We start from the raw sequence: 139,604 nt of genomic DNA on the forward strand, positions 1-139,604 counted from the left end.
AAGAGTGGAGAAAGAGGGGAAGACACAAAGCTTTCCCTGTTTAGAGACACTTGTGGCAATTTCCAAAACTCTTGTCCCCAAAAGTGTAGTAAAGAATGACCTCAGGTCTCTGTGAGAGCAAGATTTAGTAGGTTTAGTACTCTGGCTCAGACCAATTGTATCTTTCATGGGCCTTGGGGGTGGGGTAGGGAAGGGGTGTTAAAAGTCCTCTGTAGAAATAAATAAATATTATAAGCATACCATAAATGTACCATGTTTATCTTCCTCCGTCCCTCCCTCCCAAAGACTAACCATGTTTTTATAGTGGTAGCTGGGTAACAGCACAATCAGGAGGTTGAACCTTAGAGACACAGAACTCAACAACCTCAAACAGGTTTCTCTACTCAGGAGAGTTTACTCAGAGTCTGTGATATATTAATGCACCATGTAAATCTCCAAAAGGGGGTAAAAGAATAGAACTTTCCTAACTTATTAAATCACAGAACCTGTTTTTCCACAGGGCAGCTCTTGGTACTCTGTTCCGCATTTGGAGAAACCCTGAGGTACTCAAATAACATTCAGTGTTCTGTTTACATTTTCCTTTTTTTTTTTTTTTAACATATCTTTATTAATTTCATAAAGAAGAAAGGAGGGGGATAGAGAGATAGAAACATCAATGATGAGAGAGTCATCGATCGGCTGCCTCCTGCACGCCCCGGACTGGGGATCGAGTCTGCCACCTGGGCCTGTGCCCTGACCGGGACTCGAACCCCGATCGCCTGGATCCTGGGTGGACGCTCAACCGCTGAGCCACGCCCGGCCGGGCTACATTTTCTTTTGTAACAACAAAAACATACATACGCTGTAGGAAGACCCTATTATTACTGTGAAACAGCGGTGGGATGCTAGCCCTGCACTGTCCAATACAGTAGCCAAACCACATGTGGCTCTTGAGCACTTGAAATGTGACTAGTCCTGTTGGAGATGAACAGTAAGTGTAAAATATACACCAGATTTTGACGACTCGGTACAAAACATGTAAAATAGCTCAGTAATTTTATAGTGATTGCATGTTGAAATGATAATGTTTTGGATATACTGAGTTAAATCAAATACATTATTACAAGAAATTTCACCTCCTTGTCTTCATTTTTTTAATGTGGCTACTAGAAAATTAAAAATCACGTATGTGGTTCATTTGCAACTCTATTTGTGAAACTCACATCTGTTATCATCTACAGATGGCTAATGGCTTTAACCTGCAGAAGTTTTAATGAAAATGAATGCTTAAGACAGACAACTAGAAGTGTAACTAGGGCCCTCATTAATTATGTGCTAATTTATTAGAGACTACTCAACACACAATGGAGACCCATTCACTAATGAATGTGTGCTTGCATATATGCATTTACCCAGATATATCTAATCGCTAAATGTTGGGTTTACTTTATATTTGACACTGAGTATCCCTAAGTCAATGTCTCCCTCCGTCCCTCCCTCCCTTTCCCCCTTCCTCCCTCCCTCCCTCTCTCTCTCTCTCCCTCTCTCCCTCTCTCCCTCTCTCTCTCTCCCTCTCTCCCCTCTCTCTCTCTCTCTCTCTCTCTCTCTCTCTCTCTCTGTCTCTCTCTCTCTCACACACACACACACACAGGCACACAGGCCCAGGGACTAATCCAAAACAAAGGGGAAACAAACAGGAAGTCCTTGCAAACTGTTTGCAGTTAAGCCTTTCTTATCTTTTCTCCCTCTTCTTCCTCTGTAGTGTATACAGTGAGGACATAGGCAAGAAAAAGAAAAGATAGCCTGCTCTTTTAAATGGTTACCAACAACCTCCCCCCCAAAGAACAAAAACATGGGTGATTTGGTTTTCATTTTAAATATTTTCTCAAATTCAGTTCAGAGGGGTAAGTAACAGGTACACAAAGGCGATGAAGATGCAGGAAATTCTGCAGACAACAGACCGCCATTTGTGAAAGAGTCTATGTGGGCATGACAAGATTCAATACTTTAAGAAGATAAAAACAAATATATTTTAAACCCTAAAGGCATCATCCTTCAGGCTTCAATTTATTAGCACCTTCAATTAAAGAAAGCAGGAGTGGGTACCCAGGAGGCCCAGATATTTAATATTATCATCAGCTTTGTGTGTTGTTGTTGTTTTTCACCACAGTAAAAATAAAATGGACAGGTTTCTTTTTGGAGAAAAAGCAAGATAAATGCAGCCGCCATTCTATTTTCATGCACACCGTACTTGGGGTGGGCTGTCCGGAACCTGTGATCTGGCTACAGAATGGGCCCAACTCCTGCTGCTGCTGACCCTGAGGTCAGCCCTTCTGTCCAGAGTGAAGTCCAGCCTTATCAAGCCTGTAGCTCTTAGCTATGAGCTGACAGGGATGGAAGAGATAAGGAGAAAACCTGCCTGCCCAGGCGAAAGGAGGTCACATGATTAAGCACACAGAAAAAAAACATATCAGAATGTAAAAAACATCTATTTAAAGAGGAAGAGGACAAGAAGTTGCTGAATTCAGGGTAAGTGGGTGATTAGAGTTCCCAGGAAGCAATAAAACCCATGAATAACATGAATGGTTCTTAGCAGCATTGAATGTGCATCCACAGCTCACACAGATGCTAAGCTGCAGGAAGCTTTCCCCCACCCACCCTTTTGCTTGCCTTCTGATCTGCTTCCCTTGCCAAGTTGATACCAAGGTCACATGGCCTTGGTGAATCTGAGGCTTACTCACTTAGCTATTAATTTGGGACAGTGCTGAATAAATAACCCAAGTCCCCAAAGGAACGCCTTATATGCAATCTAGAGTATATTTTTATCACTATGGTCACGCAGTTCTGAGGCCTGAATTAAAGTGCAGACCAAATTCAACCAAAAATATTTTATTTCCCAGTTCATTTTTGCTCTGCAGAACTAGACTGCCAACTCCTTTTCTTGCATTACTGGCACCTTAAGCCTTTGTTTCAGCCAGCAAAATAAATATTTGCATTAAGAGTAGCTTGCCTATTCCTATGTACTAAGCCTCAGTAAATCAGAACCTTTTGAGGCACAAATGCTATAGTCAGGATTGGTTCTAGAATATAAAAAACATACACTTTGTTTTTTACCAATCAAGTGATCCAGAAAGTATGGCATCCACACATGGAGATTCCATTTGGCGAAAATGCTTATTTGAAGTCATAATTGAGCATGATTTTCTATGCATGTAATAGGTATTTAAAATTTAGCATCCCCTTTTAAATATATAAAGTACCTGCATGTTTCAAAACTCTCATATCCACTTTATCATTAACAACCTTCATGACAACTCTGTGAGGTGGAGAGGGTGATTATAATTATTATTATAGAGGCCCATGGAAGTGGTAGAGAAAGGTTTTAAGATTTCCAATAGAGTGCTTTTTGCATTACTGATGTTTTTCTTTTTAATCATGTATTTCCTTAATATGGTTATAAATCACAAACTTACATTTTTTTGCAATTATTGAGATTTCCTGTCTACAGAAATTGAAACAATTTGAGTACTACCTTGATTAAAATCTTAATGTGTCAAAGAAAGTTAAAGATATAAAGTGCCATGGAAGGGTTGCCATGTAGCACAGACCAAAAAAAAACCCACTGTTTTTTCAGTTATCAGAAAGTGAAAACGATTATCTTAATAGTACAGTTACCTGAAGAATCACAGGGGAATATATGCTGTCAAATCTCTGTTCTCACCTACCAGGTTACAAATGGAACAAAAAATAAAAACGATGAAAAAGGGATCCGGCAAAATAAAAATATGTAATATTTTGGGATATGTGTGTAAGAGAAGGTTCATAATTGTGTTAATGAAACAAAGTACACAGAACTGTAATATGTCTCAAAACTTCCTGTTCTCGAAATATAATGCAGTCTCCCCATTGTTGAGAGATTCTTTCAATCTTTCCCCACATATTTCCAATATTACCTTCAGGGTTTATAATTGTTCATGTACACAATAATAAATAATATAGTTATACTAGTGGTGGTAAAACTGCCCTCATAGTCTTCAAGAAGCAACATGCTTAATTAAGCACTATTTAAACAATGTTACTACATAGAAGGGAACAAATTGGTTAATTAAGAAGTGATACGCCACACTTTTCTATAACAACACTTAGGGGTATTTTCCCACGTTTTGGGAAAACCACAAGATAGAAGAGGACCTTCCCAAGCCTATATTTCTATTCTTTCAGGAAAATGAAAACTTACAACATGCTTAAGTGCTAAACAAGCTTACCCTTATTTTTAATTTACCAACGTGTCTATTTATAAAGACACACTCAAACATGGCCTTTGCTTGGATTTTACATCCAAAAGGGTTCTCTTTTAGCAATGGTCAGCCTAACAACATCAGTTACCCTACTGGACCTTGAAAGGGCAGATGAGCAAGAAAGAGTCCAATTTTTCTGAAGTTCCTAGAAATGAAACTGATATTTTGAGCTATATTATCACTTAGTGCTTTAGGTTTTAGGTTTCAAAGATGAATGGTGGAAGGATCGGCAAACAGAAATAGAAGGTAACTTCCAGAGGTGTTTTGTTCACTGCTATATCCCTTGTATCTAGTCTAGAATACTAAATAAATATACTTGGGAAGTGAAACCCTGGGTTTGAAAAGCAGGTACTATTGTTTCAAAAAAAGACTATTTTGTAGAGGGCATTTTTGCCTTAAGGCTTTCAGAGAAGTCCTTGACTAGTCTTGAAAGAACTTGTAGAACCCAACTTTGGGCATCATCTTAAAGCTGCTACTTATGTGGTATTGCCCCAACCAAACTACTCTCAAAGGTGAACGGTTGAGGCTAATTTTATATGTTTATATCTGAGGATGTGAAAATCACAACAAGCTTAAAAGGTTCATGCTTTTCAAAACCATTTTGTCCTTATTTGTCCTGGTGAGTGAGAACAGTCATAAAATATACAAAGGCGGTTCTTACATTTTTCAGCCACAGATTTCTTTGAGAATATTATGAATGCTAGAGTGAGCGCACACACACACAGATTTTTAGGCAACAGTGTTCCCCAACTCCTCCCAAAGTTCATTTATGAATCAAGAATTTAAGAACTATTGAACTAAGCAAATGCTTCAGTTTACATGGGGATATATGTAAAATATTTACATATATCCAAATATTTAATGACCATTTCATAATTTTTAAATCTTATGCAGTGTACAACTTCCTCCTCCACTTTGATATGAAATTGCCAGTGACCAAGTTCTAGGAAAGGGGTAAACTTGTGTTTTGAATATTGAAGTGACAAATGCTCCTACAGTGTTCTGAAAACCGCTATTTATTGGAAGCAGTTTTATAACTTTTATGTGTTTACAGCAGGGTTGAATTCAATATGACAACTTGACCTGTTGAGTATTATAGACAATTTCTAGTGGAGCTTGTGTCTCGGAAGATAAGGTAACCAGCCAGGGAGTTCACTCATCTCTTAATCTAACAGTACAAAGTTGAGCAACATTCTTTTTACATTCACTAGTCCCTTACTCTGCCAGTGTCTGCTTGTTGTAGGGGACATGGTATTCCATCAAAGGCAGAAACAACACACTTTTGTAGTGGTTACCCTGATCTTAGAGATGAGTGAATTTTTACCACGAGTATATTTTACAGTTCAGCTAATAGCTTCATAGGAATTACACATGTATTTAAAAATTACAATAGACAATAACAGCTCACACTTCAAATTGAGAAAAACATTTGAAAGCAACACTTCCTACAGTATGTGCTAGCCTATGAATTTTACTATTCTAATTGAGCTTTAGTGAGGAGGAAAAGGAACTAGGAAAAGAGATTCTCTAAGGCCTAAAGAAACTTCAAATGTCAGGGTTTAAGCAAAGTTATGATTTGTGCCCGGGGTATTGATAAAAAGTAGAGATTAATATGAAAATCTCTCCACTCAGTAAAAATCATGAATTTCAGTATGTAAAGGCATAGGACAACCAAGAGTTTCCTTTTTTGTCCTTCAGTAACCTGACACTTCATCCCTCCTAGCAGCTTTCAACTGGAAAACTATTTTAGTTTTAGATTTTCTTTATTTCTGAGTTTAGGGGTGGAGAGCACCCACAAATGGTCAAATTCTCTCTCCAATTGCAAACGTATTGGCATTTTATTGCCATTGTCCACGTTTCAGTTTTGTGAATGCCCTAACTGAAGAATGAATAATTTCCCTTTCTCTTTCTCCTCTGATCTCTAGTTTCACTCCTAGTCTCTAAAATATTGAATTTCTATGGTTTAGAAGAGTTGTGGTGTCTTTATTTTGCAGGTTCTCAGATTGTTCTCCCTTAAGTCTGGTATCATGTTTCTTTCACCTGCCTAATTCCTTCCTCCCTCCCTCCCAGTCTCCCTTCCTTTCTTCCCTCCTTCCTGTGGCAATGTTAAGGCTCGTGGTTGTGATACCATTGAATGTGGCTTGTGTGAAAACTGCCTCAGTCGGCTCAGGTAATCTCAGGGACCTTCTTCAGGGCCACAGTGGGGAGGGAGCCTTCTAAACAAAGACGCTGAAGAGAGGGAACTCGGCCTGATTGGGCTGCAGCAGATCAATCAGAAAGCACACCGTCCCAGAGAAGCCTTCATACAAGCTGTATATACTTTCAAGGACACGAGAACCGGCCTTGAATTCCTCAGTAAATAAAAATTCAGCAAACCTAAAGGAAGAAGAAGAATATATGAAGCATTTTAACATTTGTGTTTCCACATTATTGGTTTTTGGGTTGCTTCTTCCCCCTCTCTGCTAAGTTAAAGGTTTAGCATCCTTTTCTTTCCAGAATTGTATAATTTTTAAAAAATATGTCTGTATTGATTCCAGAGAGAGTAAAGGAGAGAGAAACATCAATGAGTCATTGATTGATTGCACGCCCCCTGCTGGGGATCGAGCCGGAAACCCGGGCCTGTGCCCTGACCAGGAATCGAACCTTCATCTCCTGGATCCTAGGTCGATGCTCAACCTCTGAGCCACGCCCTATCGTATGAGAATAGTATATTTTAAGAAAGGCTTTTCTCTGTTAAAAACAAAAAACAACAGAGGAGCCATTATATAATTGTGCATGTTTCACAACAAATTATGTTGGTAGGCAAATTCAACTATTTTGAGCGTTTGCAAGGCAAAGCAGTTTGTTTTTTTCTGAGGATTTCATTCCTCTGTCATTCAATAATTAAAAGTAAGAAAGACAGATAGATAAGTAGCCATACTTTTATTTATCTTGAATAGCAAGCTGATATATGGTTGTTCCTTTAAAAAAAGTGAATATGCTATTTTTCTGCAGGCTTGTTATTTCTGAGCTAGGTTTCATTTATATGTGACAGAGAGCAGAGACTGTGTAAATAAATGGACAAGATTTTATACAATCTGTGCTTTGGGTAAACAAAGGAATAAGATGAATGGGAAAAGGCAAACCACATTTTATAATCGTGACATCAAATAGCAAACTCAGCTACAAGATAGATTGTTTTTAGGACATCTGCCTTAAAAATAAATCACTGGCTTCTAAATTCTCTATTAAGAAACTTTATCCTTTTACCAGTACTTGCTACAAATTTTATTTAAATTATTTATAATGAGTAACATTCTTAGTAGTTAACAGCATTTAAAGTGCGGTCACCTATGTCGTCTGTCTACTGATTTGCTCTCCTTATTCCCATCCACAACAAAAATAATCACCAATTCAGAGGCTGGAGCTCATGGGGTGGTAAGGCCTGACAGCTGATACTGCCATAAATTTAGATAATTGCTAGTACATAGGGGGTCTTAAAAGGAGTAATTACTTATTTGATCTTTTTAAGGTCCTTGGAATTATTGATGACAGCTTAAAATAGATCAACAAGACACATACTGCAATTCTGTTTGGTGCAAATTTTCCATCAACTGTTTTCTTGAATATGCAACAATTTCTAAATAAAATGCAAAATTTTAAATAGTAAAATAATGATGCATCCTAAGGATTCATTAAAAATTTGTCATTTTGCAATGTAGCTTCCTGGTATAGCTTCCACGAGTCTTAACCTTTTTAGTGCAGTGAGTCATTTGGCAGTCTGGACTCCATCTTGGAAAAAAAGTCTCCTGATACATAAAATAAAATACACAGGATTACCAAGGAAATTAATTATATTAAAAAGAACAGCGAAAAATTTAAAACCAAATTTGTGATATAATACATATATTCCTTATTAACACATTAAATAGTAGTGGAGCTAATAACTGTAGACATTTCTAGGTAGTGATGTGAGTAAAATAAATTTCACAATATCTGCAACAAGAGTAATATGATGGCATGTGAATATCTGTGACTTCTATTGGTAACAGAGTCACTGCTACTGCTATTTTCCTGTGGCTTATTACCTACATTCAGAATGGAAAGAAATGCTACATTTCAGTTTGGAATGTAATACTTTCCTTAAGTAAATTCACAAACCCTAGATTAAGAAGTCCTGGTGTAGTAGAAAGAAGAACTTTGAAGTTACAATACCCAACTGGTAATTTCATGTTATATGACTTTTGGCAAATTTCTTAATCTGACTTTAAAATTATAAAGTTGCTCCCTGGCTGGTGTTGCTCAGTGGTTAGAGAATCAGCCTGCACACTGAAGGGTGGTGGGTTGGGTTTCTCGGCAAAGGCACATACCTGGATTGCTGGTTAGATCCCCAGCCAGTCAGGGTGTGTGCACGAGGCAAGCAATCAATGTGTCTCTCTCACATCGAGATGTTTCTCCCTCCCTCCCTCCCTCCCTCCCTCCCTCCCTCCCTCCCTCCCTCCCTCCCTCCCTCCCTCCCTCCCTTTCACTCTCTCTGATCTGAAAATCAATGGGAAAAAATATCCTTGGTGAAGATTAACAAAAAAAAAATTATGAAGTTGCAGAATTGCATAAAGTTATCTGTAAAGATTAAAGATACTATACGTTAGGCTCTGAGCATATAGCAAGCATTTGATACATGGCAAATTTCATTTTTTCACACAAACATATTATAGCAGAGTACTTGTAAAACAAACATTCCACCATACTTTAGAAGAAACCCACAGTTAATTTTGCTCTCTCTTCTTCCAACCTTTTGTCCCTAAGTTTAATTGATTTATTACATTGTTGAAGCTAGTCTGTATAATACTTGGTATCATACATTGTTTAAATTAAAAATAATCTGATAAACATTTTTGTGCTTTTCAAAATAATTTCTAAATGATAGACAACAATTTACAAGCGTACCAGCAAAGTATGTGAGTAGTAGTTTCATTGTATTCTGACCTGTATAGTGTGTTATCATATTAAAGTGAAAATTGTTTCCAAAATCTACAAAATGGTACAGAATTCAAACTAACAAATTCATTTTTCTAAAAAATTCTGTCAAAATAGACTTCAGAATGGTAATTATAGAACTAAAAAGAAATACAGACACTGAGATCATTATAATCAAAACCTGGTGATTATTACCAAAACCAAACTCAGAGGAAAATTCATTGATCTGAGTTTTTAGTTTTTTTAAGAATATGTCTTTATTGACTTCAGAGAGGGGAAGGGAGAGGGAGAGAGAGAGAGAGATAGAAACATCAGTGATGAGAGAGTCATTGATTGGTTGCCTCCTGCACACCCCCAACCAGGGAGTATGCCCTGACCCTGGATCGTAGGTCGATGCCCAACCACTGAGCCATGCAGGCCGGGCTGATCTGAGTTTTTAACTACTATTATTTTATTCGAAAGATGGGAGTTATTCTAATTACGCATTTTTTAAAAACTGTTGAAAATAAAATAAAGGAAAGGAACACTGGAAAGTCAAAACATAGAAAATAATGAATTAAAAAACAAAAGAGAAAAACAAAAAGAATTAATAAACAAAACCAAAAGCCAGTTCCTTGAAAGCAGGAACAACATAGACAAAATGCTGGTGTGTCTGACCAAAAAGGAAAAGAATTAGGAATTCAAAGGGACATATAAGCACAGATATGGAAGATTTAAAATATCATAGAACTATACTGTTAGAGCTTGAAAATCCTCATGAACTAGATGTTTTTATAAGAGTATATTTACTTCCAAAAATTAATTCAAGAAGAAATAGAAAACCTGAAAAATTATATAATCATAGAAGAAACTAAAAAGGTTGTTAAATATTTTTCTGTAAATATCAATTCCAACTGTATGTTAAGAGTCATAGGCAATGACCAAGTAATGTTTATTCCAGGGAGGTACATACTGTTTGACATTACTGTCTTAGGAACTGCCAAAATGAAGGAAGTCTTGGGCCACACTGTATTTAACTTTGAATTATAATGAAGTGGACATTTTCGTGTCCTATGCAATTAAATGCAATGCCCACATAATATTCAGATATTACCTCATCATTTTCATTCTGTAACTGTGAGAAATTTAAGTTGTCTAAAGAGCCCTGGACTCTAAAACCTTATAACTATGACTCAGTAAGCAAGAACTGGTCTGCCAGAAAATTAAGGGATTGTTCTGACCTTTTAAAATAGACTTTCTAGGACACGACAATCTCTGATGAAATTTATCCCAAAGGTGATATAGCATTAGCCTAGATAAGATCCAAAATGACTTCTTTTTCTACATTTGGGAAATAAAGGATCAGGCTGCAACTTGAACAGATTAGGGAGCCATGAATCAAAATATGTTAACAGAATTCCTAAACAATGGAGCTTCAAACAGAGGACTTACATAAGTTAGTATTTTTTTCTTCCATGCATACACACAAATATTATAAAGGATATTTTATGTTTAACATTGAATATTAGATAAGTTGGCTTAGGAAGACCTCTCTGAAAAAAATGACTTTTGGGTGAAGGTCTGAATGAAGTGAGGGCGCTAGGAGATATATGTAGAAAGTGAGCATTACAGGTGGAAGGAACCAAAACGTCAAAGGCCTTGAGGTAGATTGTACCTGGCATCCTAACAAAATCACAAGAAAGCTACTATGGTGGAAAGAACCAAGAAGAAGAAGAGTAGGGGGATGATATCAGAGAGGTAATAGGAAGCAAAATCCTATAGGGCCTTTCGTTCAAAGGACAGACTTTGGCTCTTACCCTGAGTCATATGGGAAGCTAGTGAATTATCCTGAACAAAGGCATGTCATAATCTGACATAATATACACCATATGCAGCAAACTGAAAAGATCACGGTGAAACAGAAAAGTATTCCTAATGAAATCAGTATAAAAGCAAGGATGTTTATTATCCCTCCTATTATTGAACATTGTTTTTGAGATTCTGACCCAAGCAATAGGAAATTTTTTAAAAAGTATACAAATGAGAAAGAAAGTAACAAAATTATAATTATTTGCAGATAATATGAGTGTCTATGTAGAAAACCAGTGGAATCTAATATAAATTTCATAGAAGCAGTAATGCAGTTCAGTAAGGTGGGCAGATATATCATTATGATATTTATCAAAACTAAGATGTTTATAAGATGCAATGCAGATGTGTATGAAAGAAGTGCCTCTTCTTAGATTGCTAAACTGCAATAATATGTATGTTTTAAAAGTTAGATTAACATTTAGAAAAAAATTAGATGTGAAGAATGGCTGACCTTTGGGCTCGGTAGATGTATTTAGAGTTTCCTGTGAGCCGATATAGCAGCAGGAAGACATAGGCACTGCCAGCCACACCATGGCAAATTCCCGGCCCCTTCTTTAGCAGGCCCTTCTGCCACGTGAGTTCCCCACACCGGATACATGTGTCCAGGTACTGTGGTTTCTTGGAAACCAGATAAGCTTTGGCAAACAGATAGGCAATTCCTGTAAAAACATCAAAGACATTAGAGGTGACTTTTAGGGCTTAATACTATAGAGTAGAATTTCTCAAACTGTAAAAGGCTTACAAATCACCAGTGTATTGGTAAAATATCCATTTTATTCTGGTAGGTATGAGGTGGGGCCTGAGATACTGCATTTCTAGCAAGTGTCCTGCTGGAGACCACATTTTGAATAGCAAGGTTATAGAATCTCCTACAAGGGAGTCTTATTTTACCTGTAAGATTCATTTTAAGCTATTTGAATTGTATTATGGTGTTGGTCCCTGGAGAAAGATCAACAAGTTCATAGATTGATAAAATCCATAATTTATAAATTAATATTTAATGATGCATACTCTAGTAAGCATTACGCATACCTGGCTATTTGGAATGACTGAATGTTTATAGTTTGCCCATTTTGCCCCCCCATGCCAAGGTTCAGAATTTGTAATGTTAAAGTACTTAAAACTATACACTTTTTCTTAAGAGCAAAACTGAGAGTCCTGCCAAAACCAATAATGGTCCCAAATGACTTGGCCAAGACTTCTAATCCAGCTATGAAATGAGTTCTTCCCAACTTCATTGTTCCAAGGAAAGACATTTTCCTTTAAGACTTCTCAACAAAAGAAATCTCAATTACACAAGCAGGAACAGAAACAAGAGAAGTGATAACTATTAGAAACATTTCCCCCAAGTTTTAGGTGCTCACATTCATTGAGGAGATTAGTAACCCAAGATCACTCTCTCTCCTGCATGGCTACCTCACTCCTATATAAAGTAGAAAACACTGGAATTTATTAAGTATCTTAACTAACTCATCGAGGTTCTCTCTACCTTTCATTGCCTTTGACTAGGCTCTTTTACAACTCTAGAAATAGGATTACTGTGTAGAAAACTGAGTTATGTAAAGAACTCCTGTCCCTAGAAACTCGCATTCTGTCTGATAGAGGTTGGATTGACTTCCCTCAGCCTTTGTGGAAGCAGCAAGTTTTGCATCTACCAAGCAAATTCATGTCAGCATTCCTAATGGCCTATAAATACATCTGCTCCTTGGATTTTCCTTTGAACCAGTTGTAACACCTTTCTGGTTCCCTTATTAATTAATGAGCAAACAAAATTATTACATATGTTTCTTTTATATTTGTATGAGAATCATGACTTTATTGTCTTTTAAAATTTATTCTTTAACACTTTCGATGATTAACACATAACAGGTTCTCTTCAACCAATACTTTCCAGTCAGCCACTGAAAATGGTAATCTATAGCATTGTCCTCCTTCAGTTTTAAGGAACAAAGTGTCTCCCACCAACTAAAGGATGATTTTAAAAGAAATGAACTGATTTAATTATATATCTATTCATTCACTGTATCCATTCATTTGAAAGTGTTCATTGATTATCTACTATATGCATAGCCCTAGGCATGGCTGGCTTCATGGGCATTTGTACAGTGTTACAAGGGCCTGATGCTGTGTTTAATACTCTACTGTTGCCATCTTGAAATTCTTAATCATTTTTAAAAGAGGGGCACATTTTCATTTTGTACTGGGGCTCCTAAATTATGTAGCAAATCCTGGCCCTGGGTGATACAAAATAAGTGCTAAATATGATTCTTGCTCTTTAGGAAGGCAGTGTCTAGAAAGGGATAAAAAATATATACATGTGACTGACACATAATAGGCATGTAGTTCATGATGCTGTTGGAGAATAAAATGAATGCTGCTGTCAATTATATTAAAAGGATCAGAAAAGTGTAAGTTCCCTGAGGTAGACAGTCAGGTGAAGTAGGGCTTTCTTCAGTACTTTGTATGATGCATAGGAAATTCCAGGCCCAAGGTTAGGGAGAGAGAGCATTTTAGGCATTATGATCAGCAAGGGCAAAGATTCAGAGCCTGGACAAACTAACTTCTGAAAACCAGTGGGACAGTTTCTAACCAACAGGACAGTGGGGTGGGAGGGTAGGCTAGGTTAACATTTGGGATGGTTTTACAAGTCCAATTAGGCGATTTGGACTGTAATTCTGTGGGAACAGGGAACCAACCAGTGGGAGTGTTTTTGTTGCAGATTGGTTGCTTTTTATTTTTAATGATATGGTTAGTATTATAAACAAAATGTCCACCTTGGTATCAGGCGAGACCAAAAGAAGGGCAATGGGTTAGCTATGAGCTGATCATGTTGGCAGAAGGATGGCAAAGAAGCTAACGAAAGAGACAGCTCACAGGATTTGGTGGCTGTTTAGATATTCATTGAATACCTATTATATGCCAGGCACAGTAGTAGGTGCTAAGGCTTTTAAAAGTCCCTAACTTCATAGTGTTTACAACCTAACTGGAGGCATTAATTAGGCTATATAAGGGGGAAAATAGGCTATGTGGAAGCACATAAGAAGGCTCCTAACCCACGCTTGGAGGTAAAATAGTCCGTGAAGGGGACTGACACCATCTAGCTTGACTACCAAACAATGAGAAATTAACCAGGTTAATTGAAGGCCCTTGGTACTCTGCTGGATCCCCTTGACCTTGTCAGCAGGTGCCCCATCTCCCAGTTGCTATGAGCTGGCTGCTAACAAAGTTCACAGCTGCCCTCTTCTTGGGAGATTTGCCTTCAGTCGAATGGGAGGCTAGACTATGTGCCCATTCCCCAGCACATTTCAGCCAAATGACTGACACAGTGGTACAAAAGGTCAGCTCCCTACCTCAAGACAAACCACTTCTATGGTGTAATCTGTGCCTCTTAGCTTCCCCTCAAAATCCAGGTGAAGCTAGTCTCCAGGTGATACACAGAAAGCCCTTTGTGACCCAGTTCCTACTTTGTTCTCCTGCCATTTCTCCTCTATTCCCTACTTAAAATTTTCCACTTCAGTAAAACCAAACTATCCACAGTTCCCCTTCCTTCACTATGTGGTCCCATGCCTCTGATCAACTTTTATAGGCACAAATTTTCCACCTTTCTTGGACTAGCCAACTTATCTCATGCATCACCTCCTCCAGGAAGCCTTCCCTGAACCTGGAGGAGCAGCAGGAATCCCACCTCTCAGCTCCCACCACTCCCTATAGAAACCTTAGCATTTATACAGTATTACATTAAAATTCTCTGTGTACACGTCTGCCTCCCCTAGTATAGTGCAAACTACCCAAGGGCAGGACCTCTATCTTGCTCATTTTTGCTCCCCTAGTTTGTGGCATGGTATTTGACACATGCAAGGGGTTCACAAATGTCTGCTGACCCTATAATGCCTCATTTCTCACCCCAGCACAGGCCAACACTGAGCAGACATGAGAGATGTGGAAGAAAGATAGGATGAGATGGTCCAATTGCTATACCAGGCCGCTAACCCCAGGCAGCTAATAGGTGTTGATCCTATGGTTCTGGCAAGAGAGAAAGGGCCTCTTCCTGCAGTCTGGATCACAGAATCCTACATGGAAAGGAGCTTGAAAATCTTCTAAATCTATTGTCTTCTAACCAGACCTAATGAAATCCACAATAAGACTGGTTAATCTAGATGGAAGGAATGTTGGATTTCTTTGATTTTGATGGGAACTGTCATTTCATCATGGGAATGCTAAGGTACATTGATGTTAAAAAGCCTGAGTCAGCAACTATATACACCTTCGACAAAGACAATTGGAGAAAGGAATTGTTACTTAAGAACTATGGTTTTAGAGACTAAATCTTTGAAAACATGCACTCCAGCACAGTCTTGTGACAGAGAGACTTGGCACATACAGTTTCAACATACTGGGGGTCACCAGGCAGGTCCATTCTGGGGTCAGTAATTTCAAGGAGTCACATATTGCACAGTATGCACTACAAAGCTTAGTGACAATGACATCTGTACTGCACAAGCCCTTGTTCTCAATTCAAAGGTACCTACCCAGGAGCCTTTTTGGAATGATTTTTTAAAAACAGCCACACCTGTGTTTCACACAGAGGAAAGGAAGCGCACTGTCAGTGTTACCACAGTGATGATGTAACATAATGCAATCCAGAGTTTATTTTAGCCGAGACATTTGTTTTAATGATTTTTAAATGACCTTCGTCCTGTATTTCAGAATCATTAAGGCTATGATGAGGTCATTATGAATCTGCCTGTTATATTTCATTGCATTTAGTGAGAAAAAGTATACTCCATACTTGGTATTTATATATGTGGTGTCTGCAAATATTTGGGGATATATCCCACAGGGATGGCAAAGGTCCACAGGATAAAAACGGCCTGTGGTAATAAAAATATTGATTTTCACTACTCCATCCCAATGTGCTCCTTTCACAGATGCAGGAATAAAGGTACAAAGGAAACAAAGTGGTTTCCCTCAAGGTGACAAGGTAGCTGGTTAGTGTCAGAGCTACAAATAGAGCCCAGTGTCACTAACTTAGAGTCAAGAACATTTCTACACTGCATAAATGATAACTAAGGCAGTCACCTGTAGAAGTGTGTTGAAGGAAAGTCAATAGGAAACAATTATAGGGAGAAATAAAATATCATTGATGAAGTTCCACATTGTGGATTATCTCTGGCAGGTTTTTAATCACAGAATCAGTCTGCTGTCCCAAACCATCTTACTCTCAAAAAATATTTTCCTCAAACAAGTGAAAATTATTTTTCAGGTCATCTCTTGTTTATAATTTTTGGAGTTTACTGTTGTCAACTTCAGATAGTCTTTGACCTGCGATTTTCAGATTTATAATCACTTTTGGTGCTGTTTCTAGCATGTCTCTTAAAAGGAAGACCAATACCCTCGAGGGTTGGCAGAAATAATAGGCCCTATTTGATTCTTTATTCATTTGTAAATTAGTTTATTTTTGGTAGTCCAATGAATATGTGGGTTGAATGGTTTTGCTTTGCAACCTATGTTTAATCTTACCAAGATACTGAACATGAATGATACATGAGGATAAATAAAGTCCTCAAGGTGATGAATCCTATGCTGTACTATTATGGTACATGATTTACGAAGACAGATGGAGTATGAGGTACAAAAAGGATGGAATAAGTGCCCTTCAAGACACACACATCAATTAACTGATCCACTCATTTTAGTGGATTATGTTCCCTTTCTTTACAGGGCTTTTATTAGTACAACTGAGTCTTTTTAAAATATCCTGTATTTAACTTGGTACATCTCCACAATTCAAGGATCTTGGGGTGCTTAGAGGGTATTCAGAGACCATCACTGAAAATGATGAAAGAGAATGGGAAATGGGATTGTTGAGCGTGACATGAAGATATATCATTTCCAGAATGATAAATAACTGTTATTTTTCTCCAAAAAGTTCAAAGCAAGAAGAAATGAGCTCAAATTATAACTGGTGGAATTAGCCTAGACATAATACACAATGTTCTGGCACTGGTACAAGTGCACATAGGAACCTTTGAAGTCCCTTCCTTAGGTAAAAGTGGCAGGCAGTGAAAAAATGGCCAATGGACTAAGACTTGTATTATTAATCAACTCAAACTGTACCAAGGTAAAATGTGAAATTATAGGTGGATTGAAGAACACTGATTAGGTAAGGAGGGGGAAGGAGGTAATAAAAACCAGGTAACAAACTAAAGAAAAATCAAATATATTTTATAGCTATGCTCATAGTATTGAGACATAGCTTTGAAAATTAAATCCATTCCTAATCCAGCATTTTTGTGTTATTTTGTTATTTTAAATCTTTCACCTGGCCGTTCAACCAAAATTAATTGATTTATTTGAATTTAACTTCCTTTGAATTGCCTCTTCTTTGAAAGCCTAATTAGCAGTGTCATGGGATTTTAAAAAAGGGAAAAGATGGGGTCTGATAAGTTTCTAGGCTCAGTTCCAGAGAGTTCACTGCAGATGGCTTCTCATTCCTCTAGACTTTTTTATTAGGTGATGATGGAACTCTTCATTTAGAAAATAATTCTAGAACAGTGCATCTCAAACTCTAATATGCATACTAATCTGCCAGGGATCTTATTAAAACACAGATTTTGAGTCAGTAGATTTGGGCGGGGCCTGAAATTCTGAGTTTCTAAAAAGCTCTCAGGCTGCCCACGCCACTAGTCCAGGGACCACATTTTGAAATGCCAGACTCCAGATCTGCATTGCTGAAGGTAGCTAGTGAGTACTTGCAATGTGGCTAGACTGAATTAAGGTAGAATTTAAGTATAAAACATACATTGGATTTCAAAGGCTTAAAATGAAAAAAGTGAAAAAGCTCTATTTTTAAATTGGTTGCATGTTAAAATAATATTTGGGGCATATCGTGTTATAGAATATGTATTATAAAATTAATTTCACCTGGTTTTTTACATTTTTTAATGAAGCTACTAAAATTTTGATTTCATATGTGGCTCATAATATATTTTATTGCACAGTGTTAGTTTTATTCATATGCAAATAGATATCGATTATATATTTTTTAAAATACAGGATCATTTCTGAAGATGCTTTACAGATCAAGCCATCCATGGCTTTAAATCTTTCATATTAACCTTTTTATGTCATGTAATAATAATCTAAGATGAGAAATAACCTCACTTCTCAGAAGAGGCACCTTTCTTTGGCTAAGCCTGATGAAAGGCAATGTTTTCAGATAATAATGAGTGTGAGACCTGGGGCGCCGTGGCACCAGTGCACCAGCTCGTTCTCTCTCTCAATGGCCTCGCCAAGCTCAGGTGGCCAGTTGCAGTTCTGTTCCTGCTCCATGAGGAAGTCCACACTCTGCCACACCAGCTCCTGATCTGAGGGCTTGATGTGCTCATAGTAAGAAAGAAGCATCTGGAGAATGGACGACAGGCCATGAGCTGCTCCTATATTGACAAACAAAGCATCATTAATACACGCAATTGGGAAGAGAGCCCGTTTAATTTAATGAAAAGACAATCATAGTATAAATAAAAAGAATGGCAATTACTTGCAAGCATACACAGTGATATAATAATTGAGTCACCAAAGAACTAGGCTTCTGGGAACACAGAGGTTAGAATAGGGGTTGACAAACTACAGCCTGCAGGCCAAATCTGGCTAACTGCCTGTTTTTGTAAATAAAGTTTTATTGAAACACACTATACTCATCCATTGGTCTACTGTCTATGGCTGCTTTTGTGCTATAATGGGAGAGTTATATTTGTGATAGAGACCACAGGACCCAAGAAGCCTAAAATATGTATTATTTACCCCTTTATATAAAAAAGTTTTGTAATCAAACCCTGTTTTAAAGAAAATATATTTTCTAAAAACTTTGCAGTTAACATATTGATAGCTTTTATGAAAATGTTCTTTTATGAAAATGATTTGTTCTTAGTATCCTAAACATTCATTCATTCATTCATTCATTCACTCATTCATTCAACACATAAGAATTATGTGCCAGATACTGTTTAGGGCTGAAGATAGATCAGTGAACAAAATAGACTAAATCCTTTCTATATTGTTCAAAGTAGGGAGTTGGTGGATGAATACCCCAGCTTCCTCACCCCTTGGATGGGACAATTCTAGTGCATGTTCCATAAAATCTGTAAGAATCCCCAGTAGAACTGAGCCTCAGTTTTCCACAATTGCTCATTACTACAACTTCTGTTAACTTCTTTGACTACCCTGTCTCACTTCCTCATTTCTCTATCAACACTTTCTCAGATCACCTCCCAAATAAACCATTTACACCTTGTCTCAAGGTTTGATTCTAAGGAAAGCTAGACAGGAATTTAAAGGCTCTTTTAGAAAATTCTCAGAGAACTGCCGGTCTATAAGCTCATTGTTCATCAGCCAGGTATTCATTCATTTGGGTACCCTCATTATGTACATGCTCTTGGTAAAGGTCCAGAGATCACAAAGATAAACAAGAGAAAAGGCCTTATCCTGAAGGTGTACAGAGTCCGTTAAGGCTGCTGGGCAGGTAAGCCACCAATTATACAATCCAATGTGATAAGGGCTCCAATAGAAGTGTGGCAGGGTAACATGATATGGCCCAATTTTGCTTCAGGGCAAAACCTGAACCAGTGAAGGTTTCTCCAGAGAGGGTTCAATAAACCCATTTTCCAAAAGCACAGAGTTTCTCAATAGATCTAATGATGTTTGAGCAGAGTCTTGAAGTCTGGGTATAAGTATTACAAATAGATGAAAGGGTTGGGAGAAGCCCGACATTCTAGGCAAAAGAAACAGAAAGGTTACAAAGATATGAGAACATTTTGCTTGTAGCAGACTATGCTGGACAGAACCAGCAAGGGAAGGAGATAAAGTTTGAGTTTGGAGAAGGAGGAGGTGATCGACGATGGGCCTTGCAAATCCATGCCCAGGGGTAAGAGGAGTAACTAATTTTCACTTTACGTGCCTCATAGCTCAAAAGTCACCATTGTTATTCAGTAGTCTGTTATTAATTCATTAATATTAAACCTTGAGAATGTTAGTGGCTGCATCCTGTTTCCCTGTGCAGAGGCACTAGTTGCAATGAGTGTGTAAACTGTTCACAAACTCAGCAAAATTAGGCCAATGAACCCACAATTTAGAATACAGAAATTAATTGTTAAAATTCTACATTTATATCAGGTAGACTGTGGAAACAAATATTAAATTGTAGTTTGTAATCTCGATCACTATTTATTTTTAATGGCATTTTAATGTATTTCTACTTAAATGAATAGTGACGAGCTATCTCAAAAACAAATCTTCCAGTCTTTAGTCAATGCTGATATTAGAGAGTCCCTTCATCCTTCACGAACACCTTCACTCACCCAAGTATTCAGTTCCATAGTAAGAATACATCAGGGGGAATGGTTTCCTCTTTTTCATGGCATACTGCTTCCCAGAGTCAAGAATTGCTTGGCAAATTGACTTGATCTGTGCTGGGGTAAGCACCTGTGTAAGGAAATCAAGAAGCAGAAGTCAAATCAGGATCTTTTCCCCCAGATACTGGATTTTCTTGCTTAAAAAGCCCATCAGCATATCCCCCAAATGTCTTTTCCTAGGAGTAAATAAGCTTCAACAACCGTAACACTTTAAACCACCGATTCTCTCCTTGTCATTTATCTACCATCTTGAGAAAATTTGCTGTTTTGAGAGGAAATACACACCTTTACTGCTATCCAGCTTTTATAAAATGTAAAGACCACCTTACAGTTCTGATATCATTAATCCTTGTCACAGGAACAAGAAATTGCTCAGAAAAGAACAAAGACTGGTCCTAACTGATTGTGCTTAACAAAGCTGTTATTCCTGGTGCATGGTGTAGATTAGGCCCATACAATGGGCCTTCAATCTGTGTCATTTAGACAGTGCTCATAAAGCCACAATTCTATGACAAGATGCTGCATGACAGACTCACTTGTGGCCTTTGGCATTCCTGAATGAAACTAAAGCCCAATAACTACCAAGGCAGAAAAACTTTTAATATCAAAATGACTCTGAATAGAGAATGCCCAAAATGCAATGATTTGCAGTTGTCGACATTTTTATTCAATCTAATCATTTTTAGGACTATAGAGATTAAAATGTTCTCAAGCCTACAAAGCATCAGTGAGTTTATTAGGATTATGCTCAGGTTTGTGATGTTTTCTGCCTTCCACTCTTCCTCTGGGCAGATCAGATGCGCCCTCTGATACACTCCTGTATCACCACAACTCCTTGGTGTAGCACTTACCTGCTGGTGTATTATGTCTCTCTCTACTAAACAATCAGTTATTTGAGGGCAAAGACTGTGGAATCTCATCATTTTGGTATCCTTGGTTCCTAACACAGAAACTGAGAGGGTCTTTGGTAACTGATGAGTGAGTAAGTAAGAGCCATGTTTACTGGCATGAGAGGCAGGACCATCCCTGTCCTCTTTCCTTTATTCCCTCTCTAACTTCACCCCACCATCTCTCTTTCCCTTTCTTCCACAATTATGTCTTAAGCCTCTACTGTATGCCAGAAAAGCCTACTCTAGATGCTGGAGAAACAACAGTGAACAAAATAGACAAGACCTCTGCTCTAATAAAGTCAATCTTCCCAAAAGGCAGACCTGCACAAGGAAAGTACCAGAGTAAACACACACACGCATGCACATGCACACACACACACACACACCACCTAAAATTCAGCCTTGGCCTGGTTGAATGAATCTGGGATCAAGGAAAAAAGTGTATTGGATTTTTTGGCCTCTTTCCTAAGACATAAAATTTTCCTACCTGATATCTGACGTTAGACTCACTAATTCCTTCTGAAATAAAATACTAATGACTTCTTAATTCATAACTTGCTCCTCTGATAAACCCAACATTAGAAAAGTAAAATATAATCCAGGTTTGGGCCTTCTGAAATCTAGTATTTAGTTTGGAAAAATAATTACATAAAGAGAAAGCTGTTCATTAATTAATTCTGCCAATTAACATTTACTGAGCTACTAGTCCAGTAAGGCCCTGTACTAGGTATTGTGGGGGTAAATTCTAGAAATCCAGGACACATTTTTCCTTACTGGAAATTTACTATCCAGCACTGGAGATGTGAAATAAGCAAAAGTCTACAATAGAGCAATTAAAGTTCATGAACCCAGGGATGGAAAGAAACAGTAATACAGAGTATTGTACTCAGCTTCCCTAAGATTTAACTATCTCCTCAGTTTCCAACTGGTGGCTCAGAAACAATTATAATGTGGCTTTTGACTTCAATTTTTCTTTAATTAGCTACCTTTTTTGTCTCTTGCGTTTACTCCTCCTTTCTGCCTAAAATTCCCAAATACCTGACCTTCCCATGCATTCCCAGTATCATTTCAAGCTCCAACCTCAGGTCTTTCTTTAGCTGAAGAACAATTTTCTCCTAAATGATTCCCTACTCTGCATCTATTTAAATTGCTACCAAAATTTTCATTTGCTATTAAAAACATCTTACTTTTTAAGCCTTTATCAGTAACAACTGATCTTACATTTAGTCTTACTCTACTTAATATCTGGCATCACCAGTTTCATATCAACCCCTCCATCTTGGCTCACTCTCAGAAACCAGCTAGAAGCCTTGAAGGACATGAACTTAATAAGAATCTAACCTGGTCCCATCTCGTGTTTTCCTGGGAATATATCTGGCCCTTCAACTGAACTTAGGTCCTATCTACCAATATTGGTCTTGAATCCATGTGACAGAGGCAGCTGTTGTTTTTAAATATATCTTGTTTGTGTTTTTAAATATATCTTTATTGATTTCAGAGAGAGGAAGGGAGAGGGAGGGAGAGATACAAACATCAGTGATGAGAGAGTCATTGATCGGCTGCCTCCTGCACGCCCCCTGCTGGGGATCGAGTCCACAACCCGGGCCTGTGCCCTGACCGAGAATCAAACCGCGATCTCCTGGATCTCTGCCGATGCTCAACTGTTGAGCCACGCCCGGCCAGGCCAGAGGCAGTTTTTGTGATAGGAAAAGGTCACTGAATTTGGGGGGTATGTACTCATCTGAATTACTAAAATTCTCCCTATTTCATTCCTGTGGTAATAATTGAAAACCAGCTTATTCTTTCCTCAGTCGAATATTTATGCATATATTCTTCCCCCTTTCTGTGTGTATGTGTGAGTGTGTGTTCGCCTGCTTGTTATTAACCCAGAAAAAAAATCAACTTAGGTTATATGTGGTGCACTCCCCCGTTCTTTCCATCCCTAATCCTTAGCTCAGAATAGAGAATGAGTTTATATTTCAAAGCATCCCCAGTCATGTATCATGACTGGGTAGTTGCCTCTTATCTCTCTGGAACACTGTGAAAAACAAAGAAAAACTGTGCTTGTTCGGCATGATAAAGACCAGTTATGCATGCAGTTCTTTATCTCTGGGAACAGACAAGACGTACCCTTGGGTTTACTGATCAGTAAATAAAAGGTAAGAATAGTGCTCATTAAAAGTGTGTGGAGAGGAACATTGAGGAAGAGAGTGCTCTTCCTCCCACCCCAAACTAACAGTACAGAAAGAAGAAAGGAGATCAGAGGGGAGTGGCCTTCTCTTGTTTCTCATTTGTCTGCTTTCTCAGACATCCGTCCATTTCCTCCTTCCAGCACATAGGAACACACGTATGTGCACACACTACCTCCAAGAAGATGGCCTCTGTGCTTTTGAAACACTCTAAGGCCCTGGGAATGAGGAAATGGCATTGCCAGTGGGGAAAAAAGTGACTGGGGATGGCAAAGGGGAGCTCCCAGCCCATTATGCCTTTCGCAAAACAAACCCAAATTCCCTCTCCTGAATGTGGAGCACATAAGGCCTATGCATGTGTTGATATCTTAGATGTATTCGGTTCTTTAAATAATTTTTTTACATTGAATTAAAATAAATTAAGATATCTCAAAACTGTGAAGTAAGTCTGTGGCAGTTTGGTTCAAACAGTTTCATTAGTTTAACCAACTCCAATCACCGATCCTCAGAAATGTTTGTTGTGAAATATTCCTTTTGGGCTGGGCTCTGAGTATGAAGAGACGAGAGAGCTATGAAGCCCATGTTCGGTTTCTTGGCCCTACCAGAAGTTTGTGCTGTTGCTTAACCACCTCCACGCCAAGGAGAAATGACCTTTGTTAAAGACAAGAATGAAACGGACTAAGCCACCAAAAGTTTGCCTCACTGCGGACCCCTTTCTAGGGCAAGTATCCTGCCCACAGGCACTCTGAAGTTGAAGTCTTTGCTAGCTATACATCAACCACCGCCAACATTATCAAGCAATAGTCCAAAATGCCCTGAGTATGTGACTGCCCTTCTACATGGAATGCAGAAATAATTCCAATATCATGCCAAACACATATGTAACAGAGTAAGAATTTGGCATTAACTTAGGTGTCCTTTTCCAGCAATGTATTTCACCCCAATTCTTTGTCCCACCATTCTGGTGGTAGCACAGGCTTCTGCTCAGAGAAAGAAACAGCCATTTGACTATCACTGAACGTCAAAATGACTTTTGATACCCAAGGACAGTAGCTTTGAGGAGAAAGGCTTTTGAGTTGTTAGAACCTTGGTATTTTAGTACTTAAAGTAGATACCATATCAACAAGACAAGTAATAGTAAGTGTTGGAGAGAGTGTGGAGAAAAACAGTCTCATTCACTGCTGGTGGGAATATAATCTGGTACAGCCATTATAGAAAAGAGTATGGAGGTTCCTCAAAAAAATAAGAATAGACCATGACCCAGCAACCCCTCTTCTAGACATTTACATGAAAATTTTGAAAATATTTATTTGCAAATATATATGCACCCCTATGTTCACTGCAGCATTATTCACAGTGGCCAAGACATGGAAACAACTGGAATGTCCTGCGATAGAGGACTGGATAAAGGAGATGTGGTACAAGTGCACAATGGAATTCTACCCAGCCATAAGAAAGGAGGAAATACTGCCTTCTATGACAACAGGAATGGATCTTGAGAATATCATACTAAGTGAAATAAATCAGACAAAGTAAAATAACACATGATCTCATTCATACGTGAAATATAAAACTGAAAGTAACAAATGAACAAACAAGACAAACAAAAACCCACAGACACAGACAACAGGTTACCAGAGGGAAGGGAGGTGAGGGGAAAGTGGTAAAGGGTAAAGGGGGATCAAATATATGACGACAGAAGATTTGACTTTGGGTGGTAAACACACAATGCAATATAAAGATGATGTATCATAGAATTTTACACTTGAAACCTATATAATTTTATTAACCAATGCCACCCCAATAAATTTAATTTAAAAAACCAATACACTTGAAGGCTATATAGAGTCAGGATGGATCTAAATGCTGTTCATGTTGGGAACAGTTGACATGAAAAATGAAACAGGGAGTTGAAAGTTGGTGTGGGGGTACCCTTGTGCCAAACTTTAGAAGAGATCCTATAATCCCCCAGATGTTTAAGGATCTATAGGTAGTTAGGATATGTGCACCCCTCCTGCCTGGGGAGGTGGTAGCCTCAAAGATGTGTCTACTGCCTCCAGGTCTGGGTCCAGTAAAAGAGATACCACTGCATGGCACGTCCCAAAAGAAAGCCAGAGACAATCCTGAGATTCCTCTGGATACCATGGTGGACCAGAAAAAAAAAAAAATCCCATATCCCAAAGTAAATTTATTTTTAAAAATTTCCAGTCCAAATAATTTCAAATTAAAAAGTTAGGGAAAATTTTTTGTACAAAGTCAATTCTCACAATTGGTTAGATTTTTACTTTTGAAGCCTCTTTGGGGTTTTGTGTGCATTGGAACCCCCTGGGTTACAGGAAAGGGTGAGGCTTCAGGAAATCTCTGGAGCAGGTCAAGAGTTACATCAGGTGTTGAAAAGACAAAAACTCAGGGGAGCTGCTGTGAGTCAGAAGAAGCTTAAAGAGACAACGTAGGGCTAAGGGAAAGCTTTCAAGCAGGAAACAGATTTCGATGAGTCAAACAATTCATATTATGTGCTAGGCACTTTAAGGGAAGATGTAACCATATAAATAATGACACAGTCAACATTTGTTTAAATTCTAGAAGTCATGATATACAGGTGTAAGGTGGAGAGAGTACATATTGGGGGCTTCACGGAGGGAGAGAGATATGAGCTATGCTTTGAAGGACAAGTGGGAGGTGGATAAATTGGGTAAATGAAAGTATAAGGAGCCCGGCTTGTGTGGCTCAGTGGTTGAGCATTGGCCTATGATCCAGGAGATTACAGTTCGATTCCTGGTCAAGGCACATGCCAGGGTCGCGGGCTCGATCCCCAGCAGGAAGCATGCAGGAGGCAGCCAATTAATGACAACACTCTCACCGTTGATGTTTCTATCTCTCCCTCTCTCTTCCTCTCTGAAACCAATAAAGATGCATTTTTTAAAAAATAAAGTAGGGAGAGAGAGAGAGGGCATTTTAAGCTGTGGGACGGTGGGGCAAACCTTGTGTATTAGGGCAATGCTTCTCAAACCACCATAAGCACACAAATTACCTGGTTAAAATGCAGATTCTGATTCAGCAGGTCTTGAGTGGGGCCAGGATTCTAGATTTCTAACAAGCTCCCAGGTGATCCTGCTGCTGCTGGTCCATGGAAACACACTTGAAGTAGCAAGGGATTATGGGAACAGAGAGGCTGATTGCAGCAGAGAATTTCTCTTGGGAAGGGTGAGAAATTAGACTGAAAGAACTATAGAAAGTTCCCAAAGACATTCAAGGAAGCAAAAGGGAGCACCAGGCAAGAACATTGCACACTATCATTTAGATGATTAGAGTACCCAGAAAAGAGAGGCAACAATGGGAAATTCCCTTCCAATATACTATGTGTAAGAAAAACGTGTCCAAATCTGCAACTCCCAGTGGGGAGCTCTCTTAGCCAATGTGGCTAGGTTTGTTATTTTCTTAATTAGTCTCCAAATGGGGCACATGTGCTGGTGCAGAATGAGCAAGTCCCTTCTATCTGGTTTTCCTGATGTTTCCTGACCATGATTATGCTGGGCAAAGAAAAATGAGAGGTGGGTTGCTCTAGTAATGATTATCTTCCAGTCATTAAAGGGATTCATCAGGGAATTTCAGTTATAAACACTTGGTCCCAGATACCATTTCAAAGTTGTTTCTTTTCCTTCTCATGTTGAGAAACACAAGCCAAGTAAACATTGGAAACCAGAAAAGTAAAACAGGTTTTACCCCATTCTTGCAGGTTGACTGCTGGCTTTAAAGATTTATTACAAGTACCTGGTAACTCAGTTTGCACCAAGTGTTAGTAGATGATTTCATTCTGTTTTCTGCAAGACACTAAATGTCTCAGGTCCTGAGCTTCTTTATCTACAAAAAAGGGATCACAATGACTTGCTCCACCAACCTGCAAGGGTGTTGGCGAGACTCTTAGAAAAAGCAGTTCCCAACATTTGGCAACACACTGCAATCATCTGGGGATATTTTTAGAATCCTGATGCCCTGACCACACCCAAACCAATTATATCAGACCCTCTAGGTGTGGGAGCAGGCATCAGTATTTTTAAAGCTCTCCAGGAGATTACAAAGTGTGGTTAAGTTTGAGAATCACTGCCGTGAAATATCGAATGAATGCAAAAATAGTTTTTCAAAGTAAAGTAACAATAATAATATGATGATGATGATGATGACTAGGATAATGATGAGAGCTAAAGGAAAAACAAGCAAAAGATAGTCCCAGGTGTTTCTCTAAACGCCTTTAGTCTGAGTCATGGGAAAGCGAAAGGGAGAAACCCCATGTGCACATGAATGGACATGCTGGGTCAGGCCAGAGGTCCACTGAACCTCATCCAGTGTTTCCAACGCAGACACCAATGCACATTTTGTGACAGAGTAATGGAGAAACTTTAGAACACAGTAGTCATTGCACTAGACTAGGATTCAGGAATTCTGGGCTTGAGATCCAATTTTGCCACAGTAACTATATTTAAGTCATCAGAGCTCTGTTTCCTCATCTGTAATATAAAAGGACTAGACTAGACTGTGTCTACGAAGTCAGCGCTTCTTAAATTTTAGTGTGCCTACAAATCACTTAGTGCTCTAGCCTCACCCATAGAGAGATTCTGATTCAGTAGCTGTGGAATGGGGCCTGGGCTTTGAGGTGCTATGCATGCTGTTGAGCTGGGAATAGCACTGTACTAGGTGACCCCTAAGGTTTTCTAAAGCATTGGGAGAGTCTGGCTCTTAAGCTGAAGGAAGAATATACATGGTGGTAAAAAAAACATGGGTTCCAAATTTGGCCTCACTGCTTTCTGGCAGTGTGGATTTAGGCAAGTTCTTTAATACTTTCTAAGCCTCACCACTTTCTGGCAGTGTGGATTTAGGCAATTTCCTTAATACTTTCTAAGCCTTGGTTTATGCATTTGTAAAAATCAGCAATAATAAAACTTATCTACCTCACTGGATTGCTATGAGGATTCCGTATAAGACAGCACAATTCCTGGCATAAAGCACATGCACAATGCATATAAGCTATAATTAAAACAGACATCAAAGTCCAAAAGTGACTTAGCTCACACCATAGGCCTTGGAGGTCTATGCTCAAGATATCTCACATGAAACCCTTCTGTTGCTCACCTCCCACCCCCCAACCTCCACCCAAGGACCAGCTTGCTTTCCTAAGTTGTTGTAACTTGTACTTCATACACTAGTAATGCATGGCCCTTCAAATCTGTGTATTTACTATTCTCATCACCACACTTTGAGCCTCTTATGCCCCTGTTCCCCAAGCCACATTTTTTTTTTCCTCTTTCAAAATATTTTTCAAGTTTTTCTGGTTTCCAAACAAGTCTCTGTCACTAACTATGTAACCTGCAACCAATCACATAACCTCTGTGGACCTGTTTCCTCATCTGAGGGGAAAAAAAAAAAAGTTAAGCTGCAGTGGTCTTTAATGTGCCTTTCAGCAATAGTATTTTGTTATTTTGTGATTCAACATTATGACAACTATTTACAAATCTGCATATACTTATTTGGGCTCTAATTCTGGGATGTGGATGTGAGGGTATGTTGCAGTGATTTCATTTCTTACAGGTTAGGCAAAAAGTTCTTTGCAATGAGATTAGAGCGCATGTTTAACTTGTCCTCTATTCTAGGCATTGTAACTTATCAAAATACATTTTCTCATATCTACTTCCTTCTTAGTAGAAAACAAAAAGTACAAGTTGTTTTAGCCTCTTGGTATTGGTTACTTGAATATCTGGAAACTTTGGGCTCCTGATGCCCCCAAATTGAATGACCATGTTATTAAGACTAAATGCAAAATTGACCATTTCACATCAGACCCTTCTCTAAGCCAGTGCTGAATGAATGTGTCATTCTGTATTCTGAAACCATAGTTCAACAGACATTTTTCAAGTGCTTGCTGGATGCATGACACTGTGCTAGAGAATACAAAAATTATAGAGATCAGTAGTTATATATAATCAGGTAGACAGTAAATGGCCTTTTTATTTTGAAAGGCCAATTCTGATAACATATTTGTGGCTTACACTATCAATTAGCTACTCAACATCCATTCTCTTCTTATTCCTTGCTAATTGGATCTCAATTTTATTTGGGTGACAACTGTATTTAGCTCTAGGTGATAAATAGTGAGTAGCCTTAGCCAATCATGCCAATCCTATTATCCCTTGCCAGATATGCAGTTCTCACCCTTCCTTGAAGCTAGGGTTTACTATGTGGCCTCCTTTTGATCAGTGGGGAAATCTGCTGTAGCAGGAGCTTCTTGGAAAGTTTTTAATTTCATGGTAAATGGAAATAAAATGGATGAACTTGGCTGTTACCTGACTTTCTACTTTTTGGTGCCTTGCATGTTTATGTGAGGCCTGGAGCTGTAGCAGCCATTTTGCATCCTGAGGCAATGAGCACGTGGATGAAAGACATTCAAAGAGTGATGGAGGAGAAAGAAAGATTCTGGGGTCTGTGGACATCATTGAACATCTGTACCACAACCAGGACTACCTATCACATGACTCTTGTTATGAGAGAGAAATATTATTTCCTTTCTTAAAGTCACTATTGATTGGCTTACTTACAGCCAAACTCACATCAACTGGGGAGCTATAAAGTATCAACCCAACAGCATTGCTAGCATTCATTTCCATATAAAGCAATTTTTGCCTACACGCACTTCTGTTTCCATAGAAACCTCTAGCTCTTCAAAATGAGGCTGGTTGACGGAGTAGACAAATTCAAATGCAGTTTCCACTTCTGGCTGCACTCACAAGGTTGTGATTGATTTTTCTTGTTAAGTGCTATCCTAGAGCCCAGAGAAAAAGCCTGGAAAATACACAGTCACTTTGTTGCCATTGCCCTTGGTGACTCCTCTACTTCTTCCCCTTATTGTGCTCCAGGTCAGGGACAATGAAAACTCTGCAATCTGCGACCATGGCAGGGGATCCTCAAATCTTCAAATTCAATATGGGAAGGAAGAGAGGAGGTCCATGGGCACCTAATCCGTGCTGTAAAGCAATTATCTTCTTTTCTGAGAACTGTTGTTACTTCAGCTTAAGTGATTATATTATGTACTACCTACCCTGTCACTCTAGAGAGCTATTCAGGAAAATGTTCCTAGATGAACAATATATGAACAATTTATGATATTTTAAGGTTCAATAACTCTTTCATCTAGATACTTTGGTTAAAACAAGCTGAAAGAGTATTTTTGTTTTCATTTGTTTGTTTTTTACCATGCTCTTTTACATGGGCCTGGGAATTGATGGGTGCCCTGAAGGTCACAAACCCGGGAGGGAATGCAGAGATTCTTGAAAACTGAGTAATCTTTTCTTTTTTTCCAACATCTTAAAACATATTTTAGTAAATGTGTTTATTGGGGCTCAGGGAAGCAGTGTGATATAGTACAGGTTTGGCCATGAATGGTACCTTCTCTGTTTGCAAAGTGAAACCTAAAGCTATTGGGCCTGGGGTGAGGTAGGATTGTTGGGAAATTCAGAATTTCTGGCTGTCAGTCTATGGCACTGACCAAGTGATTTAACCTCTCTGGCTTCACTGTCTTCATCTGTAAAATGAGTAACTTCCCAAGACCTTTCTTGTTCATAATTTACGTGATTTATAAATATGTATATAACTTTCCTACCTACCCTTGTGTTAATTTAGGTATTGTAGGGAATCCTCTGTCTGATCATGTCCAAAGTAGTTTTGCTATGTTGACATTATGTTTTCAGGTACTTTAAAGGGGAAATGGCTGGTTTCTTTTCAGAAACAGTTTTACCTGAAGATCTTTGAGAGAGCTACATTATAAAACCTAGATGGGATCACTTTCTATATAAACAACACATTGAAAAAGGCAATTTGGGTTGACCTGGCCATGAAGATGTAATAAAGGGAGGTGCCATTGCCCTCCCTTCTCACCCCCCTGCATGGCAGTCATAAAGAATAGAACTGTCACTGTGGCCGTTTCCCTTTTTCATTTTACACCCAAAGGAAGGAGAAGAAATGGAGAATCTCAAGAGCAGCCTGCTCTGTGGCTGAAGAGAAAAACAAAGTAAATTGACACCTTTATTCTGCTAAGGACAAGAAGCTCTGCAAAGCTTTTTCCTTGATTTGAGCTTCCACAAGTTCCAAGTGGTTGCTGCTGAAGGAACACAGCTAGGGAGGCTTCTTCTTGGTCCTTAGAAAGGCTGGGATGAGCAACTGGGATATACTAGCAGTACTAAGCAAAGCAGAATTTATAACCTTGTGAGTTAGTAACTAAGGTTCTTGTCTCATACAAGGTTTACTCAAGAAATATTATTGATCCCTACTATGGTTCGTTAGGAGAACTTCTGTGGACAAAAGAGAAGAATATTCCTCCTATCATGTAGATTATATTGTAGTTTGAATAAATTCATATTGTGCTCCATAGTTATTACCCCTAATATGTCTTACTCAGCCACTCTCTATAATTTGTTATTATTTTAATGGGGTTGTCTTCATAAAGAAATCAATATTTAGTAAATTGTGTGCCTCACCTCATGTTGCCAGGAAAAATTTTAACAGATGAGATCCATTCACAAGTTCCAATGTTCAACTGAGGGTAATCACCAGAATTGTAAGGATGGACATAGGAATGAAATGGCTAGCTGACCAGATGCTATAGCATATAATTACACGAAACCAGAGGTCCCTGAAACCAGAGGTCCCCCTCTACACCAAGATTTTATGGGGTTAGGGCCAGACACTCATATTTTTTAAAAAGTTCCACCCATGATGCTGAGACACAGACATTGCTTCATAGGGCTTTGCATAGCAAATCCAGCACTATTTAGTATTGCAAATAGCACAGGTGGTTGGAACAAGGAACTCAGCTTAATTTTATGTGGTTCATGTAGCTTTGCTGTATTTATTCCCGGTGACAGACTAAACTCTTAATTAGAAACTTAATGCCAGATATCCTCCCTATAGATTTGCTTCATTAGTTGTAACACAAGCTACTACTGACCATTTATCAGTTTTTAAATACGAAAGCATGCATCTCCATAATACTGAGAGGGTAGTCCCACATTTAATATGTAAAATGGATAAATACATTACATATATAATTAGTTATGAAGAAGTACTCACAAAATAAGGTCTCCCAATTACACTATGAAGAAACAACTCAAGACAAAAATTTACCTAGGTGCATGTGAGATAGGTATCTATATCTATATCTATCTATATCTACACCTGTGTTTTTAACTGTGAAAGATGTATAATTTGGACTTCTATAGTACATCAGTGTCCAAGGAAAATAAGAACCTAGGTTCACTTGTATAAGAATGTCCACAGCACCTTTATACATAAGAGCTTATTCATAACATCCTAATTGTCCATCAACAGGAGACTGGATGAATAAATTGTGGTATATTTACCCAATGGAATACTACTCAACAATAAAAAGAGAACGAATTACTGATACATGCAATAACATGGACGGATCTCATGAACATATTGAGCAAAAGAAGCCAAGCACAAAAGAATAGTTGCTATATGATTTCCTTTATATAAACTTCAAGAACAGGCAAAATTAAACTACAATGACAGAGGTAAAAAGTGTGGTTACCTTCCCGTGTCTCTTGTGTATGTGTAGGCAAGTGGTACTAATTGGGATAAAGGGACTTTCTGGGATGATATAAATTTTTTTTTTCATAATCTAGGTAGTGGATATATGAATCACACAGTGAAATTATTCAACTATACACTTATGATTTGTACATTTTGCTACATGTCAATTATACTTCAATTTTTAAACAGCAAAATAAACCAGGGCATATCAAATGGTTTAGCTGTTTGTTAATACATTTTGTCTACACGTCAAGGTCCTTTGGTTGTAAGACACCAACTTGACTAGCTATCCTGAAGAAGTGTCTTCCTAAGTCTTTTGTGAAATTAAAAAAAAATAAAAGGTGTGCTCCCTTCTGGACAAATGAATTGCATAAAGAAGCACATTATCTCTGGGCTAATGTAGCCCAGGCCAAGGCTTACTGGCCAAAACATAGAGGTTAGATTTCACTTTCCTCACCCTTTTGGCCAGGTGCCCTTGTGCAGAGTACTACTCTGCCAATCGCACAGGGATGCCTGGTTCTCCAGAAGGAAGCTGGAGCACTCCAGGAAACTGAGGGCAGCCAGGCTAGAGAAAGGACTAATACTTGGACTCAGAAAGCTACCAAGCCCCAGGCGGTGTTCTCTCTTTTGATGACATTGGTCTCTGCCTCTCTCTTTCACTATCTACAGACCTATTATCTCTCCTTCTTTATGGCTGAATGGTGACCTTCCATCATGACATCACACAGAAGAGCTTCCAAGTTTTATTATGTCCCTCCCTTTAGACACACTGAAGGATCAACTAGAACGACAAAAAAAAATTTTTTTTCAAATTCTTAAAAGAGAATCTGATTGGCTCACCCTGAGTCAGGTGTGTTTAGCCCAAATGCATCAACATGGGTGCAAAGATTCACCCAGGGAGGGGGTGGGACAGTATTTCACAGAGAACTGGGGTGATTCTGAGCTAAGCAGGCTTTCTCACAAGGGTCTACTATACTTGTATCAGGGATGTTTTTAACTTAAATTATTAGAAAATCTGACTTCCGGTGGCTTAATCAAATAAAAGGTCATTTTTCTCATATAACAAAAAGGCTGAAAGCAGCCAACTGCTGATATTGCTTAGTGGTTTGTGATGTTAGACTGGGAGCACCAGTCACATTTATTCTTTTTTATCAGGAAAGCAAAAGGTTTCTCAGAGCTCCCGAGCAGACTTACAATGGCATGTCATTAGCTAGTACTGTTTGACATAGCCACCCTGACAGAGAAGTTGTAAAATCAAGTAATTATGTGAGAACATTGTTATGTCAAATAAGATTAGGGTTCCTGTAGTAAGGACAATGTGAAAAATGAATATCTGGTAGACAATAAATGGTGTCTGTCACCAGACTGAGGTATAGGAATCCATATTCTCAGAAAAAATTGTTAGCCATTCATGATTGTATCAACACAGGTGATAGAAAGCACACTTAAGTTTTTAAATTTCATTCTTTCTCACCACATATGAAGCCACTGTATATTCAATTTTGCACTCCAACACCTAGGATCATTCAGCTAGGATTTGCATTCTACAGTATTTCAAAAGCTGTCATAGAGGCAGTTGGTCAAGGCAGGTTTATCAGCGCCCAGTCTAACTATCCAACCACTACACAAATGCCTTTTCTATACCAAAAGATAACACAGGATTATAGGAAGCATGATTAAAGTACCTCTATTTTCTCTAAATACACTGCTATTTCAAAAGGGATCTCAAAGACAATTATTTATTTATTTTTATATATCTCTTTATTGATTTCAGAGAGAGGAAAGGAGAGGGAGAGAGAGATAGAAACATCAATGATGAGAGAGTCATTGATCGAGCCCACAACCGGGCATGTGCCCTGACCAGGAATCGAACCCCGATCGCCTGGATCCTAGGTGGATGCTCAACCGCTGAGCCACACCCGGCCAGGCTAAAGATAATTATTTCAGTATACACATATACTATCCCATTTTAAATCTGTTCCTTTGTATGAAACAGGTACAAGAGATGAACGGAGAGAAAATAACCACATGCAGGCATCTTCACCTTTAAAAGGAATGGATGAGAATAGCTGGTTTCTAAGCATCCCTACCTGCCTGATGTTATGCTTTCTAAGTGGAATACAATCACAGTCTCTCTAAATCACGAAGGACATTTCAAACAATCGAGGCTAGATTAGTGTTATTTTTCAAATGAGAGGAAATATATTCTATGAGGTGAGAAAAATGCTGTGGAAAAGGACAGAATGTACCCATCCACATGATAAGTGGAGAAATTCAAATCTAGCTGATTTTCACATATAAATAAAATTATGTTAGAAGACAACTACCATTGCTTTTTATGTTTAAATGTTTTATTTATCATATACATATTTAATGGAAACATTGGGGGAAATTATGTTCATCATTTGGGGGGAGTTCCTGTTTAGATATTTGTTTATATAACATATTCATGTTACAGCATACTTATTTATGTTAATTTGTTCTTACTGCAATTCATATTCTAACTTAAAAGTGAAAGGAAAAAAACAAACTTTGGCCATCCATTTACAAATCAATATAAAAACTTCTAAATTTCTGCATTTGGAAACTGTTATCTGTAAGTCCCTGAACAAGTCACTTTTGCTGTCTGAGTCTCTGCATTCTCATCCATGAAATGGAGACATTAAAGGACCTTAAAAGCTTTTCACTTACTCTAAATTTCCAAATTTCTATTACCCTGTTAAAAACGTTTGTCCAGATCAGAGTTCCCTCTGGTGGCATCAAGTCTTCACTTCCAAGCCCCAAAGGCCCCATGCTGCCCTGAGTCTTACACCTCTTCCTTTAATTCTATGAGGTTCCCTAGTATTCTGTTAATAAAACCCCCTTTTAATTTACTTTTATTTTTGTGGATTTTTAGTATAGAATTCCAAAAGGTTATAAGAACAGTACAAAATTTCCCATATACCATTTACTCATAATCATCTTTTGTTAACATTTTCTCACATTTGCTTTCTCATTCTCTATTTTTGGAGGGGACATTTTAGAGTAAATTGTAGACATAGCTCCACTTCACTAAAAATACTTCAATGTATATTTCCTATAAACAAAGACATTATCTTACCTAACTACAATACAATTATCAAAATCAGGAAATTTAATATCATATAATGTTATTATCTAATCTATAGTCCATATTTAAAGTTTTCCAATAACCCCAATAATGCCCCATAGTTGTCATGTTCCTTAGATGCCATTACTCTGGAACATATCTGCAACCTTTCTTTGTTTTTCTTGACTTTGACATTTCTAAAGAGTACAGATGATTTATTTATAGGATGTTCCTCAATTTGGATATGTCCAACATTCCTCATAATGAAATAGATTCAAATTATGCATTTGGGGGATAAATATCCCAGAAATGATGTCATGATATTTGTCCATGTTGGTGCCCCCCCCCATTTAAAATTAAGCTGCTTCAAGTTGAATTTCTATCATCTGAGATTTTAAAAGTTATGACTAATTTAAGGCTTTATTTGCTGAAGAGCCACAGGCCCTTTTAGTACAGCCTCAACAGTAAGGTGTGTCATCACTTAGGCTGGCTACATCCAAGCTGGGAAGAAACAGAATTTAGGACTTTAGGTCAAAGAGGACCAGAAACTAAATATACCACGGAAGTCAGCTAAGTCAGAGGCAGGGGATAGGCAGGTCCGGGAAGTCAGAGTCCACGGGGTCAATGTCAGCAAGCTCCAGTCAACAAGGACAGCAAGCACCGATTGCAGGGCAGGGGTTGTGGGCTCAACGCCCGGTATTATAGAGCTAATGGGTGGAGCTGGCCCTGGGCCCATGGATGTTAGTCACAGACCTCAGTGGAGTGCAGAAGTAAGGTGTTCCTGGCTGTGTCAGATTTGGAGGTGCCAGCGCTATCTCACATACCCCAGGGGTGGCATTACTGTGAGATCTCCCTTTCCTCCAGACAAGTGCTTCTCAAATTTTAATGTGCATATGAATTCCCTGGAGAATTTGTGAATGTGCAGAGTCAGATTCAGTAGGTCTGGGGTGAAGCCTGAGATTTTGCAATTCTAACAAGTCCGCAGGTGATGTTGGTGGTGCTGGTTCGGACCATAGTTTGAGTTTCAAAGCTATATAGGAAAGCACTGTTTTAGGCTGTGGCAGAAAATGAAAATGCTACCACAAACTCATGTACATTGACGTAAGCACTATTGCGAGATCCTCCTTTATTCTATACCATCGCATAGGAGCTTCTTTTAACTCAGTCAATTCAGAATTCAGTGAATACTTTACGAAGTCATTTAAGCCCAAAAGGTGACTCCAAAAAAATGTAGATGTGAGAAAGGAAAAGGAAACATATTTGGCACACTGCTAAGCCAGAAATAAAGTGAAACTGTAAAATTAAGCAATGAATAATGGCTTTATATAAATAAATCCATATAATATCTCATGTTGATAGCCCTGAAAACCTGCATGCCATTTTTTTTCTTAGAAAATTATAGTCTACCTTCATAACAAAACTGGTGATTTTCTTTCAGCAAGCACCTGTAAAAGGCCCACCCCAGCTTTCCCATAATACTCCCAGATGTTCTAAAACTGAGAAGGTTAGAATTGAAGTAACAAGGGCATTACTCACAGAAAATAAGAATCTGCTTATTATTAACAATTCACATTTCTGGCAAATTCTTTAAAATCAGTGTTCTTTTAAGACTCTGTTTTGAAAGGACAGTTTTTGTTATAGCTCTGTGGCAGGTAAATTTAGGACATGGCGGCAGAAACATTATATGAAAAGCCAGACTAGCAATGCAGCAAATTGTTTATTACATTTGCCTTGAATTGGAAAGGATCTTCGTCTTAAGAAAGAAAAGATGCCGTTTTTACTCCAGCAGAGGGAGCTTATGAAACAGCCAAAATCAACCCTAAAATACCATGGCTCCTATGATGTTGTCAGAGTGAATTAGGGGTCATTTGCCAAAAAAAGAAAAAGTTACAGCTTATTGAAGCATGAAAGCATGATAATGACATTGAAATAATGATTTCAAGTGTTCAGTGACTGCTTGCTTAGTGAAGAAACCTTTTGTCTCCTCCCTCAGGGAGCCTTCCTCTTGGTGACTTCACATCCATTCATCATCCTCATGGAATGTCTGAGTTAAATCACACACCTGACTTCTGGGAAGAACTCATTCTAGTAAACTTAGAGTTTGGTGGTTGGAGCAGAGGGCTAACTTTTGTTAAGGGCTTCCTATGGCACATGGTTTATGTTTAATCTTCACATCAACCTGGAGAAAAGAGCCCAGTGCCATCTTGAAGATAAGGAAACTAAAGTTCTAAGAAGCTAGTGATTTGTTTCTGCTCAAACATCTAGGAAGTGTGAGAGGTTGAACTTCTGTTCTAATATTCATTCCTATGATAAAATTATACATCCACACCTTTGCCATGTAACTGTAGTACTTTCCATTGTGGGTGGAGCATATTTCCCCTCTCCCCTGATGGCCTTGGCCATGTGAACTGCTTTGGTCATAGGAATGTTAGTGCTAAAAGCTTTAAACATACTTGCATAGTTTGTCTTGTCCTGAAACACATGGTGTTGGGCTGAATCTTACTCGTAGCCTAAAGCAGAGCCACTCCCACCCCAGATGACCTGCAGACCATTAGCAAGAAAAATAAATACGTTATTGTAAACCACTGGATTCGGGATTATTTGTTACAAAGTAAATTTGACTAATACAACAGCTCTGTGAATTATATGTAGCCAAAACTTGCAGATGAGAACACTGAGGAGTTGAAAAATTAAGTGGCTCACTCAAACAGGAAAATAATTTCCCAGAGGCACATAGAAGATTTCTCCTGATATCTCATTGGTCAGAACTGTGTAACATACCTACCTATAACTACAAGAGATGCTAGGAAAATATCTGGCATCATGAGCTTCTACTGTGGGGACTAGGGTCTACCATCATGGAAGGAAGGAAGATAAATTATTTTTGAGTAGACACTCAAGTGTCTGCCATTCCATTGTTGTCAGGTTCCAAAGTCCATTAACTTTACCAGTACCCAATGTTGTGTTCTATCATAGGTAGGCAGAAGCTACTTGGAAGTCCCTTCAACTTGACCTTGGTGAGCTCAATATGGTGGCATGAACTGGCTTGTCCTTTTATACTTCTTCTGCACTTGCCATGAGAACATCCTCCAGGTAACCGATGGCCCGAAGAGAATGAGGAAGCACGTGGAGGCAACCTGAACCCACAAAGAGCTGTCCCATGAGTAAGGAAAAGTAAACATTGTTGTAAGCCACTGAGATTTAGGGGTGCTTGTTATGAATTTAAAAATAAGAGTGCTTTGAAGTTCACCCAGCTGTAGCTGGCTATCAATTCCAGATTCCAAACTAATGATAGAGGTGAGTTTCAACTGTAATCACCCATGGGTGTCTGCACATGGTACTCTTTGGTAGTCATACCACATAGTCAAAGAGCATTCCAAAAAAATCTTCTAGGACATCCTCTTCTCCCCAGTGACCTCAGTTTGACTGGTTATATAATACTGTGGGTTTTCCTCCATTCGGAAGCCTCTGTTCTCATGGAATTATAACCGATTTAAATGATATTTTTGCAATCATTTAGCATAACAAAATAATTTACAGATGAATAAAATATTTAAACATTTACATAGTAATTATAAGCCCTGGCCAATGTGGCTCAGTTGGTTGGGCATCATCCCAGATGTGCACTGAAAGGTTGCCGGTTCGATTACCGTCAGGGCCATGCCCTGGATGCAGTTTCATCCCCAGTAGGGGGCATGCAGGAGGCAGTCAATCGCTGTTTTGCTCACGCATCCATGTTTCTCTCACTCTCTCTCCCTCTTTCTCTCTATAAAAATCAATACAAATATTAAAAAGTAATCATAAAGGTTGTAGAAGAAAACACATAGGAATGATTTCATGTATGTTGGCAAACTATATGACAGATGATATTAATATTTTTAAAGTTTATAAACCAATCAGAGAAAAGCAGCAATTCAAAGGAAAACTGGAAAAGCACATGAATTTTCCTTCAAGTAAGGAATTTTCATATAATGATATGCAAAACACTTGAAACGTACGTAAAGATGATCTTCATTCATAATTAGAAAAATGCAAATTAAAACGAGATAACATTTTTAATGTAGCAGAGAGGCAAGAATGGGTAAGTAAATTTTATAGCACAGGCAACTTGTGGGGAAACAGGCACACTCATACACTACTGAGGGAGACGGTAGATAGGCACTTCCTTTCTGGAAGGCAATTTGGCAAATGGATCAAAAATTGTCTTAGCAAGCCCAACAGATATTTCTGTTTGGTTGTACAGAAAAGTATGCACTGCAGCATTATATACAATGGCAAAGGACTAGAAACCACTAAAATGTCTGTTGACAGGTACTAGAAAAATGATGTATGGTACCCCAATACAATGAAATATTATCCAGCCATGAATGGGTGTTGATATGGAAAGTTCTCTAAAATATACGGTTGGATTAAAAAAACAGGATGCAGGCTCTGGCCAGTGTGGCCCAGTGATTAGAGTGTAAGCCCACACACCTAAGTGACATCAGTCCCATTTCCAATCAAAGGCATGTACCTAGGTTCGATCCCTGGTCCCAACTGGGGTGCATGCATGAGGCAACAAATAAATGTGTTTCTCTCACATTGATGTTTTTCTCTCTCTCCCTTCCACTCTCTCTAAAAATCAATGAGAAAAAATGACCTTGGGTGAGGATTAACAAAAAAATGAAAATAAAAACTAAAATAAAAAAATATAAGGTGCATAACAGTGTTCATGGCATGGTGCTCATACATGCATGTGAGTGAATATGTTTAGCATATTCGTGGGAAGATTCACAAGAAACAGGTAAAATTGTTTGCCTATGGGGATAAAGGAGACTGGGAGTCTGAGAGGAGAGGAAGACTTAACTCTCATTTTATATAACCTTTGTACACTTCAGTGTGTGTGTGTGTGTATCAACTACATGGAATATTTAAAAAAATAAAAATGTAGTTAATAAAAATAAATATAATAAATAATAATTAAACAGTCCCTCAAGGTATACAGGAAAACAAATGAAACGAAAACCTAATAGCCTTCCTATTAACTCTAGAAAAATCAATGTGTTTAAAAGGATAACTTTTTTTTAACAATGACCTAGTGATTAGACTGTGTAAGGTTGAATTTTCAAGGACTATTGAATTTCATTCAGTAGACAGAGAACGACCTGAAAAGGAAATGAATGACAGTTTCTCAGTCAGTAAGGGAGGTAGGGTTATTTACATAACTCTGAGGACACAGGAAAGATAATGTCTGCATTTTCTTCATGGATCATCTTCTACTGCAGAGAGGCCAGAAGGACAAGACCCTGAAGTTATGCCTATGGTATAACTGGTCCAGGAGAAAAAGTGTTTCTGAGGCACTGAGCCATTATGAAACATCAAAGCATTAAATTCTGTTAAATTAGAAAAAAAAAAGCCCATAACATTCATTTTCTCCTTAAAGTAGAAATAAGTATGTTAGGTTTTCATGAAGTAAATGCAGAGTAGCTACATTCTTAGGGAAGAACTGGACTATATCTGGTTAAAGAAATCACAATGCAAAAAACAAAACAAAACTGCCTTTCAAAAGGTGCCATTTCTGTTGTTAAATGAACACCCTGTTATCCTTTGATCAGTGAAGAGGTGTTTAATGCATTTCTTATATCATCAAAAGGAGATAAGGAAAACTAATGGAGTGAGATGTGATATGGTCATTCCTCATGGTAATGTATAGTTTCGTTGTGGGGACAGAATTAGGTCTTAATTGATGCAGTACTGGAGACAAAGAGTATTGGCATTTAGAGAAAGGAGAAGCTGGAGAAGGCATCACACTGGATCTGGAACACAAGCTGTGCCTAAAGGAAAGAGCACCCAGGATGATAAAATGGCATGAGCGAAGACTTAGAGGTGGACTGCTAGCAGGTTGAGAAAGTGGACACAAATAGCAATGCATCACATTGTGAAGGAGAGAGAATGTTCAGTTTGAGTAGAAATGCTCAGTCCAGTTTGCAGCAGGTTTGGAAGCCATGGGGAAGTGTGCAATTCATGTGTTACCAATGTATTTACAAAATTCTGTCCTGCTAGATAACAGATAATCAGTGGGGGCAGGGGGAGGTCCTGTTCCATGTGGTTAAATATTTGAGAAACATTAGGTTTAAAAAGAGTGTTTTTTCTACGCTGTAGGATTTCTTGGTGTAGTATGCATCTCCAAAAGTGGGTTAGAGTTTTCAAAAGAAAATATTTGACAAAAAGTCCCTCTTTTTGTACAACCTCCAACAATATCACAACTCTGTTTGGGAACTGCCAAGGAGGCAACAGAGAAACCTTTATTCATTCCAGAGAAAGGAAGTGATGCAAAGAATTGCATTAAGCTGTAGGTTGTAAAATGAGTTAAAGTACTTACATGAAACATTAGAAACTCTCCTTTATGAGTACAAAAGTTTCTCTCCAACTTGAGTTCTTCTTACATACATATTTTCACACCTTTTGCCACTCTAAGAAGTGTGATATTAGGAAATTCCAAGTGGGAAGGTCAATCCTGGGGGGGAGCGGGGTGGCTCTTAGAATTAAAAGGAATCTGAGAGTTAATTAACAGGTAAAACAGATGGCAAAGAGGGGCACAGGCTCTGGCAATGATGTCTTGGGAAAGACAAAAGGAGATGAGATCAGCCTAGGCCTCAGAGCTGATAGTAGGTGCTTTGGTTTGAGCTATGATGGGGGGAGGTGGGACTGAGGGAATACCACCAGTTAAAGGGAGTAGGGACAGGAGCTGAGCTGGATCTTGGATCTACACCAACATATCTTTTTACATCTCAAGATTCCAAGTGCCTCTACATCCCTGGGATATGGTGGTTCACTAAGGTGGATCACTTGGAGTTCAAGGTTAACAATTTCAAGTTATAAAATCAGAAAGACTGAAATTCTGGTCATAGGACCAGACACAGTCTAAAACTGTCTTTTAACAAATGAATATTTTCTGCAACCAAGCAAAACAAATCATTTTATTGAAACTGGAGGGAAGAAAGACACTCCTCAAGTGAGCTCAGGAAAGCCAAAAATATAAAAAAAAAAACAACAAATATTAATTTAAGGTGATAAAATGTTACTGGAATTCTCTTTATTCAAAATACCACTTTTAATGTTTTATTTCAGTAAATGTGAAAATATTTGTAATGGGTTGCCATTGATCCACTCACACTTATTTCCAACATAAAGATGACCTTCAACCAGCATTTCCTTTAGCACAGGTTTTTTCTGGAACTTCATGCTTACATCTAGGGAAAGTATATAATTGATCTCCCTCAGAGTCAACCAAATATCTTGAATTTACATGTCAAGCAATAGCATCTGTGTATTCTACAAATTCTGTCAAGCTCTGTGTAGAGTCTGAAAAACTAATAAAAGACACAGTGAATGACCTTAAAGTATGGCTAATTAGATAAGAAGGGCAGGGCTACACAAATAATTCACTGACCACCAGTGCTGCAGAGACTGTCTGAGGAACAAAATAATTGAGAGAATAGGACAAGGAGCTTGTTCCCGAGCCACCCAAAGCCAGCTTGGTCTGATCTGGAAAGGATAAAATCTTACATTATGATTTTCTTAATTTGGATTTAAATTAGACGAGGGAGCTATTGATGTGACAGAAACTAAGCTGTGATCTATGGGGATCAGTGTTGAGAAGTTGTGAGCTGAAAGTCTGCCGCCATTTCCCCAGTCCTTTGTGTCATTCCAGGAGTGTACTAGAAGAATGTGTGCCATGACAAGGGCATCTCAACTTTGGCAAAGACCCTCCTTTAAGTTGGGCATGTGGGGCTTAATGTGAAAAAATAACCAAGAGTGCAGATGATTGTTCAGGAAACAAGACCTCATTTATCAGTTTTCAGTACCTGTTATCACTGGTCTGAAGATATTAGGAATATAACCGAACCCCTCAGTCTTGGCCATGGTCTCATGGTTAGTCCTACAGTCTTGGTCCCATTTGCAAGTTACCTGGGGCATTGGGAAGTAAGATAGCTATAGGAATGCTAGGATTTCTGGCTCTGGAACTTGGGCCAGCAATCAAGAGGCAGGGAGGAGTTTGTGCTGGAGAGGTACCCCAAATCTAGGTTATATTGGACTTAAAAGTCTCTGGAACTTTTCTGCAACTTGCCTCAACTTCTATAAGACCACATGGACTCTGGGGCTGGTCCAATTTCCCCAGACTTGATGAGAACTGGGTAGATGAAATTCACTGACTCCATCTCAGGCCTAAATATCTGCCTCCTTTTCTCCTTTAGGAGGCATTTCATCCGCTGGCATCCAAGTGTTTCCTAACCCTACATGTGTTCCTTGTCAGTTGTAGTTGTTTTTCCATGCTTGAGGCCCCAGAGTCATCTGCTCTTTTGCCTTAGGCTTTCTTTCTCTGGAGACTCCCACACTCTGTATTTTACCCTAGAAGTTATCTGGGTCTTATGAGAGTAGAATTCCAGAAAACCCCTACTAGTCAATAATGATCAACACTTTAGATATGGCAGATTAGAAGGGCTAAAGAGAGAGAGGAGAAAACCAAGCTGTGTCACCTGAGGATTTGTCTAACTGCCTTTTTGGAGGCTTCCCTATTTTATGCCTTCCTATATGTGCTCCAGAGTGCTCACCTTGGCTAAGACTTGAAGGGAGGGGGAATATATAGGGATTGACAAAAGTAGGTTTACAGTTGTTCATATGGAAAAGGACATGCAGGTTGTGATGATTACAATAGCTTTATTAACTCAAAGAACGTCACAATGCAACTGTAAACCTACATTTGATTACCCCTGCATTTGGCAGAAAATGAAGGGAGGAAAGCATTCTAGGTAGAAGTGACAGTGTGAGCAATGGCTAAGTGTCATGCTTAAAGGACTCTGAAGAAGATAAATGAATGAACTTTATTGATAGATTAGGATAAAGAAGAAAGAAGAGTTGAAGACATAGATAAGAGTTTTGGCGTACGGAGAGGGCTGAATGAAAGTTCTGTGCAGCTGTTTTCCATTTCCAGGGAAAATGGGATAGGAGGAAATTTCCACCGAGTAAGAGGAAACGGTCTTAACATCTGACAATATGGTTGAGTGCAAGAACGTGAAGAGACTACTAGCTGCATAGTGACTTTTTTTTGCTTCCTTGATCGAGGGGAGGTCTGTGTCACTAATAACTAGTATTTAATTAGCAAGTTTCAAGTTTAATAATAAAGTATATTGACAAATTAAGATCATACAATCTAAAAATAACTTGGCCCAACAAAATTTTAACTCCATCTGTATCCGTGCCCTTACCAAAAAAAATTATGATTAAAAAAATCCCATATTATATTTCTTCATTGTCTCATTTACAATCTCTCTCCATCTTCCCTTACTTGGGTTTCAGCTCTGTATTGCATAAACTCTGCTAAATTTAGGAAGATCGGGTTACATCTCTAAGTAAAAGGTTTTATGCAGATAGTCCTGTCAGAAAACATCCTCAAGGAGAATTTATTAAGGAGTAAAAGTGGACGGGGAAAGGGAATTTTGATCACTGGCAGAAAGAAATGTGCTTCCAAATGAGAATCTGTGTGAAAGTGCTATATATATGGTAATAGTGGTAATAATTATAATAATTATTATTCAGTCTTTCGATTTTACTGTTTTTATTCAAGCTTAGGATCCCATGCACAAGATTGAATATAGCTGCAATTTAATCCCAGTTTTCTTTTCATATACTATTCTACAAAATCACCTCTTCAAACAGAACAGTGAGGATGAAATATTCCTTAAAATAACTCACCTGCCCCACTAAATTTCACTGGTGTAAGAGTTAAATGACTGGACTATGGCCATTAGTATCAAGAGGGCAAGGGAAAGACGCCAGAGAAAGGGAAGTGGAGGTTTGGAATAATGGGATGTTATGAGTTAAATTGTATCCCTCCAAAAAGAGGTGCTGAAGTCCTAACCTCTAATACCTGTGAAAGTGACCTTATTTGGAAATTGATAATTAAGGCATAGAAGTAATATACCATGTGAAGATGAAGGTAGAGATCTACAAGCCAAGGGCCACCAAAAATTGCCAGCAAAACCACCAGAAGCTAGGGGAGAGTCAGGGAACATATTCTCCCTCATAGCCCTCAGAAGGAACCAACCCTGCTGACATCTTTATCTCAGACTTCTGGCCTCCAGATTGTGAGACAATACATTTCTGTCATTTAAGCCACCAGGTTCATGGTACTTTGTTACAACAGCCCTAGGAAACTAATATAGGGTGGAAAGGGTAGGAAGTGAGGATGCAAACCACCCCTCACAAGGAATAGAGCTCCCCTTCCTCTGGTTGTTTCCCTATGATGTTCTTCTCAATTCTTGTTTTAGTGATTCAGTGTCAGAAACAGGATTAAGAGGTACAGGGCCACACATAGTTTTTGCAAAGAGCAACACCATAAACACACACACACATATCCAGCCCAGATCATTCTATTTTCCATATAAAGCGCTGAAGTTCCAGCTTGAGGCCAAATGGGTGACCTTGCTAGAAGCTTCATGGCCTCTTATGAGGAGAGGGTCAAGAACCCTGGGTGTAGCAGGGTCAAAGATGCAGTGTCTGGGGCGTTGTTCTTCTGTTTGGCCTTCAAGAAGTCCTTTTAGTACAATGTGATGACTATAGTTAATACTACTATATGGTATATTTGGAAGTTGCTGAGAGAATAGATTGTAAAAGTTCTCATCAAAAAGAAAAAAACATTTTTTGTGTCTATACAAAATAATGGATGTGAACTAAACTTACTGTAGTAATCATTTCACAATATATGTAAGTCAAGTCCTTATGCTGTACACCTTAAACTGATAAGTATGTCAATCGTATCTCAATAAAAATTTTTAAAAAAGAAGTCCTTTCAGCTGCAGGCCAGAGGAGGAACAGGTCAGCAAGACTCCCATCCTACTTTTGACCACAGCAGCTATGCTTTCCACTCCTTTGCGAATTGGGATTCCACATATGATTCCAATTGAACAAAGGATTCCACAGATTAAAAATAAATGTCTTGAAATTCCTTCATAAGATCCCTACGCTTTAGTGAAGCGCACCTCTCTTCACCCTCCATGCCTTAATATCTTTCCCTGTCTTGGGAATGCCCTTACTCTTGGTTCCACCAACTGAAATCCTCCTGTGCTCTATAGTGTTGGTAGACTATCCCAAAGCTTTGCCATTTAAAAATACTTGTACCCTGCTAAAAGAAGCTCAGTTCTACTTGAATACTGTGTTAGAACTCCTAGAAGCCATGGAGGGTCAACCAACCCTTGGTGTACTGGTGGTCATATGGCCCAGTTCCAGTCAATAAGGCAAGGGGGAGATCTGTTGGGAGGCCTCTAGGAAAGAGTTGCCTCCTTGACAAGAAAACAGGAGGAGAATTCTTTCTCTAATGCCTTTCTGCTTCTAGCTCTTGAATACAGTTAGACGAGAACGTGATTCTCAGAGCTACAACAACCATCTTGTGATCATAAAGGGAAAAAATGAGGGCTGCACATTTAGGATATCGATGGACCTTGAAGGTATTATGCTAAGTGAACTAAGTCAGACAGAGAAAGACAAATACCATATGACCTCACTTAATATGTAGAATTAAAAAAAGAACAAGTTCATAGATTCAGAGAACAGATTGGTGGTTGCTAGAGGCAGGTTGGGAGGTGGGAAAAATTTGTGAACAAGATCAAAAGGTACAAACTTCCAGTTATAAAATAAATAAGTCATGGAGATGTAATGTACAGCACGGCAACTACAGTTAATAATACTGTATTGCATATTTGAAAGTTAAGAGAGTGGATCTAAAAAATCTTCATCTCAGGGAAAAAAAATTTTGTAACTATGTATGGTGACAGATGTTAACTAGGCTTATTGTGATCATTTCACAATATATACAAATATCAAATCATTATTATGTACACCTGAAACTAATATAATGTTGAGTGTCAATTATACTTCAATTTAAAAAAATAGGACTGCAGAGACACTGACCCAGGACCCTGACATCCTTGAATAGCTGAAGCAGCACTCCAGGCTGCCTACCTCCAGACTATTTCTTGTGAAAGAAAGAACAAACCCTCTCTTTAATTCACTCTCACTAATATTTTCTGTACAGCCAAATACAGTATTAACTGATACATTTCCTGTCCTCAAAGAAACAGAGATCTCCCCATCTGCTACCAGGTAAAATTTCTCTCTCTACCTCCCTCTCTCTTCTTTGTTCCCACAATCGCATCCATTAATGTTCCCTATCACATTTCACTATTCATAGTCAAATTTCATTTTTTTCTTTCCTTTATCTTTTAATTATAGGCCCATAAAGGAAAGACCTTAATGTGTCCTTCCTCTGATAGAAGTGATCTTTTCAAACAGCGCTGCTAAAATGTTAATGTGCATACAAATCACCTTGTTAAAAATGAAGATCCTTATGCCTCAACCACAGAGCTTCTGATTCAGTGGGCCTGGGGTGGGGCCCAAGAATCTGCATCTCAAACAAGCTCTCAGGTGATGCTCTCAGTCCAGGGCACACTTTGAGGAAACACTGCTTTAAGACACTGTGTACCATTTGTATTATCCTTGGCACACACCATCTCTTACTGTTAACCTCTTTCCTTTTTGTATTGTATCCCCAGTAACGGTGAACTCCTTAAGGGGACGGACCATGTTTTGTGCTTCTTAGTGCCTCTGGAGTACCTAGCACACTGGCGCTCAACAATCTTTATTGAAATGAATGAGTGAAGTGCATACTGCTGCTAATCTTCAGGTCTAGTTTCTTATTCCCGATAGTGATAAACATGAGACAAGCCAGCACTTCAACTGACATTTCTACAGAGAAAACAACAGCTTCGGAATTCTAGTCAATAAATGCCGCCAAGAGTCCTTTTCTTAACATTGGGCCCCATTGACAACGTAAACATGCTAGCATTTCACTCCGATTTCTGCTGCATGAAGTCACATATTTTTATGAGTCACATTTTATATTACGCACTTTGTTCCCTCTGGCTCTCTGTGCCAAGAAGTGCCTCTTAAAATAATCTAATAAGTAAATTTTCTTCCAGGAAAAGCCTCTTTGTCACATCTATGCATTATCTGGTTGTAAAATATTATCTTGAGTGGTGGGAGTGGGTAAAGAGTTCTTCCTGGAACCCGTAATGGTTGAACTGTTGCAAGGAACGTGAAATTTGATTCTTATTTTGTTCTCTGATAGGTCTTGTTCTCAGGAGCAAATCTATGGTATTAAAAGAGTAAGAGATGGGAGCCTGAATCTCATCCACCACACAATTGCATCGAATGTGGGGGTCAAGGCTACTAATGGAAATATTTCCTTTCATTTAAAAAGAGGAAAACAATCTCTTTGCTGATGACAAAACCTTAAATAGCAGTACTATTTTTGAATGAATATTACTTATATGTCTACTGGTATTGTTGTTCAGTTTAATAAGAAATATTCTAGGCCTGTGCCATTTTTTCAAAAGCAAAGGCAATGGCAAAAAAGGATACAGAAAGATACCCCCAATAAAAACTTGCCAACCTATTTCCTCTTTGTTCTCTACTAAGAGCAAGGGTGGGACAACCTGTTTAGCATGAGAAAAAAAAATTGAAGATAAAAGCTGGTAGTAGATTAATTTCCGAAGTGTAAAAAGTACTGATGAAAGAAATGTAATTACCTGGGTTCTAGTCATTACATTTCAATCTTTGACTATACAATGATTTGTTGGACACAGCATCCAATGTCAAATATTTATTCAATAGCCACTTACCAAGCACCCAAGCATAGTGGTTAAACAATCACCTTTGAGACCAATTGTGTGGATTCTAATTGTAGCTTCCCTGTGTATTTGCTGTGAGAAGCTGGTAAAACTGTTATATTCTCTAAGCCTGAGAGCACAGATGTGTCCCCTTATCCATAGTTTTGCCTTCTGCAGCTTTGGTTACCCGTGGTCAACTGTTACCAAAAATATTAAATGGGAAAGAAATAATTTATTAATTGTTTATTCAGAAATAAACAATTCATAAGTTTTCAAATGCGCCCCACTCTGAATAGTGCGATGAAATCTTGCTCCAGCCTAATTTTCCTGCCTGGTGCATGAATCACTCCTTTGTCCAAAGTCTCCACGCTGTATACGGTTCCCGCCCATTAGCCACTTCGTCGCCGCCTTGGTTATCGGATAGTCAGTCCTTCATGTTATCACAGTGCTTGTGTTCAAGTAACCCTCCTAGAAGTCTAACGCTAAATCACAAATCACAATGCCTACATCATTCACCTCACTTCATCTCACCACATAAGCACTGTATCATTTCACATCATCACAAGAAGGAGGGCAAGAACAGTAGAATAAAATATTTTGAGAGGGAGAGACCATATTCACATAACTTTTATTACAGTACATTATTATAATTGTTCTATTTTATTAGTAGTTATTGTTGTTAATCTTTTACTGTACCTAATTTACAAATTAAACTTTATCATGGGTATTATGTATGTATAGAAAAACATAGTATATATAGGGTTTAGTGCTATCTGTGGTTTCAGGCATTCACTTGGGGTCTTTGAACACATCCTTTGCACATATGGCGGGGCTACTATAGTCACTTGAAAATGAGGACAGTAATAGAAATTCTCATAGGGGATGTCCTTGCTATTCAAAGCATGGAACATAAACCTATAGCATAACATCAACATCACCTGGAAGCTTGTTAGAAATGCAGACCTAGTGATCCAGAACCTGCATTTTAACAAGAACCCCAAGTAATTTCTATGCACATTAAAATTTGAGAAGCACTTGGTAGATGATAAGGAAACAGTTTCTAAGCCCAAACTGCTTGAATCCTAAGCTCTACCGGTTAGCATCTGTGTAACCAATTTGTGCCTCAGTTTCTTAATCCACAAAATGGGGATAATAATCAAAACAACTCATAGGGTTTTTGAGAAGAGTAAATGAATTAATATATGTAAAGAGCTTAGAAAAGGACATAGTATGTAGTGTTCAGTAAGATTTATTATACTGAGGATTAATTGAGTTGTAAATGCTGAATGCAGTAAATAACAAATAGAAAGTACTCGGTAAATGTTAGCGTCAGTGGACAAAATACTGTTGGGTGTTGTCATGAAACAGATTACTAAAAAAAAAAAAAAAAAAAAGACCCTGACCTCATGACACTTGTGACCTACTGGTGTTAATTCTTATATGTGGTGCCCATTAAAAACAAAAAAAAGAATCACAGTAACAGTCTTTCAAAAGTATCCATTCAATGGTAGTCAAAGCCTCCCTGCCACAGCTTGGAGTTTAAACAATGGATCTAGGTTATAATTCATGAGCCAAATCTGAATTAATATTGCTGTAGACACCATGGAGTAACTAATACGGTGGAAGAAAAAGCCACATTGCTTGACTTGCTCGTTTTCAAGCAATCCCCATATAAATTGCTCCCTGAGATTTTGAAAGGTGACAGCATTCAAAAGAGCCCTATCTGGTAAGTTATGCGGAAACAAGTTGATTCTGCCTGATGGGGAAAGGGGGCTGAGTTGAATCTATACACGAGCTCTCTTTCCTAGGATAAGATGTGTCCGATGGTTTTCAAACTTGGCTGCCTATTAGAATCATCTGGAGAGCTTTTCAAGAAAATACTAATAACCAGGCCCCATCCCCAGAGACATGGATTTAATTGCTTTGGAGTGGGGCTCAAGTATGGGTATTTTTGAAAGTTCCCCAAGTGATTATAATGTGCAGCCATGGTTGAAAACCACTGCTATAAAACACATTAGGCCCAAAGGCGCCCCAGTTAGTAGAAGGAATTAGCAGAAAGTGAACAGGAATCAAGGACAAAGAGGAAGAGAAGGGAGGAACACTGGAATGGATAACTAATCAGAATTTGCTTCTATGTCCTGGGATGAAGCACTGAGAATGTGATTTTGCTCTACTAGGCCAAGTAGGGGTTTTGTAAATTTGATTTAGCTCCAGACAGCTCCTGTCTATCACAGGTCCAGGCATAAATCAGAACCCTGAAGTAGCAGGAAGAGGGGACAGTTCCAGAAATGTAGAACTGAGAAAATGGGCTAACAAAACAACCAAAACAGTTGCCATAAAAGCCATACCCTTCACTCATAGAGCCTTGCAGGACCATTCTCAAAGTTTATTTTTTGTATCAGCCAAACCTGGAAACAACCCACATATGAGGAGAGTGGGATAAATATATTGCAGCCAATTCACTGTGAATATTGCAAGCAATGAAATCAAGCACAAACTGTTACTACATTGAACAACATGGATGAATGCCACAGACGTGATGCTGAGAAGGCTGACACATAAGAGCACAAAGTACATGATTACATTTATATGAAAAACCAATGGTGAAAGAAGTCAGAAGTATGGTTACATTTTGGAGAAGGAACTAACTGGGAGGGGACTGAGGGAGCTTGCTAGGTGGGTGCTGGAAATGCCCTGTATCTTGGTCTGGGTGTGGTGATAATGTTTGCACATATATACATTATTCATTGAGTTGAACACTTAAGATGGGTGCACGTTACTTGATGCAAGGTATGCCTCAATAAAAAATAAAAATGAAAAAGACTACTCTGAGCCAGGTCACATTCCAGGTGCTGCAAACAGAGGTGCAGTAAAGCAGCAGAGCCCCTGCCTTCTTGGCACTTACATGCTAACGAAGAAAGCAGATAACAGAACATAAACAAATACATGTAACATGTCATCAGTTTGTGATAAATACCAGGAAGAAAAACTAAACAGGGTAAGGGGATGCAAGTGTGTATGTGTGGGAGGAGGGTGGTGAGTGGGGCTATTTTAGATGGCAAGGTCAGAGAAGGTGTTTCTGAGAGGGTAACATTCCAACAACTTCAGGATATCTGGTTTCCAGCCCACAGCAGGTTAGAAGCAATGCATTAGATGAGGATAGGAATGTCATTCGAAGGCACGCAAACTAACAGAAGCAAGGAGTGTCCATTGACAATAAGCGAAGGACACAGGAACTATACACTAGCAGGCCCAAGCACTCGGAGGGCCCAGCATGAGGACCACATGCCTTCCCACCTCGTTAGCAGTTAGGACATCCCAGTGTTAAGGCTCAAAACAGCTTTCTGTTCTATCATTTCTCTTATTGTGTCAGCACCATTTCCTGGCCTTTCCTCCAGCAGACAGCGAGCATCTTGAAGGCAAGGATTTGGTTCTGTTTATCATTGTATCCCCAGCACCTAGCACAACGAGGGAACACAGAAAGGCAGTCAATAAATATTTACTATCTGCCTGGCTGTCTGATGATGTTGAGTTACCCCCCAAAATATTGCTACAACACTTCTATCTCCAAAATTCTCTGAGTAATAGAATTTGGACTTAAAATGAGTAATTCATCAGGTTTTAACTTTTAAGATTGGATGTTTAAAAGAAGAAGAGTCAGCCATGGAGAACTCACTTAAAGGAAACTCCTCATTTCCCAAAGTTGCTGAGGAAATTAGGTATTGCTGTGCTAATCAATCTTGTCTTGACATCACCTGATCTCTCTCGCTCTGCCTCTCGGCCTGGAGTAGTGGTGCTCAAACTTCAGGATGTAAATGCAGCACATGAGGGGTTGCTCAGAAATGCAGATTTCCAGGCTCCATCCTCAGAGGTTATTATTCACTAGGTCTTGGGATATGGACAAAAATAATCATAAAATCAACAACTCCTATTACTGAACACTTGGTACAGTGGTACCTCGGTTTTCGAATGTAATCCCTTCTGGAAGACCGTTTCAGTTCTGAAACGTTCAAAAACCGAGGTGCGGTTTCCCATCGAAAGTAATGCAAAATGGATTAATCCGTCCCAGACCTTTAAAATCAACCCCTAAAGCAGCAATGTAACATGGATTTTACTATCTAATGATACCATAGGTCCATAAAATGATACACAATGGAAACAATAAACACAATATGTTGTGCTGTAAAAGCAATAATAAATAAACACAATGTAAAAACAGTACTGTAGATGAAAAAATGAAAATATAATTTTTGCTTACCTACAATGATGATAGTCATGGTTTGGATGGGGAGTCCCCTTCAATAATCACAATAGGTGACTGTTCTTCAGGTATTCTGTGGTCCTCTTCCAGAATCACAATAGGTGACTGTTGTTCAGGTGTTCGGCAGCCCTCTTCCATAATCACTGTAGATGACTCCTCTCCTGTCATTCCTTCCCTTGATATTTTTACACCACTGACACCTGGTTCAGACGCACTGGATCTTTTTCTCACTAAAAATTTTTCAGTTGACATTTGCTTTTTCCAATGTTTTAAAATTTGTCTAAAGTAAGACATAGCATTATCATTGCAAGTGTTAGTGACATGACTTACAGCAGCTTTATGAGGGTGATATTTTTCAACAAAAATTTGCATTTCAATCCATTTTGCACACATTTCTTTGATCAGTGCAATAGAAACACTTTCTCTTCCCTTCTCCTCCTCCGAAGACAATTCCTCAGTTGCCACCTGTTGCTGCTCCATCAGAATGTTTTGAAGTTCTTCTGTGGTGAGTGCAGGCCTGTGGTCCTCCACTAACCCCTCCACGCCATCACTACTCACTTCCAAGCCCATGGACTTTTCCAGAGACACAATATCCTCAACAATAGGAGCATCCTCTTCAACATCTTCAAATACACATTCAGGGACAGCTTCTGGCCACAGTTTCTTCCATGCTGACTTCATTGTTCCGTGAGGCACATCCCTCCATGCTTTGTCTATGAGATGTAAGCAATGTAGGATATTGAAATGATTCTTCCAGAATTCTCTGAGGGTTAGCTCTGTGTCCAAGGTCACCTCAAAGCACCTTTGGAACAGTGCTTTGGTGTAAAGCTTCTTAAAATTAGGTATGACCCGCTGGTCCATGGGCTGGATGAGTGGAGTCGTGTAGGGGAGCAAAAACTTTACATTGATAAAACTGAACTCTTCCATCAACTCATCCTCCAAGCCTGGAGGGTGAGCTGGAGCATTATCCATAACAAGCAGGCACTTCATTGGAAGATTTTTGTCTTGCAGGTATTTTTTTACACTTGGCCTGAACACTTCATGAACCCACTCAATAAAAAATTGCCTGGTTACCCAAGCTTTGTTATTTGTCTTCCACCTCACATGCAATTTGCTTTTTATGACATTGTTTTTCTTAAATACCCTGGGTTCTCAGAATGTTAGACTAGCAAAGGCTTCAACTTAAAACCCCCACTTGCATTCTCACAAAATAAAAGGGTTAGCCTGTCTTTCATGGGCTTATGTCCTGGCAACGATTTCTCCTCTTTTGTTACGTAGGTCCTCTTTGGCATTTTCTTCCAAAAGAGGCCTGCTTCATCACAGTTGAAAACTTGTTAGGGAAGGAAACCCTCTGCCTCTACATAATCTTTAAATTCCAAAACAGACTGGTTGGTGTCTTCTTTGTTGGCACTGGCAGCTTCACCATGTCTCACCATACTATGTATGCCACTTGTCCTCTTAAACTTTTCAAACCACCTTCTACTTGCCTTGAAAATATCACTCTCAGCACTTGTTCCAGGGATGTTTTTGATGAGGTCAGCATGCAAATGTAAAGCTTTTTCACAAATCATGCTCTCAGAAATGCTGTCACCGGCCACCTGTTTTTAATGTATCCATATGAAAAGCAATTTTTCCACTTCTTCAATTGTCTCTGTTCTTTGTCTTGTAAGTGTTTTAACACCTCTTGCAACATTGGCTCCTTTAATGGCTTCTTTATTTTTTAAGATGGTACAAATTATAGATTTGGCCATACCAAGCTGCGTTGCCAGATCACATACACAGACACCACTTTCATGTTTGGAAATAATTTCTTTCTTTACCTCTACTGTTGTTCTGTTAATGATTCTCCAGGCTTTGCAGCTTTTATCCATTTCTCACAGCAAGGGGTGATTGGTAGAGGGCTCCTGAGATGACATGAGCGCAGATTGATTGCACACAGTCAGCAAATAAGCCCAAATATCACCTCCGTGTTGCACGGGTGCTCAGGACTCAACAGCTGACAGCTAGGCCTCAGGATCTTGCCCCCAGCGGAAGCCATGGGGCACGTTCGACTTCTGAGGCATGTTTGAAAACCGAAGCATTTACTTCCAGGATTACAGTGTTCGTAACCCGAAATGTTTGTCAACGAAGGTGTTCAAAAACTGTGGTACCACTGTCATTTCCAGGCATCATTCTAAATGAATTTCATATTCTATCTCAATCCACAAAACAATCATACGATACACTTTACAGATGAGGACAATGAGGCACAGACAGATCAGGTAACTTGCCCAGGGTTATACAACTAGTGAGTAGCTCTGGGATTCACTGGCCAACATCAGTCTTCTCCAGTTCCTGCATCCTCTAACTATAATTACTGTTATCTTGACCCTGGACATTCAGGGAACCCTTACATTTCCCACATAAGAAGGGGACCACAGACCCCATCTTTTTGTTTTATTTCTTTATTTTGCATAATGAAAGAACAGAGTTTTCAATCCCTTATTAAAATAACTTCTCCAAAAATGTGGATAGTCCACTGTACCTCACCCCCTAAGCATGAACAGAGCAACTGAGGTTCCAATCCCCAAGCTGATCACAGCCCTGTCTTCCTTGTTTTAAATGAGAGAATCACTAGGCCTACATCCATGGTAAGGATGGACTATGATACAAATCATGGTAAGATAGGTCAGCATACACACCTCAAACCATAGTTTGGGATGGGAGACAAAAAAGAAACCACACAGCCATGGAACAGAAGAGACGGACAAGGGAGGGGTGCTATGTGAAGAAAAAGAGGAAGGGAAGCTAATCTGAATTCAGCATTCTGCTTCTCTGACTTGGGCTGAACCAGCAGCATCTGAAAATGTAAAAATTGGCGCGCTCTGTCTGAAGCCTTTTTCTGGCCTTATTAGCGTGTTTGGTCTGGGCATCGGACAGGTTGGAAGTGTCAGAGTTAACGGCCTCAACCAACAAGGGGCAGGAACTGGTGGTTAATTGCTCCATTTTCCTCATTCCTCCCAGAGGACAACTCTGGGGTGTGTTCTACACCATCTATCAAAGGAACCCAGGGGGTTGTGCCCCAGGTGCCCACAGGGGCAACCTGCATATCACACACTCTGCTGGCTTAATCTTACTTTCCCTACCTTGCTTTCTACTCCTTTGCTGTGATTCCTGGGTCACCTTTCCAGTAAACTACTTGTTCCCAAGTCCTTGTCTCAGAGTGTATTTAGGGAAACCCAAACTAAGAAAAGGAGCATATACAATAAATATAGTGCCTACTACAGGTGAATTTCTAAAATTGATGAATCTCTGAGTGTATCAGGGGATGCCATTGCTGGTTGGAAAGGCCACTGATTAACATCTGGCAACTTCTGCTTCTCGTTTAATACTTTTTGACTCTCTTCTTCCCAGCTCTGTGACCTGAAATGTTTAAAATGGCTAAAATTGGCCTCTTAAACAAAGATGAGGGGACTAGGGTTGCTCTTGGAACTTGACTTTTAGTAAGGGCCAAACATTCTTTCTGCAAGATTAAAAGGAGGAAAAGGAGTAAGGGGAGAAACACTGAAACACCTGTTTGACTTTTGTAAACACTAACTTAAAGCCTAGAGCATGCCTTAGGTTCCTCTGTGTAGTAGATATTATCAAAAAATGTCCACAACAGTCCACCCACATGTTTTTCCAGAACCTTTTCATCCCCCTTGTGCATCAAATGCCAGTGTGACTGCATTGACCAACGGAGTACTTTCAAAGTGACACTGTATGACATCCAAGGCTAGGTCATGAAATATTATACACTTTTGCCATATTCTCTTAGGATGCTCATTTAATTCAGCCACCATGCTGCAAGAAAGCTCAAACTGTCAATGGAAAGGCCAATAGGGAGAAGAACTAAGGCTCCCAAGCCAAGATGAGCTCCCAGTAGACAACCAGCATCAGCATGCTACCCATGTGAGAGAGCCATATTGAAAATGGTTTCTCTAGCCTCATGTTGAGCCTTCCCAGCTGACAAAAGAAGGAGGAGAAATAAGCCTTCCCTGATGAACTCTACCCAAATTGCAGATTTTTGAACAAAATTACTGTCATTGTTTTGAACTGCTGAGTTTTGAGGCAGTGTGTTATGTAGCATTAGGTAACTGATACACTAAGTTTCCAAAGAATGGAAAACTGACAGAGTTTTTACCAGAACCTCTCTTTGAAACCACAGTATATTTTCCCTTTTCTGAAGCCTGTAGTCTCAAGTTATCCCCTGGACCTCCAGGCCCCTACCTCTTTCACTACGTCTGCTGAGCAACAGGAAATGCTTCCCATCTCACCAATGGCAAGAGTTTTCACATGACTGTAAATATTTGTTAACCAAAGGAGAGGCATAGTGTTCCTCTTTTTCCATCCAGGATGATTTCCTTGGAAACCTGATTTTACATAGATTCCTTTGATTCCTCCTTGCAAACAAATTTTATTAGAGCAGAGATTGAGGGATAGGAACTTTGAGTAAATTTGATAAATCCCAGGACCCATATGGTCCAGTCTTGGAGTAATATCTCTTTTGGCAGCTACAGACCATCAAAAAGCAGCTTTCTTTACTCGTCTTTCAAAGTAAAATAATAGTAATACATTCATAATCCACAAAATAACTTCCTCAAACCCATTCCCCCCCAATACCATCTTCAATTCCTTTGTCCCTCACAGCTGCTTCAGAACCCCACAATCCACTTGAGGGGTCATTTTCCTCTTTCTTTTCTCGCCCCTTCTCCTAAAACCTTTATTTAGCTTCTATGTCAGCAAGGAATAATTTTTACCCATTCTAGGAAGGTAAAAGGAACAATAGGGAGGGATTCTGAGCAGGCAAATGTGGGTTTCTTTTTAGCAGATAGAAGGTTTCTGGAAGGAGGTGGGAAGGAAGGTTGCTACCACCAATTTTGATTTGGTCTGAATATATAACAAAATACCCATTTTAATCTAACTAGCTAACGAATACTGCCAAAAAGATAAAAACAGGAAATAAGTAAAGATAAATTTTATGTTAATGAAAAATGTACTTAGAATATGTGTAAGAATTTGTTTTTTAGATTTAATCTTAATATCAGGATATCTTCCCATTCTATAGCACCAAGGAAAACTGGAAGCCCATTTCTGGCAAGAAATCGTTAATTGGCCCAGACAAACAAAGTTTGGAGAAATTAAAATCCTGCTCTAAGTTCAATTCTCTTTGTCAACTCAGTTACTCAATTTTTTCAGTCATCATTTCTCTCTCTCTTTTTTCCTATGTTAATGTGAATATTCAAGATGAGTAAAGGCAATTTGATGATTTCCTGGTGAGAATTTGGATTCTAAAGAGGTTTTCATACTGTGCCATTATTCCATATTTTAAAATACCTCATGGATTTTCTTTTCTTTGGCATTGGTTTGCTATCATCCCTTTTACCCATTATCCAGGCCCCCGATGTGTCATAATTCTGAGTCAGGTAAGAAATTTACAAGGTATTTGTGCTAGTTGTATAAAACTTACTTAACAATAATTACATGTGCAATAGGAAAAGTAAAATTATTAACAGACCTTTTATTCCCTAAATACAAAGATATTCAGGACTAGCTAGAATCCAATCAATCAATCATTCTCTCTTTCTCCACAGAAAGTTCCACATTTATTTTTAGTTTCCTGACTATTCCTTCCACCTCTGAGCCCAGTGGTGCTCAAAGTGTAGTCAATGGAGTAGGACCATCACCATCACCTGGAAACGACAGAAATGCAATTTCCCTGTCTTTCTCCCAGACCGATGGAAACAGAAACTCTGAAGTAAGGCCCAGCGATCTGTGTATTAACAAGCCCCTCCAGGGGATTCTGATTCTTGCTAGGTTGAGAGAAGCACTGCTTTAGAACATCAAAGTGGATCAGAATGCTAGAGTGACCTGAAAGTGAAAGGATCTGAGCTCTGTTCTGTGCTCTGCTATTAATTTACTGTGTGGCCTTCATCAAGTCACTGCACCTCTCTGAACCTCAGTTTCCTCATCTGTAAAATAAAAGACTTAAGACAGAAATTCTTTTAGGTCCTTGCCAGTTCTAGAAAGTAACAAAATCACTGGCCTCAAGAGCACTAGCTGAGTACTGTAATATCTTGGCATATAATTCCATTTTTTATGTCAGATTTTTTAAATTTTAGGAAAGGCTAACCTAAAATTGTCAAAATGACTAAATACTTTAAACAGCTAGCTGTATTTAAAACATTTCTGTCAAGATCAAGTCATTTGTAAAAATTGTTGGTAAATGCTCCCTGACAGTTTGTCTCCCTCAGAATTTATCATTTCTCTGCCAGAAATATTAATTCATTTGATCAGTCCAGAAATCTTGAAGTGAAATTATTTTTTACCTGCACTAAAAATAGATTCATAATTCCCCTTCCATTCAGAAGAATATTTTTCCTGTACAAAAGTGACTCAGCATTAGTTAGGATGGTTATTAAGATGCCAACCTATTGGTAGGAAGATATTTCAATAAATTCTTGCAATAATATTAAAGCTTAATTTGAAAACAAATGTTATATAAGATTTATATTCTCAGAGAGTACTATGATAGTCATTTTTAAAACCTTTTATTTTTTCCTGCTGATAAACTCAATTCAGTATTTTTGAGCTGAGATAAATCTTAAGCAGAGACATAGAACAAGGGGTGCGTGTTTTTTGTTGAATTTCAACAAATGATTCATTCCATCCATTTGTCAAACTTCAGAATGTGACAAGCAAGCCTCTGATGAAGTAGACACTTTCCAGATGGGATGAATCCTGACACAAATAGTTTTGAAATTAGCTTAATCTTTCTATTACTGAGGGAGCAAGGAATGAAAAATTAGGTTTTTACCTGAAGAGTCACTGATGATAGGTAAACTAAAGAGCTTACATAGTCACAGTGAAAAATGGTTGGGCTCTGGAAACAAAGAAAAAGAAGAAAATATATATGGTGCAGGGGGGAAAGTCCTTTAAACCAGCATTTTGCTTTAAAAATAAACTTTAAAAGAAATTAAGATATTGCTTGCATAAATATCACAGACCCAGGTAAAGTTAAAGGGTCTACCCAGGGCAGTTTCAGACCAAACCAGTTAATAATGTTTAAGACAATATAAGACCATGCTAGGCATTGTGAGATGTCAAAAAAGAAATGTGGTAAAGAAATGTGGTAAAGAAGAAAAAGGAGATAAAGAGACTTGGGTCCTTACTAAGCAATTACCATGTTGCTCCTGGCAAATGGGTTCATGAGGGAGAAGGTCCTTTGTAGCTCCTATGCTGTATGATCCCATCATAAAAGTTTGTCATTTTGTTGACGAGACAGACTTACATGTGAAACAATCAGAAAATCAGATTAGGATGTGGGAGCTCAGCTTGTTTCAGGCCCTCTGGACAGAGCTGTCTAGGTAAGAGTATCTGGGCCTGCTGGTTAGGGTAAAGCTTCATAGGGGTAAATCAGGAGATTGTTCTTCCTTTGCGTGGTATTTCTGCCATAGAGAAAATCCACCCAAGGGCCTGGGTTTCATCTTTTTATTCAATAAATATTATTGGTCACTTACCATGTGTCAGACACTGTTCTAGGGGATCATGGTACAAAACAAAGATCTCTGTCCTCAAGAAGCTTATATTCTTTTTTTTTTTAATTTTTACATTTTATTTATTTATTTATTTTTTAAATATATCTTTATTGATTTCAGAGAGAGGAAAGGAGAGGGAGAGAGAGAGACGGACACATCAATGATGAGAGAGTCATTGATCGAGCCCGTAACCCGGGCCTGTGCCCTGACCGGGAATCGAACCCCGATCGCCTGGATCCCAGGTCGATGCTCAACCGCTGAGCCCCGCCCGGCCGGGCAAGAAGCTTATATTCTTGCATGGTGTGGAGAAAAGAATTTATCATGGTTGGCCTGAGACTGCCTTCCTTAGAAAATTCTGTTTGCAAGGTTGGTCCTTAACTGGTGTTTGGGAACTTGGATTTCCAGACAACTATTCCCAGGACAGGAAAGAGTGACTCACTGTGCTTAAACTGTGTGCGCAAACAATATATTCTGAACAACTGCTTTCCTTCTGGGAGTCTTGGATTTTGGTACATGCTGGGTAGAGGGTGCCTACGTGGCCAGGCCTCAATAAAAATACTGGGCACAGAGTCTCTAACGGGCTTCCTTCATAGACAACATTTCACACTTGTCACAATTCATTGCTGCAGGGATTAAGTGTATCATTTTTTGTTGTTTGTTTGTTTACTCTACTGGGAGAGGACCCTTGGAAGCTTGTGCCTGGTTTCCCCCAGACTTCACTCCAAGCACCTTTTCCCTTTGCTGATTTTGCTTTGTGTCCTTTCACTGTAATAAATCATAGCCATGGTTATGACTATGTGCTGAGTCTTTTGAGTTCTTCGAGTGAATCCCAATCCTAAGGTGGTTTGGGGGACCCCAATACAGAGGAGGAAGAAGTTCAGACAATATGTAATGTTATAAATTAGTAAGTTATCTAATCAACTCTAAGGTAGTGGTGTTAAGGAAAAAAGAAAATGTAGAGCAGAGAAGAAGGATTGGGTTGTTGTGGTGAAGGGGTGCAGCACATCTCATTAAAAAGGTGCCATGTGATCGAGGACCTGAAAGAGGTGGAGATATTAGCCAAGGTGATGTGTGAGGGAAGAGTTTTCTAGGCAGAGGGCACAGCTCATGCAAAGGCCCTATTGTGGAAGTACACCTGTGTATTTCAAGAACAGTAAGGAGGCCTATGTGTCTGGAGCAGGATAACCAGGGAGAGACAGGTAAGAAGTGAGTTCAGACAGGTGAGGCCAGGAAAAGAGGATGCCCATCATATGGGGCTTTGTAGGCCACCATGAAGTTAACAAGAAATAAAAATGAGAGCAGGATAACTGAGATGAAGTTAGGGATGAGGTGAGTATACAAAAATACATGCACCATGGACTTTCATAGCTGGTAAGTGGGCTGTATATTTGTATTGGTCTGAGGGAGAAAATCTCAGGTGTAGAGTCATTATATAGCAGGTTGTCAAATAATGTCATTTTGTTATAATGTTGATGAGATGACATAGGAGTTTAACTCTTGTTTATATCAATTAGCCTATGATACAACTGGTTTCATTCTATGTGACTTCACATAAAGTCTGAGAACCAATTGACAACGTTAAGTGAGGGCTTACTGTATTTTAATCTTAACGTTGGAATATGTCAAATACAACATAATAGCTTAATAACTGGGTTGAATAATCACTATCCATTTTTGCTTTTCATATGACCAGCAAATCGCTAAAGCACATTACTGAACACCACCACATCCATTGAGGCCTCACTCTGCAGTTATATACATTTAATACCTAGAAATGGCCTTATGAAGGGACAAAGTGATAAATGGTCTGTGATACCTGTGGGGCGAAGAAAGCTGTTTGGGATTATTTATGGTATCCCTAATGAAAGATGTTGAAGAGGATCTGGAGGTATGAAATACTCCTCAGAACCTGTCCTACCCTTTCTCCAGCACACACATCTTCCCATATTTCCCAGAAGTCTAGAGCCCTGAGAATGCACATCCATACACATCCATGCCCAACACAGTACTTTATGGTACCTCTTACATCACACACTGTGACAGACTGCAAAGCCTGCCACACAGTATTTCCCTCTCTGCATCCATGCCCTTGCAACCTTACTTTGTAGGTCCTTTTATCCAGGGGTGAAGCCTAGCTATCCACACTCTGAAATTGGACTGGCCATATGACTTGCTTTAGTCAGTAGCATTCAGTGGAAGTGATGATGCACCACTCCTGAACCTAGATCCTCAAGGGGTCTTCCATTCCCGCTCTTGGAATTCAGTCACCCCCATCATCCTAACTGATGGCTGGCTAACTGAGAGACATAGAGGTGAGGCCATCCCCGGCCAGCCAGTTTCAGCTGATCTTTCAGCTAACTGCAGACACATGAGCAAGCCCAGCCAAGATCATCCAAGCCTGGCCCAATTCAGGAGATCCACCAGATGGCCCGTAGACTTGTGGGAAATAAAAATAAATGAAATATAAGCCACTACCTTTAGAGGTAGTGTGATTTGCAGCAACTGATAACTGACACATGTGCTCAAGCTTCAGTGCTTCTGAAAAAGTTCTCCAGATGCCTCATAACAGAAGCACCAAAGTTAAAACCACTGCAGAATATGTCACAGTATCTCTTAGGACAATGGCAGATCTGACTACCACATCAAAACCAGAAGGACTTGGAGGGAGGCCACTCACTTCAAAGATGGCATGCCTAAGTTCAGAACAGCCCTTACATTTTGGCTTGAGAATCCAATAGTTGTCACACAGCTTCTCCCTCTCCTCTCTCCTCTCTCTCTCTCACCAGAAGAGCAATTGAAATGTTGGAAACATTCTTTGCTCAAGTACAACAAAGGGCAGATTCTCACGTGGCTCAGGGAGGCTGGGCCTTTGGCAAAGTGGGGAACAGCAAGAAAGGCACAGATGCCAGAGCAGCTGAGAAAGAACTCAGTGCCGGGGTGAAATGTGGGCAGGCTGCCCAGCAGGGAAGCTGGCATCATTTCAATATTACAGCCTCATTTTGTGGAGCTGAAAGAATATTTTCATATCCCAAGAATAACAGAGCTTCCCACACCATTGTATATTTCTTAGGCAGCAATATGCAAAGTTAATTTAAAGCCTGTATGTGTTCATGCCCATCAACCTCAACACCTTTTTCATTCTCCTCATCCCCCAACTTCTTTTTTTTTTTAGTGTGTGATTTACTGGTATACAAGGTATCCCTTCTAATCATTGTGTTCTGAAAAGAAAAGGTCAAGATATTTCAAGTGCCTTGCAAAGTCATACCAAGAATTCTCATAACACAAGTTGAATAAGTACAGTGAAAGCAGGCACAACTTTCCAATGAAAATGTGGCTCATAAAATGATATACAAACTCAAATATAAGAATTACAGTGGGGTTCTTCATTCATTTACCAATTTTTTGGCATCAAGAATGGTGGTGAACAGGACACATGTCTTGCCCTCTGGAGTTTGAGGGCTTGGGTCTGGCCTCAAAGAGCTCTCAGCCTGGCAGAGCTCAGGATCCATGGTGCCAAGAACTATGGTTCTCTGTCAACACAAAAGAGGGCATAGTGCTTACAAGTACATGAATAAGGGCAGAGAACCAATGTGAAGCTAGAGCACAGCAATCCACTTCAGCATTTACATCTCCCGGGGGCCGCGAGTTCAGTTCATTTACTCAGAGTTATACATGAAAAACCCTGAAATTCTACTTCATTATATCCCTGTCACACAATCCCACCAGTACCCTACCCATCCTTTAGACCTGACACAAACTATTGTACACTCTCTTTTGGAAGCAAGAAAGGGAATTCTCTGCAAGAACTAATCTCCTGGTTCAAGATAGATCAAAAGAAGCCCACCCTTATCTTTTTCACAATTGCCATCATCCGCCAGACTTTCTATGGGAATCTGTGAAACACTTCTATTTCCTTTAGGTGAATGAAACAAAATTAAAACTTGTCTCACTTTCTCCTCTAAATTCTAAAATCTTCACCACACAGAAATCGCCATTCCCTTTCATCCACTGACTAGCCTACAGATAAAAATGTATGAACTAATTCAGAGCCAGAAAGCACAAAGAGGATAAAAAAGACAATTATCTTCAAAATTATTACAAAGCCAAGCTGAAAAGCCTGATCTTGACCATCCACACAGTTTTTAATCAAAAAAGAGATACATCGTCCTCTCCCTACCCCAAATTGTATTTTCTTCATCTTTAAAAGAAGAGTTAGCTTTTAGCAACAAAATTATTTTAAGATTAAATGAAGAAGAAGAAAAAAAGCAGTTACTCAGCTCAACAGTGTGAAAAATCCTAATGTAATACAGGTCTAATTAACTCTAACTGATGCAAAAGGCCCTGTTAAAAATCAAAAGAAAATACATAGTAATATCACTGAAAAGATACTTATTGTTTAAGGGTCAACATTCAAAGAACATTTTTAAAAGGAATATGCCCCCAAGATTTTCACATTCCAGGCTGTTTCAGTCTTTATCAAAAGTCTTTATTGATTGCTCCTTATCAAGAACTGAATCTTTAAGTGTCCCAAGAAGCATTCTAATTATAATTAATAGTACAAGCTTTTATTTCAAAATCATTGGGGATTCATTAAGCTAACAATACAAGCTGTTTAATACTTTCTGTTTGAAAGTTCAAGCTGTTTGAACTTTCTAATAGAATTGCAGGATAAGGGGTAATACCATACTACTTTGTGTGCACAATGTGATGTCTGTTTACCTTTCCTTTGGATTTTGGGTATAATTTGTTCCTTCAAAACCCAATGTGTAGATGTATCTCACTTGGAGGGAATGGAGTTTGGATGTTGAAAGGTTGTTTGATTATAGCTACTTCTCTCTACCAAACCTTCCCCTTCCATACACTCAGTGTATTTCCTAGTAATGAATATTGGATTCTGTTAAGAAAAGAAGAAAGTTTAATCACAGAAGGCAGGGAAATTTTACTCCTAGTTACTTCAGATGTGGCACACAGTTTGTTGCCTACCCAATATCCATTTCTCCCTTCTTATTTCTTTTTTCAAATTTATTTTTATTATTGAAAGTATTACAGATGTCCCCTCCCCCCCATGATCTCCTCCCTTCTTACTTCTTAACAGAGTCTCAATAGTTTCAAGGTGGCCCAGATAAATACAAGCTTTCCCAGTCTCCCTTGGGTGGCATGGTGACTGTTCTGGTGAAAAAATACAAGGAGAAATTTGTTGGAGATTTCTTGGACAGCCTGTGCTTCCCTGATAAGTTCAGACATAGTTGGTACAGGCTTTCCTCATCTTCCTGCCTTGAACGTAGACATGGTATCTGGAGCTTCCACACACATTGTACAACCTTGAGGCGGGAAAGGCAAAGACACTGGCCCTGATCAAGTCATTGAACAAATGCAAGCATCCACCTAATTCCAAACTTATTTATATGTTAGAATGATAATCCCATCTGTTTAAGCCACTGGAAGTCAGATATTCTATCACTTACAGCTAAAAGTATTGCTATCTGATACATTTGGCCAGGAAAGGAATACAGCCTTGACCATCAGGTCTGAGCAGATTTTGTTGTTTAAAAGAATCATTGTCAGGTTACTGCAATTTGCCTGCTCCTTAAGAATAAAAGCATCTGAGGGCCTCACATTGAGCAATGGCCATACATGGGCTCTAATAATTTTCATCACTCATGTTTCACCAAAGACCAAAGCAAGCAATGAAATTATTTTATTAAAGCAATACTCATCCTCATGCATCACTGATCATCAGTCACAAACCGAAGTTTACAAGTGAAAGCTGTGGTCTTCTGAGGACATCATTAAGTGCCATATCACAGAGCTTGCACCACATGTCTTTCCTTCTCTAATGCAATGCTGTGATATTACTTTCAATATGAGGTTCATGACAATTCTTCCCAACAGCATTTTCTGATTAAATGAATTTGTCATATTTAATGACCAATTATATATGATCTTAAAGGACACACATAAAAGAGGTGCTTTCCAATGTGAATATTGTCCACAGAGTAAGCAAAATACTTTTACTAAGTGAACGTAAGGATGCAGGCAATGACCACTTTGGGCAACCGGTCTAAGCTCCTGGGTAAAGGGCTACAAACTCCACTTGCTAGTATGTAAAAGGGATACTCCCATGAAAGCAGGTGGTTCGAAGATGTTTAGCATCTTGGTGCTCAATGTATGGTCCACAGGCCAGCAACACTGGCATCACCTAGGAGCTTCTGAGAAATGCAGAATCTCAGGCTCCATCCCAGAGCTTTAATAGGTTCTTCAGGTTATTCAGATTCATTAAAGTTTGAGAAGCACTGGTTTAGAACAGAATGTTGCTAGCATATCGTAACACCTGGAATCAAGAGATGTTCATTATTTACACTCTAGCGAATGGCAGGCATTGTTCAGTAGTCAGAGGGCAATAAATGTTGCCTGTGGACACTGCAGGGATTTACAGCACTTGCCATGGCAGGAAGAAAAAAACTTACTCTGCCTGTGACATCAATGATTAATATATTTGACTCATCTACAGATAGCAATTTTCCCCTAAAGGGTCATTTATCAAGGTCTTTGAAGTTAATAATACTCTACAGAATGACAGCAATGACAAGAGCTGTTGTTGGGAACTATGTTGTGGATACGCAATACATATTTTTCATCAAGACACTTCCTCCTATTACTTCAACAAGGCTACACAAATATTTCAGAACTGTGGTATGTAATCTGGTTTATACCACTGGAAAGGGCTACCTTGGGCATTTGTGCTACTTGGTCAGACCCTAGAATGCTGTCAACAGATTGTCCATGGCATTATCAAAAGAACTACAAGCTTATTTATACCCATTCATGGCACCAATTCACTTAAAAAGTAAAATATACATTTTGCTATTCTAGAAATGTGAACATTTGATCAAATATGGCCACATATACCCAGTAGCTTACATTGAATGTGCCAGCCCTGAAAGTCAATGCCCTTCTGAACAATTTATTAACTAAAGGAGATAAAACTAATTGAACTTTAAGGAAGTTATTCTAAATTCATTAAAAGAGTAATCACTGGAAGAAGAAACTTTCCAAGAAAGCATCAGGATATCTTGTGCTATAAACCAAGCTGGAAGTTCTTGGCAATAAGATTTCTGCTCCAGCAGTATGGTGGCCTAGGGCGGTGGTTCTGGAAGAATAGTCCCTAAAATAGCAGCATCAGCATCAATTGGGAACTCTTTAGAAATGCAAATTCTCACACTCAACCCAAAACCTACCCTAAGGCCAGCAACCTGTTTTAACAAGCCTTCAAGGTGATTTTGCTGGGAGCTAAACTTTGAGAACTATTATGATCAATGCTACTCAAACTATCATTGTTGAAGGACCTGTTTTGTTTTGTTTTTATTTGTAATCCATCATGAACTGATATTTTTATAAAATAAAATACTGACACATTGCCAGAAAAATGAAATAAAAAAGACATGAGAAATGTAATTCCCAATGTTTTATTATTAGATTCAACTGATTAAAATTTACTTAGATTAATTCTTAAATGCTTACTCTCAATTACTGTATTTATATCTTTTTAGACCAATAAAGAATTTGCAGAGTGGTACAGGCCTGATAGCCACACTTGTGAGTAGCACTTATCTAGACACTCAGAAAGACCTTTGCCTATAACAAAGTGACTACATAATTTTCTCAATTTTAAGATGCACTTTTTTTAAATCCTTACCCAAGGATATGTTTTTGTTGATTTTAGAGAGAGAGAAGGAAACATCTATATGAGAGAGAAACATTGATCAGTTGTCTCCTGTATGTGCCCCAACCAGGGATCGAACCTGCAACCTGGGAATTGAAACCACAGCCTTTCAGTGTATGGGATGACACTCCAACCAACTGAGCCACCCAGCCAGGACACACTTTTTTTTTTTTCTTTCCACATTTTAACATCTCTGATATTGGAATATATTTCAAAATCACTATCCGCCTGGAGGCAGTAAAACTTAGCTCTCATGGTCTGTGCATGTGCATTAAAACCTCCTAAATGGATGTCAACCACTTGGAAAAAGTGCCAGAGACAAAGTAGAAGACTCTTTTAAGAAATGCTGCATCACTAGCACTTCTGATGGCACAGAGGGTATTTTGTGGGAAATCATGAGCATCAGTGATTCTGAGGAGAAAGTGATACAGACGTGTTGGAATGTGGATGTGATAAAGTTTTATGACTATCTTAAACATTTATTTTGCTTATAGTTTTCTTTAAGGTGTACACAAGAGTAAAATATGATAAAAATCAATGTTTAAATAATTCTAAAAGAGCTCTTTTAATAAGTACAAAATCCTAAGTGATAACAAGTATTGTGTCAGCTTAATTGACTGTTTTTTCCTTTCTTACTGGTAAATAAAAATGCATCTTATAAATGGCAGAGTATTATAATTGATTAAATATTGTATATCCTTTATAAAACTTATTTACCAATACATAGTTTGGTACAAATACAGTAAGGGGAAGTCCTAAGCTCCCCCTAAAAAGGCAAAACAAAACAAAAAGATTGAGCTCAAGTATATGTGACAAGCAAGGTAAGGTTGCCCTGAGGGCAAATGTTGATTTCTCTCTAATCAAGCTGGAGACCCAGGAAAAAGGCTAAAGTGGGTCTAGGCAGCCAGTACCCCTGATCCCAAAAGCAGCAAACACAAATCTCTGTAGGGAAGAATCCTCAACTGAGATGCCACATATTAAAATCAATCAAATATGTACGCATGGTGAAAGAGCAAAGACCCAAGGAAATAAGCTGCCATGAGTGAAAGTATGCAGAAACAACAAACAAGAAAATTAGACTACCAAGAAGTTCCAATATTGAAATTACCAGATATGGAATGCAAAAAATGGACTAAATGCTCCCAAAAAAAATTAAAATCACAAACCTTAGCAAGTAATACAGGGTGAGGCTAAAGTAAGTTTATAGTTATTTGTATGGAAAATAATACAATAATTAATAAATAATGACACAAGAATAATCTCTGTTTCATGTACTCACAACTGTAAGCCTACTTTTGTCCCACCCTGTATGAAACCATGAGAAAGGCTCACCTGGAACTTATAGAAAAGAAAAATAAAATTGATAGATAGAAAACTCAATGGATGGGTTAAACAGCAGGTGAAACACTGCTCAAGAGAGAACTGGTGAAGTAAGATAGATCTGATGAAGTTACTAATAATGCAATGTGTAGAAATAATGAAATGGAAATGTGAAAGAGAAGATAAGCAATAGGAAGTGATACAAAGGTATAATATATGTTTATTTGGGACCCAGATGGATATAGAACAGTGGTTCTCTGCCTTGGTTGCACAATGGACTCATCTGTGGAACAATAAAACTATTGATGCCTAGGTCACACCCCAGGAGATTCTGATTTAATTGGGATGGAGCATGGCCTGGGCTTTAGGAAATTTTAAAGCTGCTGGGTTGATTCTAATGTCAGCCAAGGTAGAGAAAGAAGCATTGATATAAAAAAAAAAAATGGAGATCATGAACTAGGTTTAGGCAGTCTTCTTAAATATAACACCAAAAACACAAATGAAAAAAGAAAGAGTAGGTAAATTGGGCTTTATAAAAATGAAAACTTTTGTGCTTCACTTGGCCCGGGGTGGCTCAGCGGTTGAGTGTCGACCTAGGATCCAGGCAATCGGGTTTCTATTCCCGGTCAGGGCACATGCCCGGGTTGTGGGCTCAATCCCCAGTCAGGGGCATGCAGGAGGCAGCCAATCAATGACTCTCATCACTGATGTTTCTATCTCTCCCTTTCCTTTCCTCTCTCTGAAATCAATAGATATATTTAAAGAACAAAGAAACAAAAAAAAAAAACTTTTGTGCTTCAAAGGAAATCATCAATACAGTTAAAAGACAACCCATACAATGGAAGAATATATTTTCAAATCATATTTATGATAAGCAACATATCCCAAAATATAAACAACTTTTACAATTCAATAATAAAAAACAAATAACTCAATTAAAAAAAGGCAAAGGATAAGAAAACACACTTTTCCAAAGATGTACAAATGGTCAATAAGCAACTGAAAAGATGTTCAACATCAATTAGTCATCAGAGAAATGCATACCAAAACCACAATTATATACCACTTCATACCCATTTAACATGACTATAATTTAAAAAGTCTGATAATAACAAGTTTTGGTGAGGGTGTGAAGAAACCAGAACCCTCATGCATTGCTGGTGTCAATTGTAAAATGATGCAGCTGCTGTGGAATACAGTGTGATAGTTCCTGAAAATGTTAAACAGAGTGACCATGTGACCTAGCAATTCCATTTCTAGGTATATACCCAAGAGAAATAAAAACATATGTCCATATAAAAACATGTACATGAATGTTTGTGGAAGCATTATTCATAATAGTCAATAACTGGAAATAACTTAGATGTCCATCAACTGATGAATGGATAAATAAAATGTGATGTATCCATACAATGGAATATTATTTGGCAATGAAAAGGAATGAAGTACTGATACATGCTACAGCACAGATACAGCCTGAAAATATTTTGCTAAGTGAAAGAAGCCAGTCAGAAATGACTACATATTGTATTATATCCATTTGTATGAAACGTTCAGAATAGGCAAATTCTGAAGACAAAAAGTAGATTAGTGATAGCCTAGGGCAGTAGGGGTTGGGGGTAGTGGTAAGGGTTGGGTAGACTAGAGGGGTGACTGCTAATACTTCAGGGTTTCCTTTTGGGGTGATGAAAATCTTCTAAAATCAATTGTGGTGATGGTTGTACAACCCTATGAACATATTAAAACCACTGAATTGTACACTTCAAATGGGAAAATTGTGTGGTATGTGGATTATATCTCAATAGTATATTTAAACGAATGGACAAGAGGCAATATTTGAAGGAATAATGGCTGAGGATTTGCCAGAACTGGTTAAATACATGAACCCACAAATACAAGAAGTATAGCATATAACAACTAGGATAATTAAAATGAAATCTACTCTGGACACACTACAGTGAAACTGCAGGTAGCCAAACACACAGAAATCCCTAGCAATCAAAATTCACAGAGCATAGCAAACACATTGAAATCATCCAAGCATCTTAACTGCCAGAGAACAGAACTTCAGAAACAAGGGACTACTTAGAAGGTACCACATTGGGCCTGAAATCTCTAGGGAAAAACAAAAACCAAACACTAGACAGAAACAGAAATCAAAGTGGTATTGTCCTGCCTTTGATTCTCATTTGGTTTGTCAGAACAGTAACCTAGCTTGTGTGATGGAAAACAATAAAATGTCTGAAACTTGAAAGTTAAATGTTAAAAGCCATTTGACATAGTAGTTTTAGGTAGAATCTCTAAGAAGTCACCTGCACCAAGGGGAAAAATGGGGTCTTTTCTCTAAATGCTGGAGATACTGATGGGGAATTACCTGTTGGCCAATATTCAAGAATATAAATCAGGAACAGCTGTGCCACCTTGCTAATTAAAAGCTCATACTACTTAAAATGAAGAGAAATATTAAATTAAGTCATAGTATGCTGCAGGAAAATTGAGAGTCCATTTTTCCTCCTAATTTCTGATTTAATTATCCTCTTCAGGTATCTGTTTCTTCACTATGGAAAGGACATAATGAGGTATTCATTTTTTAGCTGCAATAAAAGTATACTTACTGAAAACATGTTTTGACTCTTCTATTGCTGTACATATATGATTCATAAGTATTTCATTCAACAACTGTTTGAAAAACAGTATTTTAAGATGCAGTTAAAGTGATAGCTTTCTACATGAAGTTCTTTCTTTACATGAAAAGCATAAATCTTTCAAGACAAACAAACAAAAAAGAAATTCTAATTGCTTGTGAAGTGTCTACATCTGTCAATGTTTACTTGATCAAGAGTGAATGCAAGCTTTAAAACAGGGGAGATACAGGTCGAGAAACGCACACAAGATTTTATCACCTGCATGAATACAAAAGTAACAGATTATTTTAAAAAGCAAAACAAAATCCTTTTTAGATGTCAGGTATTATAAAAGTCTAAAAGTATAGTTTCCTAAAAAGTAACTTTATGTTAACAATCAGAGAGTTCTATTTGTCAACTCAGAAATGCGTAAGTGGGCACATTTCTTATTTTTTAATGTAAGAGTAGTAGAATTTTACCATCCTTTGGCTGTAAAAAGCCTGATTGGGAGTGAAAATATGACAACACTCATGAACAACCGAGTATCCTGTCCATCAAATACTTAATCCTAAATGGTGCTGCTGTCAGGCCCATAAAAACTAAAACACATTTCGGTAGGAGCTCCTTTATTATCTGTTTGTTTTGTTTGTTCATTTGATACATATGAGTGAAATCATGTGGTTCTTGTTTTTAGCTGTCTGACTTATTTCATTCAGCATGATATTCTCCAGATCCAGCTATGTGAACACACAATGCAATATACAGATGATATATTACAGAATTGTACACTTGAAACTTATATAATCCTACTAACCAATGTCACCCCGATAAATTTAATAAAATTTTTTAAACAGAAAAAAATGTGGGTTGTCTTTTCTTGAGCTTCAAAAAAAGGAGGTTATTTAGTTTCATGAAATTAAAAACACTTCATCTGTATTCCTTCCTTTCTTCAGTAAATTTGTATCAAGAATCTTCTGTTTGCCAGAAGAGTGCCTGTTACTCAGCTCGGTGGTAATAAAAAGGGAGTGGAGATTAAGAGCTCGCAGTTGCCCCAGTTATGCTGTAGGAAAGGCCCTCTCTTAATGTGGAAGGTGAAAACAAACAGGACATGTGCATTGAACGGTACACCCAAAAGGGCAGGCAGAGACGCTGGGGAAAGTGGTCAATTACGAAAAAAAATGCTTGTGAGAAAAATAGCAAAAGAAACTCAGGGAACAATGTGATGTGAGAAACTTTCTGCTAAGGATTACTTATCTCACAATTTGCCATCTACTTTCAATCCTCAGCTAATCATCCAACATCGCACTACCAGGTCTTTCACCATGCTCTGTTCAGGAACTGCTCACCTGTCCCTGAATGCCTTCCATACACCTCCTTTCTGAGTTTTCAAGCTACTGTGAGGAATCTGGGGTGAGAGGGAGCAACCAATTCCGTTCTGACTCCTGAGAACTGATTCAGAAGCTCCATCCATTCCCTTGAGGGTTCTTTCAAAGGAACAGAAACAATTCTTGGTTTTATTGGTCAACGTTTCTGGATATATTTAGGGAATGGGAAATTTTATTTATCACTAATGGTACCACCAGCCCAAGGCAGCAGAAAGATCACAACTTTGGAGAAGAACTTGAGTTCTAGACTAGACTCGATCCCTTATCAATTGGGAGCCATAAGTCCCATAGGTAAGTCTCGCTTTATATCTCTTGTCTTAGACTCCAAACAGGATGGTTCCCATCAAAAGTATCCTGCTTGCCCGGCAAGGTGTAGCTCAGTGGTTGAGTGTCGACCTAGGATCCAGGAGACCGCTGTTCAATGCCCAGTCAGGGCACATGACCGGGTTACTGGCTCGATCCCCGGGGGGTGGGTGTGTGCAGGAGGCAGCTGATCAATGACTCTCTAATCATTGATGTTTCTATCTCTCTCTCCCCTTCTCCCTTCCTCTCTCTGAAATCAATAAAAATATATATGTGTGTGTGTGTGTGTGTGTGTGTGTGTGTGTGTGTGTGTGTGTGTGTGTGTGTTTTATAAAGTATCCTGCTTGGGGATAAAAAATTAATATTCAGAAATTGGTGGCATTTTTAAACACCAATAATGAACTATCAGAAAGAGAAACCAAAAAAAATATTATTGCCACAACAACAACAAAATAAGGTACTCGGGATAAATTCAGCCAAGGAGGTAAAAGACCTATAGGCAGAAACCTATAGGACATTGAAGAAAAAATTGTGGAAGATACAAATAAGTGGAAGCATATACTGTGCTCATGGGTTGGAAGAATTAACATCATTAAAATGTCCGTACTACCCAAAGCAATCTATAGATTCAATGAAATTCCTATTAAAATACCAATGGTATGTTTTATAGATCTAGAACAAATATTACAAAAATTTATATGGAACCAAAAAAGATCCCAAATAGATTAAGCAATCTTGAGAAAGAAGAACAAAGTTGGAAGTATCACAATACCTGATATCAAACTGTACTACAAGGCCATTATAATCAAAACAGCCTGGTACTGGCATAAGAACGGACAAATAGATGAACAAAACAGAACAGAGAGCCCAGAAATCAACCCATGTTTTTATGGTCAATTAATATTTAACAAAGGAGGCAAGAGCATATAATGGAGTAAAATCAGATTTTCAATAAATGGTGCTGGGAAAATTGGACAGGTACATGGAAATAATTAAAATAGACCACCAACTTACACCATACACAAGAATAAACTCAAAATGGATACAAGACTTAAATGTAAGCCATGAAACCAGAAAAATCCTAGAAGAAAACATAAGTAAAATGTCAGACATCTCTCCTAGCAATATTTTTGCCAATATATCTCCTAGGGCAGGGGAAACAAAGGAGAAAATAAACAAATTGGACTACATCAAAATAAAAGGTTTCTGCACAGCAAAAGAAACCATCAACAAAACAAAAAGGGAACCCACTGTCTGAAAGAACATATTTGCCAATGATATATCTGATAAAGGGTTAATTTCCAAAATATACAAATAACTTACACAACTCAACACCAGGAAAACAAACAATCCAATTTAAAAATGGGCAAAGGATCTGAATAGACACTTTTCCAAAGAGGACATGCAGATGGATGATATATAAAAAAATGCTCAGTGTCACTAATCATCAGAGAGATGCAAATTAAAACGACAATGAGGTATCACCTCACACCTATCAGAATGGCTACCATCAATAAATCAACAAAGAACAAGTGCTGGCAAGGATGTGGAGAAAGGGGACCCTAGTGCATCGTTGATGGGAATGTAGCCTGGTGCAGTCACTGTGGAAAACAGTGTGGAGATTCCTCAAAAAATTGAAAATGGAACTGCTTTTTGATCTAGTGACCCACTTCTAGGAATATATGCCAAAACACCAATGAGAAAGTATATATGCACCCCTATGTGCATAGCAGTGTTATTTACAATAGCCAAGACCTGGAAACAGCCCAAATGCCCATCAGTAGATGAGTGGTTAAAAAAGATGTGGTACATTTACACAATGGAATACTACGCAGCTGTAAAAAAGGAAATCTTACCTTTTGCATGGATGAACCTGGAGATTACTATGCTAAGTGAAATAAGCCAGTCACAAAAAGATGAATACAGTATGATCTCACCTATATGTGGAATCTAATAAACAAAATAAGCTGACAAACAAAATAGAACCAAAGGTATGGATACATGGAACAGACTGACAGCTGTCAGAGGGAAGGGGGTTGGGGGTGACTGGATAAAAGAAGGTGAAGAGATTAGTCAAAGAACATATATGCATAACCCATAGACACGGACTCCTGTCCGGGGCGGGGCGGGGGGGGGAGGGATGGGGACATCTGTAATAGTGTCAACAATAAAAGTAAAGTTAAAAGAAAAAAGTATCCTTCTTGGGCAATAAATGTTACCACTATCCTACTTATCAACCTTATATACTTGGGAAATTTACTTAACCTCTGAAATGTTTCCTATTTTCTATTCTGAAAATGGAAGTAGTAATATACCTATCTAACTTGAGGAATTGTAAGAATGAAAAGAGACAGCTTATATAAAAAGTACTTAGCAGACCTAATGTTCTATATAATTATTAGTTACTTTTGGTAGCAATGACTTGGAAGCATTTCAGGATTTTGGAGCATTTTAGAGTCACTGCCATGAAAAAACCCATTATTATTTTTCTGCTTTACATAAATGGTTCAGCCAGTCTTTATCATATTCTAATCATCTATCTTTTCACTATTAATTATTTTAACTGGGCTCTGTCCTCCTCCTTCCTGGGTAGGAGCTTACTAATATGTAGTTCTGGTCCTCATTATTTTACTCAATATTTATTAAGAAAGGTACATCAAATTGAATTAAACCATATGAAGATTTTAATTGACAGAGCTATTCGACTATTCAAACTAATAAAAGTCATCATTAAATCCTAATTTAGTATCACTTATAAGGATATAAGGGATATATTTTTGATTGAGAAATATTTGTTGACAAAATTTATCTATACATGACTACATGTTTTCTGTTATTAGGTAACATTCCATAGGTGTTCTGAAAATATATTTTTAATCACTGAGCAGAAATAGAATAAATGTGAAGAACAGAAAAGAATACGGGGAAATCACAGCCAAAAAAGCACAGGTATGGTAAAGAAAAAGATGTTTATTTTCTTGGTGTTCATGTTTCTCAAACAAATATATGTGCATTAGTTTAAAAGTGTAAAGAGCTCTTTAAAATAATATCAGGTTCCTGCCCTACCCTTCTCCATCCACATTCTGAATCCTCTGATGCAAAAACTTAAAACATTTTATCTGTATTTTCTTCTAGCTACTTAGAGGAAGTCCTCACTTAACATTGTTGATAGGTTCTTGGAACTGGCAAAATGATGTATAACAAAACCAATTTTACCATAGACTAATTGATATAAACAAGAGTTAAGTTCCAATAGCATATCAATGCTACAATGAAATAATATTATTTGAGGACCTGCTGTATCTTCATATTTCTAAATGACATCCTTTTATAGTTATTTCTTGACTTTTCCATTTTAGGTAATATCTCTTAGTCTCCTAACATGAAAGATGAAGACTTAGCTCTCTTATAATGTCTCCATACATACATTTCCTTTTTCAAATACCAAAAATTAGTTTAATCACATTTTTTACCAAAACAATATTTATTTGCTTAAATCAATATTCACTGAGTGAAACTACATGCAATGATTATCATTTCCTTTCTCCTTCTATTCCCACCCCACCCCCGAAGTTAATAACTGTCTTTTCTTTTTATATTGTTTGGTTTTCTGCTTGTCTAGCACAGTGATTTTCAGCCTTTTTCATCTCATGGCACTCATAAAATAATTACTTAAATTCTGCAGGACACCAAAAAATATATTTTTTGCTAATTTGACAAAAAAAATAGGTATAATTTTGATTCATTCACACCAGATGGCTATTATTGTGTTGACTGTTGTCATTTTTTTATTAGACGATCTAAGGGAAAAGAAATCAGCGCCCCTGACTAAAAATTCTTGCTGCACATGGGTTGAAAAATCACTGGTCTACAATAAATTCAAAACTTTTCAAAATACCTGAAAAACATCCCTAAGTACAGCCAAGCACATCAGATAAGCCTTCTATTCTTTTTTATTTTTTATCTTGGCAACATTCGGGCTGTAGCTCTGCTTCAGTACTCACTGGCTGCCTTCAAGGCCTGACACCCAGCTGTCACCCTAAGCTGTCCCTTACCATCACTCTGGAACTTTCCCATGATTCCACCTGTATTTGTTTTCCAAGTTTTCAGATCTCATATTTTCCTATTTCTTAGTTCATTTCCCCTTTGCAATGGACCAAAACAAAACATTTTACCAGTTAGAAAGCTGTTGCAATGTTCCAGATGGTGGCTGGTTCACTTGGGACCTCTGGCCCCTAAGTCTTTTTTTTTTATCACATGTTCTGTGAGGCTAGCTTACCTCTATCTTTTGATTTTTAAAGAAAAAAAAAAAGTTAAAAAAATTTTTGAGATCCTGCAAAGATGTCTTTGCTACCTTCACATTTGATTGATAATTTTGGCTGCTACAGAATTCTAGTTGATAATTTTCTCTGTGAATTTTGGAGACCTTGCTCCATTGTCATAGCTTTTTAAGTTGCCAGTGTTAATCCTTTTATGGAACCCTTTTTTCTTGGTAGCCTTTAGAATCTCTTTATTATTTTTCCATCCAACATGCTGGTGAGCCCCTTAAATCTGGCAACTCATATCTTTTATTTGTGAATAATGTCCTTGAGTTCTTTTTTCATGATTTTTTCCCTTTCATTTACTTTGTTCTCTTTTATTAAGATTGACTACAAAATAGAGGTTGGACTTTCTCTAATTAGTCTCTTCTCTTTTTACCAATCACATTGTCTTATAGTTGAACTTCAGGGACATTTCCTCAACTTAATATTCGAATCCTTTGACTGAATCATTTTATTTCCCCCACCATATTTTTAATTCCTAAGAGTTCTGTTTTTGTTCTCTGAATATTGCTTCTAACATCATCTTGCTTTTATTTCATGCAAGTGATTGCTTTCTGCTCTGACAATATTAATTATATATTTGGGCACTTAGGAAGTTTTCTCCAGCTCCCAAAATAACTGTTTACTCCAAGTTCAGTTTTCCTATTTGTTAATTTTTTTATGATCACTGTCTTTCACCTCAGATGCTTTCCTCAAACGTTTTTTAACTAACAGTTCCTGTTTAAGAGTCTCAAACTAAAAAGTTCATTGGGAATTCTGGGTGTGGAAGAGGGCAAGTCAATTGGTGGAATTTACTATAGGGTGGCAAGGAAGCGTAAATGTTTTTTCATTGGTAAGGGATATAACTAAAAAATGTGAGCATTTGTGGTTCTTTTTTGTTGAATCTATCTGACAACCATGGACCCTCCTTCAACCTACTACTTGGTGTCTGCCAATTTTCTGGGAGTTGAGTTGAGAAAGAAGCTAGGTGTGTATGTGAGGGAATAGCAGATAGAGGTATGTCTCACCAGTCAGCATGTGATGCTGCTCTTTTTGGTGAAGTACTTTATCTCTGCCCTGGATGGTACCTTGGGCCTCAAAGTCCATAGCTTCTCTAGTTCAATCTAGAAAGAAAATGAACTTCAAGGCTTCTACTAAGTTCTGCAGGGCACATGTATGGAAACTGTGGGTGTTCCTACCAGATCCCTTCAGATCATTCTTATTGATTCTATGAATCCATCCCCCAGTGTCCATGTGCTTTGCTTCTAATAACTCTCACCTCACCTGCAGCCTTCTTTAGTGTCTTACTTTTAAGCTACAAGAGTCATTTTGGCAGCATGTCAACAGAGTTGGAAGTGCCTGGAAGATAACCCCCCCAACCCCAGCTATAGTGAATTATTTGTGCAAGAGTGTGCCTCTAGTCAGGACAAAGTCTGAGATATAATGTACACTCCAGAGCTCCCCTACTGGATGGGGCAGAAGCTGGGACTTAGTCTAAAATCATCCTTTTGTTTGGCTTCCTACTCTTCACTGTTTCCCCCATTCCCATACTTATTTCTCCTGGGAGCACTTTATTAACAAAGCACTTCCATATGAATCTACATCTTAGAGTCAGCTTTTGTAGATCCCAGACTAAGACCATCATCTAGTTGTCTGGGTTTGGAAAAGGATCCTGTACTCTAACCAATCTTCATCAAACTTGCAACTAGTACTTCTGATTTGGGGCCTGGCCCAAACCCCCACTACCACAAGGGGTTTCAAGAACCTCCAATTCCTGAACTTTTAGTGTGTTCCAGGAAGCTGAAACTCACAGGTTTCAAGAAGATCGGGAAAATTGTAGAGCAATTTCCTGTACTGTCATTTTTATTCAATTTTAAGTTAAATTTCAGGAACACCTTGAGCTTCATAGAGTTGAGTTCAAGCTATTCTTCTAAATGTCTTGGGGTACAATCACTCTCCTCTTGGCAGTATGTACTTTAGTAGAAAAACATGCAAAAGTCTTATCTGACTTAAATCTCTAGAAGTTAAGATGCTCTATAGTCAAAAAACATGGGTTCAATTACTTTACCATCTGCGTGATGACAGGCAAGTTACCAAACCTCTGTGTCACAATTTTCTCCGCTGAAATGGATGTGCTTATCGCAGTGCTTGTCATACACTGAGTCCTATCCTTTGAGTTATTTTCTGGTGGTGATAATGAGATTTTGGTACCACCACCATATGCCTTCACCCAGCTCCCACACTTCAGAGATGTTTGGAAAAGGTTAAGAGTACAGTCTAAGGCAGTGGTTCAAAATACATAGCCTCCAGACAAGCAGCAGCATCCCTGGGAACTTAATAAGGAAAAGTCTCAGGCCCTACTCCATACCTACTGAATCAGAAACTCTGCTGATGGAACCCAGCCATGTGTTGTAACAAGCCCTCCAGGGGGTTCTAATACACAGTCAAGTGTGAGAAATGCTGACCTAAGACCACAGATCGGAGACAAATATAACAGACCCCCATGGAGATGAACACCAAGACCTAGAGTCAGTTGGTGTTGTATTGAAGATCATAAGCAGAACCAATGAATATATATATATAAACTCAATGATTAAGGATAGGAGGAAGTCATATTTATACCCTTATTGTTATAGTAGTATAGTTGTAAATATTAAGATCATGTTATAAATGACCATGAATCAGAGCTGGGAGCTAAAAAGTAAAATGTAGATTTTAAGTTTGTAAAATTGACAGTGAGTCTATACCACATAGTCTTGAAATGCAAATAGAAAAGTACATTAGTGCAAGAAAAACATAATTTCTAGGCCCAGAAGCTGAAAAAACACTTGATAGAATCCTTAATTATATTAATGCTTTTCTGAAACAAGCTCCCAAATGTACATGGTCTAAAACATTTGCTGAGAAAAACCCATTTGAAGTTGTCACTTCACCAGAGACACAACCATTAAAATTTGTTTGAAATTCTGAATAAGTGCCATGCAAGCAAATAATCTTTAGAAGCAAAGAAGAGAACTCAAGAGCAAAAAAGAGCTCCTTGAATCTGCCACTCAGAATCTGGGGGTACCGAGCAAGAAACAAACATTCCAACATCACCTGTATAGCAATTTATGGTCTCTTAAAGTCAATTAGGTAATTTACTCTGAGTGCAAATCAGAGACACAAGAAAGCCAATTCCTAAATTAAGTCCATCCACCAAGAGCCTAAAATTTTAAAAAGAGCAAAGAACACCCCTGTCCCTGGAGGAAGCAAATATCGGAGGGTAACTCACACAGGTTCGTGTTCAAGGGTGATGACCAGCCATTCAATTTACTTTGACACATAATCTCTCTGAGCAGCTCAGCCTAATCTCCTGAATGACAGAGCAGAGGATATTTCTTCCCAGCCCTTTATGGGCCTCTGTGTGTAGATCAGGGACATAGCAGCTCCGAATGCCACCACAAGGATATGAGACCTAGTAGCTGAATGTCCAACAAATATACCTGTATTCTTTAGTCAATGCAGAGTTTCACTTTACATTAATGATGATAATACTCAAAATACTAATAAAATAATGGCTAATTTATACAGTCGTTATTCCTAACAGAGCCTTTGCTAAGCACATTACATGCACATTCTCAGTGGATCTTCATAACACACCTATGAGGGGGTGCTGCTGGTACTATATTACCAAGATGAGGAAATTAAGCCTCAACAATGCTAAGTAACTTGGTTAAGGTCAACCAGCCTGGATTCAATCCCAGGGCTATCTGACTCCAAATGTTCTGTACTTAACTGCAAGTGTTTTAATGCCTTCATTCAGAGTCCAACCTATTTCAGCAGTTGCAGTCTGCAATTCCCTTTGCCTCACAAGGACAGAAGAAAACATCTCAGGTAGCAATATTATGTTACTGAAATGTGCGTGAGGACGATGCTTCCTTTCTGGATGAGTACTGGATCTCTGTAGCTTTAGATAGCTGTAAAGTCCATTAGGAATCTTCCTCTTAAAGTCATGGCATGAGTGGAAATTCAGCTGGTCCCCATAGCGCTTGCTTTGAGATTGGTGATGCTCTGGTTGCCATGGACACCAGATTTCAACACATCACTGAGCACAGGGAATCTATCCCATGAAAAGCAATGGAGCCAGCAGATGGGCACGGTAACAGCTAACTGCACATAATGTTATGACCAATATTTGTTTTGCCACCTCTCTTTTAGATAATGCCCTCACCCGTAAAGTTGGTAAGACTGCGTCTCATGTGGGAAATAGCTTCTTTACGGCCTAAGTAGCAACACTCACACTTAACACGTCAAAATCATTCATTTGTCTGGGTTGTTGAATGGGTAAAGCTATTCAGAAAAGGAAATCTGATCTTACACAAACACTCTTTTGTCCAGTTTGTTAAACTAAAGAATGGATCACATAACTTCTTGAAAATTCAGTTTGTCCAAGTGGCTAGAACCCAAAGAATAATGAGTCTGTTAACTTAAATCCACAAAGGAAATAATTAGGAAAATATAAGTGGTATATATGATATATATATATATGAAAAGATAAGTGATATATATTATAATGAGCAAAACATATTTTTGCCTGAGACAAACCAATCATCCAAAGCATTGTATTTAATTAATGAATGTAGGTCAGAGATCAATTAGTAAAAGTGAATCATGAAGAGAAACACTTGAACACATCATGGACTGTCGGCCAGTTTACCAAAAGACCATCACCACATGGGAGTATTAAAAGACTGCCCTGCCATGTGAAGGAAATCCATTGTAGACTGTGTAGGAGCCACTCCCATGACAAATATCACTCACTAAATTAACCAGCAAAGATGAAATTAGCCAAGTTGACAAGAAATTAATATAATCTATAATTTTTACATTCAGAGGTCAATAAATATAGTGAAATTCCATTAAAATGACTGCCTTATACAACACTGGGAGGTTGAATTACTGGCAAAATAAAGAATTCAGTACATTTAAAAGAATTTTTACTATGTCTATTTCCCCAGTTTATTTATTCAGTAATAAGAAAATGATAAACCATGCTCTCTTCAAATAATTACAATACAAATAATAAGTTTAGGTTTTAGCTCCATGTATGCTAATAAATGAAAAGGTATTAAATAAATTATATCTAGGAAAATCTGGATTATTTTGACTAGATTTGTTAAATCATTGTATCAGAAAAAATATCTTAAATTAAAAAAATAAGGAACATTTCTAAGTATATTCCATTTAAACTAATTTAGATTTAAGAGGAGCACTACTTTATGTCACACAAGTAAATGTAATTGAATGATTCTAAAATGGGAATGGTTCCATAAGCATCCAGATCATATTTTCTATCTGATCTGGAAATGTTGTAATAAAGTGTCTGTTCTTTTATAGTTATGAAATAATGTATAACTACTGGAACGTCATTCGTTTGGGCTTTTAAAGAAATTATTTAAGAAAACCTTCCATATATAGTGGGAAATTACATTTATCAGGAAAAAAGAAATCTACACATTTACTTGCAGATGTTCAGTCCTTAATCCTGCAAAGAGATGTGCTAGGCAGTGAATCTTTCCTTTAGCATAAACTACAAACTGGAGAGCTGATATTCTTGCATTTGTGGAAGAAGTCATTTTTAGTATGAAAGACAATGAAAATCATGAAGTTTTATGGGAATCAGTCAAACTTGTAGTTAGGTAATCTCATAAAATTAAAAAAATATATATATAGTGATTCAGAGCTTTGTACTCAAGTCTGCTCAATTAGCCAGCAGCAATAGCATCACCTGAGGGTTTGCTAGAGATACAGAATCTGGAGACTCACCTTAGACCTGTTGAATCAAAACCTTATTTTTAAAAAGATTCCCAGGAGATTTGTGTGCACATTAAAGTGTGAGGAACACTAATTGAAAGCACAGATTTGGCAACCAGCCTGTGGGAGATGGAACCTCAACTCTGCCACTGACTAGCTGTGTAACTTGGAACAAGTTCCACAACCTCTCTGTGCCTCACTTCCCTCACTGGATATGATGGAGATAGTATCAGTGCCTATGTCATAGGATTGCTGATAGTGTTAAATGACAATACATGCAAAGTCTTACAACAGTAAGCATAATAAGTGATCAATCAGTACTAGTTCTTATATCCTTTCAGCAATCGCAGGGTTCTATGTCAAGAGTAACAAAGCATCTAAGCTGTAGCTTACAGAAGCGCCCCACTTTCTGATGGTCTACAATCGGGCAATTAAGAAGTAGACTTGGCCCGGCCGGGCGTGGCTCAGCGGTTGAGCATCGACCTAGGATCCAGGCGAGCGGGGTTCCATTCCCGGTCAGGGCACATGCCCGGGTTGCGGGCTGCAGCCGATCAATGACTCTCTCATCATTGATGTTACTATCTCTCTCTCTCCCCCTCTCCTTTCCTCTCTCTGAAATCAATAAAGATATATTTTTAAAAAAAAGAAAAAAGAGAAGTAGACTTGGATTTGGCCTAAAGAAGTCCAGCTCCCCCAGTCTACTGTCATTTCAAGCCAAACTTGAGGGTTTACTTATGCAGTGCACACACACAGCTGCTGAAAAAAACAGGTCCAGACTGAGTAAAATCCTACATGTACATTTTGTTCAGTGATTGCTGAAGGCAACAGCAAAGGAACTAATCTGCTACCCTAGGAACCTCCATCCTCATTTTCCACTCATCAGTTTGTCACATATTAAAAAGTCTGATTAAACCCAGTGCTGAAAATAATGTGGGAACACAGGTGCCCCAAAACGCTGGTGAGGGAATGGAAATAGATGTAACCTTTTTTGGAAAGCAGTTTGATAATCTCTATCAAGTGAAAACTACCTGTAAACTTTGACTTAGCAACTGTCTTAAAAATTTATCCTACATATATACTTGCAACCGAAGGCAAAGATACCTATATAGAAAGATATATGTATGTACATATTACATGTAAATATTATATGTATATATGCATATTATATGTATATGTGTATATTCTTTACATCACTGGTTTTGATAGGAAAAAAAAACCCCACCTTGAATCAATTTAGTGTCCATCAATAATGATTAAGTTATGGTATAAACATTAAACCAAACCAGTATAAAGAATGAGACATCTCTTTATGCAGTAATATGCTAAGATGCCCAAGTACATTAAACATGAAAGCAAGCTATAGAAAAAAATACACACAATATGGTCATTTATATAAGTGTATAACAATATAGGTATTTTATGCAATACAGTATTTCTAAAAAAGAAAATGTTAATGATTACATTAAAAGAAGACATTTTATTATATATCTTTTTGTATCCTCTTATTGTTTGATTTTATCTTGTATGATGACAGTGATAATTTTTAAGAAAACAAAGCTCTTAAGCAACCTAACATTACATCTCTAAGAACTAAAAAAGAAGAAAAAATATAACCAAGTTAGCAGAAGAAAGAAAATGATAAACATTAGAGCAAAAATAAATGAAATAGAGACTAAGGATACAAGAGAAAACATCAACAAAACTAAGAATTGGTTCTTTGAAAAGATGAACAAAATTGACAAGCCTTAGCTAGACTAAGAAAAAAAGGAAACTCAAATAAACAAAATCAGAAATGAAAGAAGGGACATTACAACTGATACCACACAAATACGAAGAGTCATAAGAGACTCCTATGAATAATTATACACCAACGAACTGTACAACCCAGAAGAAATGAATGATTTCATGGAAACATGCAACCTACCATGACTAAATCATAAAGAAATAGAAAATCTGAACAGACCTGTAACAAGTAACAAGATTGAATCAGTAATCAAAAAACCTCCAAAAAAGGGAAAAGGCAAGACTAGAAGGTTTCTGGTGAATTCAAACATTTAAAGAAAAACTAATACCAATTCTTCTTGAGCTCTTCCAAAACCTTGAAAAGGAGAGAACACTTTCAAACTCATTTTATGAAACCAGCATTACCCTGATACCAAATCCAGATAAAGATACTACAAAAAAACTACAGCCCAATATCCCTGATAAATATATTTTAAAATTGCAGCAAAATATTATCAAAACAAATTTAACAACACATTAAAAGGATCATGCAATATGATTTAAGTGTGATTCATTCCTGGGACACAAGGATGGTTTAAAATATGCAAATCAATGAATGTGACACAACACATTAACAGAATAAAAGATAAAAATCATATGATCATCTCAATAAATGCATAAAAAACATTTGTCCTTGGCCAGGTAACTCGGTTGCTTAGAGCACTGTCCCAATACACCAAGGTTGCAGGTTCTATTCCCAGTCAGGGCACACATAAGAAGCAACCAATGAATGCATAAATAAGTAGAACAACAAATCAGTGTTTCTCTCTCTCTAAAATCAATCAATAAATAAAAATATTAAAAAGCATTTGACAAAATTCAACATCCCTTCATGATAAAAACTCTCAACAAATTGGGTACAGAAGGACTATATCTCAACATAATAAAGGCCATATAAAAGAAGACCACAGCTAACATCATCCTCAATGACGACAGGTTGAATGCTTTTCTTTTAAAATCTGGAACAAGTGCCCACACTCACCACTCCTACTCAACACAGAACTAGAAAAACTAGAAAAATAACCCTAAAGTTCATATAGAACCAAAAAAGACCCCTAACAGCCAAAGCAATCTTGAGAAAAAAGAACAAAGCTGGAGGAATCACACTCCCTGATTTAAAACGATATTACAAAGCTATAGTAATCAAAACGGTATTGTACTGGCATAAAAACAGACATAGACAATGAAACAGAATCAAGAGCCAGGAAATATCCCAGCTGGTGTGGCTCAGTGGTTGAGCATCGATCCAGGAGATTGCAGTTCGATTCCTGGTCAGGGCACATGACTGGGTTGCGGGCTCTACCCCCAGTAGGGGGCGTGCAGGAGGCAGCGATCAATGCCTCTCATCACTGATGTTTCTATCTTTCTCTTTCCCTCGCCCTCCTCTCTCTGAAATCAATAAAGACATATTTAAAAACAAAAAGGAGCTCAGAGATAAACCTATGTATATATGGTCAACTAATATTTGACAAGGGAGCCAAGAACACTCATTGGGAAAAGGCTAGTCTCTTCAGTAAATGTTGCTGAGAAAACTGAATAACCACTTGCAGAAAAATGAAACCAGACCCCTATCTTACACCACTCACAAAAATTAACTCAAAATGGATTAAAGACAAACATAAGACTTGAAACTGTAAAACATAAAGAAAACATAAGGAATAAGCTCGTTGACATTGGTCTTGGTGATGATTTTCTGGATATGACACTAAAAGCACAAGCAACAAAAGCAAAAATCAATAAGTGAGACCACACCAAACTAAAAAGTTTCTGCACAGCAAAAGAACAATCAACAAAATGAAAAGGCAACCCACAGAAGAGGAGAAATTATTTGCAAATCTTATTTTCGATAAAGGGTTAATATCCAAAATATAGAAGGAACTCATATAACTCAGTAGCAAAACAACAAACAGCTTGATTAAAAAATGAGCAGAGAAACTGAATAGACATTTTTCCAAAGAAGACACAAATGGCCAACAGATACGTGAAAAGGTGCTTGACATCATTAATAATTAAGGAAGTGCAAATCAAAACCACAATGAGATATCACCTCACATCTGTTAGAATGGCTATCATCAAAAAGGCAAGAGATAACAAGTACTGGCAAGGATATGGAGAAAAAAAAATAACCCTTGGGCACTGTTGGTGGAAATATAAATTCCTGCAAGCAATGTGGAAAACAGTATGGAGGTTCCTCAAAAAAATTAAAAAGAGAATTAATGTATGATTCAGTAGTCTCACTTATGGGTATTTATGCAAAGGAAATGAAAACAGGATTTCAAAAAGATACCTGCATCCTCATGTTCACTGCAGCATAATTCACAATAGCTAAGGAAGTGGGAGGTCACAAGACAGAGCTTGCCAAGGGGCAGACACTTTGGTAACCACAAAACAGCCATTCCCCTCTCCTTTGTTCTTTCTTGTCAGAACCTGAATCTAATGATAGAAGTTAGAAATGAAGGACAGCAGCCTTCCCAGCCTCCCCTGAAACCAGAAGTGGCCAGTGATCAAGTGCTGGGCAATGAGGCAGAGGGGAAATGAATTCTTCAAGGATAGATGTTCTATATGAATTTTTAAAAGATGCAATAAAAAAGCCTCACACCTTCCCTTTTTACTTCAGTTGTATGAGAGCAACCATCTTGTAACCTTGAAGAGGGATACAGCCCTCACATTGAGAAAAGCAGAGAAAAGGTTGAAAAGGGCTTGGGTTCTGATGACTTTGCTGAGTTGCTGAGTCAATCCTGGAATGGCTTAGCTCTACACTCCTTATAAAGTGAGTTAATAAATGTTCCCATTACTTAGATTACTTTTTATTGGACATGATTTTATTCAATACTCAAATCATCCCCACTTATAAAACTGTTAACCCCTGCCTTAGAAATGAGCTGAGGAACCAATTAACAATCCTGAAATAGTTTTTTGTTTTAATCATGGTAGGAAGATAGATTCCTTGTATTGGGTATACTTTTCTATGTGATGTTCAGAATCACTTTTGATTTTCTGTTAGTAGATGCAAAACAGAATAACACTGATTTCATTAAGCAGCTACTATGTGCCAAGTACTGTACTAGGCAATTTATTTAGGGTGAGTCATCACAGCAACTTCCTGACAAGTACCCCTTTGGTTGAGAAAATAAAATCACATCAATATTTTCTTAAATCTTACTTAAACAATTTAGCATTTCCTTTCATTACAAATGCAGACCACAAATCACCAGTAGTACTTGTAATGTTGCCATCTACAGAAATCACAGATATATTCATATCCTACAGTAGTTGTTAAAGGTATCTCAAAATATCGTTGACCCCATCACTGTTTCAAAAGTACCATAATTCTTAGAGTTGTTGCCAAATCTTGTTATTTAATGCTAATAAAGAAGCACAAATGCTACGGCATCGCACATTTTAAAAATATTTTGGTAACCAAATGTCAAAATAATTGGTTTCCTTTGTAATTCTATCTGTTTTACTTTATGCATCTAAAATATTATTATAAGAAGTATCATAGGTTTCAACAGATTTACAAAGGAGTTATTGGTATAAAAGGTGTTTGAACCTCCCAGTAACCAGTCCTCCTTGTGACTGTTCTTAATACTGTTCAATCCACTTTCCATGCAGAAAACCAGGGTGAGCTTCTTAAAAGGTAAATAAAATGAAGACATTCCCCTGTTTAAACCTGAAACAAATGCAAACTCCTAACTGTGACTGATGTGGCCCTGCAGGATCTGATTTTACTCTTCTCAGGGCTCCTACCTGGTCTTGAACTCCTCTATCGCCCTAGCCCTTGCTCACTCTGCTCCAACTGTGATGGCCATCTTTTATTTCTTTGAAATTTCCATGCAGTTTCCCACTTCAGGAGCTCTGTCCTTGCTGTCCCCTCTGCCTGGAATGACTGCTCTTGAAGCAGCCACTTCATTCTCATGCTTCAGTGATGAGCCAGGAAATCACCCCCTACAAAGAAGCCTTCCTCACTAACCTGTGCCAATCCCCCCACTCATCTCTCGTCCTTCCCCCAGTTAGTTCCTGTTTACTTCCTTCAGAGCACTTATAACAACATAATTATATTGATTTTTTGTTCATTACTAAATCCTGGCATATAGCACAGTGCCTGGCACGTGTAAAAACTTGACATTCACTGAATGAATGAATATATGAAACAATAAGTGAATGAGGAAGCTATTATTAATCCATTTTACAAGTGAGAAAATTGAGACTCAAAGATGTTAAATTATTTGTCCAAGGTCACCCAGTGACAAAGTTATTATTTTAACTGTCTTCCCTAGGCCTTCCCTTAATCCCTTCTCCATTTTTCTAGCTTCCTTTTCCCTGCTACATTTCAGCCAATCTATGGAAATCAGAATAGACCAAATGCAAGTTTTTATGGTGTAATTTATTGGGACTTTAGTGCCCATTGCTCAAGGATATCTGCCCAACACTCAAAGTTCCCTTGAGTATTTCCAGGAAGGAATATATTACCAGGATATAGTGATTCTTTCTGTCTCTGTCTCTCTCTACATGCACACACTTTTTTTCATTTCTGAATCTTATAAACAGAAATACAAACAATAAAATCAAATGCAAGAAAGAAAATTCAGAAAAGGGTAAACTAAGGAAGAAAAATAACTAGATAAACCCCAGGTAAATGCTAATATACAAAAGTGCCTGTGATGAAGGACTTTACAAAGTCTATGGGGACCACAATTCTGGCCATATGCTTCCTAGAAGCCAACATAAAGTAAAAAAACACAATCAGTTACCATGACACATTCTGATGATTTAAAAATGCAATCAATTTCCAGGAGGAGAACAGTTATTCTTGTTTCCAAATCCTGAGAGACATTCCTCTTGTGGGCCCTCATAATGAAAGCAATGGTAGGACATAGTAATCAGTATTCTAAACTACAACCTTATAAATAAATACATCAAGCTTCATAAAATGGTGTCTTATAGCATCCCTTAACAGATATGGCTGGTATAATATCAAAACCTATGTAGTACTCTATTGCTTTGCTATTCAAAGCATGGTCCCTAGACCAGTAGCATCAGCATCACCTGAGAACTTGTTAGAAATGCAGAATCTCAGGCCCAGCCCCAGGCCTGCTGAAACAGAATGTGTATTTTATTAACAATATCTGCAGGTCACTCCTATCAACATTAAAGTTGAACAAGCAAGGTCTGACGGTTAGGCTTGATCTGATACAAAATTTGTAAGAAATCAGTATTCATTTATTCATTCATTCAATAAATACTTACTGAGACCTTGGCAGTAGAAAAGGATTTTTTAAAACATGACACCAAAAGCAACACTATAAAGAAAAATATTGATAAATGAGAGACACCATTGAAACTGAATGATAAAGGAAGCCACAGAGTAGACACTATTTGCAACAACACCAAATAAAAGAAAGTTGAGATTCTAAACAGGTACTAGGCACTGTCTTTATGCTGGGAATACAGCAATGAAACAAAAACTCTAATCTTATGGAGCTTAAATTTTAATTGAAGAAGATATAAATCAACAAAATAAGTAAAATGAATCAAGAAAGGGGCATAAGGCAGGGAATGGGGTTGCAGTTTTAAATAGGGTGGACGTGAAAGGCCTCATTGAAGAGGTAATGTCCTGTACAAGGTCAGGGAGCTAGCTATAAAAATAGCTAGGAGGAGAGTATTCCAAGTAGAGGGAACAACCTGAGAGAGTAAATATCTGAAACATCCAGGTCAGTGTGGTTGAGGCAAAGTGAACAAGAAGTGGATAAGTATGCAGGGGTTCAGATCATGTGGGGCCTTGTTGGTGATTTTAATTGTCTTAGCTCTAACTGCCAGTGAGATAAGAAGCCTCTAGAGAAAAAGGTAATAGGGAGCCATTGCAGGATGTTGAGCAGAGAAATAACATAATAAAAAGTGTTTTTAAGAGGGTTGGTTTCTTATAGGTACATGGAATGGCTTTGAGTGAGAGAATCCAGCTCAGAGTATATTGCACTAATCCCAGTAAATGGTGATTCATTCAACTATTAGATGCCAAAGATGTGCCAAGTAGTGTGCAGAGGATCTCGACCAGGGTAATAACTGAGGGAACTGCCAGAGGAAAATGACTCTAAATGACATTGGAGGGAAAGAAACTCAGGACATAATGACAGATTATTTATAAAGAATTGACAGGGTTCACAATGGTTTATGGATCATCTACTGAGGGCAAAGCCATATGCTGGCTAGGACATGGGGGTGGAGATGGTGCACAAGACTTGTATTTTTCCTTCAAAGGGCTTCCAGCCCGGCCTACTTAGCCCATGCCTTTCCCCTCACTTTCAAGCTTGAACTTCATGGGTTGCCCCAACTGATGCTGACACAGACTAGCTGATTTACCCAAGTGAAGAGCTGTTTCTTTACCCTCAGAGTTGTTCTATATCCTAGGAACAGGGGCCAAAGCACCCCAATTTGATTAGTATAAAAAGACAGATCTGGTTTGGCTGCAGAACAGAAGAGAGGTCCTAATAAATGTCTTGGTAGATCAGCCTTAGAGACTGTCCCTGGGACCCTAGTTTTGGGGAATGGAGTCCTTCTGGTCTGTTTCCACTTGTATGTCCTGATGGGTCTCCCACTCTGCCATTCCATTATGGAGAAAAAGCCCCAAGACACAGAAAGGAAAGAAGCAAGTTTAAGGAAAACAATTGGGGGATCAAAATGAATTTGAAAATTGTCTACTGCCAGGCTGCAAGGTCTGAGAAGCAGATACAAATGTAATGCAAATGATATGTAATTAGCCCTGGGGTCTTCTAAAAGGTTTTATACTGGAAGGGCCCTTGAGAAACTGCTAGCAGATAATAGTGACTCAGAGGCAGAGTGAGCTATTTCAAGACAACTTTGTCACACAAATCTTTGCTGCCCTGTTAGCACAGTGCACAGTCTTTAGCACTCTTTTTTCTCACTTGAATCAACTTCACCTGCTATAAATAAATAAAAAATCAAGTGTGCCCTTGTAGAGGTTATCTAAGTTAATTGCACATTTAGAACACACTGTGTACTTTTAATTTTTCTTCAAACACCTCTCTCACCCAAATAAAGGCAAGTTAAATGTGTCACTTCCTCCCTAGAACAATTTTTGGCTCCAGTGGATTATGAATGAAAGAGCCTCTCAGTTCTAGTTACTATGATCCTTTGGAGAATTTTTTTTTTTTTCTACTCTACAGAAACTAGCACATTCTCTTCTAATATCCACACACTGTATTCAAAGTTAATCCAGGAGAGAAAAACATACCTATATATGGTTGTGAAATCCAGTTCACCTCAAGGAGTCACTGGAAAGCTATTCATTAAGAAAACCTACCCTGTCAAATATGCTCTCGGCCTGACAATCCTAACTAGGCATTTTAAAATGAAAAATGCACTTGATTACAATGGGGTACAATTCTGTCTGCATTTATGTATTTAAAAGAGGACACCCCCAGCAGATATGCATTTTATAAGAGCCATGAGACGAATTGAATAGTAAGCACATCAGACCTACAGCTAGGCAGTTATTCTAGGCTATAGACCCAGGGGTCACAGAAGAAACTGACCTCCACATTAGTGATGGACACATAATGAGCCCCCCAAACTCCATCACTTTTGTAGCGCTCTAACATTCGAAGATGCTTCAGCTTTTGACAAGAGGCTCAAAGGAGGGGAAATCCCTTTCATTTTCAAGGTTTTTAAAATCTCACTTGAAAGAGCCTCCAAAAAGCTACTGGGCAAAGAGGCATCTGGGCAGATGCCACGTCCGTTCAGCGGGAAACCAGGACAAGGCAAAGATGCCAAATCCCAACAAATAAGCAACTGAAAGGGAGAGGGGGAAGAAGACAGACAAAAGCAGGAGATAAACCTCAAGAGAGTAAAGAAATGACAACACTCAAGAAAAGAGTAACAGAAAGATGGTGAGCGGCCAGGGGCGCTGCGCCTGGAGCCTGGAGTCCCAGGAAGGGCTGCGGGGCAGGGTCGGGCAGGTGGCGAGCGCCCTCCAGCGGCCGGAGCTGCGTCTTACCTCCTGGGCGAGTTTCTGCTTGAGCACCAGCGCGGCACACAGGTAGCCCGCGCGGCCCACGAACAGCTCGTCGGAGCCGCACTCCAGGAAGGAGACGGGCGAGCAGACGGCGCACAGAGAGCGGAACTTGCCCAGCGGCTGCACGTAGTCGGAGCGGCCGAGGGCGTGGTACACGAGCGTGGCCACGGCGTACACGCCCGCGCCCCCGAGCAGGAAGGCTGCGCGGGTGTCGGCGTCCGGCTCGCCCCACTCCTCCGCGCGGGCGCACGCGTCTATGAGGCGCTTGGCCGAGCGCAGGTAGCGCTCCCGAGCCGCGGCAAAGAGCGGACTCTGCGAGACGTGGTAGAGCATGTAGGCCACCCCGGCCAAGCCGCCGTAAAGTCCCCACTGGCAGCTGCTGCCCGCAGCCTCTGCCCCCCGGGCCTCGGCGCCGCCCCCGAGCGGGGGCAGCTCCTGGAGGATGCGCTCGATGGTGGCGGTGACCAAGGGTGCCACCGCCTCCTCGCACTGGCCGGCCAGCAGACTGCCTTGGTAGTCATCGAAGCGGTTGGCGAAACAGCGCTTGGTATCCATGGGTGCTGTCTGTGCCCCCCCAATTCCGAGCCGGGGTCCTCTTGACGGCGCTCCCCGCAACCCCGCACACCACCTCTTGCTTCCTGACGCGCTCGGATAGCGGTCGATTCGGCGGGGATGGAGCAAAGAGGCTGAGACGGGAGGTGACAAGAGGAGGCGGGCGCGAGGAAGAAGCGCAGAGCAGATTGCCAAGTGTGCCACCGGGCTGCCGCGACGCTCCCGAGTGGCCACGGCGGGCGCGGGGGACGTGCGTCGTCCGCCCCCCTCCCAGAGGCCGAGCCCTCCCGGAAAGCGCCCCCTCCTGCGCCGCCGCAGCTCCACAGCCTCTCCAAGGGGCCGAGGTGATCTCCGGTAGGACCCACGCGGGGCGGGAGCACCACTCCTCCCGCTCCGCCCTCAGCTCCTCCCCTCCCAGCGGAAGGACAGGGACACGCGGGACACCGATCCGGAAAGCTGAAACTGGTCATCAGCACACCTGGCGGTGGAGGCGAAGACCTCGAGTCTCATGTATTCAGTGTGGTCCCGCAGTCAGCAGATCAGCATCACCCGGGAGTATGTCGAAACCGCAGCATCGCAGACTCCTCTCCAGACGTACCGAATCCAAGTCAGGATATTAGCAAGCTCCCGAAAGGATTCGCATGCCCATGGAAGGTTTGAGATGTCACTGAACTAGAGTACTAGGAAAAAGCTGAGCTCCCTCCCGAAAGTTGTTTTTCATCTTGGTCACTTTGGAGTTCTCAATCTGAATACTTCAATCCCAGACGTTGAGAGGTTTGGGTACATCACGTTTCATGCATTAAAACGGTGAAATGCCCCATAGGGAAACTTTTTCTTGGCCTTGGTTGTCGTGACGCTTTTCTTGGAATATAAAGTAAAAATTCAAAGAGCCACATCAAGTTAAGGTAAGAGAGCGAGAGCAGAAGTTCTGTCTTTCTCTTACTCTGGAGGCACCTTCTCTCCCAAGTAAGAGCCCAATAAATCTAAGGTCATTAACTATAATATAAGGTTAATATAAGGGTAAATGCTGAGAGAGGATTTTAAATAAGCTTTTTTTAAAACCCTTTTCTGTGTGTCATGAGTTACCTGTTACCCTCTCTTCCTTTCTTCCCATGTTTCTTCTCTTTTCCTTCTGCAGACATTATTGAGGGCCTCCTATTAGTCCTGGACTCTGGAAATAGAGGGATAAATGCAAAAAGACATGGTCCTTACACTCCAGTGGGAAAGGCAGAAAATGAACAATTACACAACGAGCAGCCTTTCTTTTGCTCATCTGTTTTAAAATGATTCTTCCTTTCCCAACACATCGACCAGCAAAGGCTAGAGGTCACCTCTCCTGAGGTATTTGCATTTTCATAGGGATTGTGGAAGACAGAATAAGTGACTCATGGAAAAGTTTCTGACACTTTGTGTGGAGGGCAACTGCTCCAAGTTTTACTTGAAAGGCCAGTTTTGTTTGGAGGCAATTTTTTTTTTCCTCAAAAGTGTTAATGGTCACAACAATTTGGACGCAGAGATTAAATAGCCTGCCCCTTCATCCTTGCTTGATGCATTCTGGAAAAGGAGCGCACTTTGCCAAGATTACTGCCAGGACAGAGTGGATGGTATGGCTTCCTTCCCCCTATAATACTGCCAAAACAGGTTTATTTTTTATTATAATAATAAGCTAAGTTCACTTTTGGGGAGGGAGCTTGATGTCATTTACTTAATTCCCAAGAAGTATTATTTATTTTAATGTCATGACTCCATTAGAATACACTCTCCATGAGGGTAGAGCTTTTTGTTACATTTATTTACTGATATGCACCAAGAGCCTAGAATAGTCTCTGGCACATGCAGAAGGCACTCACTAAAAGTTTGTGAAATGATTAATGAATTGCCATAAGAGCACCATTAGCAAGGTGCCCTGGACTGTAGAATGCAGAATGAAGCCTTTATTGAAACTTTAACCTGACTTGATCAAACTCCCACTGTTTTCCGGGATCCTTTTGATCTTATGAATGCAAGAATATAAACATTCTGCAGTTTCTGCCTCCTTAACTTTGTTTCTCTACAAAGTCTGGCGAACTCTATACTTTACCTTGAATTCAGTGACTTCACAAATTCTATTTTTGATAACTAACCGGGTGTAGCAGATTATATTTTCCAAATCTGGCCCCAATAATATCTCCTATTACAGATGCTCCTCTACAATGTGACCTTGGCGTTTGTCTCATCAGGGGGTAAGGTATATGCCCCTTCTCTTGAATATGACCGGGCATATGGTTCACTTATAACCAATAAAATGTAATGGAAATGACACTGCATGACATCCTAAGCTAAGTCATAAAAAAATACTGTAGCTCTCATCTTGCATGCTGGAACACTGACTTATATTTGGAGCCTTGAGCCACCTTGTAAGAGCCTGACTGCCCCGAGTCTGCCATATTGAGTGAACCACCTTGGATGCAGCTCAGTCAAGCTTTCAGCTCCATGAGAACTGCCATCCCAAGCCCAACAATTCCTAACCCACAATATTATAAGCAAAATGAAACAGTTCTTTTAGGCTACTAAATTTTAAGGTAATTTGTTACGTAGCAATGGTAACTGGAATATCCTGCTAGCTTTCCATCATCCAATACCATAGAAGTGCCGTATAATCAATAGTGCCCACTCAACAGGGCGAAGAGTAGTTGGGCAGAGGCATATTTGGGGGGAATCTGGACCAGGGGACAAGAAGTATGCAGGCACATAGAAAGTCGTATTCCAAAGCAATAATTTTAGTTGGATTCTTTAGAGGTAGCAGTGACCTCACAAGAAATATGCAGCCTAAACAAAATCTTGCCAAAGCCATTAATTTTGCCCTTATCTGCAAGACTTGTCCTGAGAGTTACAGAGTCTCTAGCAGCATTTGCTGACAGGCAGCTCCCAACACTTGGTTTCTGTGATCTTGCTGAATTGTCCAGTTCATACTTCTTCTTCAGTATTTCCTTATTCTGCAGATTAAACAAAACTATGGACGGAAAATAGTTTCAAGTGGATTCATCAAAGAAAGTGCATAAAAATTATGCAAAACAGGTGGAGGGGGATAGGTGGAGGCATAGAGGGAATAAAAGGTGATGGAAAAAGTAAAATTAAATTAAATTTTTAAAAAATATGCAAAACTGTCCAGGAAAAATTATTAATATTGAAGCATTCCTCTTACTCAAATCATTGATATCACAAGGGTGAATATGAAAAAATCAGTAATTGTATAACTGTCAAACCTTAACACTTTAAGGCTTACTGTATTTTATGGGATAAGCCATTTTAAAAATAAATCAGAATACTTTGCATCCTGGAAATGGTTTAGATAACTTAATCAGTGCTATGTTCAGTCCTTAGAGTACATTCTCTTTGGGGATGCATCTCTGATTTATTAACTTAGCAACTTAATTGGAGACTTCTGCTTCAGCTCCTTTGCCCCCATAGGCCCTTCTCAGAACAACAGCCAGAATGATATAAGTCAGATCCTGTCTTCTGACTGATGTCAATGTTTCACCTGTCCCTCAAAGTAAAATCCAGAATTCCTGGGATGGTCTAAAAAGCCCACTACCATCTGGCCTTCATTACTTCTCTAACCTCTCTCCTTATTCTTCTTCCGCTTGCTCCTTCAGTTTCAGCCATGCTGGCTACCTTTATATTCCTCAAATATGTTAGTCATAGTCTTAATTTGGAGTGTCTTTTGCAGTTTCCTATTCCTAGAATACTTTTCAAAAGATATATTCATGGCTTGCCCCTCACCTCTCTCATTGAAATCTTCCATGACTTATTATTTTAAATTGCAATCCTTTCCCCCAACCATTATTATCTAATAACTATATTTTTTACTAATTTGTGTTGTTTCTTGTCTGTCTTCCTTCACTAGCGTGTAATTCCCACGAGGACAGGAGTTTTTGTCTCTGTTGTTGCCTACTTTATCCCCAGCATCTAGATTAATGCCTGGCACACCATATTTGTGCAAGAGATATTTATCGATGTCTGTGATACGCTTCACAATGTCAAAATTTCTACCAATTTCTTTTTTGTCATTTCTGAATATATTTCCTTCTTTATTTTTATTGTTGACACTATTACAGATGTCCCCATTTCCCTTCCTTTGCCCCTCTCCATCCAGCCCCTGCACCCCCTTCCCTCTGCCATCACCACACTGTTGTTTGTGTCTGTGTGTCATGCATATATGTTCTTTGGCTAATCCCTTCACCTTCTTTCATCCAGTCCTCCCCTCCCCCTGCCCCTCTAACAGTTATCAGTTTGTTCTGTGTATCCATACCTCTGTTTCTATTTTGTTCATCAGTTTAATTTGTTCGTTACATTCCACATATAAGTGAAGCCATATGGCATTTGTATTTTTCTGACTGGTTTATTTCAATTAGCTTAATAATCTTCAGGTCCATTCATACTGTTGCAAAAGGTAAGATTTTCTTTTTTTTTTTTTATGGCCACGTAGTATTCCATTGTTTAAATGCACCACAGCTTTTGTATTCACTCATCTGCTGATGGGCATTTGGGCTATTTCCAGATCTTAGCTATTGTAAATTGTGCTGCTATGAACATAGGGGCATATATTCTTTCAAATTTGTGTTTCGGAAAACTTCTACCAGTTTCTAATTGATGGCTAAGCTTTACTCTACTTTCTTGACCAGTTTCTTGATCCTGCTCCTCTGCACAAGTGGCCATAAAAATGTGCTTTTTAATATAAGATTTGATTCTCTTTTTTTGCCTCTTTTTCTCTACATCCAGTATTATCAATTTAAAGCATTTTTAGCCATTGTATGTCAAACATGATCACCAATACACAGTTCAATGACAGAATTAGAAACTAGTTGCAATGAGTAAGTGAACTGGTGCTCTTCACTCTATGTGAAAGAGAGACAACCTAGTTTGATCAATTACATTGGCCAAGATCAAGTAATAATGCACACCCCAGCTTACTGGATATAAGAAAAATATATGTTAATTAGACCTTTAAGTACTACAATATGTATATATGGATGTGTGATTTGAATGCACTATAATAAATCATTGCTGTATGAGGCAGTACTAAAACAGATATGTCTCTATTTTAAACTGATGAATATGTGTAAAGTTACCTTACTTTAGCAAGTAGAGACGGAGGCATTTCTTTGGTCAAAAGAAATTCTTTAACTTGAAAATTATAACAGTTTCCTATATGTAATCATTTCTAAGGTTCTCTCCAATATTCAGGATGTTAGGAGGAAAGGAGTGATTAAGAATCTTTATTGTATTATGCTAAGCCAAATAAATCAGTCAGAAAAGGACAAGTATCACATGATCTCACTTATATGTGGAATCTAATGAACAAAATAAACTGATGAACAAAATAGATCCAGAGACATGGAAGCATGCAACAGACTGATGTATCTCAGAGGGAAGGAGGGGGAGGTCAGGAAGAGATTAACGAAAGAATTTATATACATAACCCATGGACACACACAATAGAGTGGTGAAGGCCTGGGACGGGGCAGAGCAGGGTGGAGGGGTCAATGTAAGGGAAAGGGGACATCTGTAATATTTTCAATAAGAAAGATAAATTTAAATGAAGGAAAGGAGGGAGGGAGAGAGGGAGGGAGGGAGGGAGGGAGGGAGGGAGGGAGGGAGGGAGGGAGGGAGGGAGGGAGGGAGGGAGGCTCTCCATGGTATAGTGGTTCAATAGCTGTCAAATAATAACTTAGTTATGAATAATGTATTAACACTCCTGCTTTTCATCTTATGATGAACCAGTATTTCTACTTCTACATGTATAGTTCTCATTGTTGAAAGAAGTTCCAACATCAGAAATATAGAGTTGATCCTCTGAACAGTCAATTTCTAGACATTTGCATGAGTGCAAGAGGTGGTAGTTAAAAGATCAGATATGTGTCAAATAATTGATATTGATTATGACTCTGGAATTCTCATGCTCATATTTTTCAAACTGTTCTCAATATAAGATGACTTTTCAAGATAGCTTAACCCAGCATTCCTATGAGATACGATAAGACATGCTTTCCAGATAGAACCTAAATTTCAGCCCATAATCCACAAGGCAGTAAAATCCATTGTCAGATGGATCAGATCAAGGTCTGTTGTGCTTGCCAACCCAGCTTCCATTCCCTCAAAGAAAGCTAACTGCTTTAAGGTCGGCAAGGATTAACAAAATCAAGAAGCTGAAAGGATCCGAGAAATCATCAATTTAATTCTTTCCATTAATAATGAGGAAAGTGGCAGTCATATAGTGGTTGTAAGGAGGAGAGTGTTGGGTTCATATCTGTGATTTTGAAAGATCTTTTTTTTTTTTTTTTCTGGAAAAATGAAGGATATTTTGAAAGAGGAAGATATCTCAGGAGGTAAGTAGAATAATCAAGAAATGAAGAAATGTGAGCTAGGCCAGTAGCAGGAAAGATGGAGAGACTTAGAAGAAATCAAGAGATATTAAGCAGGTAGGATTTACAGAGTTTGATGATCTACTGGATGTGAGAGTAAGGAAAGAGACGAGTCAAAGATTATGGCTTGGTTTCTACTTTTAGCAATTGGGTCAATGGAGATGCTACACACCAAGCCAAAGGATACAGGTAGCAGAATAGGTATTGGGCATTAGGGGTTGAACAGTGGCTAATTCAGTTTTGAAACTGTTGAGTATGACTTTACAGTCTTCTTATGGGAATATAAATATGTTTTTAATAAAAATTTCAGAACTTAAGTCCTGAAAATACAATCAAAATTCAGTAAGCGTGATTAAAGGAGGCTGATGGAGGTAAGCTTTAGAAATGGTTTAATGTAGTGATAATATGGGAAGAGACATGCAACTAGACTTTAGAACATCTGCTGTGCTTGCAAACCCAGCTTCCATTCCCTCTATTATTAATAATACCTTGAGTTTCCTTTGAGAAACAACCATCCCCCATTCCCATAACATGTGATTTGAGAGGAGCTGAACCATTCCTGTGTCCCCAAGAGTGAACAAATATCCCCCAGTCTGCCGAAGGAGAAGCAGTTCTGAGCATCCTTGGCTAGAATCGCTGGGAAATCTGGGCTTGTCAAAGTAGGTTTAAACTTGAAGTTGCTGGTGGCCATCCTATGACTTCAAGGAGAAAGCAAGCTGAGGATAGAGCCACACAGAGGAAAACAGAACTGAGTCACAGAGAAAAAGTGTGACCTGACGACATTTTAGGCATGGCTGCACCTAGCCTTACCTGAAGGACTGTTTAATTATGGGACACAGTGTATTTCTTCTTTTGCTCAAGTGGATATCTGTTAGTTGCAAAAGAAAGAGGTCTGGGCTAATTCAAGTCTTTGATCATTTAAAGTAGTTTGCTTTGATTTGTTTAGATAAGCTGGGTAGGCAGGAAGGGAAGCAAGAAAGATATTTGGAAAGGTGGTAGAACTTATGTTTGAGGAATTGGTTGACAACAAGACCTGAAGGAGAGCAGCTCTTGAGTAATGAATGAGTGGAGGCTTTGAAATGGGACCTGAGGTCAAATTCCTGCTTCACCAAATCCAGCTGTGTGACTTTGGGAAACTTATTTAACCTTTCTAAGCCTCAGTTCTCTCATCTGTAAATTGGTAACAATAACAGAATCTGTCTCACAGAATGGTTAAGATAATGCCTACAAAGGGTTTAATTTGATGTTTAGCTCTGAATGAATGCTAGCATTTGCCCAAAATCCTTATTTTGCGTGTAGTTGTTTCAAGAAGTGGATTCCTGCTGCCTGCTTGCCATCTAATCTCTTTTATCTTCCTCTTTTTCTACTTTGGTTCTTCTTAGAAAAGATTCATGAGTTTTTTGTTTGTTTTTTTGTTTTGCTTATTCTTTCTCAGAGATCCCTAAATCAAACATACTCCATTTACAAGCTTAAAGATTTTTTTTAGTGCGACAAATTGAGCTTCTAAGGTTAAAAAAAGAGGAAGGAAGGAAGGAAGGAAGGAAGGAAGGAAGGAAGGAAGGAAGGAAGGAAGGAAGGAAGGAAGGAAGGAAGGAAGGAAGGAAGGAAGGAAAGGAAAAGCTGTGTTTTCCAGCTTTGAGGTGGTTACTGGTAATAAAGATTCAAATTTACAAATTTTGCTGCTGATGCATAACATAGAATAAAATTAATCTTTTTCAAGACTATCTGCTTCTGTAGTGGTAAGAATAGGCGTTAAAGTAAAACCATATGACCTACAGCCATGTAGGTGAGTACATCTACAAAGAGAGGATAAGCAGGCACAATGTGAGGAGACTGCTTAATTCAGTGGTTTTCTCTCTTTTAAATACAATAGAAACTTTCCACAATTTCTCCTTCCTTTACCAAACTCTTACAACTTTGAAAAAAAACTCTGCAAGATGTTTTTGGTTATTTTGGTCATTTGAATTGCTTCTGGAAAGATTGGCAGAGAAATTGACTTATTATTGGCAAGAAATTGTACAAGACACATTTACTTAAAAAAAAACCCTCAGTATTTTAAATTTCTAATTATGTTTTTCTCTTTCAATTAGGATGTTCCAGAAAATTGTGAATATTATCTTTCTATTTAACATGCAGGTGAGTGACTCATAGTTACTTAAAATTCACACTAGGAATCTTCACATAACTGAATCTCCAGGCCACCACTACTCAGTAAAATTGTTTTTTATTCAAACGGTGACATTTAGCCTTTTGTCATCAAGAGCACTGTACATTCTGATTTTGAGCTTTGCATGAGACATACAAAGTTGGAATTCAGACATATAGTGCTAGTGGATGCAGAAGAGATAAGTAAGTACATATAAATGATGAGTGTAAACGCATCCAAAAGAGTGGCCATTTATAAAAGGGAGTCTGGAGATAAGTCAATGCAATAGAACATTATGACAGTCTAATAGGTTCCTGCTGCCAGATAAATGTCATGAAAAAGCATAAATATTTGTCTAGTCCCACTATTTATTTTTAAATCTGAAGTCTATATCTCTAATGGCTTTATTTCATTTACCAAATGATTAAATATAAATAAAAGGAGACCATTTGTTTGGTAGAAGCTGACTCTGGTTTCTGATGCAGACTAAGCTTACAGACCAAAGAAAGATGTGAAGTATAAAGCTGTCTAAGGGATTAACATCTGGTTGTCTGTTCTATTCTTCCTAATTAACCAAAACAGCACAAGATCCATTGTTTTCCTATGGATAAAAACAAAAATAAATAAAACAGGAGAGCTCTTTTTCCTGGGAACTGTACTTTTACATATTTTCATTATTTTTTAAAACTTTCTCTTTTTTATAAAATATTCTGGAGAAGAAAAATAGTGTTATTTTTTATTTTTATTGAATTTATTGGGGTGACATTGGTTAATAAAATTATATAGGTTTCAGGTGTACAATTCTATAATACATCACCTGTATATTGTATTGTGTGTTCACCACCCCAAGTCAAGTCTCCTTCTATTGCCATTTATCCCCCCTATACCTTCTTCTACCTCTTCCCACCTACCTTTCCCTCTGGTAATCACCCTATTGTTGTTTGTGTATATGAGGGGTTTTTTTTCCCCCTAATCCTTTCACCTTTTTCACCCAGCCCCCCCAACCCCTTCCCCCTAACAGCTGTCAGTCTGCTCTCTGTATCTATGAGTCTGTTTCTATTTTGTTTGTTAGTTTACTTTGTTCATTAGATTCCACATATAAGTGAAATCATATGGCACTCGTCTTTCTCTGACTTTGAATCTTAAATTCATATTGCCCTAGATTTGTAGTTTTAGGACTTAATCTAATATTAGCTACCACCAAAAGCAGACATCTGTATGCTTCCATTAGGATTAGATTTACCTGCTTAAAAAGAAAATATCAAAAATTCTAACCACAATAGAAGTTTGTTTCTCTTTCCTATTAAAAAAAAAAAAAAAAGAGAGAGAGAGTCAAAGGTATAGAGTCACATCATCAAGATGGCAGAATAAAAGCTCCAGACCTTCCTCTCAGGGAGATACTGATTTAACATACTACATGGACCAATTCCTTCTGTGAGAAATCCAGAAACCACTTAAGAGGCTTCTGCATTCAAGGCAAGTGTGAAACCAGTCACACTGAAGTCCATAGAAAAATTTGTAGCAATCTCTTGCCATAGTCTCTCCTCCCAGCACAGTGCCATGCAACCTGGAGCAAACCCCTAACTCCTGGCATCTCTGTGGGGATGGAAAGAGAAGACTGTATCATACATCCAATGTTTTGATTTTCAACGATTGCCAAGGGACTGGCTTCTGTTTCACCTGTTTTGGGACAGAGATGAAAACCTGCACACTCTAGATGTCTAGATGTTGCTCAGAACAAAAAAGAGCTGGACAGCATGCTGGAGTTCCAGAAGAACCACAGCACAAGGAACAGTGGCTGATACAACTCAGCAGCCTCTCTCTTTTGGGGGGGGGAGAGTGCAGCATATCTTCAACACTCTGGGTTTTCAGGGGGCTTCCTCAGGGACTGGCTGTCTTGTCTGTCTCAGAGTGTGGATGGGCCCACCGTACTGTAGATGTGTAGGGGCCAGTGAGAAAAAAAAACAGCTGTGTGGCATGCTGCTACTCCAGAAGGTCCTTGGCACAGCAGGCAAAGGCTGATGCAGCTTGGTGGCCTCTCCCTCAGGGGGAGAGGAATGAAGTATGCACCCAACATTCTGGCCTTTCAGGGGGCTGCCCGAAGGACTAGTTTCTGTCTCACTTTTCTCAGAGCACAGACAGGAACTGGCATACTTTAGATGCCTGGGAACCACTGAGAACAAAAAGGAGCTGAGCAGCATGCTGCTGTTTCAGAGGACCTGCAATAGAGTAGACAGACACCGACAGACACCGAGGGAATAAGAAATTTTAAGGTCCTGAAAAAAGAAACTAACAAATCCCTTTAATTTTGAATCTACATACGCAAGCCCAGAGAAGACACATTCACAGAAAAAGTTTGTGAGGCCCACATAACCTCTAGCTGGGGTGATTGCTAAAGGTATTTACTTGTATGAAGCAAGTTCATAAAGACTGGGAGAGTTGGCTGTTTTTTCAGATGTGCAGATATCAATACAAAGTTATAAGATACACAAAAAAACAAGGAAAAATGGCCCATTCAAAAGAACAAAATAAATACCCAGAAACCAACACTAAAGAAACAGAGGTGTATGAATTACCAGGCACAAAATTCGAAATAACGCTCATAAATATTTTCAAGGATCTTAGGAAAGTTACACATGGATGAAATAAGTATTTCAACAGGTAGAAAACATTTAAAAAAATAACAAGGTTTGGAACTAAAGAATGCAATGATTGAATTGAAATTTTTCTTAGATTTAACACCAGACATGTACAATCTTGAGAAAGAGTAAGAAAACTCAAGGGTCATTTGTAATTATCCAGTAAAACTATCAAAAGGAAAAACAGCAAAACAAGAGTGAAGAAAACCTAAGAAAATAAGTGACATCAGAAAAAAAAGTACCAATATCTGAATAATGAGAGGAGGACGAGGAGGAGGAAGAGGAGGAGGAGGAATGGAAAGCAGAGAGAGTAAGGGGCAGAAAGCTTCTTTAAAGAAATAATGGCTGAAAACTTCCCAAACCTGGGGAAGGGAATGAACTTCCAGATTCAAGAAACCCAACAGAATCCAAATAAGATGAATCTAAAGAAGTTCAAACCAAGACACATTATAATCAAATTGTCAGAGCTACACTATAATTAAATTGTTAAAAGTCAAAGACAAAATTTTTAAAGCAGCAGGAGAAAAGTGTCTCCTCATATTCAAGAAAACTTCATAACATTATAAGGGGATTTCTCAGCGGAAACTCTGTAGGCCAAAAGGGAATGATATGTTATACTCAAAGTGCTGAAAGAAAAAACTGCCAAACATATTATATCTAGCAAAATTTTTCTTTTTGCCATACCATGTAAAAAAAATTTAATTTATCTTTACTGTTAAAGTATTACAGATATTTGATTTTTCCCCCATTGATCCTCTCCACCCTGCATCCACCCTACCCCCAGGCCTTCCCCATACCAATGTCTGTGTCCATAGGTTATGTATATAAGCATATAAGTTCTTTGATTAATCTTTCCCCACCCACTTCTCCACCCCCACCTTCCCTCCGAGATCCCTCAGTCTGTTCCATGCTTCTATGTCTCTGGATTTATTTTGTTCATCAGTTTATTTTGTTTATTACATTCTACATATGAGTGAGATCAACCACCATGTAAAATTAAACAAATTTCCCAGATAAACAAAAGTTTAGAGAATTTATGAACACCAGACCTACCTTATAAGGAATTTTAAAGTGATACCTTCAAGTTAAAATGAAAATATGATAAACAACAACATAAAATTCTAAGAATATATGAAGCCCACTAGAAGAGGTAAATATGTATAAAAATGTAGAACATTGTAATACTAAAGTGGTGATATGTAAATCACTTTTAATTCTGGTATAGAAGTTAAAAGATAAAGTACAAAAAGCAACTATAATTATAAAAATATATTAACGGATATGCAATATAAAAATGTAATTTGTTAGATCAGTAGCATAAAGTGTGTGGGGGAAGAGATGTAAAATTATAGAGTTGTATTTGATTGATGTTGAGTAGCTATCAGCTTAAAGTAGCTTGTTATAATCATAAGGTGTTCATTGTAAGCACCATGGTAACCACAAAGAAAATGCCTTTAGAAGATTCACAGAAGAAAATGAGAAATGAATCAAAGCCACTACCAAAAAAAAAAAAATCAATGAAACACAAAAGAAAACAGCAAGAGGGGAAAAGAGGGACAATATAGTTCCAAGTCAGACAGAAAGTAATTTTACATGGCAACAAGTAATTGCCCATTAATAATTACTTTAAATATCAATGGATTAAACTCTTCAATCAAAAACATGGAGTGACTAAATGAATTTTTAAGAGGATCCAAATATATGCCATCTACGAGAATCTCTTTTGATTTGAGGACACACATAAGCTTAAAAGTGAAAAGACTGGAAAAGATATTCCATGCACATGGTAAAGAAAAGAGAATACGGGTGGCCATACTTATATCAGACAACATAAGTGAACTACTGTCACAAGAGACAAAGAAGGACATTATACATTGATAAAATGGCCAATTCACCAGGAAGACAGAGCAATTATAAATACATATGTATCTAAGAAAGAGCACCTAAATATATAAAGCAAACACTGAGAGCACTGAGGAGAGAAACTGACAGCAACACAATAATAGTAGGAGATTTTAATATCTCATTTTTAATAATGGATAGCACATCCAGACAAAAGATCAATAAGAAACAGAGGACTTGACTGCACTATATGCACCTAACAGACATATATAGAACATTCCACTCAACAGTAGCAAAATAAAAATTCTTCTCAAGCACAATTGGAACAATGTCTAGGGCAGATCATATGTTAGGTCACAAAACAACATTTAACAAATTTAAGAAAATTGAATATATCAAGTATCTTTCCTAACCACAATTAAGGTGAAGAGTTTAGCCAAAAAACATATATACATAGCCCATGGACATGCAAGAGTATAGTCATGCCCAGAGGCTGGGGGAATGGAGGTTGGGAAGAGGTAGGTAAAGGGGGATGGGAATGGAGGATAGCTGTAATAGTATCAAAAATAAATAAAATACAAAAAATAAATATAAAAAAATACAAATGAAATGAAACTAGAAATCAATAGCATAAGAAGAACTGGGAGAGTGCTTTGAGTCTTTGCCTGATCTGTCTCTGGACCTGGGCCTTGGAAATGCAGACTTTAGAGTGCATCTTGGTCCTGTCCAAATGCACACAGCCCCAGACGTGGGAACAATAGCCATGGGTTTTGATCGCTCCATATAGGTTACTCAAGGCCAGTAACAAACAGCATCCAACATTGGCCTGTACCAGAGACCCTCCAAAAAGACTGAGAGTTCTAACATATCTACCTAATACATAAACTCAAACCCAAATAGGCAGCCAAAGTGAGGAGACAAAAAAGACCCAATCACACAGGATGAGAGTGAAGGGATAGAAAAATTTTTCCATGCAAATAGAAATGAAAAAAAGAAAAAGCTGGGGTAGCATTACTCATATCTGGTAGACTTCAAAATGAAAGAACAAGACATTCTCCAGAAGAAGAACTAAGTGAAATGGAAATAAACATTCTATCAGAAATAGAGTTCAGAACACTTATTGTAAGGATAATGAGAAAAGAGAGGGAAATTATGAAGGAAATTAAGAATGACATAGCAGAAATAAAGAATACATTGGAAGGAAGAAACAGCAAATTAGAGGAAGCTGAAGAATGGATCAGTGAATTAGAATACAGGGTAGAAAAAATATCACTCAATCAGAGTTCCAAAAAAAAGACCACAAATAAAAAACAGCAGGACACTTTAAGAAAGCTGTGGGACAACATAAAGCATAACAATATTCACATCATAGGACTGAAAGAAGAGGAACATAATAAGCAAGGGATAGAAAATATGTTTGAAGAAATAATGACGGAAAACTTCCTTAGCCTGGTCAAAGAAAAAGTCACACAAGTTCAGTAGGCACAGAGAGTCCCAAGCAAAAGAAACCCAAAGAAGCCCACATCCAGATACATCATAACTAAAATGCCAAAAATCAAACAAAGAGAGAATCTTAAAGGCAGCAAGAGAAAAGCAACGTTACCTACAAAAGAGCTCCTATAAAGTTGTCAGATGATTTCTCATTAGAAACTCTATAGGGCAGAAGAGAATGGCATGAAGTATTCAAGGTAATGCAAAACAAGGATCTGAAATCAAGACTGCTCTATCCAGCAAGACTATCATTAAAAATAGATGGTGAAATAAAGAGCTTCCCAGACAATAAAAGGCTAAAGGAGTTTATCACCACCAAATCAGCATTGCAGGAAATGTTGAAGAGACTGCTGTAATAAGAAGTAAAAAAAGAGAGAGAAACAGAGGCTTAAAGAATTAAATGGCAATAGATAAGTACCTATCAATAATAATCTTAAATATAAATGGATTAAATGCTCCAATCAAAAGACATAGGGTAGATGAGTGGATAAAAAACATGATCCAGATATATGCTATCTACAAGAGACCAACCTCAGAACAAAAGACTCACACAGGATGAGAGTGAAGGGATAGAAAAAATTTTTCCATGCAAATAGAAATGAAAAAAAGAAAATGCTGGGGTAGCATTACTCATATCTGACAAAATAGACTTCAAAATGAAGACCATAACAAGAGAAAAGAAAAGTCACTACATAATACTAAAGGCATCAGTCCCACAAGAGGATAGCACCCAATATAAGAGCACCTAAATTTATAAAATAAACTTCTGGAGGACTTTCAGGGAGAGATCAACGGCAACACAGTCATAGTAGAGGACTTTAACACCCCACTGACTTCACTGGATAGCACTTTCAGACAAAAAATCAACATGGACACAGTGACCTTGAATGATACACTAGATCACATGGATTTAATTGACATTTACAGAACATTTCACCCCAAAGCTACAGTCTATACATTCTTCTCAAGTGCACACTGGACATTCTCAAAGATAGACCACATGTTAGGACACAAAACAAGTCTCTACAACTTCAAGAAAATTGAAATCATATCTAGCATCTTCTTAGATCACAATGGCATGAAATTAAAAATCAACAACAGTAAAAACACTCAAAAACATTCAAATATATGGAGGCTAAGTAGCATGTTATTAAACAATGAGTAGATTACCAATGAGATCAAGAAAGAAATAAAAAATTTCCTGGAAACAAGTGAAAATGGCCACACAACTCAAAATCTATGGGACACAATGAAAGCAGTCCTGAGAGGGAAGTTCATAGCACTACAGGCCTACCTCAAAAAACAAGAAAAACTTTTAATAAACTATCTAACCTTACAACTTAAAGACTTGAAAAAAGGACAACATGAAAAGCCCAGAGTAAGTAGAAGGAAGGAAATAATAAAAGATGAGAGTGGAAGTAAATGACATAAAGACTAAAAAAACCCCACAAAAAACCAAAAGATCAATGAAACCAAGAGCTTGTTCTTTGAAAAGATAAACAAGATCAATGAACTTCTAGCCAGACTCATCAAGAAACAAAGAGAGAGGACCCAAATAAAAAAAATTAAAAACAAAAGAGGTGAAGTAAAAACTGACCCAACAGGAATACTAAGGATTGTAGGAAAATACTATGAACAACAATACACCACCAAACTGGACAACCTGGATGAAATGGACAAATTCCTAGAAAAATACAACCTTCCAAAACTCAATCAGGAAGTCAGAAAACCTAAATAGGCTGATAACTGCTGATGAAGTTCAAGCAGTAATAAAAAAAACTCCCAGCAAACAAAAGCCCTTGTCTGGACAGCTTCACAGGAGAGTTTTACCAAACATTCAAAGAAGAACTAACACCTATCCTCTTCATATTATTCCAAAAAATCCAAGAGAAAGGAACATTTCCAAGCTCTTTTTATGAGGCCAGCATTATCCTAATTCCAAAACCAAAAATACTACAAAGAAAGAGAATTATAGGCCAATGTCCCTGATGAACGTAGATGCTAAAATCCTCAACAAAATATTAGCAAATTGGATCCAGCAACATATTAAAAAGATCATACATCATGACCAAGTGGAATTTATTCCAGGGAGACAAGGCTGGTACAATTTGCAAGTCAATAAACATGATACATTATGTAAATAAATTGAAGGACAAAAATCAAATTATCATATCAATAGACACAGAAAAAGCATTCGACAAAATCCAACACCAATTTTTGATTAAGACTCTCAGCAAAGTGGGAATAAAGGGGTCATACCTCAACATAATAAAGGCCATATATGATAATCCTACAGCCAACATCATACTCAATGGGCAAAAACTAAAAGTATTTCCCCTAAGAACAGGAGCAAGACAGGGGTGTCCACCTTCACCACTCTTATTCAACAAAGTACTGGAAGTCCTAGCCACAGCCATCACACAGGAAGATAACATAAAAAGCATCCAAATTGGAAAGGAGGAAATAAAACTGTCATTAATTGCAGATGACATGATATTGTACACAGAAAATCCTAAAGATTTCATGAAAAATCGACTAGATTTAATAAATGAATTCAGCAAGGTAACAGGATACAAAATTAACACTCAGAAATCAAGGCCATTTTTATACACCAATAATGAACTCCCTGAAAGAGAAACTAAAAAAACAATCCCATTTACCATTGCAACAAAAAAATTAAGATACTTAGGAATAAACTTAACCAAGGAGGTAAAAGATCCATACTCAGATAACTACAGGACACTGAAAAAAGAAATAAAGTAAGATATAAACATGTGAAAGAATATATCGTGTTCAGGGACTGGAAGAATCAATATCATTAAAATGCCCATACTACCCAAAGCAATCTATAGATTCAATGCAATCGCTATTAAAATACCAACAGCATATTTCACAGATCTAGAACAAACACTCCAAAAATTTATATGGAACCAAAAAACTACCCTGAATAGCCACAACAATCTTGAAAAATAACAAAGTTGATGGTATCAAAATACCAGATATTAAGTTATACTACAAAGCCACTGTAATCAAAAGAGCCTGGTACTGGTACAGGGACAGACATATCAATCAGTGGAACAGAACAGAGAATACAGAAATCAACCCAACCCATTACACTCAATTAATGTTTGACAAAGGAGGCAAGAACATACAATGGAGTAAAAACAGTCTCTTCAATAAATGTTGCTGGGGAAATTGGACAGATACATGCAAAAAAATGAAACTAAACCACTCACTTACACCATACAAAAAATATGGATATTGGATATTTGGATACAAAACTTAAGGGTAACCTGTGAAACAATGAAAATCCTAGAAGAAAATGTAGGCAGCAAAATTCAGACATCTCTTATAGCAGCAAGTTTGACAATATATCTCCTAGGGCAAGAGAAACAAAGGAGAAAATAAACAACTGGGACTGCATCAAAATAAAAATATTCTGCACAGCAAAAGAAACCAATAACAATATGAAAAGGGAGTCCACTGTATGGGAGAGCATATTTGCCAATGATACATCTGATAAGGTGTTAATATCCAAAATATATAAGCAACTCATACAATTTAACAAAAAGAAGACAAACAATCAATTAAAAAAAGGGGGGGTAAAGGACCTAAATAGAGATTTCTCCAAAGAGGACATACAGATGGCCAAGGGACATATGAAAAAATGGTCAAAGTGACTAATCATCAGAGAGATGCAAATTAAAATGACAATGAGATATCACCTCACACCTGTCAGAATGTCTACCATCAACAAATCAACAAATTCCAACTGCTGGTGAGGATGGCGAAAAAAGGAACCCTAGTACACTGCTGGTGGGAATGCAGACTGGTGCAGCCACTATGGAAAACAGGATGGAGGTTCCTCAAAAAATTAAAAATGGAACTGCTATTTGACCCAGTGATCCCACTTCTAGAAATATATCCGAAGAAACCCAAAACACCAATCAGAAAGAATTTATGCACCCCTATGTTCATCGCAGAACAATTTACAATAGCTAAGATCAGCCCAAGTGCCCATCATTAGATGAGTGGATAAAAAAAAGCTGTGCTTTATTTACACCATGGAATACTATGCAGCTGTAAAAATGAAGGATCTCTTACCCTTTGGCGCAGCATGGAGGGACTTGGAGAGTATTATGCTAAGAGAAATAAGCCAGGCAGAGAAAGACAAGTATCATATGATCTCACTCATATGTGGAATATAATAAACAAAACAAACTGATAAACAAAATAGATCCAGAGACATAGAAGCATGGAACAGACTGAGAGATCTCAGAGAGAAGGCAGGGGTGTGAGGGGGTGGGGAGAGATTAATCAAATAACTTATATGCATATATGCATAACCCAGGGACACAGACAAGGGTATGGGGAAAGCTTGGGGGTGGGGCTGATGCAGGGTGGAGGAGAAAAGGGGACATCTGTAATACTTTCAACAATAAAGATACATTTTTAAAAACCTGAAAAATTCACAAACATGCAGAACTTAAACAACACATTTTTTAACACACAATGGATCAAAGAAGAAAGCAGAATGGAAATTAGAAAATATTTTGAGACAAACAAAAATATACTAAAACTGTGAAATACAACACAAGCATACATCATAAGGAAGTTTATAGCAAAAAAAAAGAAAAAAAGGCCACATTAAGAAAGATCAATCTTCAGGTCTATCCATACTGTATCAAAGGGTACGAGATCCTTCTTTACAGCTGCATAGTATTCCATGGTGTAAATGTCCCACAGCTTTTTATCCACTCATCTACTGATGGGCACTTGGGCTATTTCCAGATCTTAGCTATTGTAAATTGCTCTGCTGTGAATATAGTGGTGCATATATTCTTTCTGATTGGTGTTTCAGGTTTCTTAAGATATATTTCTAGAAGTGGGATCACTGGGTCAAAAGGCACCTCCATTTTTAATTTTTTGAGGGACCTCCATCCTGTTTTCCATAATGGTTGCGCCAGTCTGTATTCCCACCAGCAATGTACTAGTGTTCCCCTTTCTCCACATCCTCGCCAGCACTAGAATATTATGCTAAGTGAAATAAGCCAGGCAGAGAAAAATAAACATCACATGATCTCACCTTTATGTGGAATCTAAAGAACTTAATAAACTGATGAAAATAATAGATTCAATGACATGGAAGCATGGATCAGACTGACGAATGTCAGAGGGATAGAGGAGGGTGGGTGGGTGGAGGGGGAGAGAGTATCCAAAGAATTTATATGCATATATGCACAACCTAAGGACACGGACAATGGTGGGGGGGAGGGGCTGAAGAGGAAGATGGGAAGGGGTGGAATGGGTCATTGGGGAGAAAAAGTGATATCTGTAATATTTTAAACAAAAATTTAAAAAATGAAAGTAAAAATATAAAAAATAAAGAAAAAGAAAAGAAAGATCAATCTCAAATAAAAAGCATAATTTTAGAACTTAAGGAGCTAGGATAAGAAGAACTAAGCCCAAAAATACCAGAAGGAAGGAAAAGATACAGATTAGAGTCAAAATAAATAAAAGAATTTAAAAAAAAGTGAGAGTTTTTCAAAAAGAACAAAGTTGACAAATCTGTAGCTAGACTAAGAAACAGAGAACTCAAATAAACTCAGAAATGAAAGAGAAGAGATTTCAATTCCTGCCAGGAGTAAAGTGGATTATAAAAGGCTACAAAAAAATGATTGTAACACTAAGAAATTGGATAACTTAGAAAAAATGGATAAATTCCTAGAAAGATATGAACTACCAAAACTGAATCATGAAGAAAGAGAACATCTGAATAGACCTACAAGTAGTAAGGAGATTGAAGCAGTAATCAAAAACCTCCTAAGAGAGAAAAGCCCAGGACCAGATGGCTTCATGGGTATATCCTGCCAAACATTTAAAGAACAAATAATGCCAATCCTTCTCAAATTTCTCAAAAGAAAAAAAGAAGAAAGAGGAAAGAAAGAGAGAGAGAGAGAGAGAGAGAGAGAGAGAGAGAGAGAGAGAGAGAGAGAGAGAGAGAAAGGAAAGAAAGAAAGAAAGAAAGAAAGAAAGAAAGAAAGAAAGAAAGAAAGAAAGAAAGAAAGAAAGAAAGAAAGAAAGAAAGAAAGAAAGAAAGAAAGAAAGAAAGAAAGAAAGAAAGAAAGAAAGAAAGAAAGAAAGAAAGAAAGAAAGAAAGAAAGAAAGAAAGAAAGAAAGAAAGAAAGGAAGAAAGGAAGAAAGAAGAAAGAAAGAGGAGAGAGAGAGGGAGGGAGGGAGGGAGAGAGGGAGGCAGGAAGGCAGGAAGGCAGGAAGGCAGACAGGCAGACAGGCAGGAAGGCAGGAAGGAAGGAAGGAGGAAAAAATAATAAAATAAAATAAAATAATGAAATGAAATGAAATGAAATGAAATGAAATGAAATGAAATAGAAGAGAAAAGAAAAGAAAAGAAAAGAGAAAAGAAAAAGAAAGAAAGAAAAAGAAAGAAAGAAAGAAAGAGTGAATACTTTCCAAACTCATTTTATGAGGCCAGCCTTACTTGGATAACAGGTTAACATCCCTGATGAATATAGATGCAAAATTTCTCAACAAAGTACTAGCGAACATTAAAAGGGTTATACACCATAATCAAGTGGGATTCATCCCTGCAGTGCAATTGTTTCTACATACCCAAATCAATAAATATGATGCATCACATTAATAGAATTAAGAATATAACTCACATGTTCGTTTCAATATAGGCAGAAAAATCATTTTACAAAATGCAACACCTTTTCATAATAAAAACTCTCATAAACTAAGTACAGAAGAAATTTACCTCAACACATAAATTCTCAAAGTCTATTTCAGAGGTTGGTTTAAGCTATAGAGTGATAAAATATAATAAAATAATTTACAAATAAGACACTCTAATATACTGGCTGTACTGAATAGAATACTTTTGGTTGCAGGTCACAGAAACCCAAATCAAGAAACCCATACTTGGGCAATAAGTTCTGGCAATTTATTGGCTCACCAAAACCAAGTGAAGGATAAGGAGGTAGATAGGCCTCAGGAACAATTGGAATTAGAGTCTTGATTATTTCTAGGATGGTCTCCTTCTGTTTCTATACTTCTAGGACAATATGGCTGCCTCACAGTTCACAATGTTCATCATTCAAGGGAAACTGAGATTTACTCTATTAATTCAATTTAATATGCTTCTACTATGTACCCAACACTATCTGAGGTGCTAGAGATACATCAGAGAACAACAAAAAAGGTTCTGCTTCTCATGGAACTTCCACTCCAGAAGCCCCAAATTTAAAATTCTAAGAAAAAGTTCTGATTAGCTCTGTTTAAGTCATGGCTTCACTCCTGAGCCAATCAGTAATAATTAGGTGGGACTTGACAAAAGGGAGGGTCCAATCTCCAGAAATTTGGGTTCAATAGGCGGATCCTGGTGTTATCAGTGGGACGCCCTCTGTGTCTCCACTTGTTGCTGGTGGAAATGGAGCTCTTGGTCGCCATGGGAACAAGGATTTCCTGAGGCCCCCATGGGAGGATGAGGTATTATGGAAAGTTTTATTAATGATGTAACATTAAGGGAGTTCCCCTCCAAGGCCCCATCTCCCTCCATCCTGCCATAGAAAAGTCCCACTTTGTCTTCAACAGGGTTAAGATTAAAGTCCCTGCCCAGAGTTTCCACTCAATATCAAAGCACAATCCAGTCCAGCATCTGGCTAGGTTAGCTTGTGTTCCCAGCTGCAGTCCATTGAGTGTGGGGTCCGCATGGCTCATGGCTTTGGAGGCTTCTAGGGCCACATAGCTATGGAGGGGCACAGCAAGTGCAGGTCATGGAGCAAGAGAGTGCAAGGGAGCAGGAGCAAAGCAAGAGGAACAAGAGAGTGAGAACTATTTGACTCAGGGTTTTTAACTAGGAACTTATACAATTAAAGCTTTTAGGATCTTGCACACTTGCATTGGCTCCACCCCTCTTGCCAAGTATCTTTTTCCCAGGTTAGACTAACAGGCAAGCAGCTTCCCTATGTCACCCCAACTTCACTGCACATGCATCTATCTCCCCCTTTGTTTGATCCCTTTCCCCTGTGATCTGCAGGGAATGGACCCGAGGAGTATAAAGTTGCAGCTTCCTGGTGAAGCTGCCCAGATAAACATGCTTGTAATGCCTGGTCTTCCTTTTGCTTTCTTATTATTATTAGTACTAATAACTAGTTAGTCACAATGGCAACACTAGGAACTTGCTTTGTTAACAAGCTCTTACAACTGATTCCAATTTAAAGGATTCTTTAAAGAAACTGAGAAACATTTTTCTCTGGCATGGAGGCACCATTATTTTTGACATTGTACTAGAGTGTCACTCGTCTATCTACATTCCCTAATACAAGGAGATATGTTCTCCTCCAGCAAAATTTTCTGGTACTTTGGTAATAAGGGCCAACTATGACAATAAATGAAGAACTATAGAAATAAAATAGCAAGAACCACATTGAAATAATTGTTGACTTTTGTGAAGAGCAGGCATGAGGCAGCTACTAAGGCATGGGGAATCTTAAGGAAAAATTATTTTACTTTACCACATGTGATGAAAAATACTTCAGGCCTTTGGAATTTCTGCAACAGCATATTTTTTTTCCAGGCTACATGTTTAGTCAAGCTTAATTTACATGGAAATTGGTTGAGGGTGAAGATCAATTTTATCTCTAATAAGAAGAGTTCTGAAATTAAATATTAATAATATTTAATAAGTGCCTGTTGGGAAGAACATTCCAAGGATTTGCAGGTAACTGAGTTAAAGCAAATAGACAGGAAGGGTGACTTCCCTTGTTCTGAGGACTATCACTGCTAAGAGATTATAAAAATGGGCTTTTTCAGGGCAGTAGGTTGCCAAGCTCATTTGCCTGCTGTGAGAATTTTGCATGTGAGTGTCCTAAATGAGGTTTAGCTAAAGGATATTAGGGAAACAGAATTCATGAAAAGGAAGAATTGGTTAGAACTGGATTGAATGGCAAAAGAAAGAGACTTGAAAGCATTTTATCTCCTTTTTCATTTTTCATTATGGCTTTTTGAAAAATCTGTGTCATATTATATTTGAATAAATTTAGTAAGCATTAATGATAAAATGGTCCAAAAGAGAAATTCTCTAGTGGTGTAATTATTTTCACCTTTTCTTACTTTAAAACCCTTTTTATGATGAATTCACTTTAAATGGAAATTCACTTGGTTATTTTTAAGTCATAGGACTTTTAAATATATGTTTTGCCTGCCTGGAAGAATAATCCTTTAATAACATAGGGTTTAAGTTCTTTGACTATTCTTATATAAGGTATGTGTCTATAAAGTGTATGTGTATCCTATCTGGTTTGAAAAACACAAACACTGTTGAGCATATATTTTGTATGGGTAGTCTATAAGATGTGGTGGAGGGGGAAGAGAAAAGAACAGAGGGCACAAGGGAAATAAAACATTTCCCATTCTTCAGAGCCTTTAACCCAGTGAGAAATATAGCTATATAAATGACAAATTGATAAAGGCAAAGTAAAATATAAGCTAAAGAGTGTTGAGTGTGTAAAACTCTGTGTGTATGTGTGTGTTTACATATTTATATAGAAATAGAGTATTAAAAAACTGCCTAGGTCATGATCCTCAGAAGCAGACCCTGAAGAGAGGATTTGTATGCAAGTAGTTTATTAGGAACATGCTCCCATGGCAGGGTGAGGGATGGAGATGGGGGGCCAGGGAAGGTGCCAATAATGGGCTTGGGAGATGTAGAAGGGCAGAAGAGAAAAAGCCAAGGGAGTGTGCTATTTTAGGCCAAATCTCATAGAGGGTAGCTTTAACCTGTTTCTGTGAGGGAACTCTGGAGTGTAAACTGTGTTTTCATAATTCCACATCAACAACCATTTCAAAGCAGTTCCAGTAGTCTGAGCGGTGTTCTCCTGAAGAAGAGCTGCATGTGTTGGCTAGAATGTTGAAAACACACCAAAGTTGAGGCAAGAACACACCAAAACCTATAAAAATGGATCCTTGTGCCCTCTACAGCAAGTGTGGGATATTTTGCCAAACTGAAAAATATACATCATATCTTATTGTAAGCATTCTGATATGATGATAATATTTCTACTTAATCCTGCTAGGTGGTGATACATTCATATTCTTATGCCCTCCTGTAGGCACTTAAAATGTTTACTGCCTTAGAGTAGAAATTCAAAATGATTTACTATTGAATGAATAAGTGAATAAATTAATTAATGCACAAGGAACAGATAAAAGTCCAATTCCAATAATGTGAAAATTTCCTTGGAAGCCATATATATAAAATAGGAGACTATAGTTCAGGGTTTTGAAGATGCACTATTTAAAAATTTTCCTATAAACTGTAAATGCCTCATAAAAATACATCTTATAACCCTTAGTGGTTTTTCATTTTTGCCCAAATAGAGCCTCTGCACTTGGTAAGTCTCCATGAAAAGAGAAGTTTCTTCCTTTCAATTACTGATCCATCATAGTCATATTTATGAAGGGCCTAGGAGACCTAGGAGTTCAAGGACATGTTACCTCTCCTGAAGGAGCACACAGAGTAGGAAGAGCTACAGCATAACAGCGGATGAATTATAATCACAAAAGATCACACACTGAAAGGTGCTTAGGGTGAGGCTGCACGGTGAGTGGGTATTTGAATGGTAAGTTTGCATATGTCTAGTGAGGAAGGAGGACAATGGACGTTCTAGTCCAGGGATTGCCCATCTGAAGGCAGGAATAATAGTAATATCTAGCTAACATTTATTGAGGGCTTCCTCTGTGTAATGTGAATCATCATGGATGTATGAAAGACTTTGGGGTCCAGCAGGACTGTAACTGAAGTAGATGGAATCTGATTGTGAAATGTTTTGTGTGATAAGGTTCATAAATGGTGTCAGATTAATTAATGTCATTAACTAATTTCCTGGGGTAATAAGGAACTTCTAACAAGGAATAGAAACAGCCTTTGCATTAGGAAGCCATTATAAGCACTTATCTACCCATGGACACAAAAGACTATTTACAGACTTGACCTTATCGGAAATGCTAATAACTACCTACCTGAAGCATAGCCAAGCTGCTGGTTGAAACATGGGTGACATTCATCACCTTGGTCTTATTAACTTCAATCATTCATTTGAGAACTCTAAAAGAGTGATTCACAACCTTTAACATGCATGTGACTAATGTATGGATCTTGTGAAAAAGCCGATTCTGATTTAGTAGGTTTAGGGTGGGGTCTAAGATTCTGTAATTCTTTTAAGGTCTCAGGTAATGCCGATCCTTATGTTCATGGACCATACTGTGAGCAATGAGACTCTAGTACACTGATTATCAGCACTGGCTGCACATTGAAATCACCTGGGAAGCTTTATATACTACTGATGCCTGGATTCCACCCACAAAAATTCTGATTTACTTGTCAAGGTGTGGCCTGAACATCGGAATTGTTCAAAATTCCCAAGGTGATGTCAATAAGCAGCAAAGACTGAGAACCCACATAGCTAGTTATAAATCCACAGGTAAATGACTAACAGGTATTTCTGACATGCACAAAACACAGTACAGAGGAGAAAAAATTGTTGAAAAGATGATTTTGGAAAAAAGGAGAACAATCATTTCTGATTGAAATAGAACACTTAACATATTTAAACAAAAATTACCAAGACATGCAAATGAAGTTTCATATTGCAATAATCAGTCATTTGGGCTTTCTATTAATAAATCAGCAGTTAAGCTTGAAAGTGTGTACTTTAAGCATTTACATACATTATAATACTGAATTCTTAGTGAAAACATCTTTCCATATAGAAGAGCAATATGTGCTCATGGTAGAAAATTTGAAAAATATAACCAGTAACCCAACATCTAGAAATATGTATCATTCTCATATATTTCCTTTCATAATTTTTTATGCATTTACACAAGGTGTGTTGATTTTTACAAAACTGTGAAAGTGCTGTATTTTTTATTCAAAGTACCTTAAAAGTATAATTTTTAATGGCTACATTCCTCTACTATTATGTATCTAGTATTTTATTATTTTTTTGTAAGTCAATATGGGACATAATATCCTTTCCCCTTTTTTGGCAGAGTGGTTCATTATAGTATTTGTCACAGCAGAACGTAAATAATTTAATTAAGTAATTTTTATTACACTGCCATACTCTTTCATTTCTAAAAGAAAAGACCAATTGTGAAGTCTCAATATGAAAATTATGCAACTCTATAAATAACAGCATAACTAAACTATGATACAGGAATGCTGTTATTATAGTAAGTAATTTGGGTTTTACTTGCTCTTTGGGCAAATGAGGCTTAGCTTAAAAGCACACAGTGATTCTTATCTTGATTGGTACTTTATACATCTAGTTTCTAATTTGAATATTGGGGCTGTTGCAAAAGATATATAGAAATTGTTCAAGACCTGACAGATATTTAAAATAGCTCCAGGACAAGATTAGACCAAGTTGTAGACATGATCAGCTGCACCCTCCTCCTCTATGAACTTTCACAGCAAAAAAAAAAAAAAAGGAAATTTTAGGTCAAATTAGTGTTCTGACCCAAGACAGCAGATTAAGTGGAAGCTACACCTCTTGCCCCACCCTACAGAGTTAATACCTTGCAGTGGTCTATAGCCTGAGGTTCATTAAGAGGCTCAGATCAATCAGCTTGCAGGAAAAGGCAGGTCACTGGATGCTTTGAGTCTTTGCTGGAGCCGCTTCTGGTTTGAGGGCTTGGAAATGCAGACATTGGTGAGCATCTTGGTCCTTTCCAAACACACCCAGCCTCAGCAGAGAGAAGCACAAGCTGTGGATTGTTATTAGCGACAAAGAAGATACTCGAGGCCAGTCACAAACAGTGTCTAACATTGGCCTGCACCAGAGACCCTCCAAAAAAAAAAAGACTGGGAGTCCTAGCAGATTTACCTAATACATAGAAACAATTCCAAACAGGCAGCCAAAATGGGGAGACAAAAATATAAGCCCCAAATGCAAAAACAAGAGAATTTTCCAGAAGAAGTGCTAAGTGAAATGGAAATAAGCAATCTATCAGATACAGAGTTCAGAATATTGATTGTAAGGATGCTCAACAGCATGAGAAAAGATATGGAAATGATGAAGGAAATTAAGAATGACATAGCAGAAATAAAGAACACATCAGTAGATGAGTAGATAAAAAACCATGGCAAATTTACACCATGGAATACTATGCAGCTGTGAAAACAAAGAACCTCTTACCTTTTGGGACAGCATGGAAGGGCCTGGAGAGTATTATGCTAAGAGAAATAAGCCAGTCAGGGAAAGACAAGTATCACATGATCTCACTAATATGTGGAACCTAGTGAACAAAATAAACTGGTGAACAAAATAGATCCAGAGACATAAGAGCATGGAACAGACTGAAGAATCCCAGAGGGAAGGTGGGGCGGGAGAGATTAACCAAAGAACTTATATGCTTATATGCATAACCCATGGTCACAGACAGTATTGTGGAGAAGGCCTGGAGGGGGCAGATGTGGGAGGAGGGAACCGATGGGGGAAAAGAAAGGGGACATCTGTAATACTTTTAACAATAAAGATAAGTTAAAAAAATAAATAAATGAAATTAATTAAAAACATATTTGATATGCTTTAATTATTGTTCTTATTCTTACTGATGTATTTTTTCATTCTTATAATTGACTTTTTATTTATATCAAATCTATATTTGCCTAGTGTATAAAAAGTCAGGTGATTTCCCCATTGTCAACAGTTTTCAATTATTTACCTAATTGGTTTGATATCTTTAAATAACTTGCTTATTACTTCCTTTGTTTTCAGTTTTCAGCATTATCTATTGACTCCCATCCTCATATCATTACAGCATAATTATGGTGAGCTCAGTATTATTTCATTGACTATGTAAATACTATTCACAACTGCGCTCCATACAATACTATGGTTATTTTTCACATTTTGCACAGCTTTTTATTTTACTTATAGTTAATGATTGCCATTATTTGCTTGCTTAATTTTTTACATTCTTATTATCAACTCAGTCCCCAACTCTACATTAGTTGTCTAAATCTCCTTTTAACACCTTTGATACATCAGGTATTCTCTCTATTTCAACATCGTGAGTAACCTCTCTAAAGCTTTCTGACCACCTCCAACCTGGACTTCTGGGTCTCTTCTCCTGGTGCACAACTGCTATTCTATGATCTTCCCTCAGCCTTCAGCCTATGAATTTATGTGGCTTCTTTAGTTGCATCTAAAATTCTTTGGCTTCCTTACCTTCCTTGTCCATGATTTATTTCCTCATTTTGATGGAACTCATCTTCCAGTAGGTTCCTGGGAAAAGACTTAAAAGAAGCAAATTTGGGGGACTTTGCTTATATGAAAATATTGTCATTCTACTCTATCACTTCATTGATAATCAAATAGAATTCTAGATTGGGAATCATTTTCCCTTTGAATCTTGTGGGCATTTACCCTTTGCCTTCTAACTACTAGGTTGCTGTTGAGAGAACTGAAGTCATTCTAATTTCTGGCCTTTTGAACATGAACGGTTTTCCTCTCTCTGGAAGGAAGTAGAATCATCTTTTTGTTCCTGGGGTTCTGAAAATTAGTGATGATATGCTTTGGTGTTGCTTCTTTTATAAATTTTGCTGGGCACTTGATAGGCCCTTTAAACCAAATACTCATGTCCTTCAGTTATGGCACGTTTTATTACTAGTTCTTTAATAATATCTTCTCTGTTTTCTTTGTTCTGTTTTTCTGAAATTCTTATTAATTGGATGTTGGACTATCTGAATTGGTCCTTTAATTTTGTTATTTTTACCATACTATCACTGTCTTATTGCTCAACTTTCTGGAATATTTCTTTAACTTTATATTCCAAACTTTTTATTTCTTTATCCTAATTTTCATCTCTAAAACACTTTTTTTGTTTGTTTCTTTGGTTGTTCCTTTTACTAGCACCCTCTTCTTATTTTATGAATGCAATATTCTCTTTTCCCTCTGAAAATATTAATGCAGTTCTCCTCTTTAAAGCTCTCTTCTGGCAAATTCAGCTCCTCTCCCCGGCACTTATTTTAATGTTCGTATGTTTATTTTGTATTGTTTGGCCTCTGTCTTCCAGATTAGACATTTTCTTTAGAAGATTGTCTGTTCATACTTAAGAATTGAATACGAAAAGGCTGATTAAAAGCTCATTAGGAGTAGGTGGGTTTTGCTGAGTGTGGGTGACATAGTAATGCGGTAACATGGCCAGCATATTCCCTTGGGGAACATCTGACATCTACATCCACAAAGAAGGATTATCCAATAACCTGCTTGGAAGGCACAAGTCTGGCTGCCATTGTTACAGAGTCTGAGTGGAAGACGAAGGCTGGGAGCAGTGGCATATCAAAATAAATATAGAAATGTTCCTTTAATCCCCTATTTTTCATACAGTACTCTAGTCTAGAAGTCCCCTTTTCTATCCTCTCCAAAGACCAATCCCCAGTTGCAGCCAGAATGTGGGCAGGGCGATCAAATGCCGCACATAGTGAAGTAGGGGATCTGGACTTTAAGTGCTTCATAAAAAGAATTTCACCCACTCTTCCTACTTTCAGTTCCACCTCATCCAGCTTCTGGGGTTAGCTATTATCACCAACGTCTAAGCTTTTCCTGCTGCCAGTTCAAGATTCAGATTTCTCATGTTTTCTAGGTCATTTACTGCTTTCCCATTTCCAAATTTTGTTGCTGTTGTCTTATCTCCTATTATACTTAACCTTTCAGGTTTCTATTTTTAACACCTTTCATCTTGTTTCAATGGAGCTTTGGGAAGGAGCAAAAGGAAGGTCATATATTTCCAGATTTACCCTTCCTTCAAAAATAAGAGCTCTTTATTCTTATTTTGAAGAAGATAGTTCAGTCATTGATCTTTAAGAAATAAAATCATATCCCTGTTTTACGGATAGAACATTTTGGAGACAGAGATGCTAAGTCATTTTTCCAAGATGACAGAGTTGGGGGTGGGACAGTGTCTCATTGCATGTTGAAGGGAAAAACAATGCTGTGACACTATGCAGTTATCACATTCCTGACATAAGTTATTCTATCCTGCTTGCTCCTTGCTTTGCAGCTAACCTCCACCAATGTCACAGCCAAGCAAAAGAGGCCAGCGTTAGTTGTTGAATACGAAATGACCAAGCTGAACATTCATACATTAGTCTATTCTGAAAAAAATGGAAGCAATGCGACCTAGTATTTTTCATGATAATGACTGTAATTAACTAACCAAACTGGATGAGGCTTGAAATTCATCTGAGAAAAGACTACCATTGCCAATTTTCCAAAACTGGAGGCATGACAAATTTGTGAATTGGATCTTTTAGGGACAGGAAAAAAGCTGAGGCCATCTGAAATTTAATTTAGCACCTGAAAGTAGGTCTCACAATGAAAATGATGCTTTACCCTTTAGAAGCAGAGTTTTCTGGATTTTTATGCCTCCTGAAGCAATTTTCTGTGCGATTTCTCTTAGGTCAGCAGGATGGTTACTCCAGGTTTAAGCCAAGAACACTTCACAATCAATTTTTACTCAGATTCATTACTCTTACAGCTAGCTGTCGGGCTTATATTGCATTATTAGGAGTCAGACTAACACTGCCAACAGCTAATGTCATAATCTGTTGATGAAACTATTAATTTTTACTGTTTCCTTATTTACTTGGAATATAAACTGCATTTACCCTATTGGAATGTGTCAGATGTGCTGATGTCCTATGTAGGTCAGTCATGTTCTCTTGATTCTATGGCTGAACCTATACCAAAAACCGGGGATTACTTTGTAAGAATGCCCCTGAATTAATTATACTTCCTCTTAGTAAAAATTCTATTAAAATGTATTAAATTGCATTTCCAGACATTTCTATTGAAACTGGTTATTGTTGCTGGTTTGTGGCTTTGCTCTCAGGAAGAAGGCTGCTATATTTAAATGAATCAATAAAGAATGAATACACTTGTAAAAGAGTTTGTGACTTGGTGTCATTAGCATGAAGATATAAAAAGAGACATCCTGTGAACTGTGAGAACAAGAATCCATCCTGGAGACTATCTATACCAATTCTTTCATTTTATAGAAAACTGAATCTAGGAGTGATTTAGTGACTTTATCCCACAATGCTAGTTATTTGTTGCTGGAGCTAGGAGTAATGAGTTTTATTCTCTCCACTTTACTATGGCATAAGGATATTTACACACACAAAACAACAAACCTTTCTGCCCCAGCCGTTTTGCCTCAGTGGTTAAAGCGTCAGCCCTTAGACTGAAAGGTCTCAGGTTTGATTCCAGTAAAGGACACATACCTGCGTTGCAGGCTGGATCCCCTGCCCCAGGGCACATGCAGGAGGCAACCAATGGATGTGTCTCCCTCACATTGATGTGTGTGTCTCTCTCTCTTTCTCTCTCTCTCTCTGAAAAGCAATGGAAAAATATCCTTGGGTGCATTTTTTTTTTTAAAAAAACAACCTGTCTGTTATTTACTTTTAATAAATTAATAAGTGGCATTTTTCATTTTTATTGAGAAATAATTTAAAATTTACAGAAGAATTGCATATATGGTACAAATAACTTCCTACCTTTACCTTTTATCTAGGTATATCAATTGTTAACATTTTTCAAATGTGCATGATAGTGTGTACAAACACACACATACATGCCGAATCATTTCAGGTTGAAGAGGCAGATGGATGCAGCTAATTTTACCATATCTATTCTAAGAAGAAGGAAATTCTCTTACAAAACCACAGTACAAGTATCAAATTCAAGAAATTTAACATTGATTTACAGTGCTATTACAGAATATATGGTCCATATTCAATTTTCACCAGTGATCGCCACATTGCCTTTCTGGCAATTCTATTTTTTCCCCTAGATACAATCCAGGTTTATCCATTGCAGGTTTATACATAGTCGTCATGTCTCTCTAGCTTCCTTTAATATGGACCATTTGTTAGCCTCTCCTTGTCTCCCATGACACAGGCATTCTGAAAGAATACAGTCCAGCTTTTTTGTAAGAGTTTCTCAGTTTGGATTCATCTGATGTATCCTCATAGTTAGATTTGGTTTAGTTACTCTTCTGGCAGAATTGCTACAGAAATGGCTTTGTTTCATCCTTAGAGCATCACATCAGGAGACACATAATGTTGGTTTATCCATTATGGGTAATAACATCTTCGACATTTGGTTAGGTGGGGGTCTTCCAGGTTTCTTAGCAGGATATTTTCAGCACAGCATGAGGAGCAGGAAAGTCTGCGTGGCAGGAGGTGCCTAAGGTTCCTCTGTGACCTGCACCAGATAAAAACTTGGCATGAGCTGGGGTTAAGTATAGTGCCTTGTAGTGCCAGCAAGTGTAACTCAGCTTGTATAGTGCCTCCAGGCTCCCTTCTCTTGCCAACCCCTACAGTCCACAGTGCTTGCATGGCAACCCTTGATGGGGCCTGCTGAGTCTCTCTCTTAAGAAGCCGAAACTGCAAAGATATCTCTTTAGAGCAGGGGTGGGGAAAGTCTGGCTCACGGGCCACATGCAGCCCACTAAATCATTTGGTCTGGCCCTGCCAAAGCAACCGCAGGTGGAGGGCGAAATTCAATAAACCTAGGAGCTTTTTTTGATAGCTAATTTTTAAGTTGATAATTTTGTATGGCCCTTGAATGATGTTATAAATACCCAAATGGCCCTTGGCAGAAAAAAAAAGTTCCCCACCCCAGCGAGGAAGAGCATTCACAAAGGAATTCACAAAGCATTATCTCAAAATCCAAAAACGTGAGCTGAATGAAACCATGGTTGCATAGCCTGAGTCCTTTATTGATTGGTTATAGAGATGTTTGCTTAACAAGCCTGATTTATCTATTTGGGCTTACTTGTGGAATAAGCAATGATGACCGAAGGAATGCATTTCCCAAGGCTCCGACTGAAGTTGCAGGGACAGCTTTTCCTCACTCAAGTCCCCTGCTCTCTCTTCTGCTGAGATAATTAGCTGAATAGAATGGATCTTGCCAAACATGGTTGTGACTATCTTCCTCAGAAGAACAATCTCACTCTGATATAGGTCCTGCCATTCTCTGCACTTCCTCTTACTAAGCTGAAATAATATTTTAAAATTTGTTTTGGCAGAAATATGCATTCTTTTTAAAAAAAATTTTTTAAAAATATATCTTTATTGATTTCAGAAAGAGGAAAGGAGAGAGACAGACAGAAACATCAATGATGAGAGAGTCGTCATTGATCGGCTGCCTCCTGCATGTCCCCAACCAGGGATCAAGCCTGCAACCCGGGCATGTGCCCTGACCAGGAATCGAACCCCGATCGCCTGGATCTTAGGTCGATGCTCAACCGCTGAGCCACACCTGGATGGGCAGAAATATGCATTCTTTATCAGTCATCACTGGACTGCCTGAGAAAGGTGAAGTCATATGGAAACATGGGCCTTTGAATAAGATACTCAACTCTCTTTAGGGCCTGATCAGAAACTAACAAGTCAAATCAAATAAAACAAAATTAACCAAGTAGCTCTCTATAAAAATGTTTCCAGGCCTACCTTCCAAATTTCAAAATGATTTAATAGTGAATTACTGTTGGGAACAGAGCTTTTGTTACATTTGAGAATGTTACGGTTAAGAAAGATTATCATTAACTATGGATCTGCTAGCTGCCTCAGTTTCTCCATTACAAATGAAAATAATATATAAGAGATATTTGGAGCAAACTTAAATTCATTTGGCCTTCTGGTTGAGTCAGTTATTTAGCTTGCAAGGAATAGAAACATAATTAAACTAGCTCTAGGGAAGCTCATACATGGACTGAGTCTCCTAAGAGTTGGAACTAGAGAGGCTTCCTGTATATAAGGCCTTCCTAGAGACAGTCGTTGTAAGAGTTCCTGGGTCTTCACCATAAAGCTCCATAATTTCTGTGCATCAGCTGCACTCCACATGTCAGCTTCTTTCTGTTTTCTCACTAACTCATTCATTCTACCAATTTCCTAAAGAAAATCTGATAGGACCAGAAGTCGTCTTAGTTTGAGTTCTTCCAAAAGTAGATCCTGAGAAAAAGGTTTGGGTGGAAGTAGTTTATTTTTAGAGTGATACCAGGAAGCACAGAGAAGGAAAAGAGACAGAAAAGGAGGAAATTCAATAAAAGATGTGTTAATAAGTAGGTTATTGCTATGGGGCTCAATTCTACTAGGGACTCTCTGAGAGACTGGGTGGATCATGCTGCAGAATTGTTCCTCCAAGAGAGTAAGGAAATTGGGGATGCATTCACCAGCTCTTGTTCTTCATTAATTGGGAGTCCTTCTGAGGGCATCAAATTCCCAGGCGCTTCTGGCCTGCCCCACAAGTGGATCTAGCATACTCCTGTAGTTAGAGAACACCTTTAGTCAGTGACGTGCACTCCAGGTAAGAAGCCTCTGGTGAGTATGGGAACAAGTAATTGTACACTGAAGCTGCAGACAATCTTCTGGGTGAACTGAGGGGCTATGGGTGGTACATCAACAGTAAGTAGGCACCTGAGGCAAGCTGGACCAAGCATCTTGGAGGGATGGTAGAGATGCCATACACAAACTTGGCTGCCTAAACCAACAGTTCAGCAAAAGCTGAATACAGGGTAGTTCCCAAAGACAGGGATTATGAGAGGACCAGCCTTCTAAAACCTACCTGCTAAAGTCCCTTTCTGAACAACCAATTCCCCTGCTGTGCATACACACCCACACACTAACATTCTATGAAAGTCTCATACTCATGGTCCAGATATTCTATTTTTATATCTGCAAATCTTCAAGGAAGCAATAGGTCCATTTGCAGAAATGATTATTGCAATAGTTTGTTAATCAAATTCTCTGTCACTCTGTTAAATATTCATCATCATTTAAGATCATGCCTTTGATGAATTTTAAAAAATGAATTTATTACAAAAGAAAAGAAGGACTCCTCTATGTGGCTTATAAAGTTAAGGGGATAAATAAATCAGCTTTTTTTGTTTCCCTCCTGTGTCAAAAAACCAATTCAGATACAACACATAAGAATAAAACATACAAGGATAAAAATATCAGCTTTGTTACTTTAAGATTGAATTGTAGAATGAAACTGTATGGCCATAATGGATCCACCAAAACCTCCCTCCCTAACAGCATTTGATATCCAAGAATGTAGCTGCCCACTTGCAAGGAGAAATTATTCTCTGGGGAATTTAACACATGATGTTTGTTAATTTTTTGGACAAAGAGAGAGAGAGAGGGAGAGAGAGAGAGGCCGTAGAGGCCATACTGTATTAGTTGGTCTTCTGGGAGGCCAACTCTGAGACACAAGAGTGCAAAAAGCTTTATGGGGGGTAAAGCTTATGAAAGAGACCCTGGGATCTTAATGTAGATCTGACAAATCTCAACCAATCCAATGGGGAGCTCCAAAGCAAACATTGCCTATTAAAGAAGTATCACATTGGGCGTAAATAGCCATGCTTTAGCACTCCTGCTATGTTCAGTCATTGGTTAGGGCTGCCCAAGAACATGGCCTTCAAAATTTGGAAGCTGTTAACTAACTTCACCAATTGCAACTGAATGGCAAGTTCTTTCTTGAAGGGTAATCCCAATGACACACCTCCAAGGCTGCCACACAGACCTACTCTGTTCATTTTCCTACTGTCTCTGATCATAAAAGTTACTCCTGCACCTCTGGGGAGGAGTGGACAGGGAGCAAAGAGAAGCTGGAAATTTATCTCCTATGTGTTTCTTTCTCAGGGAATGAAGTAGAAATATGGGGAAAAAACATTTAAGGAAAAGTCATTTATAGAAACCTGAGGCATAAGAAATAATTACCCCCACTCCTTGTGTCCAATAACACATAACCCCACTTGCCTTCTAAGGAGGATGGTTCCTGTTAACTGGGGAACCCTTTATATTGCTGAGCTGGAGGCAGCTTAACTCCATAGTAAGAAGGAAGAGAAAATTAAGATGAGTGAGGATGAGCATGAAGCCGGTGACACTGGGCATTGTGTGGAGGAAGGACAGAGAAAAACATTGTATTAGGAAGGCTAAGAAGGAACTTGGGAGAATATAAATGCCAAGCAGAGATTTTAAGGTTGATTGCTTTGGGTAGTATGATGTAAATTCCTTCTTGATCTTCAATGTGGAATCTTAATTAAGTCTACACTACCCTCAAATGCTTTTGTGAGAGTGGATTCTTCATAGGACACTCAATGAAATTTTGACATGTGTCTTGATAAATATACCTTGCAGTGGAGCTAAGACACTGAGACAGTCGTCTACCTCAGGTCTGCAGGATGCCGAAACGTATGCTCTCAACTGCTAGGCTTATATTATTGGTTGGCTTCAAGGAAGAATTATTTTGCTCTGAATATGCCAGCATTATGGAGTTCCTTCTTTTATGGGATTATGTTCCAAAACTGGGGTGTAGATCCAGAGAGTGAATACCCACAGTACTTTGCCATAGTTGCCTCAAGAGTAGCTGTCTGGTTAGTCAACCCCCAAGGGTTCACATGACCTGACAAAGAAGATGGCTGTGATCTCCCTTATCCTTGCGTTTAGTTGTGACCATGGAATTTGTCCTGGGTCCTCCTGAAATGGGTTACTAGTGGCCAGAAGCAGTTAATACCTCTAGGCAGAGCTCAAAGCCCAACCAGCCAACACAAAAGAAAGTGCAGTCTCTGGTGAAGAGCAATAGACAGAAGCCAAAATCCCAAACCCTGAATATGTAGAATGTATACCCCAAATATTCCTATCACAAATACAAATAAGCTGTAATTTTGACTATTTTAGTATGTTTCACATTATGATTATATAAATTATGGTTGCTGATGAGAAATATTTCAGAAAAGAAGTTAGTATCTATCTAACGCCATGGAGAGGAAGGTTAGTTAGTTAGTTAGTTAGTTAGTTAGTTAGTTAGTTAGTTAGTTTCTACAGAACCAGGTCCACTTATTCTAAAAATTCCTATAATAGAAAATTTGCTCAGTAATTCATGTTACCTTATTATTAATATCGTTTGGGAGAAAACAGGTGTAGCAGATGCTGTAGGTAGTCCACCCATATCCCTTCGACATTTACCATGTCCATAGATGTTGCCCAACTTCCAGCTGCCAGCTCTCAACACCTATAACTCTTTTCCTGAAGCCTCTCTCTGGAGCCCTCTCTGCCCTCCCGCTCCCTGAAACAACCCTCAAAACAGTGATCGTCAGAGTTACTGGATAAATATACCAGCTCCCTTGCCTCATGAGTGGAATAAACCTGAGCCGTGTTCTTCCAGGCAGATTATGTTCTAGTTGCCCTTAGTCATCTTGCCCATCAATGTGAATTTTACTGGCTTCCTTCACTTCCCTGTTTTACTTCTGTACTTCCTTACTGATATTTCCAGATATATTCTGCTAAATAGATACTTGCATTTAAAGCATTTTATCAGGGTCATTTCTGGGAGAATATAAACCAAGAAAACAATTTAATTTGCCTGGCCCATTGCTTACTAAGCAACCGTCTGATTTGTGTTTTAGTTACATTAGTGGCTAATTTCTGATAGGATGTTCTGTGCAGGTAATATGTTCTGGTTATATGCGAGCCCTAATGACTCTTGGAAATATTGTTGGTGTGAGTCAGTCATCTAGAACAGACATTGGCAAACTGCAAATTGTGTGCCAAATCTGGCTAGCCACCTGTTTTTATAAATAAAGTTTTGTTGAAACACAGCCACATCCATTTATTTGCATGTTGCCTGTGGCTGCTTTCATACTACAATAGCAGAGTTGAATAGTTGTGACAAAGACTGTATAGTCTCTAAATTTTAAAATATTTACACCTTACAGAAAGAGGTTGCTGGTCACTCATGGAGAGCCTGTTCACCTTGGGTTCATTGAGGAAAAGAAATTCATAAATTTATAAATATGAGGGCCAGAACTTGGACCGATGGCATTTCACCAAGTGGCAACAGCTCAGTGAGACTCTCAGCCTGAAATACAGACGGGTTACCACCCACTCATTTTGTTCCAGTGTTTGGTTATAGCATGTTCAAAATCATGCCTTCAGAATTCTGGAGTAGAAGTGAGAAAGAGGGAATTAAGCCTGAAAGGAATATTGAGAAAGTGTCTTTTAAAATAAGGTTCATCAGTACACTTTAGGAAAATTTCTCTCCAAAAAGCTTTCTTTCTTGATTGACCTGTTGCTTGCTTATCATCCCATCATACTATACCCTCTTGGATCTTACAGGCTCAGCATTAATTATTAATTAATTTGAAACTGGTTGATGAGGTCCTCTGTAAGTGACCCTAAGCTATGTATGCCATGACTGTAGCTAGTTTGACCTTCTTCAGCATAGGGACACTTTCTGTTCTTTCTTGCCAACTTTTAGCCCTCAACAACTGATAACACAATATTCCATACAAAATAAATGCTCAGTAAACTTTATAACTGTCCCGTATGCACTACACACATACTCCTCTAGATGAGGCAACATGGTAATAAAACTGAAATTATTTGCCAAATATGAAATAATTGGACATAATAGGTGACTGATAAGGAATATAGGCTTCAAAAATGCTAAAACTGTGCGAAATCCTTAGTCCTGGCAATGTGGTCTTATTTTGAGGCAATCGTATGGAACAAATGGCTAAGTCAAAAAATTTTAAACCTGAATCCTTCCTGAGTAGGTACTATGAAGTTAGCAAGGAAAGAAAGACTATATCTGACCCATTTGGAAAATTAACCAGGTACATGAATTTCATGTCTTGTAAGAAATGCTTTTGGCCAGAAACTAATTACTGAAAACTTGTTTTGCTATCACATTCACAACCAAGTAGGAGGGATAAAATAGGTAAGGCAATAATGACACTCCAAGGCACATTTAGACATTGGAAAGAATAGCCTATCATTACCACATTTATTGTCTCCACTATCTCACTTCTATTCTTTCTTTAATCCACTGTGATGTTTGGCCTTTGTTTTCAAATAAGTTCAGCATACCATTTTTTAAGTTTCTATTACATATATGCTAGGGCTTAAGAAGAGAAAAAATACACACATTCACTGTACTCAAACTTTCCATAGTCCTTAAGGCATATAGGCATATGAAGAAAAAATTGTCAGAGTGGTAAGTGCCATTAAAAAGAAATGAAGCATGATTTATGGTATCACAAAAGAGAGGGTGTTCGACTCTGTTTAAGCATGGATCTTAGGTTGGGTTCCCTGGCAACAGAGCCTGAGAAAGGGATTTATTGAAGGAGTGCACTCTGAAGAAGTCTGTACAGATATAAGGGAAGCAGAATGGGGCACGAGAAGGAACCAAGCAAGGATATGATCTCAGGAAAAGTCTAATCTTGGCTTGATACAAGATAGATTCTGGGGCATAAATCTCTCTGCAGAGATAAGGTGAAGTATCCAGGCTTCTGTGCCTCTGTCATTGGTACCCCGGTTTGTCAAGGACAATCACTCTGAGAAGGCCTCAGCTTCAGCACTCACAAGCAGCTGGGGTTTTGGGTGTACTGGCTGGTCCAGTTGATTTGGGCAGAGTACCAACGGAATTTACTAAAAGTAGGTCAGAAAAACTAGATTATGTGTTTATCACTTCGGGCAGCCCAACATATCAGCACCTTTCTTGTTTGGGGAAAAAAAATATCAAGACAGATGGGAGACAAGGCTCCACTTCATATAATGCTTCCCATTTTCTGAGTAAAGTTCTACAGGTTTCCCAATATGTTACTGGACATTCTTTTAACAAAATCATTTTCTGTTTTGATTAACTAGAATCAAATTTTATAGTTTGTCACCACTTTTAGATCTTACCTGAATAGACTGGAGGTATCTATGTGTTCATCTTTTCCACCATACTTGCGAGCAGAAACTATGCCCTAGGCACCTTATATTCCTAGTTCCAAGCGTAGTGCAGAACACTTCACAGGACTCAATATAATTTGTTGGAAAAATGGCTATTTGGCTGAAAAATTCAAAAATGGCACTAATGCGTCTTTCCTAGGATGTTTTAATTTAGGCTTATTTCTTGATTTCTAGTTCTGAAGTATATTTTAAATTTGAACTTTTACTTCTCCACAAACTTTATAAAAGAATTAAACTTTGGGAGAAAAAAATCATACACAGAATATTATCCCACAGGAAAAAAAAAGAGAGAATAAATATCTTTATAGCATGTTGTGTACCGAATATAATATATAATAAATTATAAACCAAAAGCAACATTACAAAAAATAAACTTTGAAATACAGATAAAAAGGAAGCAGTCTATTCCTCTTAAGCAAGGCAGAAGCTTTGCATATTAATAAAATTCAAATGCCTCACAGTAAGAAAAATGATTGGAATAGATTACAATAACTTAAAATGAGTACACTTTAAACAGCCTCTGTGATGAATATGTGATTGTATGTGATTGTAGAGAATCAGTCGAAAAGGCTAGTCAGGCACTATTCCACTTTGATGCTCCCAGAAGCAGGAAGACTGATCGCCCTTAATTAACAAAGGCACATTGAGGGACAAGGGAAGCTGAAGACACAAAGAAAGTCTATAGGTTGACTTGCTGAAATACAAAATATGTCAGTTTGGAAGGTAACAATTGCAATTTTAGTAAGTGCGAGAGTTAAGGATGTGTATAAAATATTACAAATATCCAAACCATTCTAGAATATTTATTAAAAGAGAGAAAATAAGAGAAAACAGAAAAAGACAAATAGATGAATAAAAACAGGTGAAAAGTTTAAAATATTTGAGAGCTTTTAAAAATATTTATTGCCCAGCCGGGCATGGCTCAGTGGTTGACTGTCGACCTAGGATCCAGGCGATCAGGGTTTGATTCCTCGTCAGGGCACATGCCAGGGTTGCGGGCTCGATCAATGACTCTCTCATCATTGATGTTTCTATCTCTCTCTCTCTCCCTCTCCTTTCCTCTCTGAAATCAATAAAGATATGTTTTAAAAAAAAAACAAAAACAAAACACACAAACAAACAAATTTACATGCATATATGCATAACCCATGGACACACAATATTGTGGTGAAGGCGTGGGGGTGGCGGATGTGGGGTGGCGGATGTGGATCAGTGGGGGAAGAAAGGGGGGATATCTGTAATACTTTCAACAATAAAGATAAATTTTAAAATAATAATAATAAAAAAAAAGCTCTAAAGTTGGTTTTAATGTACAGTAAAGCTTGAGAATCTCCATGCAAAGTACTTGGTGATTTATCAGTTTTTATTATGATCTTATCAGGAGTCTTAATATTTCCTCCTCTCATTCCTCTGCACCCTTTTTTTAGGTCCAAACATCCAGATGATGGTAGAGTCAGGATGATCATTTCGTCCTCTCACTCTTTCCCACCTCTGTGGAGTGGAATGTAGTTCAGGATGGAAAGAGGAGGCTCAGGCACCTGGGTTTGGGAAGAATGAGCAAAAAGTGTTCTAGGGGGCGATTTAAAGGGAAGGCTGATTGAGGCCAATGGGGGATTGCACAGACATTTGTCACAGGAAGACTCACCTCTAGACTTGGGCTTGAGTTTGGAGCAGCAGAAACAGCAATCTACCCTCCTGAGTCCTGGCAGCACCTGACAACCAAGCAGCTAGGAAGGATTTTTTCCTTCTCAAGACGAAGGGTGTCAGTTGAAATGCAAGAGAGACCTCCAGTGGCAAAGAAGAGACATGAAATCTCCACGAAGCATAAACACCACAAAGGAACTTAGAAATGACTCAATGATTATGACTATGGTGATGATGATAAATGATGGCTTACAAATAATATACCTACTATATGCGCTGGGCACTGTGGTAAGAAGTTAAAAAATATTAACTCATTTAACCTCTCAGCAACCAAATTTTAAATTTATATTTAACCATTTTATTATCCTTATTTTTCATGTGAAGAAACTGAGGCAGAGAGAGGTTAAATAATATATGCCCAAATTCACCCAATTTAGGAAGTGGTTAAGCTGGGATTTCAATCCAGGCAATAAAGGTTAAGAAAGGTAATTACTGTATAGCTAAGCTTGTCTGTATATTAGTAAATGTTAAAGGCAATCTGCAAACATCAAAGAGACTCAAGATAGCCATGTGTTGATAAGGTATGCAAATCTGCAATTTTTAACTTTTATATTTGTAACCACACCAGACACAGAAGAAATGTGTTTTGATTATTTTTCCCAAGCAGGGACAACTTTACGGTTTCAATTTCACATGGTCAAAAACAGTGGACTGAGAGAGAGGCTGAGTTTTTAAAGGGGGACAGAAAAAAACACAGATCTATAATTACCTTAAGTAATCTTTTTTTAAAAACTGGGAAATAATTTTTCCCCACCCATACCCATGAAAACAACGTATTAGGCTAACTCCTTTCCACCTTGTATATGGAGAAAGCAGCGGCCACACTGAGGTTAGGAACAGGCTGATTTTGAAATAGACTCTGAGGAGACACAGTGGCCTCAGTGTGGAAGGAGGTCATGGCCCAGGTGGGGCCAGCAGCTGGCTGGCTGTTCCAACACCTCAACCCATCCTCTAATGTTAGCTGCCCTGGGCTTGGGGATGGATGGGCCATACTCAATCTATACTCTCTTTCTGGTGAGCTTATCCAGTCCCATGATCTCAACACCATCTACAGCTGATGTCTCCCATATGTGCATTTCTAAATCTGACATCCCACCTGAGCTCCAGACCCATTTTTCTGGCCACTTGCATGACATTTCCACTGGGATGTCTAATAGGCATCTCAGATTTAACATGAAGTGTCTTCCCCACCTCTCAGGTGTCGCTGCAAGTGTCTCCAGACTAATAAACAGCAGCATCTTCAAACTGGCATTCAAGTCCAAACACTAAAACCTAGATTATTTTTGTCATTTCTCATTACTCATCTCTGGTCCGTAAGTAAATCTTGTTGATTCATCTAAATCCACTAGAATTTCTGTCTCTTCATTTCTTCTGCCCTGACTCCAGTCCAACCCCCATTGTCTCTCACTGGACCAACTACAATATGTCCTAAATGGTCTGCCTGCTTCAGATCTCCCCTATTGTCTACATTCTTCAAAGCAGCCAGTCACTGACAACTTTCAGTGAGATTTATTTTACTTAATATTCAATATCAGAAATTTGACCTCCATCCCTGATTTTATATTCTTCAGCCTTCTCACTGAGGTAAGTGTTTTTGGTGCCATGTTGCTTTATTGCTAGAAATGGTGCAGCTGAAGAAATCACACCTGGATGTAATGTAAGGGCAGTGTGCATGCCCAGCACTGGTGACACAGGAAGTCATTCCCGTGTCTAAAGGAAAGCCAGCCCAATTGCCAGTTGCATTATCACTGTAGCCGGGGGTGAACTTGTCCAGTGGCCCCCAACTAGCTACCTAGAATTAACCATTAAGATTTCAGATAGAATGAAGACCCTTTTATTTTAATCCCTGCCCAATCCCATTCCCCTCTCTTCTTCCCCAGAGGCAACTGCAATCCTGATGTTCAGGCCACCTTTCTCTACTTCTACCCTGCACATGCACCCGGAT

The 139,604-nt window shown here is 38.3% G+C and overlaps 1 protein-coding gene across 1 annotated transcript; it reads right to left on the bottom strand.

The window, feature by feature from the left end:
- Positions 1–6,462: 6,462 nt before the first annotated feature.
- On the bottom strand, positions 6,463–95,599 carry LANCL3 (LanC like family member 3). The gene is made up of 5 exons (XM_087829428.1): positions 95,027–95,599; positions 20,441–20,564; positions 18,323–18,520; positions 11,536–11,743; positions 6,463–6,653 (listed from the first exon to the last, which is right to left on the bottom strand). Exons 1-5 carry the CDS (start codon positions 95,597–95,599, stop codon positions 6,494–6,496), a joined length of 1,263 nt encoding a protein of 420 aa, XP_087685554.1. The 3' UTR covers positions 6,463–6,493.
- Between the last annotated feature and the right edge of the window lie 44,005 nt (positions 95,600–139,604).

The sequence above is a fragment of the Miniopterus natalensis genome, chromosome X (genome assembly GCF_054644295.1).
Source record: "Miniopterus natalensis isolate mMinNat1 chromosome X, mMinNat1.hap1, whole genome shotgun sequence".
NCBI classification, from domain to species: domain Eukaryota; kingdom Metazoa; phylum Chordata; class Mammalia; order Chiroptera; family Miniopteridae; genus Miniopterus; species Miniopterus natalensis.

What these genes read in the sequence shown, in the direction of transcription:
- LANCL3 (XM_087829428.1), bottom strand. Translation starts at nt 95,599, where the DNA reads ATGGATACCAAGCGCTGTTTCGCCAACCGCTTCGATGACTACCAAGGC. An exon ending in AGCAGAAACTCGCCCAGGAG is followed by an intron (nt 20,565 to 95,026) that starts GTAAGACGCAGC and finishes TTCCTTACACAG; the next exon opens with GTGCTTACCCCAGCACAGAT. An exon ending in CTGGTGCCACGGCGCCCCAG is followed by an intron (nt 11,744 to 18,322) that starts GTCTCACACTCA and finishes ATGTTTTTACAG; the next exon opens with GAATTGCCTATCTGTTTGCC.